At 56.2% G+C, this 122,319-nt stretch overlaps 4 protein-coding genes, 1 long non-coding RNA gene and 1 pseudogene across 23 annotated transcripts; 3 read left to right on the top strand and 3 right to left on the bottom strand.

Moving 5' to 3' along the window:
* The first annotated feature begins 2,462 nt into the window (after positions 1 to 2,462).
* Positions 2,463 to 16,813, top strand: FKBP8 (FKBP prolyl isomerase 8). 7 transcript variants are annotated; one of them, XM_043587088.1, is made up of 9 exons: positions 2,463 to 2,567; positions 3,941 to 4,266; positions 6,405 to 6,574; positions 6,762 to 6,850; positions 7,130 to 7,347; positions 8,004 to 8,176; positions 9,967 to 10,044; positions 10,552 to 10,683; positions 14,590 to 16,813. In XM_043587088.1, the coding sequence occupies exons 2-9, from the start codon at positions 3,966 to 3,968 to the stop codon at positions 14,692 to 14,694; spliced, it is 1,266 nt and encodes a 421-aa protein (XP_043443023.1). In that variant the 5' UTR covers positions 2,463 to 2,567; positions 3,941 to 3,965; the 3' UTR covers positions 14,695 to 16,813. The 7 variants fall into 7 exon arrangements, with proteins under 7 accessions (XP_043443023.1, XP_043443022.1, XP_043443025.1 ...); XM_043587087.1 differs by having other exon boundaries at positions 7,127 to 7,347; XM_043587090.1 differs by lacking the exon at positions 14,590 to 16,813 and adding an exon at positions 11,101 to 11,632 and having other exon boundaries at positions 2,464 to 2,567.
* A 4,614-nt stretch (positions 16,814 to 21,427) lies between these two features.
* On the top strand, positions 21,428 to 98,524 carry ELL (elongation factor for RNA polymerase II). Its single transcript, XM_043587071.1, has 12 exons — positions 21,428 to 21,589; positions 68,257 to 68,304; positions 75,260 to 75,381; positions 75,798 to 75,961; positions 78,089 to 78,363; positions 81,695 to 81,819; positions 89,054 to 89,150; positions 90,301 to 90,775; positions 93,739 to 93,805; positions 94,053 to 94,224; positions 95,523 to 95,567; positions 96,246 to 98,524. The coding sequence occupies exons 1-12, from the start codon at positions 21,455 to 21,457 to the stop codon at positions 96,360 to 96,362; spliced, it is 1,842 nt and encodes a 613-aa protein (XP_043443006.1). The 5' UTR covers positions 21,428 to 21,454; the 3' UTR covers positions 96,363 to 98,524.
* A 407-nt stretch (positions 98,525 to 98,931) lies between these two features.
* On the top strand, positions 98,932 to 104,894 carry ISYNA1 (inositol-3-phosphate synthase 1). 2 transcript variants are annotated; one of them, XM_043587068.1, is made up of 11 exons: positions 98,932 to 99,084; positions 101,863 to 101,991; positions 102,135 to 102,296; positions 102,580 to 102,712; positions 102,825 to 103,018; positions 103,213 to 103,362; positions 103,448 to 103,663; positions 103,780 to 103,944; positions 104,047 to 104,160; positions 104,241 to 104,458; positions 104,584 to 104,894. In XM_043587068.1, the coding sequence occupies exons 1-11, from the start codon at positions 98,998 to 99,000 to the stop codon at positions 104,783 to 104,785; spliced, it is 1,770 nt and encodes a 589-aa protein (XP_043443003.1). In that variant the 5' UTR covers positions 98,932 to 98,997; the 3' UTR covers positions 104,786 to 104,894. The 2 variants fall into 2 exon arrangements, with proteins under 2 accessions (XP_043443003.1, XP_043443005.1); XM_043587070.1 differs by lacking the exon at positions 102,135 to 102,296 and having other exon boundaries at positions 98,939 to 99,084.
* Positions 98,934 to 101,546, bottom strand: LOC122487110. The gene is made up of 3 exons (XR_006298307.1): positions 101,220 to 101,546; positions 100,283 to 100,512; positions 98,934 to 99,154 (listed from the first exon to the last, which is right to left on the bottom strand). It is a non-coding gene; the product is annotated as an uncharacterized LOC122487110 (long non-coding RNA).
* A 212-nt stretch (positions 104,895 to 105,106) lies between the features above and the next one.
* SSBP4 (single stranded DNA binding protein 4) lies at positions 105,107 to 120,374 on the bottom strand. 12 transcript variants are annotated; one of them, XM_043587075.1, is made up of 18 exons: positions 119,912 to 120,289; positions 113,231 to 113,303; positions 112,811 to 112,872; positions 112,628 to 112,712; positions 108,925 to 109,014; positions 108,371 to 108,436; positions 108,088 to 108,147; positions 107,932 to 108,001; positions 107,698 to 107,765; positions 107,546 to 107,613; positions 107,191 to 107,236; positions 107,065 to 107,100; positions 106,873 to 106,927; positions 106,716 to 106,786; positions 106,542 to 106,620; positions 106,142 to 106,170; positions 105,755 to 105,978; positions 105,107 to 105,486 (listed from the first exon to the last, which is right to left on the bottom strand). In XM_043587075.1, exons 1-17 carry the CDS (start codon positions 119,968 to 119,970, stop codon positions 105,769 to 105,771), a joined length of 1,227 nt encoding a protein of 408 aa, XP_043443010.1. In that variant the 5' UTR covers positions 119,971 to 120,289; the 3' UTR covers positions 105,107 to 105,486; positions 105,755 to 105,768. The 12 variants fall into 12 exon arrangements, with proteins under 12 accessions (XP_043443010.1, XP_043443013.1, XP_043443016.1 ...); XM_043587078.1 differs by having other exon boundaries at positions 105,871 to 105,978; positions 119,912 to 120,286; XM_043587081.1 differs by lacking the exon at positions 108,371 to 108,436 and having other exon boundaries at positions 105,871 to 105,978; positions 119,912 to 120,374.
* LOC122488577 lies at positions 116,550 to 119,550 on the bottom strand (annotated as a pseudogene).
* Positions 120,375 to 122,319: the final 1,945 nt, after the last annotated feature.

The following is a 122,319-nucleotide window of genomic DNA, read 5'->3' as shown; positions in this document are numbered from 1 at the left end:
GCAAGAAGCATTGAGATAAAGAGGGGCACATCATAACAATAAAAAGTCCAGTTCACCAGGAAACTGACATTGCAACATGATGCAGTACATGACACGGCCTCCAAATATCAGGGTATGTATTTGTCTCATAAGGCTGATGTGAGGATAAAATACATGTAAAATGTTTGCCTTCACCTGTGCTGTCAGCCATGATTATTGTTATTGTATCAGTTGCCGTTCTCAGTTTATATTTAACTTAGCTGTTTATTCATTAGTCTCATTGTGTTTTTTTTTTTATAACGTTTATTTATTTTTGAGACAGGGAGAGACAGAGCATGAACGGGGGAGGGTCAGAGAGAGAGGGAGACACAGAATCGGAAACAGGCTCCAGGCTCTGAGCTGTCAGCCCAGAGCCCGACGCGGGGCTCGAACTCATGGACCGCGAGATCATGACCTGAGCCGAAGTCGGATGCCTAACCGACTGAGCCACCCAGGCGCCCCTGTGTTTTTTAAAATTTGAGACAGAGTGTGTGCTCACAGGAGAGGGGCAGAGAGAGAGAGAGAGGGAGAGAGAGAATCCCTAGCAGGCTCCACACTGTTAGCGCAGAGCCTGATGTGGGGCTCGATGTCATGAACCGTGAGATTATGACCTGGGTGGAAATCAAGAGTTGGTTGATTAACTCACTGAGCCACCCAGGCACCCCTCGTTGTTTATTTATTTATTTAAAAAAATTTTTTTTTAATGTTTATTTTTAAGAGAGAAACAGAAACAGAGTGTGAGCGGGGGAGGGGCAGAGAGGGAGACACAGAATCCAAAGCAGGCTCCAGGCTCTGAGCCGTCAACACAGAGCCGGAGGCAGGGCTGGAACTTGTGAACTTCGAGAGATCATGACCTGAGCTAAAGTCAGACGCTCAACCGATTGAACCACCCAGGTGCCCCACCCCTCATTGTTTATTACAGTTCTTCCAGCCTTTCTTTATAACAGAGGTGAAGCTGGATGGGTAAGAGACTCCATTGGGCAGATGAAAACACTGAGGTTCAGAGATGGACAGGGAAAAGTCCAAGTCCCTCAAAACCACCCCTGGCCCAGAGTTTATTTGATGTTCTTTCCCAGGAAATTTCTTACATATCCTCATTGGCCTAGCACCTCTGAGGCTGGCTAGCCTGCCTTCCTTCCAACCACAATGATTTTCCTGAATTCCCCTCACCCCCTCTCCTTTTGTGCCAGTCACTGTGTAGGCCCCAGCGCTAAAACAATGGCAAACAGTAGACAATTCCAAGGCTTTGAGAGTTTTCTAATAGAGTGGGCAAGGCGGAGGTAAGTCAAATAATGGCACAGACATAAAATCAGTTAGGAAGCAGAGGTTCATCATGCTAAGAGGACAGCCAACCAGGCCTTGCCTTGGGGAGGTCAGGGAAAGCTTCCTGTAGGAGGTGACCTCGCAAGGAGCTACAATCTGACCTTAGTTACCTCCAAAAGCCAGTTACCTCCTCCAGTGTTAGCTACCTCCAATAGCCAGTGATTCATTCATTCATTTATTCATTCAATTATTCATTCATCAATTGAACTCCCATAGGTGCTAGGTATTCATGGATGTGGTGGGGACAAAACAGGCAAAATTCTTTCCAGAATGGAGCAAAGCAGGATAAGAGGAGAGAAGCAAAAGATGTAAGATCGTTCTGTAAATGAGTAAACCCCGGGAAGGAAATAAAATAGAGCGAAGGAAGAGTAAGCGCCCCCCCCCCCCCAAAAAAACAAGATCCATAAAAATCCGTCTAATCGACACTGCCACCTTCTCCCAAAGCCATGGGTACCTTATCACCCTCTAGCAGAGGGTGCAGGGAGGAGAAACTCCTTCCAGCGGACCTGGTTGCTCAGTCGCTCACCTAGCCACTAATTGAATTCCTTCTGTATGCAAAAGGCAACCTTCAGGGGATTACACAGACCACGCGAGGGTGAGGCGGGGATTCTGTGTGCTCTTGGGTGATCGCTCCCCTTCAGGACCTTGGGACCACGCTCGTAACTAGGGCTACAGGGTGGGTTATCCAGCAGTCCCAGAGCTGCCCTGATGGTCAAGACTGAGCTTTTAAAGCAATACCTTTTAAGGCTGTCCTCCCCAAATCCCCCAAGGTGAGAGTGCGCGGATGGGGGTGTTTATCCCCATTTTGCAGATGAGCAAGATGAAGCTCAGACGGGAGCAGATTCCCGCTAGGCAACCCGGCGCGTATTGGCAAACAGACTTGGGTCTGTAGACCCTCCGCCTGCTACCCCCGCCCCTGCCCCCGCCCCCGCCCCGGCCCTCTTCCCCGTCCTGGTTCTCGCCCCCGCCCCCGCCCCCGTCCGGGGTGGCGCGGCAGTCTCTGCCCCTTTAAGAACGCCCCGCGGAAACAAGCAGGAAGAGGGTGGTGCTTGCTCCCAAGACGGATGTGCGCTGGAGCCAATGGGTGCTGCAGTCGCAGCAGCGGCGACCAATGGGCGTGGTGGGGGCGGGGCCGGGCGCCCGAGCCTGGTTCCCGAGGCGCGGCAGCCGCGGCTGGGGGCGGGGAGGGGGGCGCAGGACCCCAGGCGGGGGTCCCGGAGCCGGAGGCACGTGTCCCGGGGCGCCGGCAGGGTTGCCCCGGCTGGGGGCGCTACCCAGGCCTGGGCTGGTCTGGGTGCTGGGGCGGCGGGGGCTGGGGCCGATGGGCGGGGCCAAAGGCCGCGGGGGGAGGCGAACCGGTTGCGGGGGGAGCGGAGGGTCGGAGTGCTAGAGGGGGCGCGGCCGAGCGGGGGCAACCGGGGGTGGGGACCGAATGGGGCTGAAGGGAGTGGGTGGGGGCGCTGCTGCCAGAGAAGTGCAGGGCCTGGGCCCCCGAGGGGTGCGAGGGGTCGGGGGCCCCAGACTGGTGGCGTCAAAGAGGCATGAAGCGTTGGGGCCCTGGGTGGGAGGTTGACGAAGAACCAGGCCTGGGCCGGGGGCGTCTAGAGGGCGTAGAGTGTTATGCGATCTGGAGAGGGGCGTCTGGGGACATCAGGGTGTTTACGGGTCGACTGAGTGGCTGTGGGGGTAGCTGGCCCGGGCTGGGGGCGGTGGTTGGGGGAGGGCGGAGGGCGAATTATGCGGGCGCAGGGGATTGTGGGGGTAGGGGCTGGGAGGGTCTCAGAATATGGGGCCAAAGACCGGAAGGAGCAGGCAGGTGAGGGTTAGGGAGAGGATGCTGTGGGTTAGAATGATGGCTAGGCTCTACCAGCTCCGAGCTTGGGGCCTGGGGGAAGGGGACAGTTGATGGCCCAAGGAAGAGGCTGTAGAATGCCACGGGGTCTTGATCACTCTTGTAAAGGAGGCTACTTTGAGAATGGTCTGGAGGCTTGAGAAGAGGAGAAAGGGCTCCCAGGGAAGAGTTTGGGCCAGGGTCTTTGGTGTTGGGGGAGTGGTATTAGGTTCAGGTTATGGAAAGAGAAGGCTTGGGATTTCTAGGTGGCTCCCCATAGGAGAAGGGGCAGCTGAAGGTAGGGAGCCCTGGTGAAGACTCAATTCCCTTTGGGCTCTAAAAATAGACTTCCTGAGACTTCAGTCGCCCTAAAAAAATCCCAGCACCCCCTTTGGGCATTTAATCAGATAAGCCCCAGGTTCAAATTCTGCCCCTGCAGTTGCCTTGCTCTGTGACCTTGGGTAAATGACTTTGCCCCTCTGGGCCTCAATTTCCTTTTCTGCAAAATATGGGGGAGGGGAATGTTTCCTACTTCTCTGGGTATTTATAAAGACTAAAAGATAATTAGCTGTAATAATAGCTAACATTGTTTGGGACTGATTGATGTCCACGGCTTGGTGGTTCTTTCCCCACTAGTATAGATGAGGAAATTGAGGCCTGGAGCCCCTGAGTCACACAGCAAGTGTTTGGCAGCGTGGCGAATGGATGCAGAGGAGAATTTGAGGGGCTGGGTGGTGGGATTCTTACCCCATCCATTCCCCCCACCAGGGCCAATTCCCGTCCCCCCAGCAGCATGGCATCCTGTGCTGAGCCCTCTGCCGCGGGTCCTGAGCCCGCTGCCCCACCGCCTGCTGGGGTCCCACCACTTGAGGACTTCGAGGTGCTGGATGGGGTGGAAGACGCAGAGGGCGAGGAGGAGGAGGAGGAGGAGGAGGAGGAGGAAGATCTGAGTGAGCTGCCACCACTTGAAGACGTGGGGCAGCCTCCACTGGAGGAGGCTGAGCAGCCTGGGGCCCTGGCCCGAGAATTCCTGGCCGCCATGGAGCCTGAGCCCGAGCCCGCCCCAGCCCCTGATGAGTGGCTGGACATCCTGGGTAAGGAGCAGGGGTGGCTTGGGTTGACCCACAGGGCTTGGACAGCTCAGGTTCAGAAGTGACCTTGGCCTAGGCCCCCTTCTCCCCTGAGCCTCATTTTTCCTTCTCTGCTATGAAGTAGGTTTGAAATAAAACACGTAACCACGGTGATTGCCAGCCACAGGCAACTGGTTGAGATACTTCATGTTTAAGAATCCCTTTCGTTGTCACATGCACACACGCACATGCACCTGGTGTTATGTCCCTGTTTTCCAGAGCTGCTAACAGAGGCTCAGAGGGGCTGAGTCACCTGCCCGGAGCCACACAGCCAGCACACCAGGCGCTGGCAGCTCCCAACCCCCACTGCTTCTTTTTTTGGCATTTGTCTGGCAAGTGCCTATCTCCTGAAAATGTGTCCATGGGTCAGATGGATCTGCGGAACGTCCCATTTTGTTCATGCTTCTGTCTGGCTCATAGCATGCATTAGCATTGTAGCTGCTCAGAGAAGTCCTGCAAGAAAGAAACTAGGGGAGCCCACCCATATGCCCCACCTCATGATAACAACTCTGGAAACTAGAAAACCTTTTGCTACTGGTACTGATATCTAGCGTTATTCAATAATGTCGGTGTCCGCTAATAAATATGTTACTAAAACATCATTTTTACACTGTTGATACTAACGTTAAAATAAGAGTGTTAAATAACACTGATACCGATAATACAGAATTGTCACTGATATTATCTTTATTGCTGATAAAAACATTGTTACTTCTAAAAACAACACCAGGTAATATTTACTGAGCACTGGTTCTGTGCCAGGCCTGTCCATCGTATTTTATCCTCACGACAACCCTGTGATGTAATTCCTACCATATCCCCATTTTGCAAATGAGGAAACTGAGGCTCAGAGAAGTGACGGTGCTTGCCCAAGGTCACACAGCCCCCTTGGCCATATTAGAATTTGGGAAGCTCTTTACTGATATTAAGAGCTGCCCTGCTGTCCTTCTGCACGCAAACCTGATTTTGTCCTTTTATATTTGAGCCAGCCACTTTCTGAGGTTAGTATTTGGGCTTCTATACAAGGAAACTGAGACCCTTAGAGGGTACTTGATTTCACCAGAGTCTACCCCATTGAGAGGCAGTGCCTGGTTGTAACCCTTCCAGGACACCCACCATTAGTGCCCAGAAACTTCTAGACACAGGGATCCCTAGGGATCCCCTAGGTCATTGGTTCTGAGACTGGATGTAGGGTATGTACAAGTCAAGGAGCAGCACAGAAATTTGGAACATTCTAGAATATTGCAGAATATCAATCGATAACTTTCTTGTCCTTAACTTTTAGTCTAAGGTACATTTCGAGTTATGGTATATTCCAGACTGGTGGAATATTACGGAACGCAGATAAATGTCAGAATATGGGTGACTGTAGGTAGTATCAGTATAAGGCCCCACAGGTGTAAGCCCTCGATTGCCTGTGGTTGTCTTGGGATGTCAGTGGGTGTCTGTATTGTGGTTTGTAAGGGTGCTCGGCCTCATGCCTGCTTAGTAGCTGTTGGCTGTGACCATTTGGCCATTCCTGTGATTGCTTGGGGCATGGAGAAAAACATGAGCTCTGGGGCCATCACAGGCACTTTTGCATGTAGGCCCTCTGGCTCTGTTTAACTTTTAAATTTAGCGATGTGGTGCTTTGGTAGGAACACACGCCTGGTGTCACAGGCACTCTGCTAACCAAGCAGACTGCTCACTGGGTGTCTCCAGGGGTCCCCCTGACTACCTCATTTCATGGTGAGGTAAATTGAGGCCCAAATGTCAAGGGCTGGATTGGAACCAGGGGAGGAAGATGGGGGTGGCTCCAGAGTCTGGATATCCCTGCCAGCCTGACAGTGCTGGGCAGGACAACTTTTCTCAGCCCTTTGCCCTGGACGAGTCTTAATTTTCTTAAGATGATGGTCAGACAGGCCATTATCATCACCCCTCAAGTTAATCCTTTAATGCCCAGTGTCCAGCCAGGGACAGTTCCAGAGGCATGGGATCACCTGCCCAGTAAGTGGCAGAGCAGCTGTTTGAGGCTCAGCTGAGTGCTGGGGGAGGGGTGCTCAGGGAGCAGGCACCCATCTAAGCCGCCTAGTGACAGGTTGTTTGTCCCTGGTCCCCGGCAGGCAATGGGCTGTTAAGGAAGAAGACGCTGGTCCCAGGCCCACCCGGCTCAAGCCGCCCAGCTAAAGGCCAGGTAGTCACTGTGCAGCTGCAGACTTCGCTGGAGAATGGCACTCGGGTGCAGGAAGAGCCAGAGCTGGTGTTCACGCTGGGCGACTGTGATGTCATCCAGGTGGGAAGGGGCGAGGGGACTGGCAGCTGCCCTGGGGTTGAGCAGAGGAGGCAAGGCGGGATGGAGGGGAGGTGGTGGTGGCTGGCAGGGGCTGGGCTTGGGGGCCGGAAGATGGGGGGGCCAGAGCAAACATGGCATTGCTACTCTGCACCTGAGCCTGCCTGACCCCTTGCCCTTACACACCCAGGCCCTGGATCTCAGCGTTCCGCTCATGGATGTCGGGGAGACAGCTATGGTCACTGCTGATTCCAAGTACTGCTATGGCCCCCAGGGCAGGTGAGAACCTGTCACCAGCAGGGTCCCCATGGGGGACCCCTTTGCCTGCCAATTTTATATAAAAGAAACAGACTTAGGGAAGGGAAGTTACTCTCCAAGTCAGGTAGCTCATGGGTGGTAAGTTACTTCCCTTTCGGTGTACTGAGGAGGGGGTGACAGTGGGGCCAGCTCCAAGACTTGAACCCTTTCCCCCCTGCTCCCTAGCTAAACCAGCATGTCTGAGGTTCATTCATAGTGGCCGCTGGGTCTGAGTGCTGCTCTTGCCCCATCCCCCAGCAGGAGCCCATACATCCCCCCCCACGCGGCCCTGTGCCTGGAAGTGACCCTGAAGACTGCCGTGGATGGACCCGACCTGGAAATGCTCACGGGGCAGGAGCGTGTGGCTCTGGCCAACCGGAAGCGGGAGTGTGGCAATGCCCACTACCAGCGGGCCGACTTCGTGTTGGCTGCCAATTCCTACGACCTCGCCATCAAGGCCATCACCTCTAGCGCCAAAGGTGACTGCCAGGTCAAATCTTGCCATTCCCCTGCAGAGGCATCCACTAGTGTGCCAGAAACTTCCCTCTGCCACAGCGGGCCTCAGACTCCGAATGTTCTAGAATATTCCAGAGTATGGATAGATGTTCAGCTATTCCTAATCTTTAGGTTAGGGTCCACTCCGGAGTTGCAGCGTATCCCTGATCAGTGGAATGTTACAGACGCAGGTGTATGTAGGAACGTGGGTGGCTGTAGACCGTGTCAATCCATGTGCCCTGTGGTTAGGCCTTTGCGTTGCTTAGCCTCCATCTTACTCCTTGATAGCGCCCTCAGGTTGGCGCTGGTCTTGGTGTATGTTAGAAATAGGGAAACTGAGACCAGAGGACTCATGGAACAGATGGCAGGGGCTGGGCTTGGGGGATCAGATGATGGAGGCCCCACCACTGGGAACTCAGAGCCCCCTTTCCCCGTCTCCTGTGACGGGGATACTCAGAGGCCCTCCCCACGCAGGCTCCTCTGCCATGAGGTACAGAAGGAGTGGGTCTTGGCCTGAGTCACACAGCGTACGGGGCGCACTTCCCCGAAGTAGAAGGCGGCCGTCGCTCCGCAGATGGGCAGTGGTGGGGGCCTGGCAGTGTGGTAACCACTGCCGTGGTTGAGCACCGTCCTCCCACAGTGGACATGACATTCGAGGAGGAGGAGCAGCTCCTGCAGCTGAAGGTGAAATGTCTGAACAACCTGGCAGCCTCCCAGCTGAAGCTGGACCACTATCGTGCAGCGCTGCGCTCCTGCAGCCTCGTGCTTGAGCACCAGCCCGACAACATCAAGGCGCTCTTCCGCAAGGGCAAGGTGAGCTGTGGGCTGCAGATGGATGGTCCGCCAGCCACGGGCAGATGGGCATAGGCTGCAGGTGGGCAGGCTGGTTCCCCCGCCCAGAACAGTGGGGCTGGTTCCAGACTCTGGATCTGAGACGGGCATAAGCATCAACCAGCCAAGCTCTCTGGGGTACAAGTGGGGAACCTGAGTCCTAGACAGGTGCTTTGGTATGGCCTGAATCCCAGTAATTCATTGACCGAGGCCAGACTTGAATCCTAGGTCCTATTATCCCTGACACTGCGGGGTAGCCTGTTGGTGACTGCTCCTTGCATGTAATCCTCCGTGGTTCCCATCTTTGTCGGAATAAAAGCCAAGTCCTCATTGCAGCCCTTGGGGCTCTGAGTCATCTGGTCCCCTGCCTTCACCTTCTGCCTCTCCTCTTCATCCTGCTCAGCTTCCTCGCTGTTCCTGCCCAGGCCAGGTCTACTCCCACCCTAGTGACTTTGCACAGCCTATGCCCTCTGCCTGAGACATGCATACCCCAGATCCCCCCCTGCCCCCCCCATGGGCCCCTCTCTGATCCCTTCAGGTCTTTGCTCTGATGTCATCTCCTCAGGAAGCTCTCCCGGCCACACACCCCTGCCCCCCTGCCCTGTCTTCATGTTTTCCATGTTGTCGTCAGCATTGACAGGTGTCATCATGGCTGTTACCTCCCTTACGAGAAGCTGGAGATTTTGTCTGGCTCACTTGGTGTGAAATCTCTAGCCCTGCAAACAGGGCCAGGTACACAGGGGGTACCCAGTAAGTGCTGTGGAATGTAGGGATGAATTTGGCCTGTGAAGATTTGACCGTAATTGCTTTCGCCCCCATTTTTGTTGATCCTTGCTCTTGTGTGTGTGTGTGTGTGTGTGTGTGTGTGTGTGTGTCTGTGTCTGCGTATGTGTCTGTGCGTATGTGTGTGTTGACAGGGAGTTCAGCACCTTTTATCAGTGAATGGAGGAAATTGAGATACAAGCAAATGGTGGATCACCCAGCCTGTTTATGAGAGGCATGAACAGGGCCTTTCTCCACCCAGCATTTTTAAAGCACTTGTGTGTAAAGTTCTGTGTAGAAACTTGGGAAGAAAATGCTGCCCCTATTTTTCAAAGGTTTATAATCCTCGTGGGGGCAGTGGGATTGTCTGCTAATGTGGTCTCATGCATGTTTGTACCTGCTGGTTGTAGTGACAGAAACGTTCTCAAACTGATTCAAGCAAGAGGAGGAATTAATAGCTTGTGGAACTGCCAGGGTGTTTGGCTTCAGGCATGGCTGGATCCAGGCGTTAGCAATGTTGTGAGGATGCTGTGCCTGTCTGCTACGGGTTTCCCTCTCAACGTGACCGAGATGCTGCTTCTTACCCCCTCAAAAGACCAAGGCTTCCATCCTCCCCACTTAGCATCTGGTCTCTGAGTGACACCAGCATTGTTCAGGCTGGATCTCATTGGCTGGCTCTGAATCATCCACTGTAGCCAAAGCTTTGGAAACATTCACCTGGCTTCTTGAACCAGCCAGGGTGGCGAGGGAGGAGGTGAGGCCACACCCAGGTCTCCTGCAGAGGCTGAGACTGACATGTAGGGGTGGGAGCAGATCGGGATGACACCGCCTAGTGGGGCACTCGTGTAGTCTGAGGGCTCGGGAGTGAAGGTGGCTGGAACCCTGGGGTGGTTGTTGGTGATAGATTTGGGACTAGTCAGGGTGGCCAGGAGCCTGGCAGGGCTGGGTCTTTTGAAGAAGACCACGGTCCGTTGTGGTTCTGGAGTGACGCCATCCATTTCCTCCCACAGGTGCTGGCCCAGCAAGGGGAGTACAGTGAGGCCATCCCCATTCTGAGGGCAGCGCTGAAGCTGGAACCTTCCAACAAGGTGAGCAGACAGGAGATGCCCTTGGGACTTGTCCTGCCAGCCTGTCTGGGAAGTCATCCTGGAGTCTTCTTGTTCTTGCTGTGGTTTTCCCTATGGTGTTCCAGCCTGGGGAGTGACAGGGGATCGGTGGCTGAAGAGCCACAGCCAGCTGGCTGAGACCGTCACGACTCCTGCATAGGTGGTCTGGGCTCAGCCCTCCCCCATGGGGATCCCAGAGGCCAAGGGTGCCACTAACCGGGGCCGTGTCAATGTCTTCAGCTTTTCTCCCGGAATCTTCCTCTCTCCTGGCCACCTTGTGCTCTGCCTCCTCCACTGGTTACCTAGGGGGATAGAGATGCCGGCCCCTACTTTGCTGAGGCCCAGAGAGGGGCAGGTGGAACTTCCATGTCCCAGTGGACCCAGTCCAAAGTGACCAGGGGCCACAGAAAGGCAGAGCATCAGAGATGATGGTCCAGTTAGATGGTCAGGTTGCATGTTCTTAGCCCCATTGACACCCACCTCTTGCAGACGATCCACGCAGAGCTCTCGAAACTGGTGAAGAAGCACGCAGCCCAGCGGAGCACAGAGACCGCCCTGTACCGGAAAATGCTGGGCAACCCCAGCCGGCTGCCTGCCAAGTGTCCTGGCAAGGGTGCCTGGGTGAGCTGGGGCTGGCAGGCACAGGGATGCTCCCAGAGGAGGGGTAGGGGCTAAGGGTGGGGCACACCACGCAGAAGGAATTTCTTCATTTTGCAAGCATTGATGTCCTTGTCAACCGGGCTGGACCATGCTGGAGACACAGAGAAGCCCCAGCCCTGTGTGGCCAGGGCTGGAGCAGGAGATGGAACACAATTTCGAGGGCTCAGGGCAGGGAATGATAGCTCTTCCAGAGGGGAAGGGGTAGTGTTCCAGAACAGGGGAGTTTCGATGCTTGAGTAGGAGTTTGCCAGAAGGCAGGAAAGGCATTGTCCAGCAATGGTTTGCTGGGAGGCCTCTTTCGGCCATGTTGGTAGGTGAAGACCAGGGTATCTGTCTTGACCACCCTCCGGCCTTCTCTTCCCTCCCCTTTATCCACAGTCCATCCCATGGAAGTGGCTGTTTGGGGCGACTGCTGTTGCCCTGGGGGGCGTGGCTCTCTCTGTGGTCATCGCTGCCAGGAACTGACCACCCAGGTGGCCACCACCCCTTCGCACACCGTGGACCCCACCCCGCGCTCCCTGACTTCCCCAGGCTCCCTGTCAACTGCCCTGTCTGATCTAGCCCCCTCCTCTGGGGCGGGAGCAGTGAGGTTTGGGGGCCACGTGGCCCTAGTGAGCCAGGAGGGACTATGGCCCTACAGGAGGAAATTGAGGCAGGGCCCGGGCTCCATATCCAGCCCGGGGGGAGGGGGCCCTCATTCCTCCAGACCCAATTTCCACTCCCACCCCCACCCCCTTGGGTTTGGTCTCAGCAGAGGCCGGCTTCAGTTTCTCCTTCCCAACAGGCCTGGGGGCAGCCCTTTCCTGACCCAGTCCCTGTCCAAGCACCACCACCCACCCTCCCCGCCTGCTGCCCTCTGTCCAGGTTCTCCCTCCTACCCCTTCTGTGAAATAAAGCCTCCTACCCCGCACTCTGCTGGCTCCAGTACCTTCTTCCGCTGTCACTTGGGGCGGGGCCAGAGACAGCCTGTGTCACATCCAGGGTCATGCAGGACTAGAGCGGGGGGTGTCTCCTCTCAGACCACAGCAGACCTGCTTTACACAGGGGGAGATGGAGGCCTGGAGAAGTGGGGCAATGTGTTCCGGGTACCCAGCTGGACTCCGCAGGAGTTCACACCCAGCTGTGCTGGTTACCCCACTGCTGTCCTCTCTGTTGCCCCATCTGAAGATGGGGATCCTGGCAGGATCTAACTGGGTGCTGGGCTGAGACTTCAGTGGCCACAGGGGTCTGGCTGTGCTGCACGCTGACAGCCCCGTGTCTGGGTAGCAGCGTGGCCAGTGCAGAGGCCCTGGAGCAGGGGTGAGCCTGATGTGTTCAAGGTTGAGCAGAGTGTGTGGTCAGCAGAACTGGACCCTGCAGGGCCTCAGGGACTATGGAGAGGGGTTGGGGTTGATTCCAGGAGCTCCTCTTGGTTTTGTTTAGTTTTTCTCCCAATCTGAGGCTGTAGGATCATCTCCTTTATTTATTTATTTAAAAAAAATTTTTTTTTTTAACGTTTATTTATTTTTGAGACAGAGAGAGACACAGCATGAACGGGGAAGGGGCAGAGAGAGAGGGAAACACAGAATCGGAAGAAGGCTCCAGGCTCTGAGCCATCAGCCCAGAGCCCGACGCGGGGCTCGAACTCGCGGACTGCGAGATCGTGAGCTAAGCTGAAGTCAGACGCTTAACCGACTGAGCCACCCAGGCGCCCCTAGGATCATCTCCTTTAAATGCTGTGTACCATCACAGCCAGAACAGGTAGAGCCAGTGTTCAGGCCTCTGTCAGTGCAGCACCTGAGACCCTTCTCAAGGCTTCATCCTGCCTCCAGGAAAGGAGATCTCTGGGAATAGATCACCGTTAAGGATCTGTCCTGCACCTGTCCCCTTACAGCACAGGAGGGAAAGCCATTGGCCACAGCCACTCAGCAGAAGGTAGCAATCAGGCCTTGAACTTGCCTGCACCAGGCCCTTGCTCTACAAGCCTGTGGACACAGATCTGTTGGTGGCTTGAACCCTCCTTTCCGCCGTTCAGCCCCCTTAGGCTTCTACTTTGTACTCAGACAGGAGGGGGGCCCTGTGAGTGGTGCTGGGGTAAGGGCTGTGGGTTGGCCAGGCTCGGGGGACTGGAGTCCCAGGTAGGACACCCCCCCTTTCCTCAGACTTGCTGACCTCAGGCTGGGAAGCTGGCCTGAGGGGTGGCCAGTGGGATGGTGGGCTGGCCAGGGTGACTTCCTGGCCGAGGTTGTGAGAGTAACCACTGCCATCATTCCCAAGTGGCGATCATGTCTGTCATGGCATTCGTCCACCGGGTACCCACGGCGGCCTCATGCTGTGTCCATTTTTCGCACATTCTGGAGGCAAGTTCTTTGTCAGGTAGTATATTGTGAATATTTTCCCCATTCTGTGGCTCACTTTTCATTTTCTTAGAGCAGATATTTTTTAATAAAGTCCAATTTATCAGCTTTTTCTACCTTTCTGTGTGCTTTTTGTCAATTTTTGCTAAATCTAGTTTGTAGGGATTTTTTTAGGCTTTTTTTTTTTTTCTGTTTAACGTCTATTTATTTATTTTGAGAGAGAGAGAGAATCCCAAGCAGGCTCTGTCCTGTCAGCACAGAGCCCAGCGTGGGGCTTGATCTCACGAACTGTGAGATCATGACCTAAGCTGAAATTGAGTCGGATGTTTAACTGACTGAGCGACTCAGGCGCTCCTAGGCTTTTAAATGGTTTATGGCTTCAACTTTTCTATGGAGACTACAATTCACTTTCAGTGAACATTCGTATATAGTGTAAGGTTGGAGTTAAGGTTCATTTTTTCCCCTATAGCTATCCAGTTGTTCCAGAAACATCTGTGGGGAAGACCTTCTCTTCCCTAGTGAGTTACTGCGGCAGCTTTGTAAAAAATCAGTTGACCACACACGCGAGTCTTCTGGCCCCTACTCCATGCTGAGGGTCTCTGTGTCCTCTTTGTGGGTCCCACACTGGGTCCCATGCTGTCTTGAAGACTAGTTTTTTAGTAACAGTGGAGTCCGGCTGAGTGTGTCTTCTCCCTTTGCTCCAAGGATTTTTTGGTTGTGCCCATTATTAGCTGAGCAGATTGAGGCTCAGAAAAGAGTCAGCTCCTGTCCAGGAGCTGGCCCATCACCAAGAAACAATAGGCAGGATTAGGCCCAGGTCAGCCGGCCTCCAGAGCCCCTGCCCTGACCCCCAGCCAATTCTACCTACACCTCTCTGCAAGTTATGGCCAGAAAGGAGAGAGGCTTTGAATGCCATCGCCAGAAGTGTGACGTTTAGAATATTCATTCCTTTGGTCATTTTAGCCTCAATTGTGTGAATGGGGTGGGCGGGGTAGGGTGTCCAGGACGAGGGGCATTGAAGTGTCCCTGAAGACGCAGGAGTCCTTTAGCAGGCATAAAGAGTGCTCCCACGACTGGCATGGCATGTGCAAAGGTGTGCCGGCTGGGCAGTACATGATACATTCAGAGGATGGATATTCTTTCATATGAAAACAAGTTATCAGTGCCTCCTGTGTACTTGGTCTTAGGCAATGACTCAGCCTTGCCTTGCCCTTGAAGGGTGCAGCTCACAGTGGGCTGTGAATTGGAAGTGAGCATGATAGAACGAGCTCTGTGTGTGTGTGTGTGTGTGTGTGTGTGTGTGTGTGTGTGTGTATGGGGGGCGGGGGGAGAGGGAGGCACTCACATCTCCTGAGCACTTTGAGGAAGCATCCTTTGCATGCCTCCATCTCATGTCGTCCTTAAAGGACGAGCTCCTGGGGCGTGGGTGAGGGCTGGCTGGAGTCACCCAGCGTGGTACCATTGGGTCCCTGAATGCCTGTCCTCTGTTTTTTCCTCCTGGTGGAACTCACCTTCATTCCTTTCCATGCAGATAGGGCTGGTTCCCCACCAGCCTTCAGGGATGGATCTGCAACCCAGGCCTGACCAATCAGAGCGTTCTAGCACCCTGGCCACAGTGATTGGCTCCACACTGTGACCCACAACGAGCCAATCAAAGCCTTCCCTGAAACTTCTGGACCCGGAGGAAGTAGATACTCTTCTACTCTAGAGGATGCTGAGTTGGGGCTGATGGCCTGGTACTGCTGTGGTTATCTTTGTCTCTATGAAGAGGGTCCTGAGAGTGAAGGCCATCCAGAGAGCAGAGCTGAGAGAGAGACTGAGTCACGGTGATCCTATTCAGCTCCTGGAGCTAGCTGTGCCCCGCCCCAGGTCTATCATTTCTTCACTCTTTTGAGCCAATAATTGTTTTTGCCTGAGTCAGCCTGGATTTTCTGTTGCATGTGGGCATTTAGAGGAGGGAAGTCTGCTGGGTTGTATCAGTTTTGTTCTGTGGCCTGTTGTGTCCTTCTCAGGGAGCCTCCCTGACTGGGCAGAGGACAGAAAGGAGTAATCATAAATGCTTGTGGACAGATGGATGGGTGAAAGGAAGAAAATTAGCATGGAGGGGATCGGCTGTGGCACCATCAGAGTCACCTAAGCACGAAAGTGTTTTAACTGACTTTGAACATTTTCCAGAAGGTATAGCCAGCACACAGGCCACCTTTGAGGAAGAGTCTGCATGGTCATCATTATAAACTCTTTCCAGGTAATGCTAGGCCGTACCTTCTTCATTGCTCACAGTGAGGATAATACAGCTGATCCATGAAGCAAAATGGTGGTTTGGGGACACTTGGAGCCCCACCTGATACAGATCAGTAAAGAAGTAACTCAGCAGACCTAGGCTGTCCAAACCCTGCACGTTCCCAAGAAAGGACTGGCCCTCGGTCTGCTCCTGGCAGGTCACATCTACGTCTAAGTTCTTGGGATGTCCTGACCGATAAAAGTGTCTGTTTACCTAAGACCTTGGGCCACACCAGAGAGTCTATGCTAATAATATACTTTAGGGTGGGGCTTTTAGCCAAATGGTACCAACTTGACCTCTGGAGGGGCTGGAGACTGAGGTCAAGCACATGGGTGGTCAGCCTTCCTCCCCAGTAGAAACTCTGGATAATGAGGCTCGGGTGAGCTTCCCTGGTTGGCAGTACTGTGTGTGTGTTGTCGCAAAGGTTGTGACAGGTCTGCACCTGGACGCTTGTGCCTGGTTTCTCCAGGGCTCTGCCTCGCGCATTCTTCTCCTTTGAGGACTTTAGACTGTCCTTTCACTGTGATCAACCATAGCCACGAACAGAACAGCTTTTCTGAGTTCTGTGGGTCCTTCTAGTCAATCATCAAACCTGAGCATAGTCTTGAGGATCCCCAACAACAGATGTCTTTCCTCCCTGTCCCAAGAAGGACTGTTAGCCTCCCCAATGCACAGATGAGGCCTGAGGGCCTACAAGCTAGACTTGCTGGCTCTGAGATGCCCAGCTGAGGGGGCAGTGAAGCAGGCATTGGACCCTGAGGCTGCATGCTGGCTGCCCCACCACGTAGAGGGGCTCTCTCCAAAGTGAGTGCCCTAATGAGTCCTTGCATTCTGTCTGCTGCAAAGTAGTATGTTTCAGAATCCCTGAGGCTCATTTGCTGACTGAACAACTGAGTTTGTAGGAGGCTGTGGGACAGGTGTGCAGAGATGTGGCTCCTAGGGCTATGGGCTGCAGAAATTTTAAGGTGTTCCCGAGATTTCTTATTCTATATCATCCCAGGACTAGAAGTGGGACAGATCTCATTCCTGTGATTATGTTATTGGGCCAATTGACTTTAAGACAGGGGGATAATCTGAGTGGGCCTGACTCACTGGTTGCAGATGAGGAAATCAGAGGGATTTGAACCATGAGAGGGGTTCAGCATTCAACACTCAGAATTCTCCCTCTCGATAGAGGGAGGCTTTCTCTTACTGAGATGGAGGAGGCCATGTGGCTAGCACCTGAGAGTGGCCCCCAGCTGACAGAAAGGAAATGGGGACTATAGTCCTACAACCACCAGGAAATGAGTTCTGCCAACAGGCTCAAGAAGCTTGGATATGGATCCTTCTCCAGTTGAGCCTCCGGATGAGGATGCAGTCCAGCCAACACCTCCATTGCAGCTTCATGAGACCTTGAGCAGAGGACCAGTTAAAACATAACAGATTTCTGACTCCCAGGCACTGTGAGATAATAAATGTTTATTGTTTTAAGCCACTAAGTTTGAAATATTTTGTTATACAGCAGTATGTAACTAATACATATATTAGCAATAGCTATTAGCAATAGCTGACTAATAGTGGGTGTTCATCCCAGTGTGGTTTAAAAACACATAAACTGCAAACAACCTAAAGATGTGACAGAAAGGGATTATATAGATAAACTGTTGTAAACTCATTAATAATGATTTCCAGGGGTGCCTGGGTGGCTCAGTCAGTTAAGCGTACGACTTTTGGCTCAGGTCTTAATCTCGCGGTTCGTGAGTTCAAGACCCTGTATTGGGCTCTGGGCTGACAGCTCAGAGCCTGGAGCCTGCTTCGGATTCTTTGTCTCCCTCTCTCTCTGCCCCTCCCTCCCTTTTTCTCTCTCTCTCAAAACTAAACATTAAAAATAATAATAATAATTACTTCCATGATGATGCTATTTGCCATTGGTCCAGGGCCCGGCTTTTGTGTAAATGCCATTATCATCCCTGTTTTATGATGTGAGCACACTGAGAAGGGTAAGACATGTCCAAAGCCATATAGGGGATGAGGAGCAGACTAGAGTCACTGTTCCCATCATAGAGCTAGACCTTCTGCAATGAGCTGGCCAGGTGGAGTGCACACCCAGGGGCCATCCCATTGGACCAACCAGCTTCAAATTCCTTGGGTAAAGTAGTTTTTTTTTTTTTTAATAAAAGATTTTTAATGTTTATTTATTTTTGAAAGAGAAAGATCGAGTGTGAGTGGGGAAGGGGCAGAGAGAGAGGGAGACACGGAATCTGAAGCAGGCTCCAGGCTCTGAGCTGTCAGCACAGAGCCTGATGCTGGGCTCAAACTCGTGAACTGTGAGATCATGACCCGAGCCAAAGTCAGACGCTTAACCAACTGAGCCTCCCAGGCACCCCTGGGTGACGTCGTTCTTAGAGATTTTGGAGAGCATGCCAATGGCTGATGGTTCCTCCATTATTGTTCCTGGGGTTCCATTGGGAGCCACTGGAGCATTAAGGGTAAAGTGGAGAAATGCTTGGTGCTAAGCAGCACAGCCCATGGTTGCTGTGTTCTTAATTCTCTTGACTTCTCCAAGTCTTGGTTTCCTCATCTGGCAGATGAGTCCAAACCACTGTATTCACTCCCAAAGGCAGTCGTGGATGCCAAGCACAGAACCTGGTGTATTTTAAGCACTCAGTAGTCCTACTGTTGTCTATTTCTCAGATAAATCCACAGAGGCTCAGAAAGGGGTCATGCCTTTCCCATTGTCACACAGGGAGCTGGTCAGCCTTCAAAGCTGGCTCCTCCTGTGTTCTCCATTCAGCAGTCCACCTGTCTCTACCCTCCCCATCCTCTACTCTGACTAACCACTCCTCACCTGCCTTATTCCTGCCCTTCCGTGATCCCTCTAGGCAGTGAGCCCTGCCTACTCCAATATTTACCTGGCCCAGCTCCTGGATAAACAGCTGGGCACAGACAGTGGGCAGAGGGGTCAGTGTGTGTGAGCAAGTGCTGGCATCTTCCCTGTAGGATGGACTGACCCCAGGTGAAGGGTAGAGGATTCCAGAGTTTTAACCCTTAAGCCTTAGGCAGGCTGCAGTTGGAATCTCTGTGGCAGCATGTGAAAACTTTCTGAGCCTTATTCTCATCTACAAAACTGGCTGGTAGTTGTGTTGTGAGAATAAAATGAGATCATTTATTCATTCAACACTCATTTCCTGAGCAGCTACTCCATGCTAGGCCCTGGGCTGAGGGTGTTCAATGAAGAAATATAGAGAAAGGGACCCAGGTTTTAGAGGCAGGGTGAAGGGTAATCAGGAGGGCTCTGGGTCAGAAAGATCTTAAGTTCAAGTTCTAGCCAGCCCACTCATTGGCAGGGCCAATACCCTTGAGTGCTTGCCTCATGCCTCTGAGCCTTAGTTTCTCCATTTGTAAATGGAGATGTTAATGGCAGTTACGGGAAAAGGTTTCAAGGAGTCTAGCATGGCCTTGGGGTCAGCAGTTCATGGTCAGATGATAGTGCCAACTTGGCAGCGGTGGGCAGATCTAAGGAGATCACCTGAGTAGAGATAGACAGAAGGCCCCTGAACTTCACCTTCCTCTCTCACCTTAAAATCTTCATCCTATGACTACTGTCTGTAATTAGATTGAAGGGAAAAAGAAAACAAATCAAGAACTTGCCATAGGTTAGGATACCCAGGAGCCCAGGAGAAGCTTGCCTGGACAAGCCAGACCTGGTCTCCAGCCTCAGTTTCCCCACCTGTAAAATGAGAGATTGATAAAATGGCAGTTCCTGTGAAAAAACAGTCTGGCAGGTCCTCGAAAGGTTAAACAATTACCATAGAACCTAATAATTTCACTCTTAGGTATAGACCCAAGAGAGGGGGAAATATTTGTCCACACGAAAGCTTGTACATTGAGTGTTCACAGCAGCACTATTTATAATAGTCAAATGGTGGAAACAACCTAAATGTCCATCAGTGGACGAATGAGTAAACAAAATGTGGCCCATCCACACAATGGAATATTAGTCATAAAAGTGAATGAATTATTGCTACATGCTACAACGGGACCAGCCTTGAATATATTAACCTTGAAAACGAAACAGCCAGTTATTTTATCAATGAAATGGGTTTATTCAGGAATAGCAGAGGAATTGCAACTCAGGACATGCAAGCTAGGGTATCGGCAAAACCAAACAAAAGAGATGAAACATTACCTCCTAGAGAAAAGAGAGGAAGTTGGGAGGGGCTGCCTTGAAGGAAAGTCCAGTGGAGGAAAGTCAAGGTAGTGAGTTTCTCATTGGGTGAGTTGGGGCAGTGTCTTAGTGGCTGGGCTATTGCTGGGTGAGGAGAAAATCATCCTCTGTCCTGCTGGGGTATAGTAAAGTAGACGTCTTCCTGTTGGGGTCTGCAATTAACAATGAGTCAGTAGGGCACAGAGCTCTTTCTTCTGACCTCCTGACTCTATTTTAAATGAGGTTGCCTTCATTCACTTTCACAAAAACATCATGCTGAGTCTTTCACTGAGTGCCAGTCACAGAAGGTCACATATGGTATGATTCCATTGATATGAAATGTTCAGAATAAGTAAAACCATAGACACAGAAAGTAGGTTACTGGTTGCAGGGGCTGGGGAGGGGGGATGGGGAGTGACTAGTGGGTAGGGGTTTTCTTTTATAAATATTTTAATTTGGGGGGCACCTGGGTGGCTCAGTTGGTTAAGCATCTGACTCAATTCTGGCTCAGGTCATGATCTCATGGTTCATGGGTTCCAGCCCTGTGTCCTGCTTCGCACTGGATGTGGAACCTGCTTAGGATTCCCTCTCTCCCCCTCTTTCTGCTCCTCCTCCCCTCAAAAAATTAATTGAAATATTTTATTTATTTTTAAATGTTTTTTTTTGTTTGTTTTTGTTTTTGTTTTTGTTTTTGTTTTGAGAGAGAGATCACGAGCCGGGAAGGTCCAGAGAGAGAGGGGAACAGAGGACCGGAAGCAGTTTCTGTGATGAACCGCACACTTCATGGGCTGAGCCAGCCAGGTGCCTGGTGTACGGGTTTTCTTTAGAGACGATGAAAATTTCCCCAGATGAGATAATTGTGGCTGCACAGCATTGTGAATGTATTAAACGCCACTGAATAGCACACTTTAAATGGGTTAATCTTATGATATATAAAATTTTTTTTATGTTAACCTTTTTTAATGTTTATTTTTGAGAGAGAGAGAGACAGTGTGAGCAGGAGAGGGGCAGAGAGAGAAGCAGACTCCAGGCTCTGAGCTGTCAGCACAGAGACCGGTGCGGAGCTGGAACTTACGAACCTTGAGATCATGACGTGAGCCAAAGTCCAAGCAAGGCTTAACCTACTGAGACATCCAGGTGCCCCCATAAAGTGTTTTCTTAAAATGGGAAAGCTGCACAACCACCATATTTCAGGAACCTTGGGGATGTAGAATTTTATTCTAATAAAAGTCTACTTTTATCATGAGCAAAATTTCCTGCTTCCCCATCACCCCCAATTCCCTAACAGCCCGGGCCAGGGAATCCCATCTACTTACCTTAAGGGAAGCCCCACTAGCCCAACCCAGCGTCCAACGCGCGCTCGGTTTGCATAGTCACGCCCATTCACCGGGCCAATAGCCAGCCCCGCCCCCCACGTGTGTTGCACCGGCCCCGCCCCCTTCACGCACAGGCTACCGCTCTCAACAGAAACCAAAGGCGGTAGGTTTGGTGCGACTTCATAAATAATGCATCACGTCAGCGGCCAGTGAGGCGTGGCTTCGGCCGGCCTGGCTGAGTCAGGGCTATGAATAATGTATATTGAGGCGGGGCCTGGAGGGGTGCGCGTGTCGGGGCGGAGTCCGGGCACGGAAGTGACCCTCTCCGGGGCCTTGAGAGGTGGGGCCATCCACACTTCATGAATATACAGCACCTGGGGCGGTGACTGTGAGCTTCGCCAGGCCCACAGGGGGCGCGACCAGCTGCGTTCATGAATAATGCAGCAGTCGGCCGGCCGTGCAGAGGCTACTGTGGGCCTCGCTAGATCCAGAGGGGGTGTGGCCAGCCGCGTCTCATGAATAATGCAGCGCGTCAGCGGGCGGCGGGGCGGGGCGTGGCCGGCGCTCTGGCGCTGGAACCGGGAAGGGGGGGCGGGGGAGCGATGGTCGCAAGATGGCGGCGCTGAAGGAGGATCGGAGCTACGGGCTGTCCTGCGGGCGGGTGAGCGACGGCAGCAAGGTGTCTGTGTTCCACGTGAAGCTTACCGACAGTGCCCTGAGGGCCTTCGAGAGCTACCGCTCCAGCCAGGTGAGCGGCGTGGAGCCCGGCGCGGCCGTCGGAGAAGTCGAAGCGCAGGCCGGCCTCACGCGCCCCTCGCGGAGGCGTCCTGGCCTGGGGGCGCGGGGTCCGGCGTCCCGGGTGCTGTTCTCGGGTCCCTGGGCCGACAGGTCGCGGGGTGGGCACCTGTCCAGCTTGGAGCGCGGGGAACTGCGTTCCTTTACGGCGTTGGGAGGTGACACTGGCGGGCGGCCCGAGGCGGCCGAGGGACCCGGAGCTCGCGCGTCTGGTCCGGGGGTGGGGGTGGGCGACTAAGTCGGCACCCGGAGGCTCCAGAGCCTTTCCCGGCTCACCCAGCACCTGGGCAGGAACTGAGCTGTTCACCTGGCCGGAGGACAGGGTGGAGGGGAAGCTTGGGGCTTCTCCGTCTGGGTGCCAGGCAGGGTGGATCAGTGGGGCACCGCTGTCGGGGCACCTGTGGAGATCCTGTTCCGTTTGTGTGGGGAAGCTGTGTTTTCATTGGGAGGGCCGGCTTTGACACCAATGGAGCCCTTGGAATTGGGCTCACTGTTGGTTCTTGGGAAGGGGCGTTTGGGCAGAAACTGACAGCTTGTTTCCAACTCCCTTACTCCTCGCAGGTGACCCTGCCTTACTGGACATTTTTAGAGAGTGGGAATGTTTTGGGGGGAAGAAGGTGTGTATGTGGGGGGTCGCTGGCATGGTGCCTTTCCCAGGCTGGGAGCCCTTTGTGGGCACCTAGCTGCTGACTCTCAAACTTCTCAGGGGCTGATTTGGGCCCATCTGGGGAAGTTAGAGGCGTTTCACTTCTGCCACCTGGCTCAGTGTGCGTGGGTTGGGGGGAGGCTGCAGTGCACCTTCTTTCAGGCCCGATTTGGGGGCACATCTGGGACCCTGATCAGAAACTTGCTTCTTCCCATTTCTGTTTGCGTCATGGCGCCCTCCGTCTGTGTTGGGACAGAAGTTGCAGGTGCCCGGAGTGGTCAGGACCTGAGGAGAAGAAGTGGCTTGGGAGCCCTTTTCCTTGTTGCCTGGAAAGTGGGGACTTTGCAGTCATAAAGTGGCTGGGGAGGGGTCTGGTGTCCGGCTCGTGGAGGCCCTGCTCCATGTGTGCATGTGTGTGTGTGTGTGTGTTTGTGTATACTGGGAATGGGGGGGCCGAGGGCGGGTGAGGAGAGAGACTAACTAGGAAGGAATGTGGCTTTCTTCCTGCCCCAGACTTGTTCAGCACCATTAGCTAAGCCGGGAATTTCTTCCCCTGTTAACGTTCCCACCACTTTCCTGGTGCCCATCCTTCCCGTGCTTCTTCCCACTTTTTTTTTTTTTTTTTTTTTTTTTTTTTTGGGCAGTTTCCTTCCTGTCCTGGTGTCACAGTTTCCCATTCACAGAAGAGGTCTCTTTTTTTTAGAAGAGCGAGTTCTCCCCTTGTCAAAAGGATTCCTCAAGATGAGGCTAAGGTGCCCTTGCAGGTGAGGAGGAGGTGGTGGGGACACTGTGTCCAGCTTAAGTCTCCTTGCCTTGTGGCATTCCAGTCTGGAGTCTTTTTCCCTAGGCAGTTCTGACTTGTCCTGCAGGAAGGCGGGCTTTCCTCGAAACAGCTGGGGGAGAGCTCATGAGTCATGTAAATAAGGTGAACTTGGTACCTGGTCACTTAAGAGCCCCGCCTTCCCTGCCATGCTGCCCTTGCTTGATCTAGTTGTCCGGAAGGTCTGCCTATGTGTCCACCTCATGCTGTCATACTGCTATTTTTAATTTAGGGTGTTGGTTACATCCCCTAAGCAAGCTGGATCTTCCTCATGTGAGGGTGAAGGTAACTACAGACTCCAGCTCATCCCCCTCGAAGCACAGCTTCGAAGCACACTGTGTATGACAGTGTTGATCAGCCAGGAGGGGCTCCCTCAAAGAACTTCTCCAAGCCAGTTGGGGCATCTAGGCCAGCTGGACTAAACTTTGAGGGTGACCCAAATTTGAGTTTTTCTCGGAAGCTGCCTGATAATTTAAGTTACTTGGCAATTTCATATTTAATATTACTTGTTGGGCATTGTAGAGGATTGAGCTAAAATCAGGGCGGCTTGGGTGCTTTTGGGTGGTGGGCATGGGGACGGTGACTTGAAGAACTGGTCTGTGCGACCGGAGAAGTGTAGGGGTTACTAACAAAACCTCTTATGTGCAGTTGTCAATAGTGTCTGGAGTTTTCTATTCTGTAGCACTGTGGTCATTATATGGTTTGTCAATAGCAACTTGTGGAGAGGGTTTTTATTTTTACTTTTAATTGCAAAGAGACTTTCACAGACTCAGATGTGGCAGGGGACTGGAGAGGAAGTTACTGCGAAATTTTCTCTGTGGCCGAAGAGAGCCTGTAATCCTAGCTGTTGGAGGAGCCTGAGTATAGAAGTCCCCCATGGTTTCTCTCTCCAGAGGGGTGTGGAGTGTGAGCTGCCTTTGTGTAGACCTAGTGGCCAGTCTGGAATGTAGCAGAGGGTAATATACACAGCTGCCACCGTCTAGACTTAGGCTTCGTGAAGCTTCTTCTTGAATATAAAAACTCGAGTGAGTCCCGAAGCAGCTATGCCTGTAGATCTCCCATTTCACTGTGGGCTACTTCTGGGAGAGAAGAGGGCGGAGGTACAGATCCATCCTTCCAAGATAGCATCATGCACCTGCTTAGAGAAGTGTTCCCTGGCCACTCTGAGGAAGTGACCCTCCTTGGGGCACCTGCCTCAACCACCTGGGTATTTCTGTTGCTGGGTGACCTTCTCTCCTGGTTTATAAGCTCCTTGGTGGAGAGGAGCATATTGTCGTTAAGGAAAAATTGAGGACCCAGGGAGGGGCTCAAGATGCCTGAAGATTGTGGTCTATCTGAGTTTGAATCTTGGTTCTACCTGCTTGAGGCCTTGGGCTAGTGAGTGACCCCTCCCAGTCAAAATTCCTCCCCTTTGGGGCTATGAGGATTCCGGTGCCTGATCCTCTCCCAGCTCTGGATCCTTCTTGTCCTCAGGACTGTGCATATTCCAGTATCTGACCCTTCCCAGCTCTGACTCTTTCTTCTTGCAGGGTTGCAAGGTCCTACTGCCCGACCCTTTTTTGAGCTCTGGATTCTTCTTCTCTTAGCTGGGAGGTTCCTAGTGTCTGGCCATGTCTGAGCTCTAGATCTTTCTCCTCAAGACTGTGAGGGTCCCAGTACCCAACCCCTCCCAGTTCCAGATCCTTCTGTCAGGGCTGTGAGGGTCCCAGTGCCCTGCCCTCTCTCAGCTCTGGCTCCTTCTTCTCTTAAGGCTGTGAGGATTCTGTTGACATGTGTGTGGCCATCAGTGCAGCCCTAACACCCCCAACCTCCCTCCTCCCTGTTCTCAGCACTTGGTACTTGCACCCAGAGCTGGTTCCCACCTGGAGGTTTGAATAGACTTTGTGGGAGGCAGGGAGCCTGGTTCCTGCATCCACCCAAATCTGATCGAGCAGCTGGTTTGCACAGGGCTACTGCTCAGGTGCTGTATGTTCAGAAGTGACCGAGATGGGCCTCTAGTGTCATGAGCTGACATTCTGGAGGCAGGGAGGCATATAATAATGAACAAGACAGCACAGAAATGGGCACAAAGAACTTGACAGCCGCCAGCAGCAGGAAGGAAATAAAATGGGATGATGTGATGCTGTGGGGTGGTGTTAAAGGGTGCTGATTGAGAGAGGTGCTTCGAGGTGATGCCAGGGCTGAGGTCTCTGGGTGAGGGATCCTGTGTAGGCAGGGCTGGGGGTTCCAGGCATGCTGCCTTCAAGCCTTGAGACACAAGAGACTGGGGAGGGTGTTGGGGCATGGAGGACAGCTGCCAGGGCTCTGTCCTGGGGAAGGGTGTGTGGGGAGAGGACATGCAGGAGGCCTGCCGCAAATACTCCATGACTGTTCTAGAGCTGTGCTGGGGGCTGCTCGCCTGCTGCTAAGGGGGCGGCTGTGTGGATGTCAGCTCGGGCACTGGTGGCAGGAGGAGCCTTAATTTAGCCTCTGTTCCCCTCCCACAGCGAGGCCCCGGGAAGTAAGCTTGTCTCCCCTTTCTGGGGGTGCCCACCTAGCCCTAAGCAGGAGAGCTTCTTGCCAGCTCTGTCTGCTTTTCAGACCAGCCGTCTTCAGAAATAGCTGGTGCTGCCCCTCTTGGCTATGGGCCAGGTCCCTCTAAGTCCTTTGTCCAGGCTCCTGTCATCTTCTTGACAACCTTGGCTGGAAGGCTAGCTGATTGTTCCCACTATGCCTTTGAGGGCAGTTGGCACCCAGAGGGTCATCGGCCACCTGCCCAAGATCACTTGGATTGTCCTCTGGCCCAGGCTGCCTCTTGAGTTGGGAGGGAGTTTGAGCCACTGGGATGCAACTATGAAAGGGGATCCCACCACGGTCTCCAGTTCTAGTTAAATGCCAGCGCTCTGGACTCCTGCAAGCACGGGTGACATGAATGGCCATGCAAATTCCTGAGGTTGTCACTGTGACTGTACTGTGCCCCCTGCCCTGAGAAAGCCTAAAGATGGTGACAACCAACACCTGTGGCTCACCGGCCACACGCCAGCGCTGGCCTGAGCTGCACACGTTACTTTATCTCACCCCCATCTGTCAGGCCTGTGGCGGGGAGTGGTTCCCACTTGTCAGGTGAGGAAATGGGAAGAGACTCTGGGAGGTCAAGTCACCGGAAGGAATTTCCCAACTGGGATGGGGCTGAGAACCAGCTTGGGATGGCTCCAAGCTCTGCCCCCTCTGAAGGGAGGTGGCCTGGCAGGCCGGGCCAGGTGGATGGGGCCGGCCTGTTGGTGTCCAGAGCACCGCTTCCTGTCTCCTGCCCTCTGGCTGTAGGGGTTCAGTTTACTTGTGTATTTCAAAGTACGCTCTTGATAGTTGTGGGTGGGGTGAATCCTTCCTAGAAGGCTCTTGTCTCATAGGTGCTGTGACAGGATGTGTGAATGACCCAGGGTGTGGGGGCAAGGGATAGAAGTTTCTGCGGGCGGCCAGTGAGATTGTGGGGAGGGGCCGGGCCCCGCCTCGGCCACTGTGACCCTTGACTAGGCTTCTGGCTTGTGCGCTGTTCCTGCCACCACCACCACGGTGACTGTGGTGATTGTGTGTAAACAGCAGGCTGCTTGGCAGAAACCCACCCTCTGTTGACTCATTGCAAGGCCAGAGTTCATCACCCTTGAAGTAGTTTTGACATCATAGCCAGATTGTGACATCTCTGGAGTATCTTTGACAATAACACTGCTTCCCCTGTTCCGAGTAACTGGTTCTGGAGCAGACACTGGTTTCAGGAAGTCTCCTTCTCATGTGGCAGCAGCCCTGCCTGATGCAGCCTGGCCAGGCCCAGGCTGCCAATCCATGCCTGTGGGGTTTGGCCTCCTTTGAGTCCTTCATTTTCAGGGCCTTGCTCCCCTGCCCCTGTCTTTATGAGTTTCTCTTGGGTCTGTGACGAGCACAACCTGGAGTTGTCTGAGATCTTACCTCCGGTGATATGTGGCCGCCCCACAGTCAACCAAGTGCCCAAAGGGATGCTTTTGAGAACAGTCCCCCCAAGTGACCTCTGACCTGTAGGTGCAGTGAGTGACAGACAACTATAGTACGTAGTTGTTTTGTCACTTTACTTTTTAACAAAAAAGCTGGTGTCCAAATTAACCATCCAGCGAGAGACCTCCTGTCCCCCCACCAAGTGGCTGCATTGGAGTCTGATGCTAATTATATTCTCTGGTCTAGGTCCCTCCCTGGCCATTGTGATGCAGCTCTTTCTTGGCTGAGTCACCAGGTCAGGGCATGTTGGTGACTCCCTGCAGTCCTTCTGGAGGGGAGGGGGCCTCTCATGTTTGTCAAGTTCATGGGGTCATGGAACTCCTATTTAAAAGTAACACGTGTTGAGGGACGCCTGGATGGCTCAGTTGGTTGAGCGGCCGACTTTGACGCAAGTCATGATCTCGAGGTTTGTGAGTTCAAGCCCCATACTGAGCTCGCTGCTGTCAGTGCAGAGCCCGCTTTGGATCCTCTGACCCCTTCTCTCTCTCGGCCCCCCTTTCTCCCCTGCTCACACGTGTGCCCTCTCTTTGTCTCTCTTTCAAAAATAAATACAACATAAAAAAAAAAAAGTAACACAAGTTGAAAAGTTCACTATAAAAGGAGTATAGCTCAGCATAGAAAACTTGCAAAATATCTGAACGGAGCGACTTCCTGTTCCCATGGGCCAAGGCCATCTCTGTTGTTGACACCTTGGTGCCTTCCTCTGTCTCGCGTCTGGGCACCTCATCATCATAGTGATGTCCTCTTAAGATATTAGATCTTGTTTCTTCCCGACACTATATTAGCTGTGTTATTCAACGTGGCTGTAGGCTTTACTTTGTAGTGACTGCATCTCCCTTGCTGCGTGCACCCTAACGGATCAGTATTCCTCGGGTACCGTGTTTGGGGCACCACACCGATCCTGGGGATTCCTGTGTGCTGGGAGCCCTGTCTGCTGTCCCCTGCTGAGGGCTGTGCAGAAGCGCTGAAGTGCAGTGAGGGGCACCCCTGGTGCGCCTGCACAGCAGAGTGGAGCCTGAGGCTGCGTGTGGCTGAGCGGTACAACTTTTGCATGTTGAAATTGAGGCTTGGGAGAGATGTGGTCTGGGCTGTGGGAGTGGATGGTCAGGGACGGCAGGGCTAGAGGCGAGAGGCCGGGGAAGGAATGGAGGTTCTAAGGGCCTGAGCCGGGGTGGCACAGGGGAATGGGCAACAGGACAGATGTGGGAAGTATTTGGGCAGCCAGCCGTGGCTAGCTGGGGAGGTGGACGTTTCTAACGTTTCCCGATTTCTGCCGCGTGGCAGAAACATCGTCATGCGCTCAGCTTTATTGTCTTGCCTGTGCTGGGTTTGTGAGAGTCAGGTTATGTGTGGCTTGAAAAGATGTTGACGGTCGCCTCTGGAGTGATTCTGGGCCGGAGGAAGGATAAGGGTGGCCGATCCGAGGGCTGCTGCAGGTCTGTGGTGGGTGCATATCATTGTCATTAACGTCGAGGGCTAAGGTGGCAGATGCATATACGCTGCCCTGTTGGTGTTGGCTGCAGAGCCTACATCTTTCTGGGTTGCTTTTAAAGAGAGAACAAGGAGCTATTGTGCTTTGTTTGTTTTTTTTAATGTTTATTTATTAGAGAGAGAGAGAGAATGAGCAGGGGAGGGTCAGAGAGAGAGGGAGACCGAGGATTCAAAGTGGAGTCTGCACTGACAGCAGAGAGCCCAATGCAGGGCTTGAACTCACCAACTGTGAGATGGTGACCTGCGCTGAAGTTGGATGCTTAACCGATTGAGCGACGCAGGTGCCCCTGGGTTGCCGCTTTTGTACCCGGATGTGGATGTCACGTGATTTTTTAAAAATGTCCTGCGTGTGATTGGAAGGTGTGGAAGGTGTTTTGAACTGATGTGGCAGCTCTGGAAGCCAGCAGCCTTTTTTTTGCGTTTTTTTTTTTTTTTTTTTTGGTCCCAGTTCTTGGATTATGTTCTTTGCTCAGGGGTAGCTGCATGCCAGGTTTCCCTTATTGTGCTGGTGTTGACCAGTTTCTGGAGAGTGGGTGCTCTGGATACTGGGGGAATCAAGGCTGGATGGAGGACAGGTGATGCTGTCTAAAGCATAGAGAAAGTTGGCTCAAGGGCCTCGTGCCCACTTTTCACTTCCCAGCATTCTCAAATGTGCTGTGGAACAGGTAGCCTTGGATTACCCCGTCTTTGAGGAGTTAATGAACTGCCCTGACTGGGGGCTGTGGTTAATCTACTGGGCCTTTGGGTTGTTTCGAGTGTTCTCACTGTTCCTCAGACGGGGAAAATGAGGCTCAACTCGGGGACACCTTCCTTGAATGTGTGCCCTTCCAGCTAACTCTGCTCCTACCTCGGGCTGTCAGTGGGTGTCAGCGCCTCACTGTTTGCCTTGCTGTCCCCGTGTCCATCTTAGACATGTAGGGAAGGTATCTTAATAAGAAGGTGCCTCCCCCCAAGGATGCTGAGGAGCGGGAGTTGGGGTCAGGTGGACTGGTCTAGCTAGCTCCTGTTAACAGCCTGGGAATCCAGGCTTCCTCTTGAGCCTCAGTTTCCCTGGGTTGAAGCGTCACCTGAGATAGTAGTGAGCAGCTGGGTCAGATGGTCCTGTCATTCCATTGTGTCCAGTCCATTCCGCCCCCCTGTGTATATGCATGTGTCAGTGTACCACAAATGACCTGAGAATGTGAGGCCTTTAAGAATTTAAAATATCCACTCGTTTGTCTCTATCGTTAAGGGTTTCTTTTTTAAATAAGGAAATGACTTTCCCCAGATTTTTTAGCAGTTTTCCTGCCACGGAGCCGACCCCACTGTATTGAGGGAGCTGGGCCCCTCTGCGTGTCCCTCTTCTCCATCCCGCCTTGGGCAGCTTCAGCAGGTGGTGATGGTGGAGCGGGCAGTGGGCAGGGGCCGCACAGCAGAGGAGAGGCATGAGGTGCTGGCTGAGCTTCCGGAGAGACTTCCGACCAGGCTCAAGGGTGCCTGCTGAGCCCACCAGGCTGGCGGCTTCTGCCAACAGAGTATGAGGAGTCGGGCCCAGAGCTCTGGGTGCGGTGGTCCCATCTTTGCCTTCAGGTTGCATGCCGGCTCATGGCTGTTGGGGAGTGACATGAGGGCAGTCTCAAGGGGCCAAGCCCCCTCTCCCCAGGAGAATGCTGTTCCCCAGGGATGGGAGGTGCGGCCCTGTTTCCTCCATCATCCAGTCTGGGCAAGTGGAGCCCCAGTGTGTAAAGGCCGAATAACAAGGGGCTTCCCCTTACTTTTCCCTGTGCCCCTAGACCTCTTTCTGATGGGGGGACCGGCCCGCCACAACCCTCACTTGGACATGGGCATGTGGCTTTGATGTTCTTTTTATCAGACTGACTTGGGATCTGCTGGTGGGCCGAGGCAGGCCAGGTGCCATTCTGGGCTCGGGGGCTTCGTGGTGGGCAGGCTAGCCAGGCATGCCCCGAGGCCCTCACATCTCTATGGGGGAGGCCCACTGAGAGCATGGTAGTGGTGCCCATGGGCGATGACTACTGGGAGGGAGAAACACAGCGGGCTGTGGGCAGGAGGTGCCGTGGGAAGTGGAGCAGTTGGAACCATACGGGAAGAGGCTGAGATTGCTGAAGTCTGCGTGAGATCTAAGAGGTTGGCCACAGGAGGGAGGCTGGGGTGATGGGGCAGCTGGAGGGTGTGGAGGTAAGGGATGCCCCGGCAGGAAGTTGGGGTTAATTTCATCATCTAGCCGACTCAGCAGTTGTGACTACAGTGGCCTGTGTGGGTGTAGACGAGCTCCAGCCCCTGTCTAGGGTCAGTGTGGGGGGGCTGACTCCACGCTGATTTCACTCCACTCTGTGGACAAGCGTTTTCTCTGGGGGATTCCATCCTGTGACAGGCCATGGTCAAGGGAGGCCTTGGGAGTGCTCCAACCAATCAGCGAGAGTCTTTATCTGGGACCTCTTGGAGCCTTTTAAAAAGAAATTGTGGTGAGGGGTACCTGGGTGGTTCAGTCAGTTGAGCATCTGATCTTGGCTCAGGTCATCATCTCATGATTTGTGAGTTCAAGCCCCACATCGGGCTCACTGCTGTCAGTGCAGAGCCAGCTTGGGATCTTCTGTCCCCTTCTCTCTGCCCCTCCCCTGCTTGTGCTCTCTCAAAAATAAGTAAATGTTTTTTAAAAGTTGTGGTGAGATGCACATAACATAAAATTACCATCTTAACCATTTTTTTTCCCTTTTTAACCATTTTTGAGTGTACAGATTAGTGATATCAAGTGTGTGTGCAGCCATCATCACCATCCAGCTCCAGAACTTTCCCATCTTCCCAAATTGAAACTCTGTCCCCATTAAAAACTAATTCCCCTCCCTTAGCCCCTGGCACCCACCGTTCTAGTTTCTGTCTCTATGAATTTGATAACTTTTGTGATCTCATTTAAGTGAGATCATATGGCATTTGTCCTTTTAGATTTTTTTTTAAAGTTTGTTTGTTTATGTAAGTAAGTAATCTTTGCACCCAACATGGGGCTTGAACTCATGACCCCAAGATCAAGAGTTGCATGCTCTTGCAACTGAGCCAGCTGGACGCCCTGGTATTTGTCCTTTTATGACTCATTTCTTTCATGGTGTTCAAGGTTCATTCATGTTGTAGCCTGTGCCAGTTTCCTTCCCTTTTAAGGCTGAATAATATTCCATCGTATGGATATACCACATTTTGTTTATCCAGTTGTCTGTTGATGGATACTGGGTTGTTTATACCTCTTGGCTGCTGTAAATAGTGCTGCTGTGAACATTGGTGTACAAACATCTGTTTGAGGCTCTGCTCCCCCCCCCTTTTTCCTCCCAGTTTTATTGAGATATAATTGACCTCTGGTGCTGTATACGATTAAGGTGTACAGAATAGTAACGTGACTGACCCATATCGTGAGATGATGACCACAGCAAATTGAGTTCACATTTCTCATCTCATATGGATACAAAAAAAAAAAAAAAAGAGTTGTTTCTTATGATAAGAAATCTTAAGATCTACTCTCCTAGCAACTTCTCTGTATATCATAACAGCACTGTTAGCTGTAGTCCCCATGTCATAGATTACATCTCTAGTGCTCATTTATTTTATAACTGGAAGTTTGCACCTTCTGACCCCCCCTTCCTCCAGTTTTTCTCCCCCCACTCCCTGCCTCTGGTGACCACAAGTCTGATCTCTTTTTGTGGGTTTGTCTTTTTTCTTTTCTTTTTTAGGATCCCACATATAAATGAGATCTTACAGTATTTGTCTTTCTCTGATTTATTTCACTTGAGTTCCTGTTTTTAGTTCTTTTGAGTATATATCCAGAAGTTGAGTTGCTGGATCATATGGTAATTCTATGTTTAACTTTTTGAAAAACTGCCAAGCTGTTTTCCACAGCGACTGCACTATTTCACATTCCCACCAGCAGTGTATAAGAGTTCCAATTTCTTCAGCCAACCATCCTCACCAACACTTGGTATTTTCTGGATTGTGTGTGTGTGTGTGTGTGTGTGTGTGTGTTTGTTTGTTTTGATAGTAGCTATACTGATGGGTCTCCAACGAGAGTTTGGGTCTATGGGGCTTCTGACGGCTGCTGGACCACTGATGGGCTCAGGAGTCCCCTTATCGCAGGTGACAGAGAACCTGACCCCAGGGAATTGGGTCATGTTGGCTCTCACACTTGAGGTGGGCTTGGGCTAGCTTCGGGTCCTGCCTGAGGATCTTGATCAGGGTCACCTGGGTGTAGATGGCAGCGAGGCCAAGGAAACTGTCACCACCTCCCAGCCCTCCCAGTGGCACGACTTCTGTGTTCCGGTCCCCAAACCAAACAGAGGCCCTGAGGGACATTGGCAAGGTTGGGCTCCACCCTGTGGCACCTGAGGCTGCCGGGCCCTTCCCTGGCCATGAGCTCAGATGGGGCAGAATCTCTCCTTTGGTGAATTTAGTTCTTCCAGTTCCACATTGAATCAAAAAGTGACTTGTGGAAAATGGGCTTTCTTCCAGGTAGGAAATGGCCTGGAGGCCCCTCGGGTTGGGTGTTCCCTGGCCTCTGGGGGGTGGTGGACAGGTAGGGGACTATGCTGCTGCCTTTGCTCCTGCCTTTGGCTTGACCTCAGGGCTGGGGCCTGTGCCAGTAGTGCTTAAGGAGGAGCGGTGTTTTCTCTGACCCTGTGGGCAGATGCAGTCCACTTGCCTCAGGGCTTCCAACTGTGGAGGCGGGACTCCCTGCCCCTGTCCTGCTGGCGCCTCCCCTTCTGCTTGCGGGATGTGCACATGGGCCTAGGGCCCCACACTTGCTTTCAGGCCCTACAGTTAAGCATAGGCTGATCAGAGGGGGGGCGAGGGGCCAGGCTGAGACAGCCACCCTTCATGCTGCTCTTCCTTGTGGGGAGTGGTACCGCTGGGACCCAGAGAGCTTAGACTAGCCTCGCCTCCTGCCATTGGCCTGAGGATAAGTGGGTTGGAAGGTTCCTCCCCCCCCCCCCCCTTTTTTCCTGGACAGTGACTTTTTGGAGGAAAATCAGCTTCCTGATATGGACCTTGTGGTTCTCCCCGCATCTGGAGGGGATGATTTAAGGGACCTAGAGCAACACTTACAGCAAGGAGAATGCCCACTGAATGAAGTCAGGACAGCTCAGTGTGCAGTAGCTGGGGGTGGGGCATTAGCTTAGCATGGCCTTCCCCTTGACGTGGGCACCTCCTGCCTGTAACCTCCCCGCTACATTGTTCTCCAGGTCCTGACAGGGATCCCATGCCTTGTCCCCATCCTGGCTGCTCTGTTTTCTGTACCATTAGTGGTAGAGCTTTCCCTCTACCATTAGTGATAGTGGGCCTCTTGTCCTCAAGGAAGCTGAGGTCTGCTGTGCCCGGTGTTGCTGTTGTAGCTGCTAGCCTCCAAAACCAAGGCCTCTGGCATATTTGCTGCCATACGAGGTGAACAGAATTGGATAAGGATGCCAACGAAGCAGACTGTTGTGGCATTTTTTTTTAAAGTTTATTTGAGAGAGAGAAAGAGAGAGGGCACATGTGCCCAAGTGGGGAGGGGCAAAGAGAGAGGGACAGAGAGAGAATTCCAAGCAGGCGCCACGCTGTCAGCACAGAGCCCGACACAGGGCTCGCTCTCACGAACTGTGAGATCATGACTTGAGCCGCAATCAAGAGTTGGACGCTTAGCCAACTGAGCCTCCTAGGGGCCCCTGTGGCATGTTCTTCTTTCAGTGCCATCCTTAGGGTCTGAAAGAAGTTAGTAAGCCATGACCCAAGGGGCAAATGCAACCTGCCAGCTGTGTTTCTAAAGTTTTTTTTGGAACAGAGCATCATTTAAGGCTGCTTTTGCCGTATGATAGCAGTTGAGTCTTTGTGATGGAGATTGTCTCGTTCTCAAAACCTAAGAGATTGATTCTCTGGCCCTTTACAGACAAAGCTTGAGAGCTGCTGGTCTGAAGTGTTGGCACGGGCGTGTGACGTGAGGACTACGTGTGCTAGTAGAATGTGCTGACCGGGCTCACACCTTGGACCCCTGTGCTGTGGCATGCCGCCCCCGTGGGCTGTGGCTTCCTGTCACGTCTCAGGGCTGGACTGAGATCTTGGAGTGTCCTTTTGGTCTGGCCCCTTCATTTCACTGAAGGGACACCTGGACGATGGTGACTGACCTGAGGATACACGGTCAGCATAGATTAAATCGAACCTCAAACCTGAGGGTGTCTGCCCTAGGACTGTCTGCACCCTCCCCCCCAGTTTCATGCGGACTTGGAAGGCTTCCCATTCCACGTGCAAATCCCTGGGTTGCCCAGGAGCTTTTCTCGGGCACAGCTCCAGACTGGCACAGCCTCTGGTGGGCCTGTCCTTTTTACTTGTGACCTGCTGGTGAACTCTGGAAACACAATTCATGCGCAGCCTGGGCAGGAAGGGCCAAGCACGGGTGTTCCTGGCAGAGGTGGGAGGGCGGGCATCTGCCTCCCGTTGGAGTCCGGCTGTGGCTGCAGCATCCCTCTCCCCTCCCTCTGTCTCCTCAGCCTTAGGTCCCTGGGGATACAGTGGGACTAGTGTCATCTTCCAGGGGAGGATTGTACTCAGGGGTTCGTTGTTCATTGGGGTGTCTTTTGAACGTGTGCTTCGTGGCATGAGGAGCAACTAGATGACAGGAGACAGTGAGCAGCAGGCATCTCCTGTCCTCTAGGAGTGAGCTTTCCACAGGTGGCGGGGGGCCTCAGTGAATCTTCCAGAGCTTTCTCAGCTCAGAATGAGTATCATCTATAGATGGATTCTGAATTAGGTACCAGCAGCCCTAAAGACCTGGAGAAGGGGGGTGCCTGGGTGGCTCAGTCGGTTGAGCATCCGACTCCGGCTCAGGTCAGGGTCTCACGGTTTGTGAGTTTGAGCCCCATGCCAGGCTCTGTGCTGACAGCTCGGAGTCTGGAGCCTGCTTCGGATTCTGTGTCTCCCTCTCTCTCTGCCCCTCCCCCACTCATGCTCTGTCTCTCTCTGTCTCTCTCTCTCTCTCAAAAATAAACATTAAAAAAAAAAAACGACTTGGAGAAGGGCAGTCAGGCCTCTCTGCCAAGGGTCTGCGGTATCTGGGTTCTTGGCTTCTATCAGTAGAAATGGCATGATCTTACTCCTATCTTTCAGTGTCGTCTCTCCTTTTTCAGAATCGGTGGCACTGTTGAACTGCTGCAGAGCGGGGCAGAGGTGCTGTGCGGTGGGGAGACCCGAGGGCAGGATCGTGTGGGGAACATCCCAGTGTGGAGAGACTGCGGGGGGGAGATATGTGAGGCAGAGGCAGGTCACAGCTAGAAGAGTGTGTTCCTCCCTCCCCTGGTCACACTATTTTTGGTGTTGGACGCTCACAGATGTCTGCTTGTTCCAGCGAGATGTGCTCAGCTCTCAGTGCATCTGGCAAGTGGGATGAGGACAGCCAGCACTGGTCGCCTGTGTTCGGCGTGTCTCCAGCTTGCTCTGGCGTCGGGACGAGGCCTGGCTGGCTCCCTTACCTGTGCACAGGGTCCTGCTGGTGGGGAGCCTTGTGCACAGAGCCACATGACCCAGTGATCTGTGCCAGTTCCTCCTGACAGGAAGTGGAGCTGTGTTAAGGATTCTTAGACGGGTTTTGGCTTAGAGTGTAGGATTGATGCTATGTGGCCCCCGGTCCTTCCTGCCTTTGGCTCTGCTGGCCAGTATCTCTGTGGGGAAGGTCCTGTCTCTGAGCAGATGAGGTTAATACCCTCCCCTTCCCCACCCCTTGCCCCCGCTCCCCCACCACCGTGAACCTGGGCTGTGAGAATGTGGCCAGTGAATGGGTTTCACTGGTGCCCAAGTATGCAGGGCAAGGCTCCCAGGCTGTCAGCAGAAGTTGGGCTGATGCTGGACCGCTTTCTCCTCAGGGATGGAGGGCAACTCACCAGGGTCTGTGCCCCACCCGGAACAGTGGCTCTAATCGCGCTTTGTTCTGGGATCTTCACGTGGCTCCTGTGACCTGCCTCTCCTCTTTCTTGTCTTGGTCTCTTGTGTAAATTCATTGAGTCCAGATGCTTTTGGGTGACAGGAATTGATTGCCAAGTGTGGGATCTGCTAGGCACAGCTCAGCTTCGGTGAGTGGCTGGTCTGAATAGATGTGGTACCACCTCTGTGTTCTCTTCTTGGGGCTCTTGGTGCTATTCCTGGGGCTCAGCTATTTAAGAGCAAGCACACCACGTGTTGCAGGTGTGGGCGTCCCTCTGCTGTTGTGAAGCTCAGGGCGGATGAGCTTGGGGGTGTTGCAGGGAGGTCACTGGAGGATGCGGGATGCAAGGCCCAGGCCTGGGGTGGTGGAACAGGATACCTAATATTGGCCCAATTGGGGCTGAATCAGGCTGCAGACCCAGGATGTTGCCCCTGCCTGGCGTTCATGTGCGTGCCCCGTGGGCCTGGATACAGGTTCTGGCTATCTGAGCTGCTGTCCCTTGAACAGCCGATGGCCAGGGTGGGGGACAGCTTGTATTGCTTCCAAACCTTCACTGATATTGATATGGTTGGGTGGCTGCCAAGTTCAGAGCAGGACACGGGGCTGGGAGGAGCAGGGGAGAAGGGGCTGGCTGTCCATGCCATAGCCCCCAGCCATCCAGGAGAATAATTAAGGCCTGAGGTGTCTTGGAAAGTCAGGAGTTTGCCACTCCATTGGAACTCCGGGTGGAGGGTCTCCTGGGTTACAGGCATCATAGACTCCTGGCCAACCGACTCCTTGGCTGCTCAAGGCTACAGGGTCTGTGTGAGTCCCCAGGACCTATTGACAAGTTGGTGGCAGGACTCAGTGGTGACTGTGGTAGGCTTCCCACAGTAGATGGTTTCTGGAGTCAGTAGCATTTCTCAGAAGAACCCCGCAGGGTGTGTTAGAGAGGGGAGTGGGGACACAGCTCACACGTACCCAAGGCTGGGCCTTAGCCAGGATGCAGCCTGGAAAGCTTTGTTTGTTTAAAGTTGGGGCTAGTGTTTCTCGTTACTTTTTAACCTATCGATTCACCCTGTGGGTGGTGCTGAGCTCACCTTAAGCTTGACAGGTGGCGTCAGGGGGCCCAGAATCCAAGCTCTGCAAGTTGGCCAGTTCTGGGGAGATGAGCATTGCTGTTCTGAAAGCCAGGTTCCAGGCTTGAGGGTTCTGGAGCCTCTAGCTACTTCCCCTTTCCCTGCCCCAGCCACAGATGAGCACAGCAGAAATCAGATGTGCATAGCAGTTTTACATCGGAGTCCAGGAGGAATCCTGAAGTCTATGGAAAATTTAGGGGAAATTTAGAAAAGTGAGCCTCATGTCGTCATTTCCACTCAGGATGTGTGCGGAGATTTTGGTAACCCGAAGAGTCAGAAGATTGTGTTTAAAAAAACAGAACAGGAGTGGCAGCAGTCAGCCCATACAGGCAGGTTGTTTAACAGAGCAGCCAGCCTCCTGTCCTGTGCCCACTTATGGGGCCAGCCTTCCTCAGCCCCTGTGCCAGCCTGCCCTGTCTGCACAGCGGATGAGCACCCATCATGCAGGGCCTGAAATAAAGCAGTCTGTGCATACCTTCCACGAGCTGTGGCCACCTGGCAAGTCCTCCCCAGACTCTGCAGGCCGGGTGAAGCCTGGGCAGTGGGGAGTGAGTGAGTGGGATGTCTACATGTGGGGTCCCAGTCAGACCTAGGCATCTGATGGCCCAGAGTGTGTGTCCTTAACTTTGGCCAGACTCCAGCCAGGTCCCAGGTATAACAGCAAGGTAAGCAAATAGCCCTCCAGTGCTTGACCCTGTGCTGGGCATTGATGGTTCCAAGTGAAGAGGGATAGTCCCGTGGGCTTTAATCCTACCTACCAGCCAGGAGAGGTCCCTGGAGAAGGGATATTTAGCAGGACCTGAAGGAAAAGTGGCATTCCTGGGCCCCAGGCAGGTGGTGGGGAAGAGCCTGTACCCTGGGGAGTCATGGGAGGATGTGCTGTGGGAGCGGCCTGGACCTCTTCCTTGAGCATCACGGTCAGGGTGACAGGTCAGAGAGGATGGGGAGGGTGGCCGGGGCATGCTGCACCACAGGGCACCACACACTTCTGGGCTTCAGGACACGGTGCCCTGTGCCCACACCTGGAATGCTTTACCTCCATGTCTTCCCGACCCTACACCCTGCCCCTTCCTTTGTCATCTCGGGTCAGAGGGTCCCCGCTCCGTGTGCCCTCCAGCACTCAGCATGTCCCTAGAGGTCTGCCTGTGTCTGTCCCAGCCGTAGCTGGGCTGCTGTAGCACACAGGAGCATAGTGAACCATTATCAGATGAACGTGTGGTGGGACCATGTCAAGAGGGACGCAGGTCCTGTGCGGTCTCCTGGTCTAACTCTAGCCTTGTGCAGTCTGCTCTGTTGCTCCAAGGGCGGGTGTCTTGCACCGGGTCTGGATACTGGCAGCTCGGCTCCCGTGGTAGCTCCCTAGCCTGGTAGCTGTAACTCCTTGGGGCGGGGGGCTCTCAATGCTTATATATCTGATTTACTCTCTGTTCCCTGACTCTGCCAGACTCCTTTTCCATAAAGAAAGCCCTTCCATGTCCTTCTCGCTTGCGTTGCCCCGGATCTTAGCCCAGGATGGTGGTGTTCCCTCACAGAGCGCACCATAAGGGCACCTCTGAAGCTGCCTGGAGCATCAGCATGGGCCCACAGGTGGACAGTCTGGTTGGACCCAGTCTGGAATGGCTGGCTCGTAGCACCTTCCCTGTGGTAGGCCTAGGCCTGTCGTGCTACCTTTTCCCTTTTTTATCAAATAAAACCAGGTATAAAGTGGCACTTTATTAAGTAGGTGACAGGAGTAGGGGCCAGGGAGTCCTACAGTGTGGCCTGACTCTGCCCAGGAGCTGGTGGCCAGTGGCAAGTTCTTGGCCTCGTGTGGTCACGGGGCAGTGCCTTCCCCTGCAGGGTGCTCCCCGCCCCTGCAGCCTGCTTGTGATGGGGGTGCCGTGGACAGCAGCATCAGGGCCATTTGCTTGGGGCCCTGGCCTATCTGTTACCAGTGACCGGGCTCGTGCCTGGGCATTGGCAAACCTTGCCAGGCTGCCGAGTGCTTTCCCCAGGCAGGGGCTTTTGGATTCTGCATTTGTGGGCCTAAAACTTCTTCCCTAAGTTGGTTCAGAAGCAGAAAGATGAAGGTCATCCGTTTTCCTCACAGAACACTGACCGTGCTGCATGCCTCATGTTCCTGGCACTCTGATTTAACAAGTGGCAAGTGTCATCACTAAGGTTTGTCTTCCTTCAAAGATGGGGTTTTTGGAAGCTCCTATGTTTAGGGTACCGGAAGGTCCTCGGTGGGGACATTTAACCTTTCAGCTGTAAACATTTGCTCCTAATTTGGCTGGTCACAGATTTTCTGTGGTGGCGGGGGTGGTGGTCCCTGCTTGCAGGATTGACTAAAGCCAGCTCAGTCTGGCTTCTGGCTGCCCTGTCTATGGCACTGTCATTGCAGCACACGTCGAGGTGGGTGCCTGCTGCTTGCTGGTCATTCTGCCTGGGTCAAAGGCTGTAGTCAGAGCACCTCTCCCTCCTCAGGGGCCCGTGCCCCTCGCCCCACTCACCTGCGATCCCTCCATCTCCTCCTGGCTCACTCCTGTCATGCCTGTGGCCCATATAGAAAGTGCTCTGTCAGCATAGATAGCTCTGTGGTCATGACTCCCGGAAGCCTCTCTCTACCCACAGCCATGGGGCCTGTGCTCTGTTCTTGTGGCCCGTCACCCCCGGGTGGCTGTGCCTGTTCCCAGGGTCCCCTGCTGTCCCAGAGCCCTCATTCAGCGCCGGCTGGACTGAGAGTGTGCGCTCTTAATGGAGAATATTGAGCCACAGCGATAGGGGCCACTCCTGGGGCCTTCGTATCCCACAGAGCTCTGGGACATTTGGTGACCTAACACAGGGCTCCTTCTGCCGGTTATGAACCCCTTGTCTCGGCCAGCTGGGCAGCAGTGCGACTCGGTGCCACTGGGGGATGCTTACAGTGGCGGTGAGTGATTGCCGATCATGTGTCTCCCGTGCCCAAACCACCCACACAGGGCACCTGGAACTCTGTTGTCCAGACCCCGGTGTGCTCTCCTCCTTGACTGCCGAGGGCCTTTCTTTGGAAGTCTTCTCTCCAGTATCAGGGCCCTCACTGCCTCCCCACTCTCTTACCCATCGAGAGGTACATTCCCAGAGCCCAGGACTCTCTCCAGGACGGAGTGTGTGTGGGAGGGCCGCACGCACCAGGCCTTTGCTGTGAGCCCGTGGATTCGATTGGACCTTCCTTTTCTGGATCAGTGGCTTCCGACTTTATTTTGCTTTTACATGCTGTGACCGCTCTTGGGCACCAGCCAGACCTGCAGGATTGTGCTCGTCATGCACATCCTGTTGAGGCTCGTGGGTCCCACCCCGTGACTCCTGTCCATCCTCGTCTGAACAAGTGGCCCCTGGCATGAGCCACTAGCCCAGCCTGACCATACAAACCCAGGGGAGGGCCCAGCTCTGAGCTGCTGCCCCGTGGGTTGTGCTTATTCCGTCCCCCACCCCCAGCCCCACCATGCCTTTCCCACTTCCTCTTACACACCAGATTATCTGATTCTTCCTAACTTTGTGGTGGTGCTGGGCAAAAATGATTATCTCACTCTCGTTTTTGTCTTCCTGATGGTGTCTCGTGTTGTAGGTACTTGCAACTGTCTTTTCGGTCTATGCTGTGTTCATTGCTGTTTCCCATTGGCTGGTCTTTTAACTGGGATTTCTCCAGTGTGGCTCGATCCCGATTTTCTCTCTGGGTGCCAGCTGAGTGCTGTCTGCCAGTCCAGAGGGTGAGGACGGCATCGTCACATGTTTGTTCCTTCTCCCAGGTGGGACCCACCGTGCTCCTCGTGGAACAAGATCACCTCTCCTGCTGTGACTTTTGGCCTCCGTTGGCGGCTGGAAGTTGTCCTGGCGGGTCCCCATAAGTGATGCTTACTCCAGGGTTCTGCTCTGGTGAATTAAGTGTGTGAAGTTGGCACCCAGCCAGCCATTTGTCATTTTCTTGAGCATGACCATGGACCCAGCTGGCTGGTGACTTTGAAGCACTCACACTGTGTTCTCAGGCTTCAGCTTGTCTCAGTGACACATTAGTGAAACAGCTAAAGCAACACTTGTGAATTGGAAAATACTAACAGATTCGGGATGGCCCCGATGATTCCCAAAGTCCGTTCATACACATGTCACGTTCAGACTCACAGCTGGTGACTCTTGGAAGCAGGGATAGCCAGTGAGGGCCACTGTGCGCAGGGCCACACGAAGTGCTTCCTGTCCCTGGGGCAGAGCAAAGGGCTCGTCAAGAGGTAAGGGCACCTGTGCCGTGCTGACCTCTGCAGGGACAAGGGTACACTGTCAGCACTGACACACAACTGCTTCCTTGAAGGAAGCCCATGGTTCCTCCTCTGTCCCTCTGTCCCTTCCTCCTGCAAGGACACTTCCCATTTCTGCCTTTGTCAGGGGAGGCAGTTAAAGGAGGAAGGTACCAACAGGTCCTGCTTGGAGAAAACCAGATTCGGTGTGCAGGATTTCAAAGTCATGACTGGAGGGTTGGTGGGGTAGCTGTCAAAGTAATAACACGACAGACATCCACACGGTGAGTTCTCAGCATCATCTCAGGGGTTCACTCAAATGTTTAACATGCACCAGAGTCATTGTGGTATACCTACCACATACGTGACAGATGTGGGAATGTGAGCATGGCCAGTAGTCCTGTTTTACTTAAATGACCACTTATTAATTGCTTGTTATTACTTTGCTGAATATTGTTTGAAGTTGTCGATGCAGTTTTGGGAAAGGTTCTGTGTTTTTTTAAATTTGTTTTTATTTATTTATTTAAAAAATTTTTAATGTTTATTTTTGAGAGACAGGGACAGAGCACGAGGTGGGAGACAGAGAGAGAGGGAGACACAGAATCTAAAGCAGGCTACAGGCTCTGAGTTGTTAGTACAGAGCCCGACGCGGAGCTAGAACCCATGAATCGTGAGATCATGACCTGAGCCGAAGTTGGATGCTTAACCAACTGAGCCACCCAGGCGCCCCATGGTTTGTTTGTTTGTTTATATTATTTATTTATATTATTTATTTATTTAAAAGAAGGGGCGGGGTTTTTTTTAATTAATTAATTTATTTTTTTAACATTTATTTATTTTTGAGACAGACAGATAGAGCATGAATGGGGGAGGGTCAGAGAGAGAGGGAGACACAGAATCTGAAACAGGCTCCAGGCTCTGAGCGGTCAGCACAGAGCCCGACGCGGGGCTCGAACTCACGGGCCGTGAGATCATGACCTGAGCCGAAGTCGGCCGCTTAACCAACTGAGCCACCCAGGTGCCCCTATTTATTTATTTTTAACGTTTATATTTTTGAGTCAGCAAGTGGAGACGGGGCGGAGAGGGAGACACAGAATCCAAAGCAGGCTCCAGGCTCTGAACTGTCAGCATAGAGCCCGACATGGGGCTCCAACCCACAAGCAGTGAGATCGTGACCTGAGCCAAAGTCAGACATTTAACCCACTGAGCCCCCAGGTGCCACTGTTTTTGTTTGTTTTTGTTTTTGTTTTCTTATTTTTGAGAGAGAGAGAGAGACAGACAGAGCATGAGTGGAAGAGGAGCAGAGAGAGAGGAGACACAGAATCTGCAGCAGGCTCCAAGCTGTCAGCGTAGAGCCTGATGGTGGGACTTGAACCCACGAGACACAAGATCATGACTGGAGCTGCAGTCAGGTGCTCAACTGACTGAGCCACCCAGACGCCCCAGGTTCTGTGGTTCTGATGGCTCTCTTTGTTTGGGGGGAAGGGGTCCTCCCTCTGTCAGGGTCGGTCCCATTGGCCGTCCGTGGTAACGCCTCCTGGTGCACCCAGAGCATCTGGGTGTCCTTTTGCTCAGCCCTTGTCCCCTTTGACCTGGCAGGAGAACCGATGCAGTGAGGTCACATGGCCGTTGTTGTGTCTGCATTGCCTCTCAAGGTTGAGGGTGTAAACTTGCCAGGTTCCGACTGCAGCCCATGAAAGTCAAGAATGGGGTCATTCTCATTTCACAGATGAGAAAACTGATTAGCGCAGGCATGATGTCCATCACCACCTGAGGTTACATGGCCAGTGAAGGGTGGTCTCCCTGACCCTAGTGGCCTTGCCCCCTTACTTTTGTCAGGGTGGTTTTTTGTTTCTTGGCCTTTTTTTTTTTTTTTTTCCCCTTCCCCAAAGAATGTCGCAGTGCTTTATTTTATAGCATTCAGAAACTTGGAAGTGGGAGCTGGAGGCCATGTGTGTGGCAGAGTTGGCTTGTGCTGTTTGATACCTTGTCTCAGCAGCCTCGTGAGTCAGATCACCAGCCCTGTGAGACCAAGCCAGAGAGGTTAAGTGCCTCACTCAGGTCACACAGCTTTTAAATGGCAGACCCTGAAGCAGAAGTGAATCTTCTGATCTCAGCTTCTGGGCACTGAGACAGTTTCGCTTTCAATTCCCAGTAGCTGCCGGTGGCCTAGTGATCATTCCTGCTCATGAGCCCTTGGTTCCCTGTCCCTGCTAGGACTGGTTGATTGATGTGGACGCTGGGCAGGTGCGCCGCTCAGATCTAGATCTCCTGTAAGGAAAGGATATGACGCCTTCAGGCACTGCCTCCGCTTTCAAGGGAGGTCGGGCCCTCTCCCTCCAGCCCTGGGTTGGGTTTGAGCGGCCAGGGGTGGTGTGGAAGAGGGAGCTCAGGACCCAGTGTGGGTGGGGGGCGTGCGTTTTACTTTGTCAGTTCCTGCCTCATCCATGAGTTCCATCTTGAGTTCTTTGTCACCCAGGCCCCTGGCTGTGTGACATTTGCTCACCGGTACGGTGGGCAGCATGGTGCTGGCCTCAGGCCCTGCGGGGGCTGTTAAAGGGCCTCCGGAGTTAACCAGACCTCTTGTCCGGGTCAGTTGCGGGTCCCTAGCCTAGAAGTCCGGAAAGGGTTTGGGCCGCGCAGTCTCACTGCTGATACACGCGACTGTCCAGTGCCAGCAAGACGGTTCCGTTTTCCTTTCCTAAGTAGACCTTCTGGCCCTTCTCCAGTGGAGGCGGCGGCTCTGGAGTCCTGCCAGGTTCTGCTTTCGTGATGGCGCACATCATGAGCTGCTCCCAAAATTTAATTTCAGGCCTGAAATGAAACGATTACAATGACCTTGTTTGACGAGTAGGAAGGCTTGATCTTTCCTTCTAGCTGTTTCTTGTCACGGATGTGATGTTTGCTCCCTCGCAACACTTGATATTACACCGCGGTGAGAGGCCACTCTGCTCCTCCAGCCACTGGGGCTTGCCTTGCTGTTCCTCCTACCCAAACTACCTTTCTAGTAACTTGTTTCTTGCGTCTGACTTGCTCTTGTTTCTTTTTGAGTCCAGGAAATGCTCTGGCGTGGCTTGTAGCCAGGTCTGGGCTGGCCTGACCCTGTGAACAACTGAGTGGTCACAGTGGCACTTTCCTGGGGCACCCCTTGGGGTGTGTGCTGCTGGTTCCTGAGCTTGGTGGTCGCTCTGCCTCCGTTGTGCACGGAGATCGCAAAATGCTCTGGGAGGCTCCCGCCTCATTCGGCATTTTGGCCAGCATCGTCTCGGGGTCCACGCGTGAGCCCCTCCTGCAGGCTGAGAAGGTTTCTGGATAAGGCAGGGACCCACTGTGCCCCCGGGGGCTTACACGTAGCTCCCCTTGCCTCAGACACGCCACATGTCACACGCTCACGATGATGAGCTGTCTTGGCTCGTTGATGTCACACGTTTGGCTTGGGTGGTACCTGTAAGTGTCTGCGTGGGAACCCAGTGGGTCTGAGTTGAGTCCCTCTTCCCTTGTTCTGGGGCACCTCTGTGGCTGTCCTGCCTGCCCTCCCCGTCGGGTCACCCAGGCAGGTTAGAGATGGAAAAGTAGAATAGCCACGTTGATGTCATTCCATCCTCCTGAGTGGGGCATCTTGCTCCCATTTAATGATCTCTGTTTTCCACCCAAGATGAAGGCCCCATGCTGTGTGTTTAGGGGTGCCCAGCCCTCTCTGGCCAGCAGTCTCTGTCTTGGGAAGGACAAAGTGTCATTATGCTGTCTGGAGCCCGGGGCAGGCTCTGTGGACCCGTGGTACAGAGAGGGTCTTCTCTGGAAGGTGCATGGCACAGCTTCCCAGCACGGCCTGGTAGGCAGCTCTGGTGACAGTGGCCCCTTCTTGTCATTCCGGTCTCTCAGCCACCTCTCCCTGTCTCCTGCCTTTTCCCTTTTTAATTTCTCGGAGAAATCCCTGGGCTTGTAGAAATGCTTTACCTTGATTGGTATAAGCCCTCACTTTCCTTCTCGGTTATCCTAATGGTCTGGTCTTGATGCAGTATATGAAGGCAGTGCTTGCCTCTGCTTGTCCCTGTTGGTGTTAGAAACCACACTGGATCAGGGGCAGCAGCACAGTGAGGTCACCGCATGGCCCGGCCTGCTCTGGGAGGTGCTCAGAGCCACACTTTTCATTTTGGGGGCCAGAAGGGGGTCTTAGCAAGAGGAATCATGAGGTTGGGGGTGGGGCACATACTTGTCCCAGCCTTTCCTGGGGTCCTCTCAGCCTAGCCAGTTGGTCTTCATGGTCCTGTTTTCCAGAAGAGGAGACCAAGGCTCAAGGAAGCTTGCTCATTTGTCCAAGGCCACGAGGATAGGAGAGCAGGGGACTAGGTGTGTGGCCTGACCGCTCCACTCAGAGCCCTGCTCTCTGCTCCAAGCTGCCTTCCCCAGCTTCGGCTTCTGCCTGTTGTCACCTCCCTCCTTTGGTCATTGAAGGGTCTGGGGACACCTTGGGCAGAGAGGGCACGGAGGCACCTGTGTGCTTTAGGCCCAAATGGCCATGCAAAGTAGCACCTCATTTGGTCAAAATGCTCGGGGTTGGCAATCAGAAGCTGTCATGCTCCTTGCTGAATGATTGCTGAGTTTATAAGTAGGTCACTGAGTTTACAAGATACCTGGGCTCCCTCTGGTCAGGACTTGGTGGGACCCAGGGGTGAAGAGAATGATGTGCTTTCACACTGCAGAGTACCTGAGTTTGGGCAGGGCCTCTCACGGCCTGGTGTGCTAATGGAGGTTGAGCTGAGGGCAGTGCATAGGTGCTCCCTGCCAGGGGCTGCAGGCAGGACAGGAGGGACAGCCACTCCAGGGAGCAGAGTTTGTGCCAACCTAGAAACCTGTGGGAGGTGGCCACATGCTGGGGAAAGGTGCCAGGAGTAAGAAGGGGAGGTTCAAGAAAGGCCAGGTAGGGGGTAGGCAGGGGCTCCCAACAGGGCCTGGGGTTGGGGGGGCATTCACGTCTAGGTGTCCTCTCACTCATGTGACGTCTTGTGCCCAGGTGCACCTGTGTTCATGATATAATTAATGGCATTTTTAGTAACTTGAACCAAATGCTCTTGAACTTGTCCATGTGTTCCCTGCTGCATGGAGCCCCCCAGCCCCCAGCCCTGTGGCACCAGGAAACACTGGGGGTGTCATTCCCCCATTAGCACTGGTGTAGAGGTTGGGGCACTGATGTTCCTTGCCTGAGCTGACACTTTACATGGCTTATCTGGTGAGTGTTCACTGACTTTCTGTGGTGAGGAGTATGGTTTAGAAACAGCACATTAGTGAAGCTGATATATATATATATATATATATATATATATATATATATATATACACACACACACACACATATATATATGTATATATATATGTATATATATGTATATATATGTGTATATATATATATACACATATATATATATAATTTTTTTTTTTTTTTTCTAAACTCCAGTTGACTTCATAAGTACCTTCCCAGTGAAGCCATCCATGGCTGAACCTCAGTTGGGGCAGGTCCTGTTAAGTCAGCGAATCACGGACAGGGGCCTTAGTCTTTTCTGAACATGGATCCCTTTCAGACAACTAAAATACGTAGAATTATCAAGGCAACGTTCTACATGGAGAGTGAGTAAAGCGTTCAAAAGAAATGTGTGACCTAGTAACAAATTTATTGTTAACGTGCTAATGATGAGATACAGCAGATTCAGTTGCTATTATGTATCTTGAATTTAGAAATCAGAGTTGATACTGTGCGTGTTGCTGCACAGTTGACCCTTGACCAATGTGGGGGTTGGGGCGCTGACACGGTTGAAAACCCGTGTATAACTTTTGACTCCCCCAAAACTTAATGCTTTACCGATAACATAGTCAATTAACATATAGGTTGTATGCTGTACATATTATGGACTGTATTCTCACAATAAAGCAAGCTAGAGAGCTAGAGAAAAAAGTACTAGGAAGAAAATCATGAGGAGAAAATATATTTAAAGTACTGTCTCAAAAAAAACCTGTGTATAAGGGGACTCCTATAGTTTAAGTCAATGTTGTTCAAGATCAGCTGCATAGTTTGGTGCTTGTGTTTGTAACTGGAAGAAACGCCAAGGTCCAGTTGGTGGAAATAGATGTGTTTTTGTCTTCCCACTCAAATTCAAGAACACCCGTGTCCTGTCGACTTCCTCTGTTGCAGTGCTCTCTCTTACGAGCTATCCCGGTGGGGGCCTCTGTATGAGGAAGCTTCCAGGTCTCAGTCTTGGAACCAGGGCTCCTCACAGAGATAGGTGATGCCTCTGCTGTGCCTGGAGCAAGCCAAGTGGAGCCCCGAGCTTCTCGCGGTGCCAGGACTTTAGAGAGGCCTCCGAGGAGGGCAGAGATGGGTCAGGAGCCAACACCAAGGGCTCCAGGGCCAGCCTGGGACAATCTGAGCATCAAGATGATTAATGACTGCGATGCGTTTGAGACCACTGCAAATGGCACTCCGTGAATCTGTATTAGGGTTCTCCAGAGAAACAGAATCACTAGAGAGTGAGACGGACAGAGACTTTTTTTTTTTTTTTAACATTTATTTTTGAGAGACAGAGACAGAGTGCGAGTGGGAAGGGGCAGAGAGAGATTGAGACACAAAATCTGAAGCAGGTTCCAGGCTCTGAACTGTCAGCACAGAGCCCGATGTGGGGCTCAAACTCATGGACCGCGAGATCATGACTTGAGCTGAAGTTGGATGCTTAACCGACTGAGCCACCCAGATGCCCCAAGAGAGACTTATTTTTAAGGAACCAGCTCATGAGATCATGGGGCCTGGTAGGTCTAAAATTTGCAGGGCAGACCTGGGAGGCTGAAGACCCAGGGAAGCTAATGATGTATCTTGAGTCCAAAGGCAGAATTCCTTCTTTCTCCGAGGGGCCTCGGTTTTTTGGGCTCTTAAGGTCTTCAACTGATTAGATGAGGTCCACCCACACCATAGAGGGTAATTTATTCAAAGTCTACTGATTTAAATGTTTTTCTCATCTAAAAAAAAGCCTTTACTGCAATATCTAGACTGGTATTTGACCAAACAACTGGCCTTGTCAAGTTGACACATAAATTTAACCATTACACTGCTGATGGTAAGCATGTAAATAAATGAATAAGGAGAAGAGAGGGCTCCTGCTTACCATAGGCTGCTGAGGCCAGTGAGACAGGAACTTGGTTTTATGGCCACAACTGTGAAGCTGTATGTGGCAGGGTTGGACCTGGACTGTTTGTGGGGAAAGGGTGTCTGCTGTGAGCTGCAGGGGGAGAAGGTAGACTGAGCAGGGCTGCCCTGCCTGGGTGATCAGTGTTCACAGCCATGAGGGCAGACAGACTTCATATGCTGAAGGTGGGGTGCCTTGGAGGGCCACTGTCACCTTGAGGCCTGGGGATGGAGCACGCAATGAGTTTTATTCTGGGTTGCATCAGGCAGACTTGAAGTGTGGCACACTCTAGTAAGGAAAAGGGGTTGTGTCCTGTATTACCCCAAAATGCCAGTGCCTAAACGTCAAAGAACTGCTGAGAAACTTCCAGATTAAAGCTGGCTTTCGAGGGGCGCCTGGGTGGCTCAGTTGGTTAAGCGTCTGACTCTTGGTTTCGGCTCAGGTCATGATCTCACAGTTCGTGGGTGTGAGCCCCCCCTCGGGCCCTGTGCTGGCAGTGCAGAGCCTGCTTGGGATGCTCTCTCTCTCCCCCTCTCTCTCTGCCCCTCCCCCACTTGGACGGTCTCTGTCACTCTCAAAATAAATAAATAAACTTAAAAAAAAAAAAAAGCTGACTTTCGAGATGGGGTGGCTCAGAGTGGTATGCCAGTCTCCTTGCCAGAGGGAGAGTAAGTGAGGGCACCACTGAGCCAGGTGGCAACGCAGAAGTGGACCGTGGTGGGAGATGTCCTGTTAATAACGAGCATGACGAGGCTGGCAGCTGCCATGTGGTTATGGGAGAGAATACCTCTACTTTTAAGAAGCGTGCCAAGTGTTTAGGGGTGAAACGTGGTGATGTGTGAAGCTTGCTCTCAGGTGATTCAAGAAAGCCAGTGCGTGTACCTAAATTGGTATGTGACGGTGTGCCGGGCGGGGTGGGCAGGGAGAAAACCCACGTACTCGGGTGGGCAGGTTGGGAAGCAACAGCAGGTCAGTGCGGGGTTTAAATGTACTTGGGTGTTCTTTGCACTGTTGCAGCTTTTCTGTGAGTTTGGGATTATTTCCAGATCGTGTCTAGGAGAGAGAGCTGAGCGGTGGCACTTATTCCCTGCTTTTGGAAGCGGCATGTCTCTCCTGCCCCGCAGCCTAGCTGGGGCTGCCCCGAGCCTCTGTCAGCCTGGTGCCAGGCTGTTGGCCCTGGAGGTCAGCCATGATGGGACGTACTCTCCTCCTAGGACTCACCTTCTGGCCGGGAGAGACCACTCTAGCACGTTGGTCAGAGAGGTGCCCTCAGCTGGTGGCAGGGGTCAGAGTGAGTGTGCCTGGCGGGAAGTCCGAGGAGCTCTCCATTGAGAAGTCAGTGGGGTGGATCCCAGGAGCAATGCCCTAGACAGTGGCATGGGGTTCACAGCATCATAAGCGCTGGGTTTGAGAACCATAAAGGGGGCAGTGTGGTCCTTTGGGGCTGCAGGGCAAGAATCGATGGATGCTTGTGTAAGATCGGAGGCCCCCTCCCGAGCTGGAGGAGCTGGCTGGGAAAGGGCACAAGGCCTGGGTGTCAGCAGGTGAGAAGGTCTACTTAGGAGGGAGCATGGCAGGGGTGAGCATTCATCGATGCGGCAGGGAGGTGGCCAGCCTGGAGTCCACCCGGGCTTGCCCTGCTCTCCCCAGACCTCGCCATGGCAGTGAGATTGTCAGATTTTACATACTTTAAGAAATACTCTTGGGGCACCTAAGTGACTCGGTCGGTTAAGTGTCTGACTTCACCTCAGGTCATGATTTCATGGTTCATGGGTTTGAGCCCCGCATCGGGCTCTGTGCTGACAGCTCGGAGCCTGGAGCCTGCTTCAGATTCTGTGTCTCCCTCTTTCTCTCTGTCCCTCCCCCGCTCATGCTCTGTTTCTCTCTGTCAAAAATGAATAAATGTTAAAAAAAATTTTTTTAAAATACTTTTGGGGTGCTTGGGGTGGCTCAAGTTGGTTAAGCGTCCGACTTCGGCTTGGGTCATGATCTCACGGTGCGTGGGTTCGAGCCCCACGTTGGGCTCTGTGCTGACAGCTCAGAGCCTGGAACCTGCTTTGGATTCTGTGTCTCACTCTCTTTCTGCAACCCCCCCCCCCAAAAAAAACAAATAAATAAACATTTAAAAATTTTTTTTAAATGAGAGAGAACCAAGAAAGGTTCTTGTGAGTTTAAAAAAAATAAAAAAGGAAAGAAAGAAAGAAAGAAAGAAAGAAAGAAAGAAAGAAAGAAAGAAAGAAAGAAAGAAAGAAAAGAAAGGAAAAACAGAAAAGAAAGAAAAGCAAAACAAGCTTCAGCTTCTTCTAAGCTCCTAGGATTGTGCTGCAGCTCCTGGAAGGGACTCCTCGCGCACACCTACACTGCTCTTACCTGGGTCTGCAGTTCACTCAGCAGAACTTGAGCTGCCTCCTGGTTTCTGGGACGCATCAGCTCTTGGCAAATACATGATGCTCATCTTGTCACTTTGAGCTGAGATCAGTCGCTTTTGTTTTTAGGCAGGTGACAAAACGTTCTGTAAAAAGGCCTATGACAGTTTCAGACTTTTGGCTGAACACGAATGTGTTTTCAGAGCAAGACTCTTCCCCAGCAGGCGGGTTAAGGACAGCAGACCTGCAGAAATGGGGAGCACTCCGCATAGCTCCAGTTGAGGACGCTGGTCAGCCATTTTGGGAGGGAAGCAGGCACGTCCAGAGTAGCATGACCCTGCTGATGTGGAAGAAAGGCGACCAGGAGAAAAGACACATCCCACATAGTAGAGGGCCTGCTCCCTCCTTATTTGAGGGAGTCCTGGGTTCGAGTGCTGTGTGCTTTGCTGCTTACTGAGCAGGTGACCTCGAGCAAGTTGGTTGGCTTCCCTGCCTCAGTTTCCTCATCTGCCTGAAGTTGGCCCCGGAAAGGCGTGACCGTGTACACAGGGGGTCCCCGTGGTCAGGCTTCGGAGGGTAGGTGGGCACTAGACACCTGGCAGAGCACATGCCGCCCTCTGCCTTCACCACACGAGAGATGGATGGGCACCGCTGCCCCGTCTGCTTTGCAGGATGAGCCCGGTTTGGCACCATTTTTCATGGGCAGTGTGCTCTAAGGGATGGTCATCTCTCTAGGGAGTACTCAGTTGGTGGATCTTGGGGGATGCTTATGCATGACTTAACCCAGCAACAGGGCTGATCCTTTTGTGTCATGGGAGCCAGGTGGCAGCTGACGTGCAGAGAGAAGTAGGGTGGGACAGACTTCACTCACTGCTCATCTGCCAGGTGCCCTCAGATGGAGGGTAGCTGAGGATGCCTGCTCCTTCAGCCAGACTGTCAGTGCTTAGAGAGGGCCATACTTAGCATCAGGTGGGAGTAGCAGGCAGAGGGCCTTTCTTGGAATAGGTCTGAAGCCAGTGGCTGAGAGTATAGCTGGATGGGTAGATGGGCTCTGTCCCCCTGGGCTCCACAGCTCCTGGGCATCCAGAGTCTGAAAGTCCAGATTATTCCAGGAAGGTCCATTCTGTTTATCTAGGTGATAGAGGATCTTGTTGTCCCAAAGACTAACAATTGGGCCCGTTGGAAGCCAAGCCAGGATCTGAAGGGACTGATCTGTTCTTGGCTCTAATAGTGATGAAACCTGAGTGCCTGGCAACCACAGGGGACTCATTGAGGAGACTTGGTGACGCTCTGTGGGTGCAGGACACAGGGTGTCGTTTGGTCCTGGAGCCTCCCTGCGGGACCTAGCCTGGCACGACCTTGGCCAGGTCAGATCTGCTTCTCCAAAGTTAGAAATACATGGATTTCATGCAGCATGCTTTGCGTCAGACCTAGTGAGGGTGAGAGCTTCCCTGAGATGTGCAGCTAGTAACTAAGGGCCTGTATCTGAGCTAGTTGGCTGCTGTGAGCCTGACTCCGGAACCCCAAGCCTGGTTCCCTGCATGGTGCCTGCACACTCCTCCAGAAGAAGGAAGACATGGGCTCAAGGCAGCGGGCTCGGCCTTCTGCAGCTTCACTGCCCAGTGTAACCACCTCACGCGCGTTGATCACATCCACTCTGCTCTCCTCCTGTCTGCACATTAGAGAGTAGCCCTGGCCGAGCCCTGGGCCCGGTGCCCTCCCTCTGATGTCAGCAAGAGCGTGTTGCCAGTGACTGAGGGACTCAGAACTGCCGTGTGGGTGGGCCCTGAGCCCCAGACAATTTTGACACCTCTTTGAGATGTTGGAATGTTCTGGCTCAAAATATTAGAGCTTCTAGAATGAGAGAGGGTGACTGAGCTCTCTGGAGAGGTTGGCTTGTCCACACGTTTCCCCTAAAGCCTTCAGGCGGTCTCTTGAGCTCTTGGAAGGGGTTTCCCAGGTGAACTTCTCCCTGTGGTCCCAGGTCAAGTGTCTGAACCAGCCTTATGGCAGAGGCAGCCTCCTTGGCCCAGTTGCATACAGGCTGGCTCTGCTCAGAGGCAGCCCCTGTTCCCAGCGCCCCAGGTGGCAGATGGCAGGGTCGGCCTTCTCTGTGTTCCTGAGCAGTTAGGATTTACTCTAGTATCCTGATAAAGGGGGCAGAGGGTGCTGAGCACGGCCTGGAGCTGATACTCAGGCTGGTTGGAGGCTGGCGTCACCCAGAGGCTTACTGGGGATGGAGGGGGTGGAGGGGCTGTGGATTCAGAACGCGTGCCCAGGTGACGAGGCTGGATCCACACTGAGCGCTGAGGCTGGGTAAGGTCCCTGACCTGGTAGCTCCCAGCTGCAGGTCATGTGTGTGTGACAGGGATGTAGGAGGGTGATGTTTCGGTGGGCACTGGCCAGAGGCCGTGGGGTACCATTGCACCCCAAAGGGAAGAGAGATCTGAGTTTGCAGCCAGGGCTTTAATCTGTCTGTGATTTGGGCCTGCGTCTCCAGAGGCAAGTTGGTGGCACTTCGCAGGGGGCAGTGATGAGATGGGAGACAGCAAGCCGAGCCCACCGTGAGATGTGGAGCATTGGGCAGCCCGAATCCCAAGTGTGCCCCAGAGGACCCCGTGACCTAGGTCAGGCCCTCAGCTTCCTCCACTGTCACTTGATCCTCTCTCAGCTGTATGGGGAGCTGTCATGCTCCCCGCTCCTGCCCACCGGCTCTGGGCGGAGTGAAGTTCGACACGGAGTTCAGTGCCTGGTATGATGAGTGTTAGTCGAGTTAGAAAAACAGAAGAAGCCCACTCGGCACTCAGGCTCCTCATGAGGCTGTGGCAGAAGAGCCTTGGTGCAAAGTGCTCTGTGTGCTTTCTTGCTCGTTTATCTGCGTTTCCTGTGTTCCTGGACTGAGGCGCGAAAGAGAGAGAGAGAGAGAGAGAGAGAAGAGGCCAAGGACGTACCTCCCCGAGGTTGGCTCCTGCCCAGACAGAGGAGTCTCAGGTCCCAGGAGCGATGAGATTGGAGGTTCGGCCCTTGGCCACCATGGGGACAGAGGGGTCGGGTCCGGTGTGTGGGCCTGGCCCCTGCACAGGCTGTGCTCAGCACTGTGGGCTGTGTGTCCTGGGGGCGTGCAGCAAGGATCGAGGCAGGGCGGCTTCTTACTTTTTCTCGTTGAGGAAAGGCAGATGGGAAAGATGAAATAATGAGACAGAGGTGTTGAAAAGCGGGCCAGGCCCAGGCCCAGGCCCAGGAGCGGGTTGCACAGCTCAGAGAACCCCAGCCCCACCTGTGACCTCCAGCAGCCGTGTCTTCTCTCTCTGCCTCATTTTCCTCAGTTGTAACAGTGGGAACCTTGATGTCTGGATAGTTGAAGAAGGGGCTTCATGATGGCTGCCAGCCGAGATACCACAAGTTGTAGTGTTCGATTTGGCTGCAGTTTCTGTGCAGAGCCTGTGCCCAGCGAGCCCATGCAGTACCCGCTCTGGTCAGGGTTCAGATGCTGCCCACCCTCATGTGAGCGGAGCATGCGCCCGACCATGCCCCATGGGTCCTTCTGCACTTCCTGTGTCCTGATGTACCCTATGTGCTGGTTCACTCAGTGTCCCGTCTGTAGGGCCACCGCTTTGGGCACCTAAGGGTGGTTGTGTTGGCCGATACACGAGGGGACACAGGGAACCCCGCGGGGGAATGATCTTGGCCCCGTGTGGCCCAGGCCCAACTTGGCTGTACCAGTATGGAGGCCTTGAAGTAGTGAGAGCTGTACTTCAGGGCAAAGGGCGGGTGTGGTGGGAGGACGGTACCTGGCCCCACCCGCCAGGGTCATAAGGCCGAAACCAGACGGTGTCCAAGTGGTCAGCATCCAGGGAGCATCCAGGGTCGTGATCCAGGGAGTGTGCGGACACGAGCATCTGAGAGAAACACTTCAGCGGGGACTGGGCCGAGGGGGCTGGACCTGGCAGTTCCCTAGAGCTTCTTTTTTGGGAAAGGAAGGGAACGTTGGTAAGAATGGCGATTTAGATTTTCATAAAACAGGACTATTTCAGAAAAGCCAAGGGGTAGCTAGCTATAACTCCAAAGAACAAGTCCCATAAGAGAAAAAATTGGTAAGTGGCCCTTCATCAGCATTAAGAACTTCTCTTTGAAGGACTGGGAAGAGACTAAAAAGGCCACGGACTGGGAGAGATTTGGCAAAACTCGCATGATAAAACTCTTGTATCCAGACATACAAAGAGCTCTCAAAATGCAATACTAAGAAAACGACCCAGTTTTTAAAAATGCATTGCAGCTTTGTACCGCTTCACCACGAAGATGAAAGAATGGCAAATTAGTCCATGAAACGTGCTCCCCGTCGTTAGGCAATAAGGAAATGCGAACGGAAACCGCAATGAGCTGCCACTTCCTACCTATGAGAGTGGCTAAAGTAGAACAGCTGACGCCAAATGCTGGTGTGGATGGGGAGCCCCGGGACTCCCCTCATTGCTGGTGGGAATGTGGCCACTTGGGAGACAACTTGGCCATTTCTCATAAGGTTAAACAGACACTTGCCATAGGACCCCCAGTTGTGCTCCTGGGTGAAACAAAAACTCGTGTCCGTACAAAATCCCATAGGTGAATGTTTATAGCAGCTTTATGCATTAGTCCTTCAAACAGGAGATGAGCCTTGTGTCCGTTAGTCAGCAAACGGATGAACACGCTGGCATAATAGAGTAGGTTAACAACGGTAAAAAGGAGTGGACTTTGGAGACAGCAGCACGGGTGAATCTCAGAGGCATTCTGCGAAGTGTGTGCGGTCAGCTGGATAGGGGTCTGATCAGTGTCCAAGACTCAACCCCTAGAGCTTGTGAATGTGATTTTAGATGGAAAAAAGGATTTTGCAGATGGGATTAAGGTAGGGATCTTTAGGTGGGGAGATCATCCTGAATTATCTGGGTGGGCTCTAAACGTAATCACGAGTAACCCTGTAAGAAAGAGGCAGAAAGAGATTTGACGCAGAGGAAAAGGCCGTGTGACCACAGAGGCAGAGATTGGGGTGATGTGGCCACAAGCTGAGGAATGCCTAGAGACCCAAGAAGCGGGAAGAAGCGAGAAGGGCTCGCTGCCTAGGGCCTCTGGACAGAGTGTGGCCCTGCACACCCCTGGATTTCAGCCTGTGGAATACTGATTTCAGACTTCTGGGCTCCAGGACACAGAGGGAATACATTTTTCTTGTTTTCAGCCACCAAGTTTGTGGTGATTTGTTATAGTGGCCACAGGAAACTCATACAGCATGATTCCATATACGTAACCTGGAAAAGGAGAAAACAGATTGGCGATCGCCAGGGACCGGGCATGGTGGGGAGTTGGAGTATGGATGGGCACATGGGAATCTCCACGGAAAGAAGGTGGTCCTTCTGGTCTGCCTTTATTTGCTGACCCAAGAAGATCAAGCAAAACACACGGGAGTGGGGGGGGGGGGGTTGTCCAGGTCACAGTTTCAGGTGATTTGCATCTTTTTTTCTAATCCTCGAACTTTCTGTGCACGTCCATGAATGTAGGTAGGAATATTTGCTGTGCTGGCTACTGTGTGGGTCCTGATTTACACCTGGCTCTTGGCTGCTTGGAATCTCTTCTTGCTTTTACGTGTCCCTCCACGCAGTGATGATGTGCCGCCATTCTCCCTGTTTGTACTTCATGGAAATGGCCCCTCACGGCCACAGACACTGTCTAAACTTTCCACAGCCTCGGCATCCTGCTCAGAATCTGCCGGGAAGTTGCAGGGAGGATTCCTTGAAAAGAGTTTCCCAATTGTTTGTGCTTTACTGGAAAGAGGCAGGGGAGGGGGAGGGGGGGCAGGTGGGAACGGTTGCCAGGAGGTCTGCAGCCAGGCCTTTTCTCAGGACTTAACTGCCCCCTTTCTTGGCCACATACTGCTCAGGAGAGGATTGATTGATCACAGCCCCAAAGAAATGCTGGTGCACTTCACTTGTGTTTGCAGAGTCCTACAGACAGAGGCTTTAGGGAAGAACAGATGCCTTCTTTTTGGTCATTTTCCACAGGTGGCTCTGCGTCACGAGGGTCGGGCTATGTAGATTACAGGGAGCGTGTTTCCCCAGGAAGAGTTGGCACTCCGGAACTGGGAGGGGCGGCGTTGGGTGCTGCTGCTTATGCAAGGCCAGTGGCAGACATCCTGGGGCTGTGTCCAGGTCAGACCAGTCCTCACTTGTCTTACCTCTGCTGGCCCTGCCCCTCTTCCCCAGATGACGTGCAGACTCGATGCTTGTCCGTTTTGCTGGCCTTGCCCCGTGTCCATTCTGTGTGGTGTGGGAGGGCTTGTACGTGTGCACTTTTTGTTTTAAATCTTTCACATGGGGGTGCCGGGTGGCTCAGTCAGATACGCGTCCAACTCTTGATTTCAGTTCAGGTCATGATCTCACAGTTCGCGGTATCGAGACCCGCGTGGGGCTCTGTGCTGACAGCGTGGAGCCTGCTTGGGATTCTCCCTCTCCCCTCTGCCCCTCTCCCACTTGCACTCCCTCTGTCTCTCGAAATAAATAAACTTAATCCCTCTCGAAATAAATAAACTTAAAATTAAAAATAACAGACCTTTCACATGGGAATGTTAACGTGGAGAAATGACAGAGATGAGAACAACGATTGGCCCCATGCCATCTCCCAACCTTGCCCTCTGTGAGTGCCTGACCCTTCTCGTTTCAACTCTTCCCCAAGTCACCCCTCCCCGACTTTGTTTAGTTTTGCTCGAGTTTTTGTAAAATAATCCCGGTCATATTTTCATCGCACCCTTGGCTTTTTCAGTGGCTGAGTTGAATGTTTACAGAAAGGAACTGGTTTTTTTCAGACAGTCTTCATGCAGCTCAGTGAGAGCACCTGAGGCGCAGCCCCAGGCACCCTTGCAGGCTGCCTTCACGTGGCTGGGTCCACGCAGACCCACACGTGATGTGTGTGTCAAGTCTGGTAATTTATAGCACTCCATTCTTCTTCCTTTTGTGCCATCCATCTGTTGAAGAAACCAGGTCATTTGTCCCGTGGAATAGCCCACGTTATGGCCCACGTTCTGCTCTGACAATTGCTTTCCCCTTTGCTTTCCTCACGACAGCAGTTAGCTCAGGGCTTCTCTGCCTCGGCACCGCTGACGTCTGGGGCCAGATCACTCTGGAGTTAGCCTGTTGTGGGCCTTGTGGGGTGTTGAACAGCATCCCTGGCCTCCATGCTCCAGAGACCAGGAGGGCCCTCCTCCCCAGCCAAGTATGTCTCTGGACGTTGCCCATGTCCCCCGGGGCAGAATCACTTGGTTAAGAACCCTGAATGTAACTCAGTGCCTACCTAGTGTGCTTCCTGGACCTGGAGGTGGATTTCGTAAACACTTCCTGTTGCTTTACCCAAGAAGTGCTCTTCTCCATGGGGAGAAAAAGGGGGATTCTGGCCATGGTGAAGTTCTGACTCTCCCTGTCCCGGTCCTGGCGTGAAGGGGCCTGCCGTGGGCAGCATCCATGCCTCCTCCTGTGGGGCTGCCTGTTGCCCTGCCCTGCATGCTGCCTGTTTCTTCCTACCTGCATCACCATCTTTATCACACCTGCAGGAGCTGCCTGGGGCCGGAAGACTGCAGTGTGCTCTGTAGTGAGGCCTCCTCGCTGCCCACCCCTACCAGGCCTCCTGATTCACCCTGGGCTCTTGGCTGAAGCACAGCGACACCTGTCCCAACAAACTCCTGGTTTCAAACCCCGCACATGCCTAATAAGAGATGGTGTTCTGCTACGCTCGGTCCTGATAGGGCCACAGCTGGGGTGGGGCTCTCAAGGGCCCAGACCCCCCTCCATGCCTGCTGCAGTCACTGGGCTGCTCAGCCTTGGGGAAGGGTGTGACCTCTGAGCCTGTGGTGGGAATGACGTGACCCCTCAGAGGGTCTGCAGAGACTGGAGGTGTTGTGTGTAGCATTGCTGGCCTGAAGTGCAGCCCATACACTTACTGAGCGCGATGGATGCAGACAGGTGTGTCCTAGAGACTGTCGTAGGAAGTCGTGTTACCTGATAACTTGCTAATCACAGTCTGGGGAATGACCCAAAAGCTGCCAAGGCAACAGGGAAATGGGCAGCACCCGGGCTAGTCTGTTGGACCTTCCCTGGCATGTCCGCCTTCTGTCCTGCTGAGTAGGCGAGGTAATAGGGTGACAGGGCTCCCCTCACAAATGGTGTGTCCCTGGCCCCATGTTGTCCCCTGCAGGTAGCATGCCAGGGTGTTCCAGCTGCTGGCGGCCGGGCCAGGTGGGTCCAGAGGGTGACCGCTGGTCCTGCTGTGAAGGCATCTCTGACGGGACTCTGGCCGCTTGCTCCGCACTGTCGGCGCCACACCTTGTCGGGGGTCCACAAGCCCAGGGGGAAGCCCTGTGCCCATCACACCACCGCGGACTTCCATTTGTGCCACGTCTTCTTACCCAGGGCCGCTCTTGGGCTGCTCAGCATCTCCGCGCCAGCCTCTGCCACCCTGGTTCAGGTCTGCCCTCTTGCCGTGTGCACTGGTTCCCTCACTGGATCCTTCTGTGTGTAATCGTGGCCCCATGGTGGGTGGCCTGTGTCCAGTTGTCCTGCCCTGCATGCCATGCTCTGTGAGGCATGGCCTGGGACTCGAGGGACTCGGGAAATGCCCCTTGAGTGCATAGAGGGGTAAGTGGTCAGCCGGGCTGGAGGTGCACGGCCGGCGTGTCCAGCAGGCAAAGGTGCAGAGTCTGGCTACTCCATTCCCCCAAGGCCTGGGCTCAAGGGAGGTGAGGGTTAGCTTGGCACTGAGAGCGCGGCCCTCCAGTTAACCTTGTGCCTCAGGTTTGCTTCCGTCTTCCCCACCCCAGTCCTTGTGCCTCATGGCCACCTTTTTTTTTTTTTTTTAATTTTTTAATGTTTATTTAGTTTTGAGAGAGAGAGAGAGAGAGAGCGGGAGAGCGCACGCACAATCAGGGGAAGGGCAGAGAGGGGGGCACAGAATCCAAAGCAGGCTCCAGGCTCTGAGCTGTCAGCACAGAGCCCGATGCGGGGCTCGAACTCACAGACGACGAGATCATGACCTGAGCTGAAGTCAGAAGCTTAACCGACCGAGCCATCCAGGTGCCCCTCATTGCCACCCTTTTAAGGCTACACTTCCAAATTCTGTGCATTATCATTATTTGTGCCTTGAGCTGTCAATTGTCTTCTTCTTTTTTTTTTTTGTTTAAGCCAGTTTTAAAAAGATGTTTATTTTGAGAGAGAGTGCATGTGTGCACACATGCTCTCTCGCGTGGGGGGAGGGTCAGAGAGAGAGAGAGAATCCCAAGGAGGCTCTGCACTGAGAGTGCACGGCTCCGTCTCACGAACCATGAGATCACGACCTGAGCTGAAACCAAGAGTCTGATGCTCAACTGACTGAGCCAGCCAGGTGCCCCCCCGCCCCCCCTTGTCTTCTCTGGAAATATCACAATGAGAACAAGTCTTTCATGTTCATACACACATTCCCTGTAACCCGGTGCTTTTTACCCTCTGTGCAGAGCCACGGGCCCATCTGGTGTCATTCTCCGGCCTCCTGAAGGACTTTCAGAATCTTCCTTGCAGTGCAGATCTACTGCAAAGATCCTCTCAGCCTTTGTCTGCACAAGTTTTCGTTTCCCCTTCTCTTTTCACTGGATAAAGAATTCTGGGTTGGCATTATTCTTCCTCAGTATTTTACAGATGTCCTTCCCTGGTCTCCAGGCTTGTTTTTTTTTGTTTTTGTTTTTTTTTTGATACTGGGCCTTGTGAGTCTCATCTTTGCTTCTTGGTTCATAGCATGTCAGTCAGCAGTCATGCTCATTTGCTTATGGTATGCTGTGACATGGTTCTTTGTTTTCCGTCTGGAGCTTCTTGGATCTATTGAATTATTGTGCTCCTCACATCTGGGCCATTATTTCTTCAGATACCATGCTCTTGGGATACCAGTTATGCATATGTTGGAACTCTTGGTACCATTGTCCCGAAGTTCACCAAGGCTGTATTCACTTTGCCATAGACTTTTTTTCCTGTGTGTGATTCATTTTGGATAGGGTTTGTTAGTTTGTCATCAGGTTCATAACTTTTTTCTTCCACATTGCCTAATAGTAATCCTTCCTAGTGAGTTTTTCTTTCCAGATATTGCATTTCTCAGCCCTAGATGTTCCGTGTGGCTCTCTTCTTGTGCCTCATATTTCTCTTCTCACCAGTTCAAGTTGCTTTTAAGTCCTTAAACATTTTTTTAATTAAAAAATGTTTTTAATGTTTATTCATTTTTGAGAGACAGAGCGTGAGTGGTGGAGGGGCAGAGAGAGAGAGGGAGACACGAAATACGAAGCAGGCTCCAGGCTCTGAGCTGTCAGCACAGAGCCCTATGCAGGGCTCGAACCCACAAACTGTGAGATCACGGCCTGAGCCGAAGTCAGACGCTCAACCAACTGAGCCACCCAGGAACCCCAGCCCTTGAACACTTTTAATATATAATGGTTGCTCTAAAGTAAAGCCTTTATCAGTTCCATCGTCTCTGGCCTTTCTGGGTCTGTTCCCATTGGCTGCATTTTCTCCTGTGTTAGGGGGTCACATTCTCCTATAGCCTCAACATGTCTGGAGGCTTTGGTTTTGGATACTGAGTGTTGTGAATTCCATGGGGTTGTGTGCTGGGTTTCGTTGTCTTTCTTGAAGCGTGTTGGTTCTGCTGTGGCCTCTGACAGGCACTTTGGTTAGTGGTGGATCAGCTGATCCCACGGAAGCTTGTTTCTGAGATTTTTTTAGTAAGGGGAATTGAGAGAAGAGGATTAGTTGAGCTCCACTGCCTAGCGGGGTGCAGCGAGGACTCCCCTGGACTGGCCACATATGGCATGTCCCAGGCCACATCCTGGGGGCCCTGCCTTGGGAAGTGCCCCTGAGCCTTTGTGGGCAGCAGCTCAGGGCCCTGTGCAGGCTCCAGGAGAATCCTTGCGCGCTGCCCCCTCCTCCATGGGCCTCTGTCTACACATCCAGCCCCTTCAGCCTCCCCCTCCTGTGATCTGGAAAGTTTCTTGAGGCAGTGAGCTGGACAGGCAGAGACTCCCTTAGCTGTTTCCCTTCTCTTGCACATCTCTGGCTAGTGCTGCCCGTGCCCCTATCCGAAAACTGTTGTTGGATGTTTTTTGTCCACCACCCTTGTTGTTGCCAGTAGGTGGCATGTCTGGACCCAGATAGTCTATCTGCCTCTTATGTAAGTGTCTGCTTGTGAAGGGCTGAGAGGGTTTGATGAGATTGCCGTCTGTTCATTTGCCCTTCTGTTCATCCAGCAAATGTTCCCTGGACTCGGGTGGCCCACCGTGGCCTCCCAAAGAGGAAAGGCCAACCTCCTGTCCGTGGAGTGGAGGGCATGAATCACTGGCCTGAACCCCAGAATCCCTAGACAGAAGGCCAGAGGTGACTGCAGCGGACCTGGCTGGGTCCTTTCGTGGTCAGCCTGCGTGCCCCTAAAGGGCTCGGAAAAAAGGAGATTGCAGCTGTGTATCACCCACCGCGGAGAACGTGGGCCTTAGTGGTGGCAGGCGGGGTTGAATCCTGCCCTTGTGGGTGTGGGCAAGTCATTTGACCCTCCCTGTGACTTGAGGTTTGTCGTGGAGTTTAGTGATGACAAGCCCAAAGCGCAGCTAGCTCTCTGCCTGTGACCTGTAGGACATGTTCTGGTGTGCGTGTGCCCTCGTCCCCTGCTGCTCCACCTCCGGATGGCACTGAGTTCTGTGCCTTCACCAGCCATGGAGGCTGCTAAATGAGGGGAAGTGCAGGCATGCTGTTCTCAGGTGTTGGATCTTCGGCTTTGGGTGTGTGTTGTTGCCTGTAGGAATTTGGAAGTTGCTAGCCTAGGGCCTTGAGGCTGCCCGGCCCGTGTTTCCCTGGGAGCCCTTGGGAACAGCCAGCTTCAGAGCAGCAGGCCTTTCTGTTGTGCGCGGCATGCGGCACTGCTAGTGCGAACAAAGCTGTGGCTGCTCCTGCTACCACTGGCCGTTGGCCACCCACGGGGGTCAGGCGCAGCAGGCCTTTGCTGGGTCTTGTGTCCCCAGTGTACCCAGCAGACACCCAGTGACCTCCAAGTGGGGGTCCACGTTGGTGTCTGCTGCAGCTTGCTGGTTGGAGTGGGAAGAAGCCCAGATGGTTGCACCTCTTTGTTAGACGGCAGAGGGAGGAAGCTGGGGCGATGCCCCACATGCTGAAAGCCACTTCTGTCAATGTGACTTGACCCGGTGGTTGGGGTTTCCACAGGGGTGCACAGCATTTGGGGTTCCCCTCAGCCTACCTGCCCCACCCTGAACCTGACTCAGAGGGAGGGTTAAGAACTGCTGAATGATGCAGCCAGCTTCATTCTAGTAGGTTCTTGGAGGTGACAGGCTAGATGTGCTTTGAGTCATTCAAATTAAGTGTATTTGCTTTACAGTAAGTAGTTGAGAACTTCCTTTTAGAAGAATAAAACCCATACTTTGATCTAAAAACAGATTTCCATTGCAAGTGTCACCCCCCCTCCCCGGGCAAAATAGTGTGTGCCAAAGGCCACTTTCGTGGATGTTGGAGACACACACGAGGTTTCAGTGCAGTTCAGAACCCTTTACAAAATTCCGTAAAATTAAAACCTTCTTGCAACAATTTTCATTTTGTTGTGCTTCATTAAAATGTTGCTGGGTCTCTGAGCTGGGAGTTTGTGGCAGGTGGGATGGTCACATGCCAGTATAGAGGACACTCCAAAACCGAATTCCTGCAGCCCGTGGAGAGGTGGCCCGGCTGGCACCTAGGTTTCTTCCTGGAAATCTTAAGGCGGAGGGGTGGGGTGCACAGTGGCCAGCAGGTGCCCCGTGTGGAAAGTCTGCACAAAAGGTCAAGGTAGGAGCACCTGGGTGGCTCAGTCGGTTAAATGTCCAACTCTTGATTTCAGCTCTGGTCATGATCTCATGGTTCATGAGATCGAGCCCCCCCACGTCGGACTCTGCGCTGACAGCGTGGAGCCTGCTTGGGATTCTCTCTTTCCCTTTCTCTGTCCCTCCCCTGCATGCATGCGGGCTCTCTCCCCCTCTCAAAATAAATAAAAAACAAAAACAAAACCAAAAACAGTCAAGGTGGTTTGCCCTGGGGTGGAGGAGCTGATGGGTAAGAGCCGCAGTGGCTCAGGGAGCCTTATTAACCCAGATTACCAAGGGTGGGCCCTACCAGGCCCTACGTGTGGCTGTGGCTGTGACTGGCTGTCCAGTGTTGGATGGCGTGGCCTGAGTGCCGTTAGAATACACTTTGTCATCTAGTGAATGTGAGGGCGCTGAGGTGCTGCTTCTCCCTTTGTTCTAATGTCTTACCAGGTGGGGCCCCTTTCCCCTGCCTGCACGGGGCGGGCGGAACTCTGATGGGTCTTGCCCCGGAGCCTCTTTTTGTTAGTGGCTCTAGACAGGGCCTGTGGGGAGTCACCCAAGTGTGTATGCGATAGCGTGAGTGCATTGCTCTGCTATTGACAAGAAGGGTCTGGTGCTCCTGCTGGAGGGAGGAGACACCATGAGAGCCCGTATAGCCAGGAGTCTGGTTCTGTGGTGACAGCCTCGTCACACGGGGGCATGCGCTTGGCATTGTCAAGAAAGCCTGGGTTTTTAGGCCTCTCTGCCAACATCTCCAATGGGTGAAGCCACTGCCCTTGGGAAATGAGTGACTGCAAGAAAGGAGTCTTCCGGATAACTTGCTTGACTGCAACCAAGCCGGTTAAATGCTTCACTAAATGGCCCACGGGGAGCATGTGGTCCAGGGCGAGGGTGGCCCACCACACCAGCTGGCGTGGGTGCTGGTTGTCAGCCAGGAACTTCTGGGGCCGCCCTGGTGGAATTCTTTCCAGGGAGGTGCACTCTTTCTAGTTCCTCCCCACTGTTACTCTATATCCAGACTCCTAGCATCACCGTTGTCATGTCCCCTGTCCCCCAAGCCCCTGGAGGACACAGACCTTGCCCTGTGTTGATAAAGACACACACGGTACTAGAGTTCGTCCCTGGCTGACTCCTGTGGGGGGGTCTGGACTAACAGACCGGGGGGTGCACCGCGGCGTCCCACACCTCTGCTCTGGGCTTTGCATCTGCTGTTCCCTCTGCCAGGAACGCCTGCTTTCCTGTCTTTGATGACCCGGTGATGGTAGTAGAGAGCTCTGTAGGACTGCTCGGTCTTAACATCGCCTTTGCTGTGGTGCTCTTGTGTTTTCTGCCATTTACTCCCATCTCCTTTATATCACTCCTGCACTGCAAACGATTACCAGACCAGAGTATCTCCCCTGGGTGTTCAGGAATCTTCTGTGTTCAGGTGATGCTGCTCAAAGCCCAGGAGTCTTCAGAGAGAGACCCTCCGTGAGCCTGAGGACAGGTCACAGCTATCATGGAGGTGTGTCGACAGCACACAGAACGTACCCGTTTTAGGTGTGGAGTCCATGAGAGTGACTACACCACCTGAGAAGTTGCCTCCGACATCTGCAGCCACTGCCGCTCCCGCCCCTAGCCCAGGCACTCACTGATCGACTTTCTGTCTCTTTAGTTTTGCCTTTTCTGGAGACTTATATGAGCAGATTCATACCTGCAGGATGTCACATGTTGAGGTACTCTCACTTAGCCAGTGGCTTTGGGGTTTGTCCATGTTGTGTCCATCGGGAATCTGTCCACCAGCTGATGGATGTTTGGATTGTTGCTGCCTTTTGGATATTAAGAGTAATTCTGTGCACATTTATAGATAAGATTTTGTGTAGATCTGTGTTTTCATTTCTCTTGGGTCTGCGCCTTGGAGTGGAAATTCGGGGTCATGTGGTAACTGTGTTTAACCTTTTGAGAAACTACCAGACCGTTTTCCACAGTGGCTGTGCTTTGTATGCTCCCACCGGCAAGAGATGAATGTCTGGGGTATCATCCTTTTTGTTTTAGCCATTCTGATAGGTGCACGGTATCTCCCTACAAAGCCTGCGCCTCACTGATGAGTCTTAGCTTCTCACATGCTCATTGGCCGCCTGCAGGTTTTCTTTTTGGTCTCTTTCTTTAACCCAATTCCAAGCAAAGGCTGCCTAAGTGTCGTGTCTTCAAGAGCCCAGCCAGGCCGGGGACCCCACAGGGGCTGTGTTTCTCATTCTCTGAACGTCAGCCCAGGCGGGGGTCAGGTTGTGGTTTGTAGGATGGGGCAGCTGGTCCTGAGCCTGCTTTGGGGGAAGCCTGGCTCCTTTCTCCCAAGCGCAGTGGGCCTTGTGCCTGCAGGGGCTCGTTTCTAGTCCTGGAGCAGAACAAGGGGCTGGTGGACGTCCCGTATCTGATGGCCTGGCAGTGAGAGGTGATGTGCTTTGGAAGTATAGGGTAGCTTCTAGGGTGTTCGATCCCATGGAGGTAAGTGCTGGTGCTCGGTGTGATCTCTCAGGACGTTTGGAAATTCTGCTGCACCACACTCAGTGACAAATTGCTCCCGATGACAGAATCCTTGAGATTTTTGGGTAAAGAAGGGGCTCCTGGTAAACAAAAAGGGCAGGGGTACATGCGTGGCTTGCGTGGTCCATGCTGGCTGAGCCATGTCTGCGACACAGCCGCAGCCCTCACCCCAGCGGCTAATGGGTCCATGGGCACCGAGAGGCCAGCATGCCCGTTGGTTGTTGTTGTTTTTTTTTTAATTTTGTGTTATTAGTGGGGTTTTTTAAATGTTTATTTTTTGAGAGTGAGGGAGAAAGAGCGCGAGGGAGAGCGTAGACGGGGAGAAGTAAAGAGAGAAAGAGAGAATCCCAAGCAGGCTCCATGCTGTCAGTCCAGAGCCCAGTGTGGAGCTCAGTCTCAGGAACCATGATCATGACCTTGAGCCAAACTCAAGATTTGGACGCTTAACCTACTGAGCCACGTAGGGGCCCCGTTGGCTGGTTCTTTCCACAAATCTGGAGAGCTCCTTCACCCCAGGGCCTGCGGTGGCCTGACATGCTGGATGGGGAGCAGACAGGTAGCCACTCCAGACCCCTGGTGTCTGGGAGCGTGGGGGCCAGGTGGGAGGGCCTCGCCTCACTGCAGGTAGGGCTCGACTGGAGGTGGGAGAGCCCAGACCCTGCCTGCCATCTGAAGAAGGCTGGGGAGGACAGTGGGCACAGAGGCCAGGTGGGTTTGGGGGCTGAGGGAGAGGGTTGTGGTGACAAACTAGGACCACGCGGTGGGGCGGTATCTGCTGTGCAGAAGGTGGGTGCTTGGGGCCCAAGATGGGTGAGAAAGAGAGGTGCGACCCTCCATCTGGACCCATGTTCTTTCTGAAATTCTGACAGAAGGCTGATCTCTGAATAGCTGAAGCTTCAAGTATTTTGAGTTTTTAAGTATATTTTTTCTTGTGACATTTGGAAATTCCGCCGTCCCAAGCTCGGTGACAAATTGCTCTGAAGCTGTGACGTGGGAACTGAGCAGGCATTGGGCCCTGTCTTGGCAGGGTGTTTGGTGGGGGGGGTGGGGGGGGTGGGGGGCGAGGACATCACCTCATCAGCCTGCCTTCTGGGCAGTGGTGCTTGTCCATGGTGGTTCCCTTCTGAGAGGGCAGGACAGCCCTGGGCTGTCTCCGGGGCAGGACAGCCTGGGCTGACGTTGGTTTGGGGAGGACAGTGAGGGACTGCCCGTTGCCTGTGTCTCCACTCTTACTTCTCATATACCTGGCCCCCACAGCATCCGAGAACTCCTGCCGATCCTTTAAAATTCTGTTTCAGTGACCTTTCCTGGCATCTTCAGCGTGTGTGTGTTTTCTCTTGCCTCTCCTGAAAGCACTGTCCTTACATTACTCTTTCTACAACTGGGAAGTAAATCCCTGGATTTACAGATATCTTAATGACACTTTCCTGTTTTTCTTTTTTGCAGGATTCTGTTTCACTGAGACCGTCAATCCGATTTCAGGGAAGTCAAGGGGTGAGTCTTTTTTGTCTTAATCGTATTTGGAATTGTGACCAGTGTGCTGTCTTGCCTGTCATGACTTGCTGGGCACAGAGGCAGGCTGGGGGCAGCATTTTGGCCCCATCCGGCTCTGTGTCAGGCCAGGGCCTGTGCCAAGCTGAGGCCTGCCAGGTTGGTCCCACAGCCAGGGCCACACCAAGAGGCTGTCTGGGGCGAATGCAGCTTCTCTGTCCAGTGGCCCCTCAGAGTCTCCCCTTCCTTCCTGTAGCCAATGACTCCTGGGCCCCCCGTACTGATCTGATCTCTGTGCTGATTCAAAACAGAGGTGTCCTAGGGGCGCCTGGGTGGCTCAGTCGGTTGGGCGTCCGTCTTCAGCTCAGGTCACGATCTCACGGTTTGTGAGTTCAAGCCCCACGTCGGGCTCTTGTGCTGACACCTCGGAGCCTGGAGCCTGCTTCGGATTCTGTGTCTCATTCTCTCTCTGCCCCTCCCCCACTTGTGCTCTGTCTCTCAAAAATAAATAAATGTAAAAAAATTTAAAAACAAAAAACAAAAAAACTGAGGTGTCCCAGAGGCCAAGTGGGACTGGAGCTGTAGCCTCCCTGGAAGCTGGTCTCTGTTGTTGGACCTGGGACCGTGGGTGTCTGATTTTGGTACTGGGCTGCTGGCCCAGGGGGTAGGTATAGAAACTCAGCACTCCCATTTTTTGTGAAATGTGTTTATTTCATTCTAAATGACCACCTTACAGAAAACAATTGGAGAATAAAAGAAAGGATTAGTTGTCCACAATCCTTGCCTCCCAAGGCTTAGGACTTACCCCCGCCCCCTCCCCCGCCCCCCCACAAATCCCTCACCCACCAAACATACCTTGATACACTGGTTTTTCTTGTGGTCTTTATTGCAAGTCTGTCTGTCTGTCTGTCTCTCTCTTTTTCTCTTTTTAATCTGAAGGGTTGCCACAAGTGTCTAAATCAGTTAGTTTCCACCTGACAGCTGGCCGGCTGCCTCCTTAAGAAGATCTGCGCACCTGCCAGGGTGCTCCAGAGAGACAGAGCCTCTAGAACATCCACGTGTCTGTGTGTACAGATACAAAGATACAAGGAGATGTATTGCAAGGCATTGGCTCACATAGTTGTGGGGCTGGTGAGGCTGAAAGTCATCCACGGGGAAGGCAGGAATGGGCACTGTGGTCCATAGGCGACCTTCTTTCTCCTCAGGGAAACCTCAGTTTCCTTAAGGCCTTCAGCCGTTTGGGTGAGGCCCACTCAGACCATTGAGGGTCACTTTCTTAAAGTCAGCTGCTTGTGGATGCCACCACATCTACAGAATACCCCCATCCAGATTAGCATTCATGATGCCCCCGGGGGCTGAGGCCTGGCCAGGTGCACACGTGAACTGAACTGAACAGACATTATCGCGAAGACCAGTTAAAGTCAGCAAGACCTCTTGAAAGGCCCCAGACTCCTCGCTCCCCCAGTTCCTCCTCTGGAACTTCTGCACCTCTCTTTGGTCCCATCAGTCTTGTGGCAGCCTTCCCTTTATTGTCCCTGGGACTTTTCCCCAGGGGCAGAGGTCAGTGTTGGGGGGCAGGGCTCCCTCGGCTTGCTGCCAGGCCGGCCCCATGGTGCCCTCTGGTGGCCAATAGTCATGCTGTACCCTCTGTAGTCGGGAAGATGAGGCAGCAGATGCATGGAAAGGGCCACTAAAAGCCATGGCTTATCCTGTGAGCAGATTTTCTGGTCAGCAGGACACCACACAGCCGCTCACGGAAGCACCATGAGGTTCCCCTGGGCCATGTTTTGTGTCACCCAAATTTCTGTGCAAAGCCTGAGAGCCACATCCATTCGAGTCAGGGGTCCTGCCACCTTAGAGTCAGGATCATGCTTTGCCCACTTTCCTTCCTTCTGGATTTTCTCATGTGTAACAGAGTTTCTAGAAGGTTCTGAGGGTACAGAGGCCCTGTGCCGCAGCTTTGGGCAAGTCAGGCCACAGTTCTCCACTCTTCCCTTTGTGAGCCTGGGGAGGGCTGTGCCGGGTAGAGAGGAGGGGTGCTGTTCTTTCCCTGCTTGCTGTGAAGGGTCACGCACTAGGTCTACCCTCCGTGTCTGGACGTCATCCTTCTCTTCCTGGGCAGTGATGGGATGCATCCCCTACTCCCTGCCAGGTGTGAGGGGCCTGGCCTGGTGCTGGACACACAGCAGACGCTTTCCTGGCCAGGCCGCATCTGCATAGTCACCATGCTGCCAGAGGAGGCAGGGTGCCTGGGCTCTCCCCTCCCACCTCTCCTGGTCGCTGAGCTGCTTGTGTATAGCTGAGGGTGGGGATGGGGCCAGTGAGGTAGGCTGGGTAGAGAGAGGAACGGGAGGCCAGAGGGGTGGGAGGAACGGGAGGCCAGAGGGGCGGGGCTGGGCAGGCCCATTCAGTGTTCGTGGTCCATGGGCTGAGTCCACGTTCCAGGCTCTGCATAGCGTGACAAGGACCGTCTTTCCCAGAGGCGCATGAAGCTGACAGACTGAAGGTCTGTAGGCTCTTGGCTCAGGGGCCTTTGCCAGTTCTTTTCACTGTCCCTCAGCCTCCTCACCCAGGTGATGGGCTCTCTGCCTTGGGGGTTGTGTGTGGGGGGGGTAATAAGGACTTAAGAAAACCAGTGTCCTTGCAGCCCACAGCAAGCTCACTCAGCCCCTAGTGCATGTCCCCCTTGGTGTGCACAGCCAGCATAGGACCTCAGTGTTGAGCGCTGCCTAGGGGCGAGGTGGTGGGAGTCCCATCTGGCCTGGTCGCCTCCCTGCCTATGCCTGTAAGCACCATGAGAGCCAGGCCTGCCCGAGAAGGTTGTGGTGTGTGGCCGGGCCCTGGCGTTGGCTAGTTCCTTGGGGTGACTAATGGCATTTGCCAGGTCTCTCACTTGTAGCGTGTTGGCCTCTAGGGTGTCATGCGCCAGAGCAAAGTGTTCATCTCCGTTTCATTGCCACGTACATGTTTGTGTTTGCATTCCCTGCCCTCTCCCAGACACTGAGCTGGCTGACCTGGGTCCCTCTGCTGTCTGGGGCTCGCTTTTTTTTTTTTTCTTTTAAGTTTATTATATTTATTTTGAGGGAGAGAGGGAGAGAGAGAGAATCCCAAGCAGGCTCCGCCAGCACGGAGCCCGATGTAGGGCTTGAACTCACAAACTGAGATCATGACCTGAGCCAAAATCAGGAGTCGGACGCTTAACCGACTTAGCCACCCAGATGCCCCTGGGGTTCACTTCTGAGTTGTGAACGTCTGACAGCTGGTGAAAAGTCAGCCTCCAGAGGGGAAAAGAAACCTCCACCTGGCCAGCCCCACCCCAAAACTCTTCAGTTGACGAAAAAAGAGAAGTAAGGGTGGTATCCAGGGCAGTTTAGCGTTGCGGCATTTGCCTGAGCTGCAGTTTCTAGAATGAAGTTTGGCAGGACTGGTCGAAAGCCTTTGACCAATTTCTGTCTGTGTGTCCAGGAGCCAACTCTGAAGGAGCAGTCCGGGATGTGCACATGATTGAGGCACGAGGGTGCTTGTTGCCGTGTTGTCACAGGGACAATTTGAAAACAGTCTAAAAAATTTCTAAAATGGGGTGTCGCAGAGTCGGGAACCATCTGTGTGCCAAGGTTGAGCAGAGGGCAGGGGCGTGCACTCCCTCTTCTGAGCATCCTCGGTGAGTGAGGGCTTGAGAGCGGGTCTTGGAATGCAGGGAGGTGCTTAGAATGCACCCTGGTGTTGGGGTTGAGGGAGTGCCCCTGGGCCGAAGTGGCTGCTTTGCTCTTGGAAGTCAAGTTCAGCTGGACAACTGTGGTTCTCTTTACCCAGAACATGTTTTATTCTGAGGCTTCTTTAGGAAGCGAAAATAACTAAGAAAGCAAGTGTTGCCTGGAACCTCCTCTGGCCAGAGAGAACCTGGTCAATTGGAGTTTGGGTTCCTGTGCGTACCTGTTTGTCTTGTTCTTACCAGAACGGAATATCGAGCCCTTCCCCCGCCAGTTTTTGCCACCAGGACTTGATGTGCCTTTTCACAGCTCCCGCCTGCACCTGCAGATGGGGGGGGGGGGGGGGGAGGGGGAGGAGGGAGGGGAGGCAGGTCCCACTTAGGATGGATTTCAAAAGGAGGAGGAGGTGAGGGGCACCTGAGGGGCTCAGTCAGTTAAGTGTGCGACTCTTGATTTCAGGTCAGGTCATGATCTCGCCGTTCGTGAGATTGACCCCTGCCTCGGGGTCCACACTGACGGTGCGGAGCCTGCTTGGGATTCTCTCCCTCTCTCTCTCCCCCTACCCTGGTTACATGTGCACATTCTCAATCTCTCTCTCTCTCTCTCTCTCTCTCTCTCTCTCTCTCAAAATAAATAAATAAATAAAAAGGAGGAGGTGAAAGGGCTCTGGCAGGGACCGGTGCCCCTCACAGGTCTCAGAGGCACTCAGGGCCGCCCAGTCAGGGCCGCCCAGGAAGGACAAGCCTGTCTGCTGCTCTGGGTCTGTGTACACAGACACTCGATTAGGTTTAAAGTGACTCCCCCTGCCCCCGTAACCTGGAGTCAGGGCTGACCTTAGAGGCACCCAGACCTGCATGCCCAGGCCAGCTGAGGGCCACATGGTGGCCCCCGTGGGGCAGCCGAGACTGGGTCCAGGAGGCACATGCTGCAGCTGAGCAGGGCTGACTGTCGGGCCACATCCTGGTACGTGTGCCAAGCTCTTCGCTGGCACAGAGAAAGCCATGCATTCCTGGTCTATTCACGCCCAGATGGGGAATTTCCTTGCTTGGTGCCCACCGACTGGTAACCGATAACCAGCGTCCCTGAGGAGCAGCAAAGCCGCCCGTTAACCAAAGGAGTCCTCAGGCCGTGGTAGTGCTGGGCGGGGATGGGGCCGAGAGACCTGGCCACACCAGGTTCCCAGCAAACCTCCCCTCTGCCTTCCTCCTTCCCCTGCTCGGGTGTCCCCGCCTTTGTCCTGAAGGATACTGGAGACCTCTGTGTGTGTCTCCCCTGTCCCCAGCAGCATCACGTTCTCCCATGCATCAGTTTTAAGCCCCAGGTTTCCCACCATCCTGTGGCCCCAGTGGCTACACAAACCCACCTCCGGGCTCTGTGCCGGGACCCCCACGTCCAGGACGAATTTTGGAGGTAGGCGCGCACACCTGTGTGGAAAAGGTTTAGATGGCATAAAAGGGTCACGGCGAAGAGTCCCCACGGCTCCCACCCAGAGAGAAGCACAATCACTTTGGGACTGAGACCTGACCTCCTGCCCTCCTCTCAGGGGTGACAGCCCAGTGAGGACCATTGCCCTTGAGGCAGCCACTGTCCTCTGAGCAGACTGAGATGGAAAGTGGCGCCTGGGGAGGCTATGTCTCCATCAGAGCCAGGATGAGATGAGGAGGAGGTTCAAGGATCGGGTGGAGGAAGAGCCACCCGATGGCAGGGGTGTCAGCTTCCACCGGAAGCTACTGTTGACTTGCTGACTTTGGGGTGCATGAGCTTCCGGCTGCATTCTGGGCAACGGCATCAGTGCGTATCTGGCTCTGGGTGCGTCTCCTGCAGTGACCCTCAGCAGCCTGAGCCTCAGGATCTGGGCGGCGTGTTCCGGCTGCTTCTGTGATGGAGAACAAACGTCACATCCAAGAAGGGATGGGCCGGCAGCACAAGATGGCCACAAGTGTGAGACAAGGAGATGTCGCATACAGGCAGGACAGGGCTGAACTGCCTTATCTGGGAGCCAGTCTGTGCCACGTCGGCTCTCACTGTGCACGTCTGGGGCAGGGACTGACTGCAGGCTGGGCAGGTCACTCAGTATTTTGGGGCTAACTCTAGGCCAGGTGCACGTGCAGGTTCCCTTATGGGTCCACACACCACCTTGAGGAGCGGTGAAGGGAGGGAGGCTGTGAAGAGGGCAGCGGCCCTCCTTGTGACCTGAGCCACCGTGTCCTCAGTCTCAGGCTGAACTGCCCTTATTTACATATGACAGCTGGGCAAGGCTGGAATTCAGTTGGGGCCATGTTTGGTCCAGTGCTGATGAGGGAGCCATGGTGGTCTCACATCAGTGGAGAAGAAATAGGGCCTGGGCATACTGAGGTGGTTTAGCAGCCCAAGGATAAGGCCTGAATGGGGCCTGCCCACCCCCTCAACCTCCATTTACCACTTCTGCCCCCCCTTGTTTGTGTGCCTAGCTGTGTTGAGCTCCTGCACTCAAAACCCAGGGATTACTTTATGAGGAGTCCCCACTGGTAACAGAGGGTTCTGGAGGCCCATCTTGTGCCCCAAATATGGGCCAGCAACCGGAGCATGGATCTTCCCACCAGCTTCCTCCACAGCCCCCAGGACTTCAACCCAGTGAGGGTTGGCCTGGAATGCGGTCCCGGCCTGTGGGCGCAATGCTATCCCACCTGCACCTTGGCCGGGACCTTTGCTGTCTGTCTATCTGCCGGTCAGGCTGTCCCACCCTTCTGCAGAGGCACCGTCCAAAGTCAGGGTTCTATTAACCAAGACATTCATCCTTTGTCACATGTAACCGTGTCACGGTTTGTTGGGGGAGGGTGCGGCCGGTCTGTGAGCCCCTCGGGGCCTGCACCCGCCTTGGTCTTGGCTGCAGGACAGCGAATGGACATCCAGGTGGAGTGTGTATCCCACAGGGGAGCAAGGGTTGGAGCATATCGGCTGCTCAGTGTGCACTGGTCGCTACTGCTGCCCGTCTTGTCTCACGTCACCTTCACCCATGTCCCAGGCCAGATCTGCCCCATTTGCTGGGTGGGAAATTGGCTCATGGCCCAGATCAGGGTGGGCTCCCTGGCTCCGGGCGTGTGCTAAGTGCTCTGTGCTCCTCAGACCAACGTGCCATGCTTAGAAAGCACTGGCACTTCCTCCTTGTGTCAAGCTGTGGGGGACGGTCTGGGGTCCAGTGGATGGCCCGTCCCACGGTCCCCTCCGTGATGTGGACCTCCCAGTGATGTTTCTCCCTCTCCATGCAGCACATCTCCATCCCCCAGCCTGACTGCCCCACGGAGGCACGGACCTTCTCCTTCTACCTCTCCAACATTGGCCGTGACAGCCCCCAGGGCAGCTTTGACTGCATCCAGCAATATGTGTCCAGGTAAGGCCCCATCTGGGCGCAGTGCCCCCTTCTTCTTCTTCTCTTTTTTTGAGGGGGGGTATTTATTTAAGTCATCTCTGTACCCAATGTTGGACTTGAACTCACGACCTCAAGATCAAGACCCGCGTGCTCTACTGACTGAGCCAGCCAGGCCATTCCAGATCCCCCTTCCCATACCCGAGCCTTGCTGCTGCATTCAGTGTGTCCAGGGCACAGGTGCAGGCCTGCTACCTCTGCCCAGGGGCCTGGGTTCCCTTGTCTTTTCCAGGTTAAGATACGCTGTGTGGAAACGATGCTGCTCAAGTTAGCGCTGGCCCCATTTCCAGCTGGGGGGTAACGGGGGAGCACGGGCGCCCAGACCGTGTCTCCCTGTCATCCCAGGAGTTCACCTCAGCTTCTGGCCCCGTGTTTTGCAGCCACGGGGATGTTCACCTGGACTGCCTGGGCAGCATCCAGGACAAAATCACGGTGTGTGCCACCGATGACTCCTACCAGAAAGCACGACAGAGCATGGCACAAGCTGAGGAGGAGACACGGAGCCGTGGTGCCATCGTCATCAAGCCTGGAGGCCGCTACCTGGGTGAGGATGAGGCCTGCGACTCCGCCTGTGGGGGGGGCTCATGCCTGCTGGGCAGCTGTGGTGGGGAGCAGGAGGGACTGAGGGCTTGTCCTGGCCAGGAGTGGGAATGGTGGGTTGACAGAGGTGCGGCCCCAAGCAAGGGGAGCCATCTCTCATTGTCAGGTCAGAAAAGGTCCTGTTGTACTGGCCGAGTCTGTTGGGGGCTGTGGCATCTGCTGATTCCCCAGTTTGAATATGAGCCCCAAGAACTCCAGGAATTCCGAATCCACGAGCCCTTCTCTCAGGTTCTGACCTCGGGAATCCCTACCCATCAGGGAGATAGACACGCTCCTCGATGGCAAGGCTGGGGTCTGTCCTCCTTCAGCTGCCACCCCTGCCCTCACCCGCCTGGCTGGCTCTTCCCCAGGCCTGACACGGCCAGAGGCAAGGTGCCGATTGTGAGATGTGCCCTATGGCAAATAGTCTGCTGCTGGGTTGGGGCCAGCAAGGGCCTGTCAGGTCACAACTGGGAAGGAAATGTGTTGATTTCCTGCTGGACGAGAAGGCTCTGGCAGCTCATCATCTGCTTGGAAACGGTTTTGGTGAAGTTGAGACACCAGCAGCATGAAAAGTGTTTACTTTTAGGAAGCTCCATTCTTGCTTTAGTCTTCCCAGCACCTAGACCCAGACAAGTTCAAGAGTCATCAGGATTCAAGGCCAAGAGGAAGGGCGTTAGGCCCGAGAAAGGCACAAAATGGCTTACAGCAAACAGGACCTTAATGGCTTTTGGGGTTTTTTGTTTTTTAAGAAAAGGTGGGAGGATTTCAAAGGCCCCCAAAGGAGTATGTGATTTCACTGGCGTGGCAGTGGGGTTGGCTCTGAGCGAAACCCTAGGCAGGAGGAGTAGGAGTCCATGCTACCAGTGAACGCTGCATCCTGGTGGATGTGGCCATGCGTGCCGCGGGAGCCCATGCCCTGGGCTGTGAGCTGCTGCTGGGGACAAAGCCGCCCGAGAGCAGCAGCCAGAATCCAGAAATGCTTCCCCTGCCTGCTCTCGCCTCAGCGTGCAAATGTGGACGTTCATACACATCTTAGTAAGTTTCTGGGTCCTTCAGCCAAAAACTTGGTCAAAAGTGTGGCTTGTTGTACCACTTTGGGGATGGCGAGAGTTCTTGCTTTCGGTTCTGGTGGCAGCACTCGTCTCCTGGCCTCTGAAAGCGTAGTCACGTATGTCCCACTGCGTCAGGCCTCTCCTCTACCCTGCGTCAGCCCATCAGCTGGGTCCTCTGGGAACAAAGTCTGGCCCTAAGGATTTTGACAGCACTCCTTCCCATATTAATTTGACACATGAGATTTAAGGGATGAGAGCAAAACAAAAAGTTCTTGTGGAGAGCTTTCTGGCCCAAGGACGTGAGGCACGCGCTGACCTCACTTGGCCGTGCACGTTCCCTCAGTGGCCGTGCTGCCGTCCAGGGTGGAGTTAACAAATTCTGAGCAGAGGCCCCTCCCTCAAGAGCAGTGCTGGAGTCTGTTTGCACTAGGGGGGTGGGGGATCGGGCCGCTGCCCCCCTCCCCCGGGACTCTGGGTCTGTCCAAGAAGCACTTGACGGGGCTGCAGCCTTGACGGGGCTGCAGCCTGGGGAGCTGCTCCTACCCCGGGGTCTCCAGAGAAGCTGCCCAAGCGGCCCCATACCTTTATCCACTCCTCCTTTATCGTAAAAGAGAATGGCGGATCCTGTGGCTGGAGAGTGCTGTGATGTGTGGGCTCTGAGGGCGCCTGCCTCTGGCGGTTCAGGAACCCCACCCTTTTCATCAGCCGCCCTCTCCGTATAGCGGTCGGCCTGCCCTTGATGAAACCCATTAAAGCTCTGAACATACCTCTGTTTCCTGCAGCTCCCGCTTCTGACACTTGGGGCCCTGCAAGGGCCTGGTAGCTGTGTGTGGTCAGTAGATGGTGTGCTCAGCTCTCCAGGTCCCCACGGAGCAGGCCAGGCTGGATGGGGCTCCAGCTGCCTTCCCCTTGGGCTGCCGGCCGTCAGCAGGCATCCACGCACTCGCTCAGAGTTCGGCATCAGCCCCAGGCAGAGGGACACAGAGGCCGTACCCCCTCACCCCCTTAAATCCCTAATGCCTTGGCTCTCGTTGCAGGCAAGAAGGTTCAGTTTCGGAAACCAGCCCCGGGGGCCACGGATGCCGTGCCCTCCCGGAAGCGGGCGACGCCAATCAACCTGGCGAGTGCCATCAAGAAGAGCAGTGTTGGTGGCATTAGTGGGGGCAGTGGGGTGTCTCAGAGGCCCTTCCGTGACCGAGTGCTGCACCTCCTGGCGCTGAGGCCCTATCGGAAGGCCGAGCTGTTGCTACGGCTGCAGAAGGACGGCCTGGCCCAGGCGGACAAGGATGCGCTGGACGGCCTCCTCCAGCAGGTTCGTGCTTGCCCGGGGCCAGGTGGAGGGTTCAGTCAACCTTGAGTGGCCTCGGCAGAGGGTCTGGACACAGGGGTGCTGGGAAGAGCCCTTCCTGGGATCTCTTCCAAGATTCGCAGCCTGCCTCAGAGCCTCGGCCTCCCGGGTTAGGACCGGCTTAAGCGTGTCACGGACACGTTGCTGGCCATGGTGCTTCTTGTCCAGTGGCTCCGAGGTTGGCTCGGAGGGAGGTCAGCATGCTCCTCCTTCGCTGTCTGCTACCACACAGGCAGCGGGCACAGCACAGAGGATCCAACAAAGACTTCGCCGCCTGAGGCTTTTAGAATTTAAAGAAGCCTGGGTGACCGCATATGTGAGTTAACAAGAGCACAGGCTCCACGGTCAGTGGGCGTCCCTACCACACCAGCCGTGGCTCTGGGCAAGGGGATTCACGTGGAGACCCTCAGGTTTCCGTGTGTGGCTGCAGCTTGCCCGCAGCGCCTCTTGAGGGGTTGAACGTGATGTCAGCAGATGAAGCCTGCTATTAGGGCACAGCTCAGGCTTTGGGGCAGGAGGGGAGGGCCTGTCTCCCAAAGCCCCCGGAGGGAGTCTGAGGACCCCTGGGAAGGTGAACGGCTCGCTCTGGCTTCGCCACATCAGCCAGACCACGCAGATGCCTCCTTGCTGTGAAGTGGGGATGGGCCACCGTGGAGCCCCGCTGTGAGGTCCACGTGGCTGGCGTGACAGTCGCATCGCACGGAGGAGGTGTGGCCGAGCCTCCAGGGATTCTGTCCGCCAGCTCACCTGCGTCCCACCTCAGACGCTCCTGGCAGCAGTGCAGAACTCACATTCTGTGACAGTTGGTAGCTGTGTCTGAGGATGAGCCACGGGGTTCGCGGCCCCTCACATCACCGGGACCCTGGCCTCAGGGGCTCTACTTGGCAGGAACCCCTGTGTGGATGTGGCCTCTTGAGCCATTGTCCCCCACTCAGAGGCTGTGCAGGCGAGGACCAAGCTTTAAGGTTTCTCCCTCTGAGCTCATGAGTTGGCTCCTGGCCTATTAGAAGATAGATATGTAGCTTGATAGCTCAGAAGTTTTCTTTGGCAGAGGGGCTTGCCAAAGCATCCAGAAAGCTCCAGAACAGGAATGATGTTCTTAGGGGGCTTGTTTCCTTGGGAAGTCGCAGGTGTCAGCCTTATCCTTGGGAACTCAAGGGAAGCACAGTGGAGGCCCTTCCCCTGGGCTGGAGCTCAGAATGAGGCAGGGCTGGCAGATTGCCAGGTCTTCAGATGTGAGCCAGGACTGAAGACGCAGGTGGGACCTGTGCCCACCTGGACATGCCTGTAGTCCACACTGCTGCCCAGTCAGGCCGCCGTTGGCCCCTACTGTGGTGTTCTTGGGAACGCCCATGCTCCCACCTTCCTCTCTTGCCCTGTTTGTGCCCAGAGTAAAGAAGAAGCACTTGAACCCCTCAAACCAGAACGTGAAACTTAACTGACCGTGCACACAGTTACACCTGAGATTTACCCTCTGAGCAGTCCTCCGATGCAGCAAGAATGCCAGCGGGCTCAGTTTTCCAAAGAGAAAGGGGATCTGTCGGTGCTGATGTCATTGTGCCAGGGGTTCCTGCTGCTTTTTTAACCTCTGAGATGCTCTCATTGCTCCCAGGACCAGAGAGGTACCCTGCTGGGCTCTGGCTTCTTAGGTTGATTTGGAGTCAGCAGCCTCCCGTGGTGTCGGTGGCAGAGGGTGCTCCCCGTGTCTACTGTGATTTCTTCTAAATGGCCCCATCTGCCTTGTGCTTCTGTGTTTACTACCCAGCTTGTTCTCCCTGGTGGTCGTGGGCAGTAGCAGGACCCCGTCAGCTTGAGGAAGGGGAAGGTCTCTGGGAACACTGTGGGCCGGGCCTTGCCCCGGCTGGTCATTTCCAGCCGCCCCCAAGTGATCAGGGATTCCGATGAGCAACACACACGAAACCACGCTCCTCAGAGGAACCTTCCCTCTTCCTTCTGTGAAAACATCCAAAGCAAAGATTTAAAGCATCTGTCTCCGGTGCTGGCGGGGCCTCAGAGAAACCCACAGGCTCGTCCTCCATGGGTGGGAGTGTTGACGGGTGGGTGGCTCTTCTGGAGAGCATTTTAGCAGAACGCATCAAGAGCCATAAAAATGTTCAGAGCCTTTGACCCATTAATCCCACTTCTGGGAAGCTGGCCGAAGGAGAACGTCGCCAGCATGGAAAAACCTGCACACAGCGGTGTCTGTTTATATGCTACAGAGAAACTGGAAATGGCGTCAGCATCCAACGAAGGAGAAACCTTTGAGTAAATCACAGTGCAGATGTTTGGTGGAATATTACTCAACCATTAAAAAATGTTCCCTGTGGAAACCGCTGTGACACAGAGTCCTCTCAGAAGAGCCCGTGAGAGTGAAAAACAGCCGTCGCGCCAGCTCCCTGCGGCCGTGCGCTAAAGGCCAGCGAGAGAGTCCCGGAAGTACCCGCTTTGGGGTGGGGCCCGAACTCCTATAAGCATCCTCAGGGTCAACGTTGTGAGTCTGCCTTCACAGTCTTGGAGACCAGCTCAGCCTTTGTTACCCCGCCCGAGCAGGGCTGGCTGGTTGCGGGGAAGGTGGACTTAGCCTGGCCCCTGGAGGCCCCGGCTGCCCCGGCCTCCGCCACGTGTGTCCCGGGAGTGTGTATTCGAGAGCGGGCGTCGGTCTGTTCAGACTGCTGTTGAGAGAATAACATAAACTGGTGGCGTATAAACAACAGACGTTTACTTCCCGCAGTTCTGGAGGCTGGGAGGTCTAAGATCGAGGCACCAGCAGATTGGGGGTTTGGTGAGGGCCCCCTTCCCAGTTCACAGAGTGGGTCTTCTCACTGTGTCATCACGTGGCAGGAGTGGCGAGGGCCCTCTGGAGTCTCTTATAGGGGGCACTGCTCCCGTTCATGAGGGCTCTAAACCCTCATGACCCCATCACCTCCCAAAGGCCCCACCTCCTAACACCATCATTTTGGGTGTTAAGATTTAACCTGAATTTGGTGAAGATGAAACGTTCAGTCGGGAGGCTGGTGATGGGGTCCTGCGAGTATAGATGGCAGCACCGCCCCTTTAGGAGCCAACCTGTCTTCCGGCAGCTGTAAGACGCGTGTGTCAGGACCTGGTGTTCTGACCCCTTTGCATCCCAAGGCTTGCTGCCCGGGTAGGCAGGGGATTTGGTGGGGGGGGGGGGGGGGGGTGGTTCTGTCCTCTTTCCCCTCCTGTGTGTCTGCCCCCCACCTTCCATCAAATGCTTTCGGTAGCTCCTGCTTCCCCTGGGCTTCCCGCAAGGTGATTCTGGTTCTTCTTACAGGTGGCCAACGTGAATGCCAAGGATGGCACATGCACGCTGAAGGACTGTGTGTATAAGGATGTGCAGAAGGACTGGCCTGGCTACTCGGAAGGGGACCAGCAGCTGCTGAAGCGGATGCTGGTCCGGTAATGCCGCCTCCCATCTCTGGGCCTGTCCCCACACCTTGGTTCTGGGGCAGATCTCCTCCTGAGGACGCTGGGGTGGCCTTGTGTGGTTCTGAAGGCCACAGGGCCCTTGAGCAGGATGGAAGGATCCATGGAGACTCTCTGGCAGTCTTTCCCCACTGCCTGGGATGCCACGGTGCCCGGGCAGCCCACCGTGGCCCCTTGTCGGGGGAAAGGCCAGCCCCTGCTGGGTGGACTGGAGGGCACAAGTCACTGTCCTGAACACCAGACAGAAGGATTCAGTCCACCCAGCTTATCCCAGTGCCTCCTTTCCTTTCCCATCAGGCTCCCTTCCCAAACCTGCACACCCCCACAGGCTTCTGCTGTAGGCCACTTCCTTCTTAAGAAGAACCTCTCGAGATCTTGCAGCAGAGAGAAACAAAGCAAAACAAAACTCCCCACAGACATGATTAAGTAGCATTAATTAAACACATTCCCTCTCAGATTAATTGGGACCTGAGGTCAGGAGTGGCCTTGGTGGCCCAGGGGAGGAGTGGTTAAGTAGGCCCCTGCCTGGCTTAGGCAAGCAATTAATGATTTCCTTCTCAATTGATGCCTGACTTGGGAGCCGGGCTGTGAAGCGGCTTTCAGAGCAGGCTGATACACTAATTAGTCCTTAAGTGATTTCTCAGGGACTTGGAGTTATTTATGAGGTGTGTGTGTGTGTGTTTTGAAGTTCAGCTGTTTAAAGCACTAATTGCGTGTAGAAAGCAGAGCCGATTTGGGGCCGCTCTAGGTGAACCCGGAGTTTCTCGTCAGCCCTGCAGGGCACTCCTCCCCAAGCCAGTACCTGTTTCTAGGCCAGCCTAGGGTCACGGCTCCGGCTGTCCAGAGGTCTTGGGGAGACTGAGAGGAGAGGTTTTCAGCAGAAGCCCCCCCCCCCCCCGCCCCCATCCCCTCTCTGGGGTCTGCTGTTGCCCCAGCTAAATATGTCTTGAGTTGACCACTGTTGAAATGGTCAAGTTTACCTACCCAAGTGCTTGGAGGTGGCAAGGGGCACACGAGGGACACTCACTGCAAGACTGTTCCTGTCCTCCCGTCCTTCAGAGCCTCTCACTAACTGGCTGCTGTTCTCAGACCCTGAGGGCATTGGCCACACTGAGCTCCCCAGAAGGGGAATGGCCAGGAGTGTGTGTGTGTGTGTGTGTGTGTGTGTGTGTGTGTGTGTGTAGGTGGGGTCAGTAGGAATCTCGGCTCTGGAGCTTTGTGCAGTTCCGGGCTCGTATTCCCTGTTCTGCTGAGTGAGCTGCCAGGACTCATGTAAACCCAAGGCACTTGGCTTTCGCCCGGGCCAGCATGGTGCTCTTCTCTGCATGGGCCAGCTTAGGGATCAGCCTCGCCAGGAAACACTCGACTTACCAGTAGCACCTACCGTCCTTGGAAGCTTGAACTGGTTGGTGTGCAGAAGTCAGGGTCAGCATCTTCGATGCCCATGACCATGCTGAAGGTGACCCCAGCCACCTGTCTGCTCAGTTCTTTTTTAGGTTGTTCACGCCCTGAAGAAAACCCCATGCGTAGCAGTTCTTAAAGCCATGGCCCCATGGCAGGAAGGAAAACTGGGCCTTGGGGTATTTCTGCTGGTGGGGAGTAGGGACGAGTGTCACCCCAGAAGCTGGGCCATCTCCTTTTCCTACAGCTTGTTCAAAATCCATACCTGAGTTAAGCACGCTTCTGCTTGCAGAGTCTACCTGGGCCCCTGAGGCTTTGCTCTACACAGACACCCACTTCCTGCATCCTTTCGATTCTTTCTCTGTGCTTCTATTCCCCGTGTGTGTAGCTGCTGGGGCCCGTCCTACCCCAGGTGTTCCCAGTGCAGGATGAGACTTTGGCAACGTTGCCTGGCCTTACACTCACTGCCCTCAACCCTGCCACCACCTGCACTTGTCCTGGCCTCGCTTCCCCGAGGGCAGGCATCTGGACCACACGCCAAACCACAGTCACCATCCCATCACATATGCTCTTTGTGGACTTGGTAACCTGCTTGGCTGCCCTGTCACTTACTCTGCTCATTCGCGTTGTCCTTCACAACCCAAGCTTCCCCTGGTTGTCCCATGGCCTTTTGCCACTTTCAGCAGATCAGAGGTCCTGCCGGTTCCCCCAGGAGACCGCTCCACTCCTGTTCCCCTCTCACTCTCCTCTCGCTCTCCTCACTCCTCTCCCTCTCCCTGTGCAAGCTCTCCCATTCCTGGGTCTGCGATTCTGCCCTGGTGCTGAAGGGATACAGCTCCTGAGGAAAGGGCTTTGATTGGCCCCTCTGCCATAGCTCAGTCAGATTGGATTGGCAGTTGCCCAAGTCTGGGCCTTCAGATCCCGAGGACTTTTGCCTCCATGTTGAAGGCCTGGCCCACAAGGGTTGGAGGTTCCCCACCCAGCCATTTACACGTCTGCGTGATCACGGCGTGGCCTGGCAGGTGCTCTGGGGCGAGTGTCTCTGCTCTCACAGCCTGAAAACTCCCTTCATCCTTCTTCCCACCCTGTGTGTGCTCCTGGAAAGGCTTCCTATGCCCCTCCGGCAACCTCCCTTTATGTGAGGCAGGGGGCAGAGAGGGGGAGGGGAGTGGAGGTGTCAGAGGTACGGGGGGAGGGTTGTGCTCCATAAACTGTCCACTTTCGCATCTTCCCCGTTGCACGTCGCTCTCTCTTTTCAGCTTCTCCCATCCCATCCGTTTTGCCAATTGTTTCTAGCTCCCACTGGTCTTTGGTCTGGTTTTTTGTGGCATCACATTCTCATTCCGTGGGAGTGATGTTTTTATTTTAAAATTTTTCATTGTTGAAATATGGTTGACATACGGTGTTACATTAGATTCAAGTCTACAGCATAATGATATGACAGTTCTGTACATTTTTCAGTGCTCGCCAGTAAGTGCAGTGTGGTCACCATCTGTAACCCTGTGAGACTGTTACAGTGTTACTGACTGTATTCCCCATGCGGTACTTTTTGTGCCTGTTCCGGTGACTTAATTATTTTATAACTGGAAGTTTGTATCTCTTAATTCCCTTCGCCTCTTTCTCCCCCCCTCCATGCCCCTCCCCTCTGGCAGCCACCAGTTTGTTCTCTGCATTTATGAGTCTGTTTCTCTTTTCATTTGTGTGTTCATTTTATTTATTTATTTATTTCATCTTATGTTTTAGATTCCACATATAAGTGAAATAGTATGGTAATTGTCTAACTTATTTCACTTAGCATAATACCTTCTCGGTCCATCCGCATTGTTGCAGACAGTGAGGCCCCATCCTTTTTTATGGCTGAGTAATATTCCGTTGTTTTTATATTCCACATTCTTTTTTATCTTGTTCATCTATTCGCGGCCACTTAGGCTGCTTCCATATCTTGGCTATTGTAAGTAATGCTTCAGTCAACTTAGGGGAGCTTGTATATTTTTGATTCGTTTGCTTGTTTCCTCTGTATAAGTACCCGGTAGTGCTATTGCTAATTGCCTGGTAGTTCTGTTTTTAAATTTGGGGGGGGGGGCCTCCATACTGTTTTCCACAGTGGCTGTACCAGTTGGCATTACTCCCAACAGTGCAGGAGGGTTCCCTTTTCTCCCATCCTCACCAGCACTAGTTTCTTGTCTTTTCGATACTAGCCGTTCCGACAGGTGTGAAGTGATAGCTCATGGTTTTGATTTGCATTTCCCTGATGACTAGTGATGTTGAATATCTTTTCCTGTAGCTGTTGGCCATCTGTAGGTCTGTGGGAAAATATCTGTTCAGATTTTTCTGCCCTTTTTAAAGTCAGATTATTTGTGGGGTGTTTTTGGTTTTGTTTTTTTTTTTTGGGGGGGGTGTTGAGTTGTGTGAGTTCTTTATATGTTTTGGGTATTAATCCCCTAGCAGATGTATAATTTGCAAGTATCTTTTCCTGTTCAGTAGGTTGTCGTTTTGTTTTGTCGATGTTCCTTTGCCGTGCAAAAGCTTTTTACTTTGATGAAGTCCCAATTGTTTGTGCTTTTCTTCCCCCTGCCTGAGGAGATGCATCCAACAGATATGTTGCTAAACTCAGTGTACAAGAGATTACTGTCTGTGTTTTCTTTTTAGGAGTTTTATGGTTTCGGGTCTCACATTTAGGTCTTTAATCCATTTTGAGTTTATTTTTGTGTATGGTGTAAGCAGGTGGTCTGGTTTCATCCTTTGGCATATAGGTGTCCAGTTTTCCCAACAGCTTTTATTGAAGAGGCTGTCTTTTCCCTGTTGGATATTCTTGCCTCCTTTGTCCTGGATTAATTGACTATATAAGCGTGAGTTTACTTATGGGCTCTCTATTCTGTTCCATTGATCTATGTGTCTATTTTTTTGTGTGCTAGTATTATGCTGTTTTGGTTATTATAGCTTTATATTGTGTCTTTTTTTTTAAATTTTTAAATGTTTATTTATTTTTGAGAGACATACAGGGTGTGAGTGGGGGAGAGGCAGAGAGAGAGACACAGGATCGGAAGCAGGCTCCGGGCTCTGAGCTGTCAGCACAGAGCCCGACGCGGGGCTCAGACCCGCGAGCTGTGGGATCATGACCTGAGCCGAAGTCGGACGTTCAACCGACTGAGCCACCCAGGCGCCCCTGTACTGTATCTTGAAACACGGGATTGATGCCTCCAGCTTTGTTCTTTCTCACAATTCAGTGGCATTAATTATATCCACAACATTGTACAACTACTACCTCTAGCTGCTTCCAGAACATGTCCCCAAAGATGGAACCCCACATTAGCAGATACTCCCATCGCCCTCCCCCAGCCCCTGGTAACCACTGATCTGCTTTCTGTGTCTTTGGATTTGCCTGTTCTCTCTGGACGTTTCACATAAACGGGATCATACACCGCGTGGCCTTGTCTGACGGGCTTCTTTTACTCTGTAACGTTTTTTAAGGTCCCTGTAGATTGTACCACGTGGCAGAGCCTTGTTCCTTTTTGTGGCTCAGTAATATTCTCTCGTGTGTGGTTATACACCACAGTTGCCTATTCATTCATCTGCTGCTGGACCCTCGGGTCATTTCTCCTCGCGTGGGTAGCGCTCCTGTGAACATTTGTGTCAGAGGATGTGTATGGACATAGAGTCTCAGTCCTCTCAGGTGAGGAAGGAGGAGTGGAGTTGAGGTTTTCGAAAACCTGCCAGACTTTTCTACACGACAGCTGCACCGTTTTACGTTCCCACCAACAATGCACAGAAAGGTTCCAGTTTCTTCACATCCTCACCAGTACTTGCTTCCCCCCCCCCCCGCCATTTTCTGGTTTTTGTTCTGTTTGGTTTTTTGTTTTTAATTCTAGCCCTCTTATGGATATGAGGTAATATCTCATTGTGGTTTTGATTTGCATTTTCGTGACGACTAATGGTGTTGAGCGCTTTTTCATGTGCTTCTTGGCCATTTGTGTGTCTTCTTTGGAGAAATGTCTATTCTCGTTTGGAGAATGACCAATGTCTATTCTCATTTGGAGAAATGTCTATTTGGAGTCCTTTGTCTTTCTGAGGATACTAAGGCTGGTGTTTCTGTTGTGGATTTAAAATTTTCATCTGCTTCTAGAGTCTCTCTTCCCTTTCAAATGCATTTTCTTGTCTCTCTCACATTTGTTACCTGGAGGCCCGGGTGCAGGCCTTCAAAACTTTCCTCTGAGCGGCTTCACCTCCTCAGGAGGGCTGCTGAGGTTTCTCTGAAGCCCCACGGGCCCCTCCCTTTCCTCCTCTCCTGAGGCCACACGTCTGTCCATCTTGTTGTCCGGGTGTGGCTGGAGCAGCCTCCTGGCTTCCCAGAGAAGGCCTGGGCTCCTTCACTCCTCAGCATACTGTGGGATCTTTCCCCGCAGTGGACCAGGATCCAGAGCAGAGAGCGCACAGCCCTGCAGGAGCCCCTTCTCTGCGGTCTCTGAGGCTCTGACCCCCAGGCCCGTGGGGTCCTGTGGCCTGGGACCCCGTTTTCTTGGCTCTGCTTTCTGCGTTAGACCATGCTGCTGTCTTTCCCCTCTTTCGTGCCTTTTTAACGGAGGCTGGAAAGAGTGCATGTGAATGCCTCCGGTTGCTTCCTTGTGGCCCGGACAGCAGACTGGCAGTACCCCTTGTGGCCACACAGACTGTTTTACCCTGGTGCGTGCTTGCGTGTTGCAGGCCCTTTTCCTGTGGCTCTCCTTGCATTTGGGGCCACCGTGGAGGGGACAGCAGCAGTGGTCTGTAATGTGGCCATCGGTCAAGGAGTTGTGCTCTGCTTGTCAGTGCTCAAGAGCAGTGCAGACGACATGGTCCCCGTGGCAGACATTTGCAGGGCACTTGGAGGGCCCGCGGCACCACGCACAGCACTGGGCTGGCGGCTGAGCTCCTGTGAGACTCGTAACCTCCGGGAATATGAGAGGCGGATTAGAGAGGGGCCTCAGGCCAGGGTCACTAGTAGGCCTTCTGTTTGCCCATTGAGTGTCAGAGTGTCTCTTGTTGGGTCCCTGGCTGCACTGTTATGCTCAGGTACCCCTCCTGTGGATCGCTGGCTGCCCCTGTCGCCCTTGAGGAGGTATTGTAATGTGGCTCCCAGGAAGGTGAGTCCTGAATCCGGGAGGACTTCCTGTCATGCCAGGTCATCTCAGTCCCCTTCTGCATTTTCTAAAGTTTCTGCAGTAAGCAGCATTATTAGGACGAATGATTTTTTTTTTTAATGTTTATTTTTGAGAGAGAGAGAGAGAGAGAGAGACACAGAATTTGAAGTAGGTTCCAGGCTCTGAGCTGTCAGCATAGAGCCCAACGCAGGGCTCGAACTCACAGACGGTGAGATCATGACCAGAGCCGAAGTCAGACGCTCAACTGCCTGAGCCACCCAGGCGCCCTGAATGATTGTTTTTAAAAGGAGGGGGCCGGTGCTCCAGTTTACCCAGCTTCCACAGGGACGTGACACAGACCTTGAATATCCAGTCAATTTTACTTGGGTCCCTGGTCTCCACAGTAATGGGTGTCTAGATGAGGGGGTGTCCACTGACCCTTCTGGGTGCAGCAGGACACTGAGCAGGGTAGTCCTCTGGGCTATGGATGAACCCAGGGTGGACATGCTCAGGCTGCTCTCTGCCTACCATGCCCTGATGTTCCCGGGTACTCAACCCCGTTCTGGTTCGCCAGGGTGGCTGGCCCCTCCCCAAATCACCGGGCGAGGGTGGGACAGCATGGTGTCCGTGGAAAGGCAGGTGGGCCTGGGTGTGCGGGGCCTTTCAGCTACCCCACTTCTCCTTCATAGGAAGCTGTGCCAGCCACAGAGTGCAGGTGGCCTCCCCGGAGACCCTGCTGCCTCCAGTCCTCCCAGGGAACATGGAAGCTCCGCCTCGCCCCCTCAGGTAGGAGTGGCAGGCATGGGTGTGACCGCAGGTGGTGGTGGCAGTGGTGAGGGGGGAAGGCGGGGTAGGAGCCAGGGGGCCAGGCCGGACCTCAGTGTTCGGGTAGCCTGTTGGGCCCTTGGCTCAGGGGCGGGTATGTTCTGCAGTGAGTGAGCAGCTGCCTGGCTTCCCCCAGTCTGGGGCCCCGGGCCCGGGCCCTTGGCGCCGTTCCCTCGAGTACTTGTGGGTGGATGGAGAGCAGGCACCGCGTTGCCCTGAGCCAGCAGGCATGGCAGGTGCACTTGCTTCTCAAAGCTGTCTTGAACATTCTGTAAAATGGAGTGTGCTGGCTGCGGGCACAGGGCCCTGTGAGTGGTGGCTGCTGCTGATTTAATCAGTAGTCAGCAAGGGCACTCACATGTCCCTACCCGCATGCTCTGGCCCGTGAGTCCCTTGTCCCAGGTCCCTTATTTATCTCCCTTCTCTCCTTTGCCTTGGAGGCTCCCAGCCCGTGTCCAAGGCTCTGAAGCCTGCTTGTGGCGAGGTCAGGTCTCTGCGTGCCCTGGCTTTGGGGCCAAAATAGAGGGCTGAGGGCCCCATTGCACTGCTTCCCCCTGATCGCGGGCCTGCTGTCCACCATCTTTCTGTCTAGCTGCTTCCCTGGGTCTGGGCTGTCTGTGGTCCGTCCCTGCCACACGCGCCTCAGCCTTCTCACTTGTGAAATGGGGATGAGGCCTGCACACGTAACAGGGTTGCCGTGGGGATCCAAGGAGTCCTGGGTCTAGAGGGGTGGATATCCCAGCCGGTGGGGCTGCCCTGTATCCTTCAGACTTGATTCTGTCACCATCCCCCTCATCTAGGGAAGATGCTGGAAGCAGCGACATTTCAGACCAGTCCCTAGAGGTGGCCTTTTTGAGTGCTTCGGCTGGCCAGTTCTGCTGATGCTGCTTCTCTGCTCCTACTCAGGGTGGGCTGAGCCTGCCTCAGCAAGGGCCTGGCTGTTTCTGTGTGCCCCCTTGTGGCCAGAGTGGGCCTTGCAGGTGGGCACCGGGTTTCTTAGGGCCTCGCTGCTGAGCTCAGGGTCAGCCTGTTGCTCCCCAGCCACTTCTCAAGGGACACCAGTGGTTCCAGACACAGTCTCCCTTTTAAAATTGTTTCCCTTCCTTTGTAGAAACGACCACAGCCTCCTGATTTCATCGGTCCCCTGGCCAACAAGAAACTCAGGATATCACATTTCACCCAGAGAGCTCAGCCTGCCATCAATGGGAAGCTGAGTGCACCCCATGGCCGCGAGGCCCTATTGCCTACCCCAGGCCCGCTGGCTGGCACGGATGCCCACCTGCCCCCGCGGTTGGAGCCCCCGAGGGCCCATGACCCCTTGGCTGACGTCAGCAATGACCTGGGCCACAGCGGCCGGGACTGTGATCACGGAGAAGTGGCCACCCCGGCCCCGACTACGCGCCTCGGTTTGCCCCTGCTGACGGACTGTGCCCAGCCCAGCAGGCCCCATGGCGGCTCATCGCGCAGCAAATCCAAGAAGAAGTCCAAGAAGCACAAAGACAAGGAGAGGGCAGCTGAGGATAGGCACCAGGCCCGGTTGCCAGACCACTTACCCAGCCCCCTTGGAGCCCCACCAGATGCCCCGGGTAGGTACCAGGAGACAGGCCTGTGGTGGGAGACTGCAGGACGTTGCCAGGAGCCTGAGCTTCCCACACCCGCCATTGCTCAGAGGGGGCTGTACCACCCCATGGGCCCCCATATTGGCACGCCCTGCACATTCAACCCCTTTGCACCCTGTGTTCTTGTACGAGGTCATGAGTGCCCCAGTGGTCTTGGCCTTGGAGGCTTCTGCAGTCCTGCTGTGTGCCAGGCTGGTGCCGGGTGCACAGAACCCGACCGAGCTGAGGCCCATGGAGGCAAACAACGCACCCGGAGAGGAGCTAGTTCCAGGCGACAGCCCTGGCTGCAGGGAGGTCCCAGACACTGAAAGGGGAGCAGGGTGGGGCTGGGGTTCAGGGAAGGCAGTGGGGCGGCACGTGGGCCGCCGCAGGCCTTGTGTAGCTTGCTGACTAGTGAATATTTCAGCCTGTGGAGACTGGGTTTGGGAAGCTGTCCATAGAACAGCAGGCAGTAGGAGTCAGAATGAGGTCATGTAGCAGGTGAGGAAGCCGAAGTCGAGAAAGCTGGGATCACAGCAGCAGGTACAAGGCTGGCTGGAGAGAGAGCAGGAGAACCTTTGTGGGGCCCAGAGATACTGGGAAGGTGTACGGACAGGCCAGGCTTGGGGTGGGAGTGGGGGTCTTCACCCCCGGAGCTTGGGTCACCTTGAGTTCACGGCCCTAGGCGCCCGAGCTGAGCACCCCACGTGGCTGTTAACAGAATCAGCATGATGTGGCCACAGAGATGCAGCTGCACCTGCCTCCTGCAGGCAGTCTCAGGCTGTGTGACTTTCTGCCGCTCTCAGATTATGTGTCCAGAAAGGATCCGAGCAGGAGGCATTCCTGGGTCAAGGGTGGAGCTGCATTCTCCTTATTTTTAATGAGTTGTTCAACTGCTCTCTAGAAAGGCCTTTGCCGGCCCCTCCCTTGAGGTGAGGCCTAGGTCCCTTGAGCCTGTCCTGCCTGGGAAGATAAACCCTGAGCGGGCCCAGCCGGTCAGCACGTCCTGTCCCAAACGGTGAACGCAAGACCCCATGTGCCCCTGGAAGGGCCCTGGGAAGGAGGAATACCATGGGGTGGGCTCCACACGTGAGGCTCAGGTGGCTTCAGGTCCTGCCCAGGACACAGCGGCCTAGGTAGCTTGTCCCGGGATTAAAGTGAGAAAGTGAGGTTTGGAATCGCGCAAACCAGGGAGTAAGATGGCCCGAGGGAAGGGATGAGGACAACTGAGGCACTGGGAGCTGTGCCTTAGGCTGGGTGACTGTCTTCATCTGCGTCTCGCAGGTGCCTCGAAGGGTAACAAAACGGTTGGGCACAGAGGCCCCCCGTCCTGCTCCGAGGCTCCTTCTGGGATAGAGTATGTGCTCTGCCTGTGCAGGCAGCCGTACAAGCAGGAAACACCCACCTTGGTTCTTTGTGCACCCTGCCTCTGCTTCAGACTCACTGGAGAAGGTTCCAGGTCAGCATGTGAGGACGCTTTCTTGGTCTCGTGTTCCACACGGGAGGCACAGGCATTGATTTAACCCACTCCTCTGTGCGGTACTGTCCCAGCCCTGCGCCATGATTGCCTCTAACCCCGACAGATGCAGCATCTGCCGGGCAGATGGCTCTTCTTAGCCACCCCTGTCCTGATGCCACCTTGGGCCCATAGCCCCAACTCGTGCCTGTGCTGCAGGTGCACTCCTGGGTCCTACGCCCATCCTTGTGTCTGCCCCCACTCTTGCTCGGTCCCTGGACCCCTCCTGTTGCTTCAGGGTACCTTCCTGGGCAGGCTGGTGTCCTGGGTGTGGGGGTTGGGCACAGCCAGGCTGAGCTCCAGAGGCCCACGGACCTCTGAGGGGTCGGATGGGGAGTCCCTCTCACAGTGGGCCCCAGGCATGGGGGAGGCATAGGAGAAGCTGGTAGAAGGGACAATGGAGGGGGCAGCTGTGGGGGGTTCCCTGTAGGCCCGGGCCACATGGTGGGAATCAGCTCGGCTAGTGAAGGGGCAGGGTGGCTGAGTGAGGACGATGCACAGAGAGTGCTCCAGTAGGAGTAGGGCCTCTAAGTTTTGCTCAGGCCGGCCCCCAGAGGTGTCTCAGGTGGTAGGTGAATCTGACCCTGAGCCTTGGTTTCTCCATTTGTTCTCTCACCTGAAGATCTCAGGAAGGCTAAATGAGGCAATGCTGACTGGGCCCACGCATGGCAGAACACTCTGGAAGGCGTAGCTTATGCAAAGTGTGGGTCGCGGAAGCACAGACTAAACTTACGTGTGTGTTCATCGGGCCACGGCCCCGAGGGAGGGGAGAGGTGTGCTCCATGGTGGGAATCATTCCCTGCAGCCCAGGGATTCCCAGGTGGGCTGCTTTCCAGTCAGAGGGACACACAGTGGGTACCGAGGATATACCGCACGGTGACAGATGTCTTCCGTGCTGAGAAAAAAGGCCGTCTGAAAGAAGCCCCCGCCGCCCCCCCGGGAAATCTGCTAGATGGTAGTTTTGGTCTACTCTGCCCCCAAGCGCCGCGGACAGTCCCGTGTCCTCCAGCTCCTCCTAGTGGACGGCCTGGGATGCGGGCAGGAACCAGGTGGCCATCTTTCTTCGCCCGGCAGGGCCAGAGACCTTGGACAAGGGCGTTGCTTGTTTTCAGAGTAGCGGTCTTTTACATGCAGTCAGCAGAGGTAGCAAGGTCTCTGGATCGGTCAAGCTCTGAACAAGTGGCCCATGCGTCGCGCACGCGGCACGCCAGGGCTCCCTGCGCTTTACACGACTGTGGTGCAGGGACGCACACTTGGCTCGGCTGCGGCGCTTCTGGGTCCAGTGAGGCCCCCGAGGTGTCGCTTGCCCAGCCCTCACACTCCCTCTGCCCTTCCTGACCCCCCTTCTGCTATCGTTCCACGTCCTCCGGACAACAGAGCTTGGTGCGGGTCTCGGTGTGGACTCAGAAGGTACGCATTTGCTCTTCCTTCGTAGGTTTAAATGGGGCCTGCAACAGCTCGAGCGTCCCCACGTCGACCTCAGAGACCCCCGACTACTTGCTGTGAGTACTTCCCCGGTCGGCCCCCCTCTCCCCGCCCCACACTCTCCCCCGCACCGCAAGTTCGCAGAGGTAGGATCCGACTGCGTGCTGCTGTGTGGGAGTTCTAGGACCAGGCTCCCGCTCAAGCCAGGAAATCACCCACGAGGTGGGGGCTGGTGGGGGGCGGGGCGCGGGCGACCACGGGCACCCCAGCCTCTCTCCGCAGCAGCCCCCCGGGCCCTGCTGGCCCCTCTCTCCCTCTCCCCAGGAAATATGCCACCATTTCCTCCTCGGAGCAGCGCCAGAGCTACAAGAACGACTTTAACGCGGAGTACAGCGAGTACCGCGACCTGCACGCGCGCATTGAGCAGATCACACGGCGCTTCACGCAGCTGGACGCCCAGCTCCGGCAGTTGTCCCAGGGCTCCGAGGAATACGAGGTGGGCACCCCCCTCCCCCGCCACTGTCCACCGCACTCACAGACACACTCTGGGCTGGGGGCCCGGCCCACCCCGGGCGCTGCACACTTGCCCCCCGTGCTCTGCTCCCGACCTGGTGAGACGGGCCTGTTTCTCATGGGTGCGGCCAAACCCGAGGCCTCCAGCCCTAGCCGTGGCCCCCGAGCCTGGCCTCTACCCCTCCCAGGTGAGGAGGGCCGCCGCGTCTGCCGGTGTTTCTCCCTGTCACGCCTGGCAGTCAGCTGCCCCTTGCTGCTGATGTGATTCAGGCCCACCCCCAGGGCTCGGCCGTGGAAGTCCGCGGGCTGTCAGGCCAAGTTTGGCCTCCTCTGCAATGGGGACGGTGGAGGCTGACTCCACAGGTGGGAGATGACCTGTTAGGGCAGGGGTGGCGTCTGGAGCAACTGAAACAGCCAGGCCCCGCACAGAGCAGTGGGTCGGATTACTGGGTCCCCCCTGCAAGAGCACCTGGGGTCCTCTCTGCGGCTCACAGCCCATCCGTGCTCTCAGAGGCACAGGGGGAGGGGCTGGAGGGTTCCTATGGCCCCCTGCCGGTTTTAGGACTCCCTCGCCCTCTGATCAAAGGCGTGCGGGCTCCCCGAGCTGACCGTGTTGGAGCTCACCGGTGGGGGGTCGCGGGGGGGGCTCTACCCTTGGTCAGCAGCCCTGGGACTCCAGCCTTCCCTCATGCCACCTTTCGGAGCTAGTTATCTGATTGATCGGGTGTTGAGGTCCGTCTCCCCTCGTGGGAGCCACCTTGGTTTCCAGACGAAACCAGCTCGTAATTGGAGGCACGATCAGGGTTCTGAGGGTCTGGGATACATGAGTCCCTGGGGTCTCTCTCTCTCTTCCCTCCTGCAGCCCCCACGTGGACATCCCCCAGTAGCTCCCTGCACCGTCAGATGGTTGGCCTTGAACAGAGGACAGGCCAACTGGGTGTGAGGGAAGGAGGCCACCCAGCCTGCTCTTTGCCTCCTCCCTCCCACGGTTCTGACCGGCCCCTCCCGCTGTGCTGCCCATCGTGCTGCTCCCCGAGGCTGGGCCCCTGCCTCTCTCTCCCCTGGCCCAACATCCTCCCCCCACCTCCTGCCTTGTTCATCTCCCCTCCCCACCCCTCCGCCTGCCTCTCTTTACTTTGGTCAGCTTCCCTCACGCCATGCTGAGGCTATTGTCTCAAGGCAGGTGGTGACTGTGCAGGTCACAGGTTATCAGGGAGAAGGGGTCACTCAGTTGGGGTTTCCTGCAGCCAGGGTCATTGTTCGCTTTCTTTTGTTTTCCAGACTACTCGCGGGCAGATTTTGCAGGAATATCGAAAAATCAAAAAGGTAAGTATCTACCCTTTGTGGGCTTGGGGAGGGGGTCAGACGAAGCTGGCTTAAGGTGAGCAGCACTAGAGTCCGGGAGAGGACGGAAGGGGGATGGGCCTTGGCTAGGCTGGGTCCTCAGGGCAGTCCCTGCCCCCACTGACAGCTAAGAAGCTCAGCCCGTCCCTCCCTGGGCACCCCAGCACCCTCCAGCTCTCCCACTGCTTCGTGGGTGCAGCCCCCAGGCTCTTTCCGGCTCCCTCCAAGGTCAAGGGAGGAGCCGAAGCTTGCCGCCCCCAGCTGCTAGTCTGGCAGGAATGCCTGGTCAGGGCTCTGTCAGTTCTTGCTCCTCAAGGCCACGAGCTGTGGCTTCACCACGTGTGTGCCCCCGTGTGCCAGGGTGTTTCTCTGCCAGCCAGGTCCCAGCCCAGGAAGGAGACTTTGTGACAGTCTTGCCTCTGACCCTCATCCTGGCAGTGACCGTGTTTCCCAGGACGGGGCTCGGGGGCGGGGGGACACCAGCCCAGGGCTCTGGCCCAAGGTGGAGCAAGGGTCCCTGTCATTGCTTGGTGGGCACTGGCCTGCAAGCAGGGGGAGTGGGAGCCCGAGGCGACCGGCAGGCTGGCCTGCTTCACACAGGGCACGCTCTGGGGTGGCGGCTGCAGGATGTGGCTCAGCCCTGCCGCTGCTCTCTTGCAGACCAACACCAACTACAGCCAGGAGAAGCACCGCTGCGAGTACCTGCACAGCAAGCTGGCCCACATCAAGAGGCTCATCGCCGAGTACGACCGGCGACAGCTGCAGGCCTGGCCCTAGCCTGAGGCCACGGGGCCGCCGGGCCAACCCTGCTGGATGGTGGGGGAGCTGGGGGCGGGGGGGGGGGGGGGGGGGGAGTTCCAGAGCGGGGAAAAAAAGAGATTTATTTAAACAAATAAACACGAGGAAGACACATTCATCTGAGCCAGCAACGCCGGCTTTCGGGGGAGCCCCTGCAGACCTGGTGCCCACAGGTCACAGATCCAGGTGCGGGGGCCGGCGTCTCATCCCACTCCCCCGGCCCCCCCCCCACCTCCTGAGGAGCCCCCACCTCTTCTCCGGCCCACAGCCCAAGGGGCTTGAGCTTCCCCCTCCCCGAAAGACTCCAAGGCCAGCCTGCCTGCCTTTTCTAGTTTTATACAAAGACAGCCACTTTTAGCTACTGCTTATGAGACTTCAGTCTATTTTTGTATGAGAGAGAAAGCATCTTTTCTAAACCTGTGCCTCCCCTCCTTGGACACCAGGGTCTAGATGCCGCCCTGTGTCCTTTCTGCAGTATTACAGATGCCATCTGAAAGTCTTGCTCCTGAGGGCTGAGGAGAGAACCAAGGAGGGGGCGGTGGGCAGGGGCGGGGGTGCAGCTGATGCCCACGTTTGGCTGTGCTCCCGCCCCGGGCCCTCCCTACAGCCCCGGGCCTCTCCCGGCCCAGGCCGGGACGGGGTCTCTGCTCTAAGGGGGGTAGAGGCCCGCCCAGGTCTATTTCGAGAACTCCAGCTGGCCCCAGAGCAGCTGCTGAGAGCCGGAGGGGCAGAGCGGCTCTCGGCCCACCAGGCCTGCCCTGCTATTTCAGGCCCTCAGCTGTAGGGGGTCACTGGGGGTTTTCTGTGCTACGAGCTCACACTGCAACAACAGTGTCGGATTTTCTTTTATTACGTTCTCCATTTTCCCCTTTGCTGCTGCTTTTCTTTTCGCGCTGAGACCGTGTGGTCTCCATGCTGTTGACCTCACTCCATCCCTCAGTCCACTTGTGGGTCTTGGGGTCATCTTAGCAGAGTCACCGCAGGGTTTACACTCAGGGAGGGGCTGGGGGGGGGTTGATGGGGTCAGGGGACCCCCTGAGAGTGAGCTCAGAAAATGTGCCCCGTCCGCCCACTCTGGGCGGGGGGCGTGGGATCCATGGACACCATCATTGCTGCTTAGTAGCTGTGCCTAGTCTAGTGTCCCCCAGTGTTGGGGGACCACATGTATGTGTGTGTACGTGTGTGTGAGGGCCCCGCCGGGGTGCAGTGGGGACGGAGGCGTGTGTTCACATTCAGGGCCGCATTCAGCGAAGCCACAACCAGGGAAGGCAGACGGAGAGGCTGCAACCTGGAGCCTGGGGTCATGCGCTGGGTGGGTGGGGGGGGGTGCTGTCGCCAACAGTAGTGAGGCAGGGAGAGCAGAAATGCTCACGCAGAAAAATGTCTATTTTTCCAAGCCATGGGGACGTCTCCTAACGGTTTCCCAAAGAGCAGGCACCCTCACGGAGGCACCGGCAGTGTGCCTGCCCCACCCAAGGCTCCTTTCTTGGGACCCCTGGGATGCCCCGAGCACCGAGGGAACTGACCCCTCATGTTTCAGTGGTTGTTTTGTTTTTTTTTTTCATTTGGGATGGAGTGGGATAAGGGTTGAGCAGACTCCAGGGACCCCCCCCGAGTTCTGCAGACAGCCGCGTTGTAACCATAGACTGTCCTCAGCCGGACGCGCGGACCCGGGTGAAAAGGGATTATTTAAGGAGGCTGCAGCCCGCGGGGCTGACCCGGCCCTCTGCCCTGGGAACCGGTTCAAGGGACTCTCAGTTGAATTTCCTTTTTGTTGTTGGCTTTTTGTTGTTTTTTGTTGTTGTTGTTTTTCTCCTTTTAAGGAATTATGAAGCTAAGAAAAAGTTTTGTGCTTTGGGGGTTGATGGACAAAAGTTCTGGCGGATTAAATATGGTCTAACTTATTGATACTGTGTTTTGCACCCCCTTTTTAATATTGTACTGTGGAGAAAAACTATTTTGAGCCATGGAGTTGGTGTTTACAAGAACTTTTCACTTTTGCCAAAATGTTACGATTGAAAGGCATCCGCGTCTTCAGTTTCCTAATATTTTCTTAAAAGATCTAGTGTCCTTTTTGTACACTAAACAGGTGAATGCTGATTTTTTTTCAACCTACAATAAATTTCACTGAACCGAACCTAGCAGCCCGGAGTGCCTGGGTGCGTTTGTGTCTGTCACAGCCAGGGGCCTCCTGGGCCCCTGTGGGGGCGGGCTGGGGTCAGGACTAGACTTGGCCGGCCCCGGAGTAGCCATGGTGATGAGCACACGTGGGGGTGAGGCCGGCAGGTGGAGGCTGACCCAGGCGAGGTGATGGGCCCTGCAGGTGCCAAGGCACGAGGCCAGACCACTTGGTCACCGGCAGGAGAGGAATGGACACGGGATGTGGGGGCAGCGGGGAGCCAGGGTGCGTGTATGAGCAGGGCCGTGTCCCCGGGTGTGGACAGGGTAGACCAGGCCCAGCAGAGGCCTCCCGAAGTGCCAGAGCCCCCAGGAGCAGGGAACGCGTGGGGCCAGGGGAGCACCCATGCTTGGGGAAATGATGAAAACGGCGGTGACGGCACTATTTTATTGTTTCTCCCAACTAGGCCGGCTCGCTGGGGCCGCCCCTGTGCCCATGATGGGGATGGGGACGCTGAGGCCCAGTGGAATCCCACAGGCCCGGGATGCCAGCAGGGATGGCTGTCCTTGTCCCATGTTCCAGGTGAGGAGCTGAAGGCAAGGCAGGGGTCAGGGTCCTGTTCTTGAAGGATGTGGTGCGGGTGGGTGTTTATCTTAGGAAGGAAAAATAGATAAAGAGTAAGACTGGGATTAAAGGGGTCCAGGGGTCAGGGGCTGTGGGCCTTAGCCTCTGGGACAGCCCTGCTGGCCAGCAGCCTTGGTCCGAGTTCTAAGGTGGCCTGGGAATCCAAGGGGCGCAGGAGACAAGGTCAAGCAGGCCCTGTGGGGCAGAGTGTACCCTGCTCCCCGGGCGGCCTGCCCGTACCGTTCTTCTCGGGGACATCTCTCTCCCCCACGGTCCGGAGTCCAGGGCCAGCGTCTGCCTCCTTCAACCCCGTCACGCCTCAGCTTCGCCTTGCCCACCCGACTCCCTAGGCCCTCCACCAGACTCCCCTGCAGCCCCCGAGCCTCCCAGGGTGGCCGTCACCCCCGGCACCTCAGCGGCAGACAGTCCCGTGACCATCCTTCCCGCGCCAAGGACGTCACAAGTCCAGCCCCCCAGCCCCAGAAGGGTCTTCCCAAGCTCACAATCTGTACCATGGCCGAGGGGCTAGGGGCCGCCCACCATTCCGGCCACTTGTTGGACGACATCCCCAGGTGTCATCTTGCCGGCACTCCGATCCCACAGTCCCTCCTGTGCGCCAGGCTCCACCTGGGCACTGGCACTCGGTGGCTCAGACAGCCCTGCCCCTGCCCTCGAGAGCCCCACCGGGGTCCCCAGGTGGTCCCTGCGGTCACTGTACGGTGCCCACTTGTCTGCCAGGATTAGAAGCAGCCCGAGGCCACGTCCCTCCCAGCCCCCCACCCAGCCACCCCACTGCCCTTCCGGGGAGCCTGTCTGGGTCAGCTCTGCCCCCACCATCTTCCTGGCACCTCCTGCAGGCTGCCCAGTGAATGCTAGGGCTCCCCAGGCCTGGGGCTGGGGACCTCTCTGGTCTCTGCACGCATTCCCAGGTCACTTGTCACGTGGAGGCACAAGCTCCCTCCAGTCTTCTGGCAACTACTGGATTTCAATTCTTGGAGCTGGCATCAGACCCCACAGGTGAAGGGCTCAGTCCCACACAAGACCGCCCCGACTTCAGACACCTGCCACAAGTCTCGGGCCACCCAAACTTCTGACCCACTGGCTATACATCAGGGCTTCCCTCGGCTCCCCCCCTTGGTTTGCCAGAATGGCTCACAGCGCTCAGGAAAACACTCCCAACAGCCGGAGGAGGTAGATGGTGAAGGCAGGGAGCGAAGAATGGCACTGGGCTTCCATGCCTTCTCCAGATGCGCCACCGCCCATCATGCGGGCAGCACCGTCATGTGCTTCCCGAGCCCTCCTTGTTGGGTTTTTGCAGAGGCTCCGTTATGTACATATGATGAAATCACTGGCCGTTGGTGACTGGACTCAATCTCCAGCCAGGAACTGGGGACGAAACCCAAATGTTATACAATACTCCCTCCCTCCAGCCTCGAGGGTCTGCCCTTGTCCCCAGACCGCTTCTCTTCCCTCCCACCCGGCCACCTTTCCATCTGCCCCCGAACCCACCCCACCCCACCCCCAGGTTTTTGCCTGGGCAGTCCTTCATATCTCCCCATAAGAGATGTCCTCTTGTCTCAAGAACCTTGCAGCAACCACCTCCTCCAGGCAGCCTGCCCTTGCCAGACCCTATCTGTGAGTTGCCTCTGGCCAGGTAGGGGGGGCCCCAGTGTACTTCGGACGCCCCTACACTGGAGCCCCTTGAGGGCAAAGCCTGGAGCCAGAGTCTCGGAGCCCACAACCCCCAAGGCCAGGCCCTGACCATGTTTCCTGCGAACGTTCCCAACTATCCACCTTTTGGGTCAGCTCCAGTGGTGGAAACTTTCCAGCCGGAGGAGGCCGCTTGTTTTGGAAAGTTCCTGGGGGAGCCGCCCCCGCCCGCCCGCCGGGTTCCCACGCTCCCTTATCACTGGGTGCTAGGGGGGCGCCGTGCTGTGCCTGCCTAGCTCCTCCCCAGCTGACCTCGTTGGTCCTGCCCACCCCCTCCCTTCCGCTGCCCTCTCACCAAACACCGGCCCCCTCCAGCCTGGCCCTGCCAAGCCCTCCTGCCACAGGTAGGGAAATCGAGGCCTCGCAGCGCCCCCTACACGCACCATGTGAGCCCTGTCGGGAGTGTCTTCTGCTCAGGAAGCGGAGGCCGAGGCGGCCTAGGCTGAAGCAGTGTTTGGCTCGGGAGTCAGAGTTCTGGCCTTAGTTTCCACCGCAGTATCTCGGATCCAGGTGCCCAGCCCCCCCTGCCCTGCTCCAGCTCCACCTTTTGCCTTGTGGCTGGGCCTGGCGCGCTCTCGCAACCATTATTGTCCTCTTTTGCAAAATGAGGCAAAGTGGCCGAGCGCCTTAAGCGACTGTGGTGCGAAGTGAATCCACGCGCTCCGTGCTCGGGCCGGGGTCTGGAGCCCACGTGGATGTCCTTCCGCGCCAGGCAGGACGGGATCCCAAGGGCGGTGATGGCTAAGGTCTCCGGGGCCTTGAACCCGAATCTTAGGCAGACGCGCCCCTCCTCCCCGCGCGCCCCTCCTCCCTGGCGCGGGTGGGGTGAGGGGCGGGGCGTGGGCGGGGCCGCGGCTCTTTTCTCTGGAGTTCGCGCGCCCCGAGCCCTCGCCGTCCGCCACTGTCCGAGTTGACTCCGCGCCGGTGAGTGCGTCCCCGGGTTTGGTGCGGGCTCTCCGGGGACCGCAGTCGCCTCGGTCCGCCGGCTCCCGTGTCCCCGCTGACCTGCCCACACTCCGCCCCTAGCTCTCCGCGATGGAGGCCACAGCCGAGTTCGTGGTCGAAAGCCCCGACGTGGTCTACGGCCCTGACGCCATCGAGGCTCAGTACGAGTACCGGACAACGTGCGTCAGCCGCGAGGGCGGTGTCCTCAAGGTAGGCAGGGGACCAGGAGTTGTGGGGTGGGAATGGGGGAACTAGGGAGCCAGGAGGGGACGGGAATGACCCAACGTCTGTGGGCCTGTCCCTGCAGTAAGAGGGGGGTGTGGCCCCAGACTCACTGCACCGCCCGTCCCCAGGTATACCCCACGTCCACGCGCTTCACCTTCCGGACCGTCCGGCAGGTGCCCCGGCTCGGGGTCATGCTCGTCGGCTGGGGTGGGAACAACGGCTCCACGCTCACCGCTGCCGTGCTGGCCAACCGGCTGCGCCTGTCCTGGCCCACGCGCACCGGCCGCAAGGTGGGGGGTCGGGTGGGGCTTGGCCTTGGCCGGAGTCGGTGCGGGAGGGAGAAGGGCCTCTAGGGGGCGGAGCTCTACGAAGGAGGCGGGGGGGGGCCTCAGGGGGAGGAGCCTAAGGTGCCGGCCGGCTGCCGTGGTGGGGGGAACCTGCAAACGGGGAGCCGCTTCTGCGGCTGAGGTGTCCATAAGTAAGGCGGAGCTTGAGGATGCCGGGCGGGGCCCTGGCCGGCCAGCGGCCCACGCCACGCCCCACCTCAACTCCGCCCCGCCTGCCGCCCCCCAGGAGGCCAACTACTACGGCTCGCTGACGCAGGCCGGCACCGTTAGCCTGGGCTTGGACGCCGAGGGCCAGGAGGTGTTCGTGCCCTTCAGCGCACTGCTGCCCATGGTGGCACCCGACGACCTCGTGTTCGACGGTGGGCGGGGCCCTAGGCAGGGGCGGGTGGGAGGCGGGGCCTGGAGGGGCCTAGGTTCCGGGCTGGGCTGAGCTTGGGGGTGTTAGCCTCCCACCCCCGCACCCCGCCGCAGGCTGGGACATATCATCCGTGAACCTGGCTGAGGCCATGCGGCGCGCGCAAGTATTGGATTGGGGACTGCAGGAGCAACTGTGGCCACACATGGAGTCCCTCCGCCCCCGGCCCTCTGTCTACATCCCCGAGTTCATCGCCGCTAACCAGAGTGCGCGTGCGGACAACCTCATACTTGGCACTCGTGCCCAGCAGGTGCAGCCCCGGCCCAAGTCCTTTATCCCTTGCCACTTGTTGCTCCCGCCGTTTGCCCCCCACGTTCTCTATCCGTCTTTTGTCTTCACGCTCCCATCCTGAGGGTCCACACCTCACTCTGCACTTGGGCAACTGAGTCGCCCAGACCTCTCCAGATCGAGGGGCCTGTACGACCTCCTTCCCTCCCCGCCCAGTTGGAGCAGATCCGCAGGGACATCCGTGACTTCCGGTCCAGCGCTGGGCTAGACAAAGTCATCGTCCTGTGGACAGCGAACACGGAGCGCTTCTGCGAAGTGGTCCCAGGCCTCAATGACACTGCTGAGAACTTGCTGCGTACCATCCAGGTGGGGGTGCACACGGGGTTGGAGAGGGGTCAGGGCCAGAGCCCCAAAGAACCCCTCCGTGCTGACTGCCCGCCTACGTCCGCAGCTGGGCCTGGAGGTGTCGCCCTCCACTCTCTTCGCTGTGGCCAGCATCTTGGAGGGCTGTGCCTTCCTCAACGGGTCCCCGCAGAACACGCTGGTACCCGGGGCCCTCGAGCTTGCACGTCAGCGACGCGTCTTCGTGGGTGGAGACGACTTCAAGTCAGGACAGACCAAGGTCAAGTCCGTACTGGTGGACTTCCTTATTGGCTCCGGCCTCAAGGTGCGTGGGCCCCGGGGGTGCACGGCGCAGGAGGGGGTGCTTGGACCCTAAGCGCCGGGGTTGTGCGCCGGGGTTGTGGGGCCTGCAGCTGCCACGGGGCCCCTTTTTCCCCGCAGACCATGTCCATCGTGAGCTACAACCACCTGGGCAACAACGACGGGCAGAACCTGTCGGCGCCGCCACAGTTCCGCTCCAAGGAGGTGTCCAAGAGCAGCGTGGTGGATGACATGGTGCAGAGCAACCCGGTGCTCTACGCACCCGGCGAGGAGCCCGACCACTGCGTGCGTGGGCCGTGGGCCGGGGGCCGCTGTGGGGGTGGGGTGGGGGTGGGGGCTCCCGGCCGAGGAGGGCGGGGACCCCTGTGACCTCGTGCTGCCCTCCAGGTGGTCATCAAGTACGTGCCGTACGTGGGCGACAGCAAGCGCGCGTTGGATGAGTACACGTCGGAGCTGATGCTGGGCGGCACCAACACGCTGGTGCTGCACAACACGTGCGAGGTGCGGGGCCCGCCGGGGCGGGAGGGGGGCTGCCCACCGGCCCCCCCCTACCTTCTGACCCCCCCCCCCCGGCCCCACAGGACTCGCTTCTGGCCGCGCCCATCATGCTAGACCTGGTGCTGCTGACCGAACTGTGCCAGCGAGTGAGCTTCTGCACCGACGCCGACCCCGAGCCGCAGACCTTCCACTCGGTGCTGTCGCTGCTCAGCTTCCTCTTCAAGGCGCCGCTAGTGCCCCCGGGCAGCCCGGTGGTCAATGCGCTCTTCCGCCAGCGCAGCTGCATCGAGAATATCCTCAGGTGCGCCCTGGCCTTGGGGCTCCCCGTCCCAGGCCCAAGTGGCCACAGGGATTCTAGGGATCGGGGGCCGCGGGGTCCACCGGCTGCGGAGTCCGGCCCCCGCTAACCCCCAGCCTTTTCCCCAGGGCCTGTGTCGGGCTCCCGCCACAGAACCACATGCTTCTGGAGCACAAGATGGAGCGCCCGGGCCTCACGCGCGGGGGGCCCGTGGTCGCTGCCTGCCCTGTGCCTTCCAAGAAGGGACCAGCGCCAACTGCCCCCAACGGCTGTACGGGTGATGCCAACGGGCACTCGCAGGTTGACGCACCCCAGATGCCCACCACTTAAGGCCATGGTCATTCTTCTGCCCCCAAACTCCGGCCTCCATTGCCCCTCAGGACCCAACTTTTCCAAGACCCCTAAAGACAATAAAGCCAGTGCCACTACGGCCACAGCATCACCTGTGGGTTCTTGGCGCCTGCGACCTAATCCTAATCACCCCACCCCCCCACTCTAGACCCCATTTCCCGTTTCTCACGTGGTAGACTCCAACCTACCCTTCAAAAACTGATGTCCCAAATCTTGAGACTTCCAGAACCCTGAAGCCTCTGCCTAACCCCATGATGGAGGATGTGGCTGCAAGCCAAAGTGAAGAAATCTGAGACCAGATACCAAAAACCAAAACCAAGTTACATTTATTGATGGGGCCCACCCCCTGCTGTCCAGGGGAAAAGAGGTCCCCAGGGAGCCCCCTTGGACAAAATAGAAATGGCAGGAAGGTCCTATACATGAAAGAACGTCTCTGAGGTCCTTGCGTTTTTTGTTTTTTGTTTTTTTATAAAATGAGAGTCCTTCGTGCGGGGCCTCCCAGCTGTCCAATCCTTGAACTGGAGTACAGTCGCCCGAGGTGTGACCTCAGACCCTCACCCAGCAGACTGCCCGGGCCCCTGGACCTTGGTCCCAGGCAGGGGCACTGGGCAGAAGCCGAGGCCGGCAGTGGGCAAGGGGCTACTGCCCCATCACACGCTCATGGTCATCCCCGGCGAGTACTGCGGAGAGACGAGGGGGTGGCGCGCGGAGGCGGGCTCAGCTCCGGCCTAGGCTGGGACCCGCCCCCCCCGGGGAGAAGAGGGGACGGGGCGGGGCGGGGCGGACGTCGGGTGGGGGGGGGGGGAGACAGGTGGCGAAGCGTGGGGAAGCCGCCCTGGGGTGCGGGTCCCAGGGTGGGGTTGGGACGGGGGCGGGCCGGTGAGATAAGGGCGGGAGTGAGGGAAGGGGGGAGAGGGGAGGGGAAGGATGACGCGGCCGCCCCCCCACCTGGCCCGCCGCGGTCACGGTCTTGCTCTGGCCCCCCGGCCGCCCCGCCGGGGCCTGCCCGCCAGGCCCCTCCGGCCCGACGCCGCCGCGGGGGGGGAGTCGACGCAGTCGCTTACGCTTTCGCTCGGGAACGGGTGCAGGAAGGTCCCGGCGGCCGCCATCTCGCCGTCGTCCCGCGGGGTGCCCGGGGCGTTGCTCAGGCCGGCCACGGCGCCGGGGGAGCTCTGGGGGCGGCCGCGGTCAGCGCGGTACTCCCCGCCCCGCGGGCCAGGCCCTGCCCACCGCTCGTCCCGACCTGGACTAGGCCTCTCACCGCCCTGGTCAAGCCCGCATCCCCGCGCCCCGGGAGCCCCAGGCCCCACCCCACGCAGGAGCGCGGCCCCTCACCTTCGGCAACCCGTCCATATCGCCCGAGCCTGTGGACCGACAGACGGCGGACCGCGGCTCAGACGCGCCTGCGCCAGGCCCGACTTCCCCGCCCCCCGGGAGCCCAGGGTCAATCGACCCCCTCCTCGAACTTCCCCCGCCCCCAGGCCCAGCCTGCTGGGGATCTCGGACGGAGGGTCCGGGCAGGGGTCAGTGATGGCACTCATGGTTTAGTTACAGGAATCCTCCCCCCAACGCAACCCCTGCCACTGGGCCGCCTGCGGAAGCTCGGGGCACAACTGGGTCGCCAGAGGAGAAACGGGGTTGGAGGGGCGGGAGCATCCGCCAGGGGGCGCAAAAGGCTTGTGAAGCAGCCTGGTTGGGGAGTGGGGCGGGGGGTGGTCTCCGGACGCCCACTCACCCAGGGATCCGTTCACGTGATGAGGCTCCATCGCACTCATGGCCGCCATGGGGCCCTCCGGACCAGGGCCAAGTGGGAACTGCGGGCAGCGGGGCAGCGTGGGACTAGGGCCACCAGACCCCCAGTGGGGCCACTACTTTCTGCAGCCCCCACCCTGGAGCCCCCTCCACTCACATTAGCCCTGCCGGCGCCCGGCCCAATGGGGTTCATGATAGTGTACATGTTCTCGCTGGAGTTGGTGGAGTCTGGGGGAGATATTGGTGCATGAGGGGAAGAAGTGTGACGACTTCTCCAGGAACACCCTCCCTGTACCCCACCCGGGCTGTACCACCTCCAGGGCTGGGCATGATGGGTGTTCCAGGGGGCCCGCCTCCTCCTGGGGGTCCCTGCACAAGGAGGGAGACAGAGAAGGTGAGAAAGACCCCCCCACACACACACACACATCTGCCACCCACAACCCCTCCCCCCAGGCTTGAGCGGCACAGCCACGGCCCGCTGGGCCCCACTAGCGGGCCCCACTCACCGTGTAGCTGCCGGGGGAGGAGGAGGAATAGGGGATCTGGGGAGAAGGACAGCTATGAGCAGTCGGCCCGTTCTACCCCTCACAGACCGCCACCATCTTCCCCCGGCCCTCCGGGCCACCACTCACCGAGTTTCCGCTGGGGCTGGCCCATGGGCCTCGCACTCCAGGGCCCCTAGAAGAGACAGTGGTGGACCCTGGGGTGAGGCTGGGTGGTACACGGCCCCCCACTACGCACTGTCACCCCCCACCCTGCTGCCCCGTGTGCCCCCAAACAGGCCCTCAGCGCAGCAGACATTGGCTGGGTCAGCCTTCATCCCTCACCGGCCTTTGGGCCTCAGTTTCCCCACCTGACAGCAGAGTAAACCATATCCAGAGCATTAACAATGGCCAGTGCAGATTGAGCCTGCCCCGGCCCACCCAGCCTGTGAAGCTGGGTGATGGCCCACGTGGGCACACTCCAGGGGTTCTCCCAGGGCCTTACATGTTCATGGTGGGCAGGCCCGGGCCGGCGAGAGAGTTGGGGGGGGGCCGCATGCCACCTCCATAGCTCTGGGGAAGCAAAAGGGCTGTGAGTGGCCAAGGTGTGGGGGGAAGGCCCCGAGGCGTACCCCCTCTCCCGGACCCTGCCCTCACCTGGGGTCCAACGCCGGCCATGCCCCGTGGAGGTGTCACCCTCTGCATCGGGCCCATGCTGGGATGCCCTGAGGTGGGGACAGAAGGAGGGGGGCTCAGGCCGGTAACACTCCCCGGGGTGGACATGGGCCGGATGGGGGTGGTTCTGCACCGTGAGACAGCAGGGACGAGGCATTCCGAGCCGGGGTCCCGATGAGTGGAGGGGGAGGCAGCAGCTGGAGCTTCCCTACTCACCCTGAGCACGCGGGGAGGGTTCCATGGCGCCAGGGAGGAGGGGCTGGGAGCCGGGGAGGCCCACCGGAGGCTGCGGAGGGGGGCGTGGCAGCAGTGAGCGAGGGCACCACCACCCTGGCCCAACTCCTGCCCCCCCTCCCCTCATCCCTCTCTCACCTGACTCGGCATCCGCAGGGCGGGCCGGGGGCCCCCTGGGAACCGCGGTGACATGAAGGGCTGGAAGAGGTGGGCCGGGGATCAGCACCTCCCACCGCCCCTTCGCCCCCCGAAGCTACCCCGTTCCTGCGGCGCCCCGGCCCCCAGCCTGGACAGCCCCCTCTTCCAGGACCAGTCAGCAGACGGCAGCCAGCCAGGCCCGGCGCGTGAGTGCGGTGGGGCCGGGGGCTCGAGTTGCTGGGACGTGCGTGTGGTGAAGGGGCGGGGCGTCACAGGTCCTTACCTGAACGTGAGGCCCCATCATGGGGGCGTTGGGGTTGTGGGGGGACTGCTGGGAGTCGGGGGGGCCCTAGGAGGACAGAACCAGGTGGGTTGGGAAGAGCGAGGTCCACCCAAGCTTCACTGCTTTCTGTGGCCTTGCTGGGCGTGGCCAGGGAGGGGGAGGGGATGCCATGGAGGCGGGAGGGTGGGCCAGTCCTGCACTCCCCCTAAGGCAAGACGGGGTTTGGGGTGAGGGGCTCTACGGAAACAGTCAGGGGCAAGACCCACGGCTCAGAGAGCCATGTTCTAAGGCTCTTAGCAACCTGGCACGCACAGACCAACTGCACAGAGACCCCGCCTTCTCCTGGCCTGGGACCCAGCTCAAGCGGCCCCTCCCCCGCTGGCTACACCAAAACCCAGATGCAAAAACCCACGCACTGACCACCCTCCCACCCAATTCCAGCCTGCCAGGGCCTCTCCCCACATGAGACCCCCAACCCCATCAGTGCCCGCACCTGTCACCCTGACATAACCACTCAAGAGTCGCAGAACAGGGGGCACCAGCCCTGGCTGTACCTGGAAGAAGCCGGGTGCCATGGGGCCCGCTGCCATTGCGTCGTTGGGGGCCATGCTCCCCATCACTGGACTAGGGGCCGCTACAGAGCTCTGCAGGGGCGGGGAATACCATGAAAACCAGGTCAGGTCACTTCCTGCTTGAGTGTCCTCTCCTTTCCAAAAGCAGCCCACTCCACTGCACAAGGAACCTGGACCATCTGACCTTCTACCCAGGCAGGTGAGGATGCCTGGAGGGTCCTCTAGGTGACGAGCAGCTGCCCCTGTCCCCACCCACGATTAGCAACCCTGACTTGGCCTCCTCCTCAGATGTGCTATGTGGCCCTCAGGATGGGCTTTGCCTCTTTGCTGCACCCAAGACGCTGGAGGTGATCAGGGCCCTGCCAGGCTGAACCCACAGCCCAGGAAAGAGGCCAGGATTCCCAGTTCCTAAGGAGTCAGTCCCAAGCCCGAGGATCTGGGGGTCTGAAAATGCCAACAACCCAGGGCTCCAGTGGGCATGTGCCTCATCCATTGGCACAGACAGGCTTGTTCCTTCCATATGAATCTAACCTCAGACTAGTAGGGGCACAGTCCCTAACTCTAGGCCCATCCCGGTAGGCTGGTGAGGCAGATAAGCTAGACCCCCAGCTCTATCCAAGACACCTAAAAACCAACTGGCAGCTTCAAGATGAACCTCCCTTCCAGAAGGCTCCTCCCTGAAGCTGCTGCACACACCAATCCCCCTCCTCCTCCAATAGGGAGGGAAATGAAGAGGAGGACTACTGGGGTGGGGTCTTCAGGCTCCTGACTTCAGATGGAGGAGAGGAGATGACAGGGTGCCAGAGAGGGGAGTTCCCATGTCAGCCAAGGGCGGAGATGCTGGTGGCAGGCCAGAGCTGGCAGGGGGCAGGCTGACAGGCCACTTCCTCTGGTCGGTTCCAAGTCCCAGGCCTGTCTGCCTTTGGGGCCCACAGAGCAGGGAGGAGAAGGGGAAATGGAGGCCTAGTTTACAGGGCAGAGGGGACACATCAAAGGATAGGGAAGGAGGAGGACTCTGCAGGGACTGAGTAGAGAAGAGAGGAGTAGTTCTCTGGGGGCCCCTTGACTCTGGTCTGTCTGGATCATCTGCCCCCACTCCAGGCCTGACAGGACCCAAGAGGAAGGGTCTGGTCTGTGCGGGTCACTGCTGTCCCTGGGGCTAGCACAAGCCATCACACAAGGGATGCTCAGGAATTTGTAGAACTGCAGCCACTTGGGTTCAGAGGAGTTAAGCATTTTGCCCACGGTCACACAGCATTTCCCGCCCTACAGAAGTGGGGAGAGGGCCCCTTGGCTGGGTCAGGGCAGGGCCCCTGGAGACATACCCTTCCGCCTGGGGAATGCAAGCTGCCCCCCTTCCTGTCCCTTCTCAAAGGTCAGCCTCTGAAGGACTCCAGGCCCCAAACTGGAGAGGTATGGGTGGGAGCCTCCCCAGGCCTATGGTGACTGAAAGCACTCCCAGGGCCCATTGCAAATCTTTTGAAAGCCCAAGAGACCCTAGGAGTGAGGGGGGATAAAGCTTTCAGCCCCCCCTCCAAACTGCCACCCCCCCCCCCCTTCCTCCACCTCATGCCCTCCCACAGATACAGCCTTACAGCTGAACAGCTATTCTCGAAGGCGCCTGCCTCAGTGGCTGAACAGGGGCACCTCTGAACCTTAGGTCTATCCACCCCCGCCCCCCCCCCACCTACCCCACAGGGAGGGTGGGAGAGCAGTCCCCCTCCTTTTGAGCCACAACAGGCGCCAGATCATTTCCTGGTCGGGAGGGCGGAGGTGGGGGCAGCTGCTTTCTGGGCTGCGGACCACGAGATGTGGGGGCAGGGAAAAGATGGGGCACCCCTCACCCCCTTGTAGCTTCCCAATTCTAGGCCCAGAAGGGTTAATATGGGGCGGTCCACTCTCCCTGGCGGGTGGCCCAGCTAGACCGCCCCCCCCCCCCACGTCCATCATCCGCCCGGAGACGCCCTGGCCCAACCTGCGTTGCTATGACGACGGGTTGGGCGCGCTAGCGTTTCCTGGAGATGCCGAGGTCGGCAGCAGAGCCGGGAGGGGCGAACTGAGTCCCCACTCGGAGGCCCCCCCACACACACCGACCACGTAGAGGAGGCAAGCAGGGCGCTAGAGCAGCGGCCGGGCAGGATGTGCGCCCGCAGCAACAGAGAACCCGCCACCCCGGGGCCAGGTCGCTACCCACCGCTGGCGGGGTGGGGGGGTCCCCATCCCCCCACCCACGTCCGCTGTGCCCGTGCCATCTCCCCCCACCCCCCACGCCACGCGCGCTCCGCTGCCATGGTAACCGGCGCGCTCCCGGGAAGCGCGTACCCCTCCGTGTGAAGCACCAAGCACTCCGCCCTCCTTGCCCTCCCTGGAGGCGCCCTGAGAGGCCGCTGGAGTCGCGGGCAGAGGCAAAGCCGGGGCGGAGAGGGAAGGGGCGCTGAGCAGGCCGGGAGGGGGCGCCCTCAAGGAGTCAGGCACGCACACAACTCCAGACACCCCTGGAGCCCCAGTGCTGGCAGGAGAGGGACAGGGGGGCAGCACACGAGCAGTGGGACCCAATAGGGACCAACAGTATGACCCCAGCTCCCAAGCACAGCGTAAGGCGCGTGAGGAGCGTCTTCAGGGACAAGACGAAGCCTTACCCCTCCGGGGCTGCACTCCCGCCCTACGAAGGCCTGCACTGGGCCGGGGAGGGGATGCGTTCGGCGGGGAGGCGGTGCACAACCTTGACCAATTGCAGAGCGAGATGGGGACCGCCACGCCCTGGGAGGCCCAGGGGGCACAGCGGGGAGGATTGCTCAGGATGCGAGGACGGCTGTCGGAGTGTGGGCGCACAACGGGGAGGGGGTGGGAGGGGGTGGGAGGGGGGAACTCGCCTAGAGCTGCCCGCCCCTGGACGCCAGTTGCGCTGCTGCTTCCCCCTCGAGTGGGCCCGGAGCCCCCAAGCCTTTCCTGGCCAGCCAGAGACCTCTCGGAGAAGCCGGGTGGCCAAGCCCCACACCCAAGGCCAAGAAGATAAGGGCAGGGGCTGCCATCTGCCCATGACAAAATGCCACCAGCCCTTTCATGTCATGCCCTCTCCTCTCCAGACAGGCCTCTGACCCCCACTCAACCCAGAAGGAAACTGAGGCCAAAGAGGTGGAGTCAACAGCCTCAGCCACCAAGCAAAGTTAGGAAGTGTGCCCACTGCTGGGCCTCTGCTGCTCAAGGGTGCACCTGCCAGTTAGCCAACCCCCACCCCCACTCCCACCTGCACTCAGAAAGGCTGGGGCGGGAGGGGACATGCAGTAGTGGCCCCAACCCTGTCCCCCGCCACACATGTAGACACACACACACAAACTACACATACACAGCTAGGCAAATGGGGAGGCAGGAGCTCCTGGCTCCACGGGGGATTCAGATGATGGAGAGGAGAGGCGGGGCCCGCCTCAGGAAGGTATGGGGGGGCTGTGGGGGCCCTCAGGAGCTGAGCGCAGTGGAAGGACCTCCCCCATCTTGTGAGTATCCCTATACTGAGTAGAGGGAATAGGGACTCCCCAGAAGTGGCCAGATCCCAGATCAATCCCCACAGCCAGACCCACTTGGCCACCCAAGCCAGCCTCAGGCCACACAGGACCCCAAGGCCACAGGCCCAGAAACCTGCCCATGCCCACGAGCCCTGGTCCCAGTCCCCGGGGCAGGGACTCACGTAGTCCTGGAAGGCCTTGGCCTCATTTGAGTGCTCACACGCCTCTCTGCGGTCAGGTGCTGCACAGTACAAGTCCCAGAACACGCTGTGGGCGGCAGGGGGGGGAGGGGGGGGACGATGGTTTCCCCACACGTCCCCACCCAGCCCCCCTCCGTGGCCCACCCTGGCCAGCCTCACACGCACCACCACCAGGAATGCAGGAACCCTGGGGGCTCCCCCAGCGTAATGTTCTTCTCCCATCGGATCTGCAGGGGGAAGGCAAGACAGTGAGAGGGCCCTGCCTGACCCCTTCCAACCTGGGTCAGCCCTAGCCCAGCCTGGTGCCTGGGGAATGCTGGGGCAGGGGACCAGCAGCCCAGAGCAAGGGAGCTGGGAGGGGGGCAACTACGTGAGGGGCAGATAAGTGGGCACAGATCGTCAGATGGCCAGGCAGATGCCTGGACACCAGTCCACGGGCCCTGATCCACCCCAGCCCTCAGTTCCCAGGGCCAGCAGAGGGGCAACCCAACCCATCTGGAAAGGAGATGGAGAGGACCCCAGGGTATGGGTGGTAAGGAAGGGCCCAGCTTAGGGGGGGATCTCTGCCTGGCCAGGCTGGCTTACCTCGGACAGAAAGGTCTGGGCTGACTTCTGGGCACCAACGTGCAACAGGTACTCGTATACATAGAGTGCCAACCTGCAGGCAGGCAGAGGGGAGGCTGGCTCAGGACTGGGGCGAGCCCCACAGTCCCAAGGATCCCTGAGAGAGGCCCTCAGTGAGCCCCTCATGACGCCACGCCCGGCCTCACTCACTGCCCCCTACTGGTTCCCCAATCACCCACATCTCCCCCACCCCGACAGGCGACAGGCGATGACTTCAGTTGCTCAGACCAGCCAACTCCTACATATCCATCAATACCCAGCCTGCAGGCCCTTCTTCTAGGCAACGCTCTCAGCAGTCCATAACCCCCCACTTGCAAACCAAACTCTGCTCTGTTAAACACCAAGTCCTGGCCCCATCCTGCCAACGCCGAACAGCCTTGGTCCCAGAACAGAACAGCCTTGGTCCCAGGGAGGTTTTCTGCCCAGGAGAAAGGGCTCCCGGATGTCACTCCAGACTATGCCCTGGGTAGGGTCTCCCAGCCAGTACCCTAGGCCATGTGGCCAGGGCCCAGCACCTAATTCCCTCCCAGCCTTGCCTGCTAGGGGCCCTCTTCCAGGTGTCCCTGGACCCCTGTTCTCTTTCTCAGGATCAGCGCCCATCCACCAGTGGTGGCCATGACCCATCTATACCAGCCCTCCAGGGAGAGTCTGGAGAAGTGAGGGTAGCGAGGGGCAGCGGGGCCAGCAGTGCCACTTGGCTGCCACGGCACCTTGCAAAACACAGTGCCGGGTAACCTTAGACACACCAATCTGGCCACTGCCCACCCCAAGAACAGGCCACCTTCCATCCGGCAGTGTCCTCCACGGACCACATAGGAAGGCCGGCCCTTCCACGCCACCTTCCAAGCCTCTCCATCCTCAGCCTCCACGCCCCCTCATCAGTCCTCCACACCAGCAAGCAGAGAAACAACTTCCTGGCCCCTGGGGTCACCCATTTCCCAACCATCCACTCCACAGTTACTGGCCCCTCCCAGTGCTCCCAGGGACCTTACTGCCCGTCCAGGTCCCATGTGGGCTGGGGGGTATAGGGTCCAGATCCAAGACTGGGGACTCCTCAAGGGCTGGCCTGAGCTGGAAGGCCTTCTAGAACGCCTCCCCACTCGGCTGGCCGCCCTTCCCTGGCTGAGGGCCCCATCCTAAAATAACCCTGCTTGGTCTCATGTTCCTGCTCTCTCCCCACCTTCCCAGCCAGGCTTCTTGATCCTCACATACCCACCCCCCATCAGATCACTCCCCCTTCCTCAGACCTCACAGAGGCAGTTCTGGCCATTCTGTCCTGGCCCCCGGTCCCTGCCCCACCCCGTGGGTTCTGTCCTTGGCCTGGATCCTCTTCCTTCACCCAGCACCTCCCTGTGCAATGAACGCAACAGACACCTGTACCTCTGCAAGCCACCTGCTCGTGGGCAGACAGGGACACAACAATACATAGGAGAAGCTAAGTTATATGGTGGGCCGGAAGGTTGTGCGTGCTAGGGAAGGGCAAAAGGGGGACGTTAAGGGGTTGGGGTGGGCAGCCGTCCCAGGGTGAGGTGGGCCCCCGGCTCACACCACACCAGATGAGCTGTGACAGCCACCTACAGGGACAGGGCACAGAGGGGTAGAGTTCACGGTGCTCACGCAACTCCAAGCGTGGGTTTTCCTCAAGACTGGCTGCGGATTCCCCCACATCATCGCACCCCTCTCAGCCTTCCTGGCCCCATGGCCCCATGGCCAGGTTTACCTGTCCAATTCACTCCTGTGACTCTTCCTTTCTGGAGGCTTCCTGAGCCTTCAAGGGGCCTGCATCTGCCAGCCCTGTGTCCATTAGTGAAGGAACGAATGTGAAAAGCCAATGGCCTGAAGCAGAGCCAACCAGCGCAGGCCTACCAGCTACCCCACCTTCCAGGTAAGGAGAGGCTGAGAGAGGTCTGGTCAGTCCCTCACCCATTTCGGGGGTTGCTGCAAGGAGCAGGAAAGTCTGGGGTGAGACGTCCAGAGACAAGGAAGCAAAATGAGGTGGGGGAATCCAGGTAGATGGGGTAAGGGTAGGGGTAGTGGGGGGCTGCGGTCTTGCCCTGGGGGAATTCTAGCTCAGTAAGCCCCCTGAAGAAATACCCTTGGCTCCCACCACATCCACCAAGGGGTCTACACTGCCAGCCACTGGGTCCTCCTATACCGCCCTTTGGCCTTGACTGTTCAGCAGTGACATGTGACCCAGAATGCAGGTTCAGGAGCCCGCCTCTGCCTGCCCCCCACGCCCCTGTGATCTGGCTTGGGTGGTCTGGCCTTGACTCACAAAGGTACAAGGGTGCACACACGTGCACGAATAACACCCACCCAACCACAGCCCTGAGATCACTGCACTTACTGAATTTAGGGGGAAAAGACTTAAGGAAAAAGCTCTCTCTCCTGATTCGGAGCCTTCTTCCTGCCTCCTCTAGCACTCGCTTGGCCCAGGCCACTAGCATCTCTTACCTGGATTTCGACAGCACCCCCCCCCCCCCCCGCCCGCCGCCCCCTTCCAGGGGCTGCGCTCTCCCCAGCCCCTAGTGTCTACACACACACATCCCGTAACACTCCCCCTTCACTGCCCCAACACACATACACTGGCCATCCTCCACCTCAGGGCCTTTACCCAGGGTGTTCACCCACCTCCAACGCTTCCACCTTGAGGCCGGTGTAGCTCAAATGTCACCCGTCACAGTCTTTCCTATCACACCTAACACCACCTGCCCCATCCGCCGCCGCCCCCCCCCCCCCCATCACCTTATTTATCCCCTTCTGACACATAGGTCTCTGCTCTCTGCCTGCAGCTCCTTCTGGAATGTAGCTTCGGAGGGGGCCGGGGGTGGAGGCAGGGACTTGCTCTCTTTCACTCACTACTGAACTTAAAACAGAGCCCAGCGCATCTTGGGCCCCCAGCTACCCCAAAGGAATGAACAAACCAACACCAGGACTCCCTGTGACTTCGGTGGGGGCGGGGGGGGGGGGATTAACACAAGTAGTCTGGTAAGCACCCATACAAGTTGGCTGAGTATTTCGATGTTAAGGATTTGGGTGGGGTTTTATCCCCAAAGCAGAGAAACCAGGCAGAGTTTTCAGTTTTGCACATTTCTCTTACATGTTGGTACTTTCATTTTTACTACGATGGAGTCTGAGGGAAGAATTGTGAGCTGTTTTGTTTTGGGGTGAGAAGTGCTTTTGTTGTTGTTGCTTGTGTGCGCGTCGTAAGTTGATTGCCGATCCGGGAGGGAGATTCCTTCCATCCCCAAAACGAAACACATGGGCGCCCTGGAGAAATCTAGGAGATTCTTCCCACTCCACGGAAGGAGTGGGAAGGACGGATGCTGGGGACAAGGCAGGCTTTGCACTTCCTCAGCCTACTTGTCCTCCCCTCAACAGAGGAGAGCTGCTCCCCACTATTATTTCCTCTCATCCACTCATCCCTGAAGTAATAATTAAAAAAAAAAAAAAAAGGCTCCACTATTAAAAAAAAAAAAAAAAAAAGACAAAAACCCCTCCAGTATGGGAGCCAGGGGTCCCGGCTGGGACTTGAGGTTAAAGGGCACCAGTAGAAGAGGGACAGGGAGGGGAGGAGGAACCACCACTGTTTCTGCTGCAGGGCCCCCTTCCTTGCTGCGTCCTGTAGCCGCTGCGGCGGCCTCATCTGCCGGCAACCGCACAGGGCGGACCACCGAGCCCCGGATGAAGCAGTCCTTCACTGATAACGTGTGAGGCTATTTCTCAGGGTCTCGACACTGACGTCAGTTAGTCTGATGTTGAGATACCGATCCACACGCTGGAGGGTTCCACAGATGCTCAGGTCATTCTTGAGTTCCACGACCACATCCTTGCCCACGAGGGGCTTGAAAAAGGAGTGGAAGAGCAAGGTGGTCCAGCCACTGCCGGAGGGAAAGCGAGGGCCGGACCCGCCAGCCTGGGGCCTGACGGCGCGCATGTTGGCGGTGGGGGACGGGGGGTGTGAAAAATTTTGAAGCCTGGACATGGGCTATGTTGTTCAGGGCCCTTCAGAGACCCCAAGCAGGGCTTCTGGTTTGACGGTCACTGACCAAGCCCTGGGCTCGGTCATGGGGAAGGGCCTGGGCTCTGGATCCAAATCCTGGCATGCCCACCCCTAACCAGGCTGGCAAATGACCTGCAGAATGACTGCACTCAGGGGGGGGCGCTTCTGCGGGAAGAGGGCAGGTGGATGGAAGGAGCGAGTGACCTAGAGGATCTGGCGTGCCCAGACCCCAAGTATTCATAGGAAGAAATGCACACGGTGACCTAATAGGATGTTAGAGCCCCGCAGGCTACAATGCGGCACCACCACCGCAATCAAGAATTATGGTAGGTCAACGGATGCTCCCCGCATGGTGTCCTCCTCCCCCTTAAAGCCCCTGGACTTGCTGCTGGGGGCTGGGAGATGCCCTCTACCCAGGGGCTTGTATCACTCAACAAAGGGACTCTCCAAGCCACACACTTCCTCCCTCCCCACGGCTGCCTTCAAGGCCAGGCCTTCAGGCATCTCTTGCCAGGGTGGTGACCACCCTCCTCACCATCCGCCTGGCACAGCCTCCACACTTGCCCCTCACAGCCCTTCTCCCACACGGTGGCCAGAGTGACGACCCCCACTCACAAATTCCACCTCTGTCTTCCTCCTCCTCCTGTTCCCTCCCAGACACTACCTCTTCTCAAGTCCTTCCTTGGAGGCTCCCCTGTGTCCAGCGGCTCTGCTTAGCCTCCAAGACTCAGTTCAGGGGCTCCTTTCTTAAGGACCTCTTACTCATCTGCTCTCCAAACGAGGATGCCCACAGCCATACTTGGAAGCCCAGCAAGAAACAGAGCAAACGCAAGGTGATTCCCGCACCCGCTGAGCTAAGGAACAAACTTCACCTGTGGTCATGTGCCCTGTCTCAAAACCCACCCCAGGAGACACAAGGAACCCAGTGACACCAACCATGGTTGTCGTTTATGGAATGATTTAAACCAACCTAGCAGCCCTTCACAATGGCAGAACCTCTGGAGCCATAGGAGGAGGGATACCAAGGGGACAAAGGGGCCTGCAGCTACCCCTGCTACCTTCGTACTCTTATTTAAAAAGCCCTAAATCCAATGACCAAATGCAAGTGCTAGTTAGTTCTGGGTGGTAGGTGCCCTCCAGGCTGCCCTGTAGGTTGGGAGTGTTTATTATTGGACGCACCCAGCAGGTATTCAGTCCTTTCTGGGGCAGGCTGTCCCAGACCCAGTGTTGAGATGGGGAGCCAGAGGCGGGCCCAGGACAGGGACCTGAGAGGGAAGAAGGGCAGGAGGAGGCAGGAGGGTGAGCAGGGAGAAAAACATAGTGCCAGGGGCTGAGGACCCGCAGTGTAACCCGCCCCCCCCCCACACACCCCATTTCACAGAGGAGGAAACCGAGGCCCAGACACAGGAAGTGGCTGGGCTGGTGGCTGCCTGCGTGGGGTGCTCCACCTGCAGCCTTTCACCAGTCCTTGTAGTCCTTGTGAGAATCCTACAAGGCCGGTCATCCTTATTTCAGAAAGGAAGGCTCAGCAGCAACCAGCCGGCTTCCCGGGTGCGGTGTCGCCCTCCCCCCTTCCGAGAGCTCTCGCTCTCTCGTGCCCCAGACGCTGAGACCTCAGCAGATCGCTTCCTCCCCAGGGCCCCCGCAGCCCCACGGATGAAAGAGGGGGTGCGACCATCTGGTGTTTTCCAAACTTTCTTTAGCAGCAGAACCCGATCTCCAAACCAACGCTTACATGGGAGCCCCTACAAGAAACGGACGAACGCAGGGCAGCTCTGGGCACCAAGGGGCCTGGAGAATAGGCACGATGGCACCTTTAGCCTCCGCAGGAGGGGTTTTTGCAGATCCCAGTGTCCCCCCCCCCCCCCCCACTGGGAGCCGTGTGGCCTCCCCAGGGGATCCACCCAGCTGCCCACGCGGGGCTGGGGCCAGGACCCCTCAGGCCCTCTCCTCTCGCAAGCTCTTCCTGAGGTGCAGGGGTTCCCCCCTCCCCGACTGAGGTCAGTCTCGTCGGCCGCGGAAACTTCCCTGCAGAATGTGGGAGAGGGCTCGGCTCGCGACCTCGCGCGCACGCAGGTCTCGACTGTTGGAGGTCTCGCGACCTTCGAGTCCGGCTCGGGTCTGTCGCGCCCCTTCGAATCCTGCGCCCTCACGTCTGGGGCCACGTCGCGACCCCTCGCGCCACTCGGGTCGCTCAAGCCCTCGGGTTTCACGCGCCCCCTCAAATCTCGCGAACCTCGGGTCTCCAGCACCCCTTCAGCCCTCCCGACCTCTGGGATCTCGCGCACCCCCTCCAGCCACACGACCCCTTGCGTCCCTCGCGCCGCCCGAGTCCCACGCGCCCGTCAAATCTCGCGAACCCCGCAGCTCCCCACGCCCCTTAGATCTAGCGCACTCCCACGAATCTCGCGGGCCCGCGCGCCCCTCGGGTCTCGCGCGCCCCCCTCAAATCTCGCGCCCCTCGGGTCTCGCGCGCCCCCGCAAATCTCGCGACCCCTTCGAGCCGCGCTGGGGCCCCGCACGCCCTGCCCCCGCGCCCACGTGCCCCGCGCGGTGCCCGCCGGCATTGGGGCCCACGGAAGCCTGCGCGGCGGCCGAGTCCCGCCCCCGGCGCCCACGGCCCCGGCCCACCGACTCACTTCTCGCGGGCCTGGCTGTCGGAGGGCACGGCCGAGCCCTTGCCCCCCTTGGCGTACATGCTGCTCCGAGCCGCCGCCGCCGCCGCCGCCGCCGCCTCCGGGGCCCACACCTGTCAGGCGGCACCGCGGGCCGCGCTAGCGGTCGCCATAGCTACCCCGCGCCCTGGGCCTCACAGCCCCGAGCCCCGCGCGGGCACCGCGGGCATCGTCCGCGCGGGGGAGCTCCAGACGGCCAAGGCGGCGGTGGCGGCGGCGGCGGCAGCTCCAGCTTCAGCTCCAGCCACGGGTTTTATTTTCTTCCTCTCTTCCCTCAGCGCGGGCTGTTCCGGGAAGCGCGCGCCCCCTCCTCCCGCCGCGCGCGCCCCCGCCCGCCGCCTCCCTGCCGCCCGCGGGCGCCGCTCTTAAAGGGGCGATGGCGGGCGCGCGGATGGGTCCCGCTGTGGGGACCGTGGGCCGGGCGCGCACGCGCAGTGCCCAACGCAGTGGGGTGGGGTGGGGGGGGGGAGCGCGGGGACACACACGCAGGCACGGGTGGGGGCGGCCACCTGGGGACACACAGCAGGATACAGTTGATCACGGCTCCACACACGGTCTACAAATAGGACCAGCCACCCAAATTGTACACCCAGGAGCACAGCCACACACAGGACCCTCCACACACAAATCCACAGAGCTACTGGAACGACGAGTGAGGGTTCCCTAAAGCGACAGGCCGTCACACTGGGTGTCCTCCCCACAGATATGTCCCCCCACATCCTGAGAGGAACCCGCCACACGTACAGTTCACCCAGGGACACCCCGTCCCACACACGGTGGTATACACAGTGGCCACCAGGACAGCAAAGCACACAGGCCACTGCTCACAGGGACGCACAGGCACACGTCGGCTCCGTTGTGCTGCAGCTCCCAACGGGCCGTGGCAAAAACGCGGCTGCTTGTCAGAACTCCTACCCAGGGCTCCACACGTAGCCCTGGGGTCTCACAGTGCCACAGACGACAGCGTCACACGGTCCCGGGGCCTGTGGCCACTCGCAGACACACGACGCAGACACATGCAACCCGAAGACCACCACACAGCGCTGCCCCGTAGTAGCCACACCCCGTGTCAATAGCAGTTGCTGGGTGATTGTCGCCTGGGTCATTCCTGCGGCTGCTGCTCAGCCTGGGTATCGGCCAGCTGTAAACGGGGCGCATCCCACTTTTCATTGTCTCCTCTGCAGGAGTCAGGACTGCAGGCGGGGGGGCGGGGGGGGACCCCATTCCCCCTCCAGGGGCCCTTCTCCTCCCTCCAGAGGGTGTGAGAGGGGGGCAGACACCGAAGTAAGGACAAGGGTGCCTGCGAGGGGTGGAGGCCTGTGCGCGGGACCTGCTTGCGCCCCGGGGAGGGAGGCAGTCCGGTTGTGTCTCCAGGTCTGGATGTTTCTGTGAATGTCCGCCATAGGGGCTCCCCCACCCCCACCCCCCGCCCCACCCCCCCATGCACGACTGCGAGCCTGTGTGTCTGTGTCTGGGTGTGAACCCGCAGTTCCTGTGTGAGTGCACATGTGCATCATGCCTGCCTGGAGTTTGGTAGGTATCCAGGGAAAGGCTGCTGTCTGGTCAACTGGCCCTGGCTCTGCGGCAGCGGTTGTGTGTCCTCGGCGGTTGTGTGAGGCCGAGTGACGCCCTTAGGCTGTGTGCACAAGTGTGTGTGTTTGATTACTGGCTCCCCGGGACCTGTGTTGTGTGGTTGTGTGCTCAGGCTTCCTGCGTCGTGTGTGTGTGTGTGTGTGTGTGTGTGTGTGTGTGTGTCTTGATGGGAGCAACCGCCCCCGCCCCTGCCAGCTGACCCCCTGTTATACCTCCCTCTAAGAGGCCGCGCTCCCCAGTAGGGATCCCCACCCCTCAAGCCTGGCGGTCGGGAAGTCGGGAGCCGCTGGGGTTCCAGACAGGCGGAGAGGAAGGGAAGGGCCAGGCAGGCCCCAGCCCCGCCTCCATCCCGAGGGGCCCCGGCCGGGGTTGGAGGGGGACGCCAGCCCTTCCCACTTCCTGTCCAGCCGGTCGTCCCCTCCCCCAGCTTCCTCTCCCGCGGGGCCCCCGAGGCCCGGGCGGGCGTAGAGGAGGGGCCTGCGTTGCGAGCTAATGGGGGCGCGGCCGGCAAGCTTCTATAGAGGGGCCTCGAGCTGGCGGCTGCCCAGCGCCCCGGAGGCCACCGGCGGACGTGGGAGCCAAGGGCACCCTCGTCGTAATACCCGCTCCCACCACCGGTCTCCGGCGCCTACTTCCAACGAGGCACAGAGAGAGTGGCTCCCCCTCGTCGCACAGCGTATATGTGACCACTGTGACACTCCGGCCCCGAGGACGCTCCTCCTGCCATCCCAGGCACCCCCTATTTATCTCCCAGCGCTCGGTGGCTCCCCGGGATTCTG

The sequence above is a fragment of the Prionailurus bengalensis genome, chromosome A2 (genome assembly GCF_016509475.1).
Source record: "Prionailurus bengalensis isolate Pbe53 chromosome A2, Fcat_Pben_1.1_paternal_pri, whole genome shotgun sequence".
Classification (NCBI taxonomy): Eukaryota; Metazoa; Chordata; class Mammalia; order Carnivora; family Felidae; genus Prionailurus; species Prionailurus bengalensis.
The sequence above is the reverse complement of the archived record's forward strand: the minus strand, read 5'-3'. Positions and strand labels throughout refer to the sequence as shown.

Coding starts and splice junctions, on each gene's coding strand:
- FKBP8 (XM_043587091.1), top strand. CDS start 2,774: ATGGGGCTGAAGGGAGTGGGTGGGGGCGCTGCTGCCAGAGAAGTGCAG. Junction 7,348..8,003: donor CATCACCTCTAGCGCCAAAG/GTGACTGCCAGG, acceptor GTCCTCCCACAG/TGGACATGACATTCGAGGAG. Junction 10,045..10,551: donor AGCTGGAACCTTCCAACAAG/GTGAGCAGACAG, acceptor CACCTCTTGCAG/ACGATCCACGCAGAGCTCTC.
- ELL (XM_043587071.1), top strand. CDS start 21,455: ATGGCGGCGCTGAAGGAGGATCGGAGCTACGGGCTGTCCTGCGGGCGG. Junction 81,820..89,053: donor CTGAAGCGGATGCTGGTCCG/GTAATGCCGCCT, acceptor TCTCCTTCATAG/GAAGCTGTGCCAGCCACAGA. Junction 95,568..96,245: donor AATATCGAAAAATCAAAAAG/GTAAGTATCTAC, acceptor GCTCTCTTGCAG/ACCAACACCAACTACAGCCA.
- ISYNA1 (XM_043587068.1), top strand. CDS start 98,998: ATGATGGGGATGGGGACGCTGAGGCCCAGTGGAATCCCACAGGCCCGG. Junction 101,992..102,134: donor GCGAGGGCGGTGTCCTCAAG/GTAGGCAGGGGA, acceptor GCCCGTCCCCAG/GTATACCCCACGTCCACGCG. Junction 103,019..103,212: donor TTGGCACTCGTGCCCAGCAG/GTGCAGCCCCGG, acceptor CTCCCCGCCCAG/TTGGAGCAGATCCGCAGGGA.
- SSBP4 (XM_043587072.1), bottom strand. CDS start 119,970: ATGTACGCCAAGGGGGGCAAGGGCTCGGCCGTGCCCTCCGACAGCCAG. Junction 107,237..107,545: donor GGCCTGCCCACCATGAACAT/GTAAGGCCCTGG, acceptor TGTCTCTTCTAG/GGGCCCTGGAGTGCGAGGCC. Junction 106,621..106,715: donor CGGGCGCCGGCAGGGCTAAT/GTGAGTGGAGGG, acceptor CGCTGCCCGCAG/TTCCCACTTGGCCCTGGTCC.